The 116,947-nt window shown below is 42.6% G+C and overlaps 4 protein-coding genes, 8 non-coding genes and 1 pseudogene across 12 annotated transcripts; 6 read left to right on the top strand and 7 right to left on the bottom strand.

Moving 5' to 3' along the window:
* Positions 1–15,413: 15,413 nt before the first annotated feature.
* OSBP (oxysterol binding protein) lies at positions 15,414–49,810 on the top strand. The gene is made up of 14 exons (XM_068554677.1): positions 15,414–15,931; positions 21,862–22,070; positions 24,973–25,223; positions 29,689–29,887; positions 30,145–30,247; positions 30,574–30,628; positions 30,827–30,958; positions 35,573–35,818; positions 36,100–36,220; positions 43,299–43,402; positions 44,788–44,883; positions 45,639–45,820; positions 46,906–47,126; positions 47,229–49,810. The coding sequence occupies exons 1-14, from the start codon at positions 15,570–15,572 to the stop codon at positions 47,369–47,371; spliced, it is 2,424 nt and encodes an 807-aa protein (XP_068410778.1). The 5' UTR covers positions 15,414–15,569; the 3' UTR covers positions 47,372–49,810.
* On the top strand, positions 22,640–22,782 carry LOC137772738 (small nucleolar RNA SNORA48). Its single transcript, XR_011075543.1, has one exon. It is a non-coding gene; the product is annotated as a small nucleolar RNA SNORA48 (small nucleolar RNA).
* A 3,605-nt stretch (positions 49,811–53,415) lies between the features above and the next one.
* TRNAF-GAA (transfer RNA phenylalanine (anticodon GAA)) lies at positions 53,416–53,488 on the top strand. The gene has a single exon. It is a non-coding gene; the product is annotated as a tRNA-Phe (tRNA).
* A 3,101-nt stretch (positions 53,489–56,589) lies between these two features.
* TRNAK-UUU (transfer RNA lysine (anticodon UUU)) lies at positions 56,590–56,662 on the top strand. The gene has a single exon. It is a non-coding gene; the product is annotated as a tRNA-Lys (tRNA).
* Positions 56,663–58,940: 2,278 nt separating this feature from the next.
* Positions 58,941–59,013, top strand: TRNAF-GAA (transfer RNA phenylalanine (anticodon GAA)). The gene has a single exon. It is a non-coding gene; the product is annotated as a tRNA-Phe (tRNA).
* An 858-nt stretch (positions 59,014–59,871) lies between these two features.
* TRNAK-UUU (transfer RNA lysine (anticodon UUU)) lies at positions 59,872–59,944 on the bottom strand. The gene has a single exon. It is a non-coding gene; the product is annotated as a tRNA-Lys (tRNA).
* A 4,800-nt stretch (positions 59,945–64,744) lies between these two features.
* TRNAL-UAA (transfer RNA leucine (anticodon UAA)) lies at positions 64,745–64,827 on the bottom strand. The gene has a single exon. It is a non-coding gene; the product is annotated as a tRNA-Leu (tRNA).
* A 360-nt stretch (positions 64,828–65,187) lies between these two features.
* TRNAR-UCU (transfer RNA arginine (anticodon UCU)) lies at positions 65,188–65,274 on the bottom strand. Its single transcript is given in 2 exon segments — positions 65,188–65,223; positions 65,238–65,274. It is a non-coding gene; the product is annotated as a tRNA-Arg (tRNA).
* A 280-nt stretch (positions 65,275–65,554) lies between these two features.
* On the top strand, positions 65,555–65,627 carry TRNAV-UAC (transfer RNA valine (anticodon UAC)). Its single transcript has one exon. It is a non-coding gene; the product is annotated as a tRNA-Val (tRNA).
* A 4,922-nt stretch (positions 65,628–70,549) lies between these two features.
* On the bottom strand, positions 70,550–71,485 carry LOC137771779 (olfactory receptor 4D9-like). Its single transcript, XM_068555439.1, has one exon. The coding sequence runs from the start codon at positions 71,483–71,485 to the stop codon at positions 70,550–70,552; it is 936 nt and encodes a 311-aa protein (XP_068411540.1).
* A 10,733-nt stretch (positions 71,486–82,218) lies between these two features.
* On the bottom strand, positions 82,219–83,165 carry LOC137771781 (olfactory receptor 4D9-like; annotated as a pseudogene).
* Positions 83,166–91,840: 8,675 nt separating this feature from the next.
* Positions 91,841–92,776, bottom strand: LOC137771765 (olfactory receptor 4D11). The gene has a single exon (XM_068555414.1). The coding sequence runs from the start codon at positions 92,774–92,776 to the stop codon at positions 91,841–91,843; it is 936 nt and encodes a 311-aa protein (XP_068411515.1).
* Positions 92,777–99,828: 7,052 nt separating this feature from the next.
* On the bottom strand, positions 99,829–100,815 carry LOC137772284 (olfactory receptor 4D10). Its single transcript, XM_068556141.1, has one exon. It carries the CDS (start codon positions 100,813–100,815, stop codon positions 99,829–99,831), a length of 987 nt encoding a protein of 328 aa, XP_068412242.1.
* Positions 100,816–116,947: the final 16,132 nt, after the last annotated feature.

The following is a 116,947-nucleotide window of genomic DNA, read 5'->3' as shown; positions in this document are numbered from 1 at the left end:
GGCACAGTGGTTGAGAATCCGTCTGCCAATGCAGGGGACACGGGTTCGAGCCCTGGTCCGGGAAGATCCCACATGCCGCGGAGCAACTAAGCCTGTGCGCCACAACTACTGAGCCTGTGCTCTAGAGACCAGGAGCCACAACTGCTGAGCCGATGTGCTGCAACTACTGAAGTCCGTGCACCTAGAGCCCATGTTCCACAACAAGAGAAGCCACCGCAGTGAGAAGCCCGCGCACCACAACGAAGAGTAGCCCCCGCTCACCGCAACTAGAGAAAGCCCGTGCGCAGCAACAAAGACCCAACACAGCCTAAAATAAATAAATAAATAAATAAATATTATTAAAAAAACAAAAAGCCTTTAAAAAAAAAAAACTAGGGTGCTTTCGGCCATTGTCGTTTGCCCGCAACTTTTTTTTTTTTATAAATTTATTTGTTTGTTTGTTTTTGACTGCATTGGGTCTTCATTGCTGCTCACAGACTTTTCTCTAGTTGTGGTGAGCAGGGGCTACTCTTCATTGCAGTGCGCGGGCTTCTCATTGTGGTGGCTTCTCTCTGTTGCGGAGCACGGGCTCTAGGCACGCGGGCTTCAGTAGTTGTGGCTCGCGGGCTCTAGAGCACAGGCTCAGCAATTGCAGCACACAGGCTTAGTTGCTCCGTGGCATGTGGGATCTTCCTGGACCAGGGCTCGAACCCGCGTCCCCTGCATTGGCAGGTAGATCCTAACCACTGTGCCACCAGGGAAGTCCCTCTTCTCCAACTTTTAACTACAAAGCAGAATTATAAATTTCAGTAGATGGACTGCAGTTCATCTTCATCTCTAGATGAGACTTTTTTTTTTAATTTTTGGCTGCGTTGTGTCTTCGTTGCTGTGTGCAGGCTTTCTCTAGTCGCAGCGAACGGGGGCTACTCTTCGTTGCGGTGGCTTCTCTTGTTGCTGAGCACGGGCTCTAGGCTCACAGGCTTCAGGAGTTGTGGCTCACGAGCTCTAGAGCTCAGGCTCAGTAGTTGTGGCACGTGGACTTAGTTGCTCCGCGGCATGTGGGATCTTCCTGGACCAGGGATCAAACCCATGTCCCCTGCATTGGCAGGCAGATTCTTAACCACTGTGCCACCAGGGAAGTCCTGGCATATGAGACTTTTTAAAGAAACTTCACATAGCCCAGTTTGGCCTTAAGCTGCCCTCCTGGTTAGTATTTCCTTAGCTCTCATTTATATCTCCTCAAAAGAGGTGGAAAAAAGTTGGTCATTCTTTATAGTATTTCATGTTAATTATTTCAAACTTATCACAGCATTATTCATAATAGAAAGATTAGAAATAGCCTAAATGCCCAAGATCACAGTAATGGCTAAGTAAATGATAATCTGTGTCATGGACAATTAGAATATTCAACCATGGAAAGTGTTTATGATATAGTATGGGGGGAAAGCAGAAAGTATATATGCTTTGAATCCAATTCTTTTTTTAAGAAAATGTATATATGATGAGAAAAAAATTGGGAGGATATGCTCCTGCAGGTTACCCCTAAAGGTGTCCATCTGTAGATGGCGGGATTATGGGGAACTTTCCTGTCTTTTGCTTTCAGTATTTTCCAAATCTTCTATAGAGAAAACGCATTGCTTATATTCTTAGAGGAAATATTGTCTTTGAACAGCTTAGTTACATGGGAAAATACTTAAAAATATAATGTTAAGTATAAATAGTTTTTATATATGTATATGACTTAATCTGTGTGGGGAAAAAAAAATGGGAAAGGAATGCAATCAAGGGTGATCAGAGAGCAGTGGCTGCCTTTAAGGGGAAGGGTTGTGGAGGATTTTGTGTGTAGTTGATTGTTCCTGCTTTTCCATTGTCCACATTGTCTTCAATGAGCATGTATTGCTGTTACAACCAAAAGGGGGTTATTCTCTAAAAACAGCTAAAATTAGTAGCCCTCTATTTTCTGGTGAGAAAATAAGTTCTAGTGGGACAAAATTGTCTGATCTAGTTGTGCTTGATTTCAGAGCCAGTGCATTTGACTTTGTAGCAGATGAATGTGCTGAAAAAAATACGTGAAAGCAAGGCAATTATCCTGTGAGATGTGGTCAGGTATTCCACTATTGAACATTTAAAATGATATACTAGGGACTTAACCTGGCTGTCCTGTGGTTAAGACTCTGTGCTTCCACTTCAGGGGACATGGGTTCGTCCCTGATTGGGGAACTAAGATCCCACATGCCATTCAGCATGGTGAAAAAATAAAATGATGTACCAGTTGAGGGGGTCAAAGAACCACTCTGATAAGTCCAAGCCATATCTCCCAGTACGCTTCCATATGTACACGAAATTGCATTTTTTCCTGACTGCTAAATCAAGATGGATGGATCCCAGCTCCATCTCCAGAAAGATCTGCTCAAGTCCATTTTGGTCTAAGTGCCAGTCAGCTGGCTTTCACCAAACCTGCCCTATCAATCGTCAGGAAGGCCAGGACAATCTTCTGAATTTGATAGAGGTCACTGGATGCCCTCCACCATCTACTTTTGGAGAGCAATAATGTCCATTGTGTGAAAAGTCGAAGTGGGAGATTGGAAGGCATCTTATACTTTCCTTCACCCAGCTATGTTTAAATATATTGATACTGTGATCCTTAAGAAATTTAATATATGGGTTTTTAGGCAACAAGTCTTTAATCTGAGGAATCCGTATCTTAAAATCACCATTTACCTTCTTGAAGCAGAGGCACAGTTGTGAATAGATTGCAGTTCTCATATCAGCCTCTACTTTGCCTTTTATTTTGTGAATGTTGCATGTAAGGCTGTTCCAAGGAGCTTGTCATTTATTATTCAGCGTGACTCTCTAAGCTCCCCGATTTAGCCAAGTTCATTCTCCAAGGCAGTATTAACCTAAGTCAGACCTGAGAGCTGGGAAACATCTAGAAGGGGGCTAGGTAATCAGTGATGTGTGCACTTTGCCAGTTGTGAATAGAATCTCTCATAAGTTGCTTAGATTTTACCAATCTAAAAATAATTCCATCACCACCACCACCCCGGCAAAACCATGGCTAACAGTTTGGCATATTGTCCTCTAAGTGATTTTTCTATGCAATTGCATACATAGATAGAATGGTAGATATTTTTACTTTTTTTCTCAGTACATCATGGATATCTTTCTGTGTTAGTATATAGAGAGGTACCATGTTTGTTTTAATGGTTGTATGGTGTTCCACTGTGTGCCATAATTTATTTAACTGCTCCCCTATTAATAGATTCAATCTCCAAATACTTTTTGTCAGTCATTATTGTTCATCCAACAGTGAACAAAGGTAAACCCCACAATATCGCCTCACATTTCTATAGTTTTTTTTTATAGTGTAAAAAGAACACTAACATTCATTTACTAATTCAGATCTTCTCTATAACTTTTTGAAATAGAATGGGCAACTGTAATTGTACAGTAACAAAACGAGATCAGCAAGACCATCCAGCTAGTAAGGGCTAACGCTAGGATTTAACCCGTAAAGTTTCAAGCTCCACATCTAGCGTCCTGGCTACAAGAAAGCTTCTGTTCCTGGACCCAAGTTTCATGTAAGAGCCACCTGAGAAGCTACAAGCATTTAAGGACACATCTGCAAACCCTTTTGATTGGGTTTTAATGCCTTCATTTTCAGTAGACAGATTAAATAATTCCCTCTCAGTAATGTCCAAAAAAGGTAATTCAGGTTTTAACTATTGGAGCCAATTGCAAAATATAAGGATCTGAATTACAGAAAGGCAGCTGTCAGGCATCTGTATGATCCTTTTGGTTTAAGCATCTTGAAAAGGAGATTTAAGAAAAGATTTCCTTCCACACCACTTCATCCCAATATTTTGAAATGCATTTTTTTATATTAGATATATTCGGCCACAGGTGGTTGGCTCACTCATGAGTTCACTGCGTTAATATGTGAACTCCACAAATGCAGCAATTGCCTTGTTCACAGCTGTGCCCCAATTCCCAGCACAAGGGCAACACCTAGCAGGCGTCCAACAAATGTCTTGTTCATAAAATAGTTGGGCTGTGAAGAAACAGCTTAAAGGGGTTATTCAGAGCACAGACCTTAATGTAATAAATTAATCTGTGTGTGCAAGGCACATTCCACACTACATTGTCACTCATTATATCACAACAACCCCTAGGTCAGGAACAATTTGATAAGGTAAATCAGACAAACGTTTGTGAATGTCCAGCGTTACTCCAGGTACAGTGGTGACAAAAACAAAGACTCTGCCCTGGGAGGATATTTGGTGATAAGTGCTAAGAAGAGAACAAACGAGGGTAAAGGAATGAAGAGTGATGGGGGGATTTGTACTTTAGACAGAGAGGCCAGGAAAGGCCTTGATGGGCATATGATATTTAAGCAGGTACATGAATAATGAGAAGAGGATGGCCATGCGAAGGTCTCAGAAGAGCATCCCAAGTAAAATGCAGGAAATGGCCTCTCCCTGAGATGAGAATGGGTGAGGAGTTCATGGGACCACGGCAGGTTAATGTCGCTAGAGTGAAGGGAGCTGGTAGAGTGACCACACTACCTTAAAGGGATTTATTCACATTGCAACGGGAAGCCTTTGCAGAGTTCTTAAGGAAAAAGTACAAAACATCTGATTTATGCTTTTAAAAGTCACTTGGCTGGCTGGGGGGTATAAATTAGGAGTTTGGGATTAACAGATACACACTACTGTATAAAATGGATAAACAAGGACCTACAGTATAGCACAGGGAACTATATTCAATATCTTGTAATTATAAGGGAAATAATAATCTGAGAACGATTAGATGGATAGATAGATGTATAACTGAATCGCTTTGCTGTTCACCTGAAACTAACACAACATTGTAAATCAACTATACTTCAATTTTTTAAAAATCACTTTGCTGGAAATTCCCTGGGCTGTCCAGTGATTAGGACTTGGGGTTCAATCCCTGGTCGAGGAACTAAGATCCCGCAAGTCGTGCTGCATGGCCAAAAATAAAATAAATTTAAAATAAATAAAAAATAAAAATCACTTTGTTGTATGGAAAAGGAAATAGGCAAAAGAAAGGGCCACTTATGAGAAGGCCTCACAACACTGTCCCTGCTCTACAGGATGAGGAGAGTGAGCCTTTAAAAGTCAAAGTGACTGAGCGACTAATTTTTTTTAAGTAGATTTAGGATGGATGTTACCTTGGGGTGTGTGGGGGCTGTGGTTAAGAGAATGGGATTGGCATAAACATGTAGGAAATTGGTCATTTATATTTCTTACGTTGAGTTGTGGGTTGACAGGTATTCATTTTACTTTTGTGCTTCATTACTTTTATATATCATGTGTTCTGTGAATGTTATGGGCTGAATTTTGTCCCTCATAACTCAAGTTGAAATGCCATTTGCAGCAACATGGATGGACCTAGAGATTATCATACTAAGTGAAGTAAGTCAGACAGAGGAAGACAAATATCATGTGATATCCCTTATATGTGGAATCTAAAAAAATGATACAAATGAACTTATTTACAAAACACAAATAGAGTCACAGATGTAGAAAACAAACTTATGGTTACCAGGTGGGAAGGGGGGAGGGATAAACTGGGAGATTGGGATTGACATAATCATACTACTATATATAAAATAGATAACTAATAAGGACCTACTGTATAGCACAGGGAACTCTACTCAATACTCTGTAATGACCTATATGGGAAGAGAATCTAAAAGAGAGCAGATATATGTATATGTATAACTGATTCACTTTGCTGTACAGCAGAAACTAACACAATGTTGTAAATCGACTATACTCCAATAAAATTTAAAAAAAAAAACCTCAAGTTGAAGTCCTAACCCTCAGTACCTCAGCATGTGACCATATTTAGAGACAGCACATTTGAAGATGTATTAAGTTAAAATGAGGTCATTAGGGGAATTCCCTGGCAGTCCAGTGGTTAGGACTCTGAGCTTTCACTGCCAAGGGTGCGGGTTCACTCCCTGGTTGGGGAAGTAAGATCCTGCATGGCATGGCCAAAAAAAAAAAAAAAATGAGGTCATTAGGGTGAGTTCTAATCCAATATGACTGGTCCTTACAAGAAGTGGTGGTGAGGACACAGGCACAGACAGGAGACCATGTGAAGATACAAGGAGAAGACGGCCATCTAAAAGTCAACAGCTCAAGACTTCCCTGGTGGTCCAGTGGTTAAGACTCGGCACTTCCACTGCAAGGTGCACAGCTTTGACCCCCTGTAGGTGAACTAGGATTCTGAATGCCACACAGCCAAAAAAAAATTAAAAATAAGTCAACACCTCAGAAGAAACCAACCCTGCCAACACCTTGATCTCAGACTTCTAGCCTCCAGAATTGTGAGAAAATAAATTTCCATTGTTTAAGCTACCCCATCTTTGGTACTTTGTTATGACAGTCCTGGAAAACTAATAAGTTTAGGTGTCAAATATTTCATCATTAATTTTTTTTTTAATTTTTAAAAATCCATAGAATAGTAGAAAAATATGTATCAAACTGTTAACAATGGTCATTTCTGGAAGGTGTGATTATGGGGAATTCTGATTTTCTATATTTACATTTCTGAACCCTTTATATCTTTTATAATGAGTATATTTTGGTTTGTATTTAAAGGAAGGAAGAAAAGGGAGAGAGAGCATGGACATGATTTGTCCAATATTGTAGTGAGTGAGTGGCAGAAAAAGAAAAACTGGATTACATTTACAATCATTTTCCAACATTTCTCCATCTAACAGAGAAGCAGACATGTTGTATGGGACTTCCAAAAATGTTTCTTAAAAGAAAGGAAATTCCCTTTTGTCCTCGTTCCTTCCCTCTTCTTGCTGCCTAGAATGAAGCTGTAATGACTGGAGCTCCAGCAGCCATCTTGGGGCAAAAGATAATCTCAACAATAGTAACAATGCACAGTGGAGGAGAAAGACGGAGGCTGTGTTTCTGAAGACTTCAGTGAGCTACCATACCAACCCTGAGCTTCCTACCTCTGGATTTCTTTTCGATGTAAGAATAAACTCTTATGTGTTTAAACCAACATAAATTGGACCTCTGTTACTTGCAAATAAACCTAGTCCTAATTATTACAAAGGATTTTTTTTAGTCATTCGATATTAGAGCTCATTAAGTGCTATTGGGGAAAAGTTCTTTGGGGTAATCTTTTAAAAAAATTATTACAAATTTGAGGGAATTCTCCACCCACAACCTCCATTTTCTCTGAAGTGCAATGCATGATTATCTGATGTGAAATAGGAGGGTTTGTGTAGCCTAAAGAGGGTGGTTAAAATGTTGGTACAAGTTCCTGGGAGGAACAAGAACAGGGGCAGGGCTAGTGATACTTCTTAAAAATAAAAGAAACTAATTCTATTTTCTGTTATCAATTTTAACTAAACATCAGTTCATTGTGTGGATGACACATGACTTAACTATTTGAATAGTTTCTGTTATTAAGAAAAAAAAAAGATTCCAAGCCACCAGCAGTATGAAGCCTGCCAAGGCTGAAGGCCTATTCATATCTGTGTTTGAATGCTGGCTTTGCTTTTATAGGTTATTTTACTTGTTTGAGTCTCAATTTCCCCATCTGTAAATGGGATGGCAAAACAACTGGGATTGTGACAAAGAATAAATGAAATTACGTTTGTAAAAGTGCTTAACACTCAGTAAAAGCTATTCCCTCACTTTATTAATCCATTTGTGCCTCATATAAAGTTCCAGTATTTCTAGGCTGGTCATACCCTCAAGGAAGACCTGTGGGTCCCACCTGGATGAGTTATGTGTGCTGCAAATATAATCTTAAATAATTAATAATTGCAGTTAGCGTTTATTGATTATTTACTATAGACCAGGCACATTTCATGCGTTTTTACTTAATCCTTCCCCAAAACCTTGAGAAATAGATGCTATTAATATGGTCATAAGGAAACTAGGAGAGGTCAAGTAAACAGTCCAAGATTTTTTTTTTTTTTTGGCCATACGGCACAACTGGTGGGATTTTAGTTCCCCAACCAGGGATTGAACCCAGGTCTTCGGCAGTGAGAGCTCGGAGCCCTAACCACTGGACAGCCAGGGAATTCCTAACAGTCCAAGATCGCATTCACTTAGCAAAAGCAGGATTTGAACCATGGAGACAGTAAAAAGATAACTGGTCGCCAGGGGTTCAGGGAGAAGGAGGGAGGAACACAGAGGATTTTTAGAGCAGGGAAACTATTCTGCATGAGACTGTAATAGTGGATACATGTTATTATACATTTGTAAAACTCACAGAATGTACAACATCAAGAGTGAACCCCAATGTAAACTATAGACTTCGGGTGATAATCAATTATAACAAATGTACTACTCTGGCTATTGATGGTAGGGGAGGCCGTGCATGTGCGGGGATGGGGGGATATTAGAATTCTCTGTACTTTTGGCTCAATTTTTCTGTGTAGCTAAAACTGCTCTTAAAAAGCCTATGTTTAAAAAGCATGAAAGCGAAAATGTCCAAAGCATTGGTGATTGGCAGGTAAACCAGTCTGGACTGAACAGAAGAGTAAAACAATGGGGTAGGAAAGGAAAGTTTGAACCAGTAGTGAAGGGCCTTAGACAGTCAGGTGGGTAATTGGGACTTTAGCCTGTAAGTCAATGGGGGTTGTTGAGGATTACTGAGCAGGGAACTCAGGTAAAGAACAGACTTGTAGGAATAAACCTCTGGCTGCTATTGTGTGAGGAGAATTCGGGAAGATAGATTGGAGGCAAATAGAGTAGTGAAAAAGCAGGTAAAAAGCACAAGTGGGGGGATTTCCCTGGTGGTGCAATGGATAAGACTCTGCCCTCCCAATGCAGGGGGCCTGGGTTTGATCCCTGGTCAGGGAACTGGTTCCCACATGCATGCCGTAACTGAGTTTGCATGCCACAACTAAGGAGCCTGCGAGCCACAACTAAGGAGCCTGTGAGCTGCAACGAAGACCTGGCGCAACCAAGTAAATGAATAAATAAATATTAAAATAAATAAGTAAAATAAAATAAAACACCAGACCATAGGGTAGAAATCCAAATGATATTTAAAAAAAAAAAAGCACAAGTGGACCTGTAAAGAAAGGGGTGCATAGCTGTTGGTGGGAATGTAAATTGGTGCAGCCACTATAGAAAACAGTATAGAGGTTCCTAAAAAATTAAAAATCGAACTATCATGTGATCCAGCAATCCCACTTCTGGATATGTACCCCAAGGAAAGGAAATCAGTACATCAAAGAGATCTGCACCCCTCACTGCAACGTTATTCACAATGGCCAAGACATGGAAACAACCTAATTGTGTGTCAATGGATGAATGGATGAAGAAAATGTTATATATACATATGAATATTATTCAGCCATGAGGAAGAAGGAAATCCTGCCATTTGTAACAACATGGATGGACTAAGTGAAATAAGTCAGATAGAGAAAGACAAATACTGTATGATCTTACTTTTATGTAGAATCTTTTTTTTTTTTTGGCTGCATTTGGTCTTCGTTGCTGTGCAGGGGCTTTCTCTAGTTGCGGCAATGTTGCGGTGCGCAGGCTTATTGCGGGGGCTTCTCTTGTTGCGGAGCACGGGCTCTAGACACGTGGGCTTCAGTAGTTGTGGCTCGCGGGCTCTAGAGCGCAGGCTCAGTAGTTGTGGCGCACGGGCTTAGTTGCTCCGCGGCATGTGGGATCTTCCCGGACCAGGGCTCAAACCCGTGTGCCCTGCATTGGCAGGCGGATTCTCAACCACTGCGCCACCAGGGAAGCCCCTTACTTATATGTAGAATCTTAAAAACCCAAAGTCACGGACTTTCCTGGCGGTCCAGTGGTTAAGACTCCATGCTTCCACTGCAGGGGGTGCAGGTTGGATCCCTGGTCGGGGAACTAAGGTCCCACATGCCGCATGGTGGGTCCAAAAAAAAACAGGCTCACTCTCCTAATCCCTTCAATTGCTTCCTGTTGTACCTGTAACAAAACCCACACTCCTCAGGAGGACTTGTAGGCCTTTCACATCTACACTCTCCACCTCTCATCCCTCTACCTCAGGTACTGCCTCTCTTTTCCCCCTCAGGTCTTCATACAAGAAAGACTATCTCCATGCTTTCTCTTTTTTTCTAACTCCTCCCCAGTTGCTTAAAGTGAGTTTAATCCCTGTTTGAAACAGTTTACACCGTCATTCTCTTTCATAGCACCTTGGTTGTTCTCCATGTTACCTTAGGTATATCATTACTGTACATATTTTCTCTATGCAAATACTGTATATATTCGTTTGTATGCTTCTAGTTTAATACCTGCCTGTCCCCAAGATCCTTTATGTTCCATGAGGAAACAGAGCCTATCTGTACATTCACTACTCTGCCCCCAACACTTGGCAAAAGCCTGGAGATTGTATAGGAGATGCTCAATTCATATTTGTGAAATGAATGAATATGCTAGGCTGTGTGCTGTCATGAGGGAACCAAAGATGAAACAGGTATGGGTCACACACTGGAGGAACTCACCCTCGAGTAGGGGTGATGTGGCAGGAACATAAATAACTATAGAGCAAGACAATGAACATCACAGGAAATTCTATGAGTCGCGAGGAAGGGGCATTATTCTAGGCAGGGAATTCAGAGCAGACTCTACGGAGGGAGAGTACTATGCTGGGCCTGAAAGGAGGCAAAGTGGAGGGCAAATGTGGATAAGACATAGGGATCAACTTAATTGGAGTGTGGAGTATATCAAGCCAAAAGAGTCAGAGAAGCTGGGAAAGAAGTGACACCAGATTGTCAAAGGGCTCACTTGCCAGGCTAAGAAATCGGGACTGTATTCTGGAGGCAGCGGTGGGCAACAACATTAACTCAGCTCAGCCTTTGGAAACCTTTTAAAAATGTTTTCAGGTATACAGTAAAAGTAGAGATACTAGTACAAAAAATACCTGCATGCTTCTCACCAACATTCAACAACTAACATTTTGCCTATTTGCTTTATATATAGATATACAGTTACGCAGATGTAGATATATAGATATGTGTGTGTGAGCATTTCAAAGTTTGTATTACTTTTCTCTTTCTTCCCGTCTTTCCTCCTTCCTCCCTCCCTCCCTCCCTTCCTCCCTCCCTTCTTTCCTTCCTTCCTTCCTTCTTTCTTTCATTTTCTGAACATTTCAAAAGAAATCAGCAGACTCCTAACATTTCTTTGAATTTTTTGTTGTTTTTTTTTTTGGTCTTTGTTTTTATTTATTTATTTTCTTCCAGTTTTATTGAGATATAATTGACATACAGCACTGTGTAAGTTTAAGGTGTACAGCATAATGATTCGACTTACATATATCATGAAATGATGACCACCATAAGTTTATAACCCATTTGTCATCTCATATAGATACAAAAGGAAAGAAATAGAACAAAAATATTTTCTTTCCTGTGATGAGAACTCTTAGGAATTACTCTCTTAACTTTCATGTATAATACAGTATTAATTATATTGATTATGTTGTGCATTACAGTTTCTAGTACTTATCTATCTTGTAGCTAAACGTTTGTAACTTTCGGCTGCCTTCACCCAAGTGCTCCTCCCCCACCCCTGCCTCTGGTGACCTCAAATCTGATCTCTTTTTCTACGAATTTGTTTATTCATTTGTTTGTTTTTGAAGTATAACTGATCTACAACACTATGTTGGTTCCTGTTACACAAGATAGTGATTCGATATTTCTGTATATTTCAAAATGTTCACCACACTAAGTCTAGTTACCATTTGTCACCATACAAAGATACTACATAATTATTTATTCCCCACACTGTACATTTCATACCCATGACTAATTGATTTTGCAACTGGAAGCTTGTACCTCTTAACCTCCCTCATCTATTTCTCTCCTTCCCCCAGCCCCCTCCCCTCTGGCAACTGCCTGTTTGTTTTCTATCTGTGACTCTGCTTTTGTTTAGTTATGTTTGTTCTTTTTTTTTTTTTTTTTTTAGATTCCACGTATAAGTGATAACATACTTTCTTTCCTGCCTTTCTCTGTCTGACTTATTTCACTAAGCACAATACCCTCCAGGTCCATCCATTTTGTTGCAGATTCAAATTTTCATCCTTTTTTTTTTAAGGCTGAGTAGTATTCCATCGTGTGTGTATACCATATTTTCTTTAGCCATTCATCCATCAGAAGACACTTAGGCTGTTTCCATGTCTTAGCTGTTGTAAACAATACTGCAGTGAACACGGGGGTGCAGATATCTTTTAGAATTCGTGTTTTCATTTTCTTCAGATAAATACCCAGAAGTGGGATTGCTGGATCATATGGCAGTTCTATTTTTAATTTTTTGAGAAACCTCCGTACTGTTTTCCATAGTGGCTACACCAATTTACATTCCCACTAACACTGCACAAAGGTTCCCTTTTCTCCACATCCTCGTCAACACTGGCTATTTTTTTGATAACGGCCATTCTGACAGGTGTGAGGTGACATAACATTGTGGTTTTGATTTGCATTTCCCTGATGATTAGTGATTTTGAGGATCTTTTCACGTGTCTGTTGGCCACCTGTATGTCTTTTTTGGAAAAATTTCTATTCAGATCCTCTGCCCATTTTTTAATCGGGTTGTTTGGCTTTTTGATGTTGAGTTGTACGAGTTCTTTGTATATTTGATATTAACCTCTTATCAAATATATTGTTTGCAAATACCTTCTCCCACTCAGTAGGCTGCCTTTTCATTTTGTTGATAATTTCCTTCCTTGCGCAAAAGCTTTTAAGTTTGATTAGGTCCCATTTGTTTATTTTTTCTTTGTTTCTCTTGCCTGAGGAGACATAGCCCAAAAAATATTGCTAAGACTTATGTCAAAGAGCATACTGCCAATGTTTCCTTCTAGAAGTTTTATGGCTTCAGGCCTTACATTTAAGTCTTTAATCCATTTTGAATTTATTTTTCAGTATGGTGTGAGAGGGTAGTCCAGTTTGATTATTTTGCAGGTAGCTGTCCAGTTTCCCCAATACCACTTATTTTGTATAGTACTCTTTTATTTATTTTATATTTATTTTTGGCTGTGTTGGGTCTTCGTTTCTGTGCGAGTGCTTTCTCTAGCTGCGGCGAGCGGGGGCCACTCTTCATCGCGGTGCGCGGGCCTCTCACTATCGTGGCCTCTCCCGTTGCGGAGCACCGGCTCCAGACGCGCAGGCTCAGTAGTTGTGGCTCACGGGCCTAGTTGCTCTGTGGCATGTGGGATCTTCCCAGACCAGGGCTCGAACCCGTGTGCCCTGCATTTGCAGGCAGATTCTCAACCACTGTGCCACCAGGGAAGCCCCCCCAATACCACTTACTAAAGAGGCTGACATTTCTCCAGATTCTAAAGATGCTTTCATTCATATCCATCATACCAATATTACATTGAACAAATGTAATAACTGCTTTTTACTGGTATTAGGTCATCTAATACCAGTCCATTTTCAAATTTCCCCAGTTATCCCCCAAATGTCTGAAAAGCAGTTTTTTGGGGGGTTTTTTTGTTTGTTTTTTCAGAACCAGAATCCAGTCAAACATTTGATTGTGTGGGTTTCTTTTTTAAATTAAAAAAAAAAAAAAGTTACAACAATCACCACGTGACTCTGTTATGATATCACTTTCCCTTAATCTTTATATCTTATCTTCTGTAAAACCAGTTGTCTTATAGAATATCTCACATTTTTTATTTACTTGATTGTCTCCTTGGTGGTGGTGTTTATCTGGTTCCTCCAGCCCCTGTAACAACTTACGTTTTTGTAGCTGTTTAGTTTATCAAACACGTTCGTATGCATTTAATCATAACAGTATCGCTGTAAGGCTTTATTACTATTTAACAGAAATGAACACTGAGGCTTGGAGTGCTTAAATGACTTTTCCAAAGCCAGAGAGCCAGTTAGGTAGCAAAGGCAGGACTCAAGCATAAAGGAATTCACTTTAGTTGAGTTAAAACAACAACAATTAATCCCAAATAGCCTACATCTAACTGCAGATTTTCGAAGTGCATTGTCTCTCCAGAATTCAATAGATATTTCTCTTCTTTTAAAAACGTTTTCAGAAAAAGGATCTTTCAAGAAATATTTTATTTTCCTGATACCGTGAAGCACATTGCCAAGAAAAAGCAATTTGTTTTACAACTTCTAACAGCTATTTCTCTTGTCCAGCAAAACTAGCAAAATGTAACAGATACCGGGTTCCCCTCAAAGCTGCGTTTGTAACAACAGTTCACAACGTCTAAATGTTAAATGAGTTACTGAATTTATGACTTTCATAAATGTGTGAACAAAGTCAATTTATCTAAAATAACTATTTTCTGTGCAAAGTTAAGCATACACATGTGCGCTTATGATGCTAATACCAACAAGGGCCTTTCGGACTGTTAGACGCCGGTCGGAAGTACACGTAAACTCAGGTCTTCGCCAGTCTATTTTCTCCTCACAGCTGGGTCAGCAACTCGTGGAACAGAGTTAGGAGAAGCTTATGACAGTCTACAATCAAGAGATAAGGGGTGTGGTGCGACGATGAGCAAACCAGGCAAAGGAATTAGGACGGTGGATTCACGAGGAAACTGGGGAAGACATTTCTGGGCTCCCCAAGAATTCAGGCCTCCAGCTTGGAGCCAGCTGCTAGAAGGGGGCCCTAGAAGGGAGACTTAGGCAGGGGCTGACTACTGAGAAGTACTCTTCTCAGCAAGAAACTATGGAAATCTAACTCAGAGAGAGGGACTCCCAACACTGTGCGTACATCAAAAAACGCTTTTAAGAAGTTGACTCGCTTTCGCCTCTCACAAACTTCCCCGAAGGTGGAAGCAGACGGGCACGCCCCGCAAGTGCCCTTCCCTGATTTTATTGGCTACCCTGGCCTGCCCCTTTCTCAATCTGTTTCTTTCATTCGTTAGCATTGATACGCGCCTGCTTTCACAGACAATTCCCGGAACCAATCATCTCCAACCACCGCTCCGTCTCTCCGCCGACTTGTGAGTGGCATCCATTCCAACCAATAAAAAATGAAAGTGAGGCTGTGAAGACTACACTCCTCCCCTTTCTCCTCAACTCGTTCAGCAAATGGTAGAAAAGGTTGAGCAGCTGATAAGAACCACCAATCCGTAAGGGCGGAAGAGGGGCGAGGAGAAGAGTGATGGGAGGGGGTGACGTGGCGGTGACGGAGGAATAAACTAAAATGAGTGGCAGAAATACTAGCCAATCAACAATCAGACTGGCTGGGTAGTCTGCATTCTCGAGTCCGCCCTGAGAGCCGGAGACTTCGGAAAAGCACCAATGAGCTTTTCATGAGTCTGATTGGCCTTCACCTGCACCAATCAACGGCGTTCCTGGCGGAAGCGTCCCACCACAGGCTCTCACTGGGCGCTGGTGGAATGACAGGCCCAAGAGAAATGCCAATGTCCGAGGGGTCTTCCGCAAGTGACACTCAGCGGCACCAATCGACTTCCTCCTTCCCGGCGGCAGAGCCCTCCTCCCCGCGGCCGGCCTGGCTGGGCGGGGACGCTGCGCGGCGGCGGCTGATGCGCTAGCCAAGTGGGGCCCTCCGGGCGGCGACGGCGGCTCTCGTAGGCGGTTCCGGTCCTGTATCTCCGGGCGGCGGCGGCTCATGGCGGCGACGGAGCTGAGAGGAGTAGTGGGCCCGGGCCCGGCAGCCATTGCGGCCCCGGGCGGCGGTGGCGGCGCCGGTCCCCCCATGGTGGGAGGAGGCGGCGCCGGTGGCCGCGGAGACTCGGGGCCGGGCTCCGGGATCGCCCCGGGCACGGTGGCCGCGGTGGCTGCGGGCGGCCCGGGCCCCGGGGCCGGGGGAGTGGCGGCGGCGGGCCCGGCTCCTGCGCCGCCGGCGGGGGGCTCGGGCGCTGGGGGTTCGGGCTCGGCTCGCGAGGGCTGGCTCTTCAAATGGACCAATTATATCAAAGGCTACCAGCGGCGGTGGTTCGTGCTGAGCAACGGGCTCCTGAGCTACTACAGGTAACTGCTTCCGGGGCGCCGTCCCCCACTGCAGCCCATAGCCCCCGCGCCGTCACCCTCTCCAGCCCGCACAGCAGCCAAGGTCGCCCCAGGCCCCTTTTCGTCACTTGCGCGCGTTGACAGCCCACGACACGAGTCCACCATCACGAAAGTGAACGCTCCAGGACTTACCGCTCCACCTGGGTGACCCACCCTTGGTGCCATACCTTCCCCTCAGTCCCTGGCCCTTCCAGTTGTTCGGAGAGCATCTTCTCTTCCATTGTGTTTCCAACAGCGTATGGGTGCAATGATTAATTCTGCAAGGAAGGCGCTGTTGTAGGTGTTTAAGGGACACGTATGGGAGGGCAAAGTCCAGGCACCGCTCCCAAGGAACTTACTGTAAAAAGTCCCAAGGCTTAGCTCTCTGTGCCTGGTCTCCAGAATTCAAGGTTATTAGCAGCCCTTGATGTACCCGCCTTTGCTCTCTCCACATTCAGGCACAAGGACACCACGCGTAGGGTGGCCTCGGTATCTGTCCCCTCTCTTTATCTCTTCAAGATTTGCCTAGGCTTTCGCCTTCTGGACAGACCAGAATGGAGAAGTGCACTCCAGTGTTTCTTTTTGCCTGCCCCACCTCCTCCCATGGGAATCATTAAGTGTTCCATCCAGTATTTCTGGGGTCTCTCTGGTCAGTGAGGTTTAAGTTTCATTAAGGGAAGAGTCCATGTCTTTTGTATGACTACTTCTGTTCAAAAATGCTTGTTTTGGGATGTTTCATATATGTTTACGGTGACCCACAATCTTCCCACAACATAACATGCTTTTGGCTACTCATGTTACTATAGATAGAGAGGTTAGGACACTGGGTTTGGAGACAGGACATAAACATTTCCTGAGTGCTGGACAGTTTGGATAGGTGTTTTACATATGGTATTCTTTGACTCCCCAAAACAATCTGGAAGTTAGGAGATATTCCCATCTTAGCAGTGAGGAAACGGAGACTTAGCTTGGGCAGCTTTCCCAAGGTCTTGAGTCAGGATTTGAAACTAATTCTTTTCACACCAACACAACCTAAAACCCAGGTTAGTGTTACATGGATCAGTCAGATATAGAGATATCTACTTATCCATAGCTAGTACATTTATAGATCATGATACTATGTATATTTTATACAAAATGTATAGAAGTTCCCTTTAAGGGAGATTTTGCTTAATATAATGGCATTTCTAAGTGAAGTCTTTTTATAAAGACCATTCTATTTGGGCCCTAAAACAGTGTTGTTAAGAACGGCTCACTCTATATTTCTTTTCCTCTGCCAGTAGTCACTTTGCCACCAGGAGGGTTCGGGTGAACGAATCTCTTTTCCACCAACTCCATTGTTTTGGCTCTTAAAGAATTTTGAGAGGAAATTGAAGATGGGAGTTGGAGGTTGTTGAAATAGGAACACATGCTTATCTGGTCTCTAACACAGTGGAAAATACCTTAGCACATCCTCACTGCTTAAGCCACATTAATTGTGAACACTTGTGTATTTCATTTTTTTTTTTTTAACCATCTTTATTGGACTATAATTGCTTTATAATGTTGTGTTAGTTTCTGCTGTATAACAAAGTGAATCAGCTATACATAAACATATATCCCCATATCCCCTCCCTCTTGCATCTCCCTCCCACCCCTCTAGGTGGACACAAAGCACTGAGCTGATCTCCCTGTGCTATGCAGCTGCTTCCCACTAGCTATCTGTTTTACATTTGGTAGTCTATATATGTCAGTGCTACTTTCTCACTTCGTCCCAGCTTACCCTTTGCCCTCCCCGTGTCAAGTCCATTCTCTACGTCTGCGTCTTTACTCCTGTCCTCCCCCTAAGTTCATCAGAACAATTTTTTTTTAGATTCCATATCTCTGTGTTAGCACAGGGTATTTGTTTTTCTCTTTCTTACTTCACTCTGTATGACAGTCTCTAGGTCCATCCACCTCACTACAAAAACTCAGTTTCGTTTATTTTTATGGCTAATATTCCATTGTATATATGTGCCACATCTTCTTTATCCATTTATCTGTTGATGGACACTTAGGTTGCTTCCATGTCCTGGCTACTGTAAATAGAGCTGCAGTGAACATTGTGGTACATGACTCTTTTTGAGTTGTGATTTTCTCAGGGTATATGCCCAGTAGTGGGATTGCTGGGTCGTATGGTAGTTCTATTTTTAGTTTTTTAAGGAACCTCCATACTGTTCTCCATAGTGGCTGTATCAATTTACATTCCCACCAACAGTGCAAGAGGGTTCCCTTTTCTCCACACCCTCTCCAGCATTTATTGTTTGTAGATTTTTTGATGATGGCCATTCTGACCGGTATGAGGTGATACCTCATTGTGGTTTTGATTTGCATTTCTCTAATGATTAGTGATGTTGAGCATCCTTTCACGTGTTTGTTGGCCATCTGTGTGTCTTCTTTGGAGAAATGTCTGTTCAGGTCTTCTGCCCATTTTTGGATTGGGTTGTTTGTTTTTTTGATATTGAGCTGCATGAGCTGCTTGTATATTTTGGAGATTAATCCTTTGTCAGTTGCTTCGTTTGCAAATATTTTCTCCCATTCTTTCGCCTTGTTTATGGTTTCCTTTGCTGTGCAAAAGCTTTTAAGTTTCATTAGGTCCCATTTGTTTATTTTTGTTTTTATTTCCATTTCTCTAGGAAGTGGGTCAAAAAGGATCTTGCTGTGATTTATGTCATAGAGTGTTCTGCCTATGTTTTCCTGTAAGAGTTTTATAGTGTCTGGCCTTACATTTAGGTCTTTAATCCATTTTGAGTTTATTTTTATGTATGGTGTTAGGGAGTTTTCTAATTTCATTCTTTTACATGTAGCTGTCCAGTTTTCCCAGCACCACTTATTGAAGAGGCTGTCCTTTCTCCATTGTATATTCTTGCCTCCTTTATCAAAGATAAGGTGACCATATGTGTGTGGATTTATCTCTGAGCTTTCGATCCTGTTCCATTGATCTATATTTCTGTATTTGTGCCAGTATCATACTGTCTTGATCGCTGTAGCTCCGTAGTATAGTCTGAAGTCAGGGAGCCTGATTCCTCCAGCTCCGTTTTTCTTTCTCAGGATTGCTTTGGCTTATGTATATTGTTTGCATTATTATATTCAGAATTGATTTTCATTTTAACCCTTTCTAATTACTCATCCAGGACTATCAGTTTAAGGTTAAATCACAAATCTAAAATTTTAGTCTGCTCCAAAGTTTTTCCCCTACTCAGGTTCATGTTTTCCTGTTACACTGGCCATCATTCTAATGTTCAATTGATTCATGTCCTAACTTGGCTTGTAAGTCACTGTTAACACTGATTCCCCATTTTCAAAAGTTGTGTATCAGCTGAGGGCCTTAATGTGTGGTCATTTTTCCTCATCCAAGTTCCTAATCAAATCTACTTTCTAGCCCAGTTGAGTCTTTGATCGGTACCAGTCTTGATCAGTATTGATCTTGGTTGGCCAGTAATAACCTATATGTTGCTATCTTTTAAGTACTTGTAACCACTTTTCACTTCTCTCTTACAATAGCTAGTGGTACCTGTCTGACTACAGCTAAAACTACTTCCAAAACATATCAAACCACATATTGGGAAATATACCACATGCCTGTCCTTGCCAGCTAAGATAGTTCCACCCACACACCAACCAAGCAGCAGGATCCAAAGTTATCAAATCTACGCACTACCCTCAAAATCACATTGAAGTACTTCCTATCAACGAATTGGTAGTTTATTCTTTCAAACAGGTTCTTTGGGTCCCCATCTCCTTATTTAGCTAACTTGTCTTTCCTCCTGCTTTTCATGCCTCCAAAACCAATCGTATCCTGTATATGCCTTTTACAAAATACTGTTTTCTTTTTAACTGAGTACTTCCTAGACCCGTGCTCTGATGAACTGTCCTAATAGGCTTTGGCATGCCTTCTTTTTACCTATCCTGTTCTTCCTCACAAAGTTACACAGATGTCTGGTTACTTAAAACCATATGTAGAACCCCAGCTCTCCTAGACACATCGTGACAAGCCCATAGTATTAGTTTTCCTGGCTAGCTTCTAGAGACTGAGTTACTATTTCTGCTGGCCTTTTCAGGGAAGACCTTACTAACCAGAAAATACCACCTAATACTGAGGTGCCTAAAGAACTTATCTTGCACTCTGAAAAGCATGTCTTTCTCGCTTCTGCTTGAACCCAAGAGCTCCGAAGTTAAGCCCGCCCTACTTCCAGAGTTCTTTGGTATTTTAAAAACTGCTACAGACGTTATGTGATTTGAGAAACTTCTTTAGTTCATGAAGATGACCCAAGCAGAAGAGATTCCTAGGAAGTGGCTTGTGGAAAATACCAACACGTTGTGAGGAATGTGGTAGACGGTCCAAGTAACACCTTTGGAGTAGAAAGCAAGGGTGAGCTGGCCTGTCAGCTGTGGGTCTGTAATTCAGCCTGCATTATTCATAATGTAACTGAAGCTTGGGGGCAGGGGAGGGGAGGTAAGAATAGAAAAACCAGGGATTCACGTTACAGTGTGGCAGGTGCGGGCGCGATGGAAAATGGCCTGGTTTATTGAGGACCCGTTCCCCCCCCCCGCCCCCATCCCGGCCATCCCATACTGCTCATTGGTGCATCTGAGGGAGAAAAACCAGTTTCGTGGGACAAACCGAACGATAGCAAATCTGTCTTCCTAAACACAGCACACAGACTTTCTCAAAGCCACCAAATCTTAGTTTCCGGAGCTGGAGTGTGTGTCATCTCTGGCATGCAGGAATTCTGGATGTGCCAGGTATGTTTGGCCGCTTGGCACTCGTGAAAGAGAAATGGCTCTGCTTTGCACTGTGGCAGTTGGCAAAGGACTTTGACCTCTTTATGTTCCAAGTTGGTCAGGGGAAAACTGCAGTCTCAACATGCAGGTCCCTGGGCATAATCGGCGGGTGGGGGAAATTAGCACAGTTTGCCCTGTACACTCAATTGTGCTGGCAGCTTGATCTTTTATGCCAGGTCTCTTGTAGCTTGTTGTCACCAACCAGTGCTGTAAAGTTCAAAAGTTAGTCTATTAATAGAACTGTCAGTCAGTAGAAATGGGGAAAATTTTTATACCCAGTCCTCTGAGAACAGATTTGCTGAATCTCTCCTAGCTATTAATAGGATGGCTTAGGAGTTCCCACCAATAGAGGTCAGTGGACCCTAGGAAAGAATATATTCCAGAAAGATTATACCACCTGGTGATTCTTTAATGATTATTCTTTCTTTACTCCCACAGAAAGCTAGTTATTCCTATTTCATATCATTTGAGCTGTAGTCAGTATTTAATACTCTAAACGTCTAAGGGTGCCTTACACTTCTGCAAGATAGTTGTTAAGAGTAGTATGAGAATTTCATTTGGGCTGAGTTACAGTTGGGGGAATGGGTTGTTCAATACGTGTAAAATGGAGCTATTCTTAGAGAATAAGATTATTATACAGAATTTTGTTGCATGAGTTTATAAAGCACTATTTCATAATTATATCTTGCTAAGTAAAAGGTAATTCCTGACTGCAAAAGGGCATGAGGGAACTTTCTGGGGTGATGGAAATGTTCTACATCTTGATTGTGGAGGTGGTAGCACAAGTGTATACATTTGTCAAAACTTACTAAATTGTACTCTTAAAATTGCTGGATTAATACTGTATGTAGTTATCCTTCAGTGAAGCCTATTTTTTAAAAGCTAAGGGTGAGAGGGACAGCAGAGCAATAAAATCTTATAGGCTCTGAAAGGAAATCCCTACTGATTGTTTTTTGAATTTTAGGGAGCCATTGGAGGGAAATATTAGAACTGGCTAATTCCTAAGACTGCTGTATTTTCGAAAGGCTTAGAGTTAGGAAATGGAATGTGAGGAAGGATAAACCACGCATCAGCTTTCTACTTAGCTTGTCTTTGGCTCGTTATTGCAGGTCAAAGGCAGAAATGAGACATACCTGCCGTGGTACCATCAACCTCGCCACAGCCAACATCACGGTGGAGGACTCCTGCAACTTCATCATTTCCAACGGGGGTGCTCAGACCTACCATCTGAAGGCGAGCTCGGAAGTAGAGCGGCAGCGCTGGGTCACAGCCCTGGAGCTGGCCAAGGCCAAGGCTGTGAAGATGCTGGCAGAGTCAGGTAGGGAGCAAAGAGTATTGTGTCTGGGGAACATTCTGTTTGCCCCTCTTATGCACACATCTTATTTTGTCCCTCATTGTCATTGTCATTTAATTATCAGCTGTCTCCTGGATGTCTCAGGCTTCTGCTCATCCGGCAGGATTTCTCCTGGAGTGCTGGTTTTCAGCTGGGGGCAATTCTGCCCCAAAGGGGACATTTGGCGAAGGCTGAGGAGTGGCGGTGTTGGTGGCATCTAGGGAGTAGAGGCCAGGGACGCTGCTAACCTCCTGCCAGTGCACAGGGCAGCCCCACAGCAGAGAGGTGGCTGGCCCAAAATGTCAGCGTTGTTAAGGTTGGGAAACTCTGCCTTAGGAGCATATCAGTTATCCTTTTGGCTTTTAATGCCAACTGACTACCTTAAAATTTTGAGAAATAATTATTTTATTGATAGATCAGTCAGGATTATTACAACTCACACTTTGGATCTGTCCTGACTTTTTTCTTTTCTCCTGGCATCTTCTTACTTAACTCTTTTCTGGTGGAATTGAAACCAACAATCTTCGTAGATTGCCAAAAACATTATATGTGAAACCCCCTGGCAGTGGGCAAAGAGACACCTGATGGGTGGTGTTGCTCTTATATCAGTTGGGGCAGAGGGGCGTACAGCCCTTTGTTCAACCCAGCTTGGTGCCTGCGTTGGTGGCCAGAGCTGTTTCATGCTTGAGGCACATGAAAAAAATAATAATTATATGTGATATTTTCTGTGAAAAATCTTTATTTTGCTACCATAGTCTCACTAAAAAGAACAATCTAATTATGTTTTGATTTTTCTTAAAGGAAAATGGTAGGATTTCCCCGCAGATGTTGATAGTTTAGTCATGCTGAGCTTGGTCATCATAGAGCTGACCAAGATGCTCACCTGCTAACTTCTGGTTGTTCATCTCTTGTGTTTCTTATCCCTTGTTCTTTCCCGTGCTGTGTTTACTATCTCTTAAGCAATGAAAGGAAAGTTTACTGCTTTGTTAGTTTCCGGGTAACAGCGAATATTTTGACTCTGGCCCTGCTGTCTGCCTAACAGATAGGGCAGGTCCTTCCTTGTTTCTTTTGTTTTGATTTTAGTGCTGATTTCAGCACCCCCAAAGGAAGTGACACTGCTGGAAAAGAACTTTGCAGTTGCAAAGTGTTAAGGACAAAACTGATAGCAAGAGGCACAACACAGCTCTCTGCTTGACTTATTATTTGAAAGTCATTTAACAGAAGACCTTGCACAGCTCTCAGTGCAGGGGTGGCTTTAGTGTCAGATGAGCTCATCATGAAGTTCCCGAGTTCTCCTTTAGAAAAGATAAGTTGGGCTTCCCTGGTGGTGCAGTGGTTGAGAATCTGCCTGCCAATGCAGGGGACACGGGTTCGTGCCCTGGTCTGGGAAGGTCCCGCATGCCACGGAGCGACTAGGCCCGTGAGCCACAACTACTGAGCCTGTGCGTCTGGAGCCTGTGCTCCGCAACAAGAGAGGCCGCGACAGTGAGAGGCCTGCGCACCGCGATGAAGAGTGGCCCCCGCTCGCCGCAACTAGAGAAAGCCCTCGCACAGAAACGAAGACCCAACACAACCAAAAATTAATTAATTAATTTAAAAAAAAAAGATAAGTTAATGAGTCTTTTGATGATGTGGACATGGTTTACAGAGAGCAGCTAGACTGCAGTTCTCAACCCATGTCATACAGGCCCACTGATCACCCAACAGATGATAGTGGATTTGCACTAATAATCAGTGTGACTGGATTGGGCCCCTCAAGCTAGGGTGAAAAGGCTCAATAATTCATTCCCAGCCCCAAGAGCCATTTAGCTTCTCCATCCTATCCTCTAGGTCACTGGTTCGCAAACCTCAATGTGCATCACAATTACCCAGACACCTTATTCGAAATACAGATTCCTGGACCTTGCCTCACACCAGCCAAATCAAAGTTTTTCTGGGGGTGGGGCCAGAGACTGCACCTTTAAGAAGAACCCCAGGGTTGGGACATGAGGGGATGGAGGAGGGTGGTCAAAAAGTACAAGCTTCCAAGGACTTCCCTGGTGGCGCAGTGGTTAAGAATCCGCCTGCCAGTGAAGGGGACACGGGATCAATCCCTGGTCCGGGAAGATCCCACATGCCACGGAGCAACTAAGCCTGTGCGCCACAACTACTGAGCCCACGTGCTGCAACTACTGAAGCCTGTGCGCCTAGAACCCGTGCTCTGCAACAAGAGAAGCCACCACAATGAGAAGCCCGTGCACCGCAACGAAGAGTGGCCCCCGCTCGCTGCAACTAGAGAAAGCCCACTCACAGCAACGAAGACCCAACACAGCCAAAAAAAAAAAAAAAAGATTACAAAAAACAGATTAAAAAGAAAGGTACAAGCTTCCAGTTATAAGATAAATAAGTCCTGGGGATGTAAATACAACATGATGACTGTAGTTAACACTGCCGTTCAGTGTATTTGGAAGTTGTTAAGAGAGTAGATCCTAAAAGTCTCATCACGAGGAAAAAAGAAACTTCTTTTTGTATCTATATGAGATGGTGGAGGTTAACTTCTTTTAATCATTTCACAATATTAGTAAGGTGTATATGCTGTACACCTTAAACTTACAGCAGTGCTCTATGTCAATTATATGTCAATAAAACTAGGAGGAAAAAAAAGCATGAGCAGAAAAAATGCTTATTGTTGTCTGCCCCGGGAAGAAAAAGTAGTAGTACCCCAGGTGTTTGTGACGCAGGTGGGCTGTGGACCACGCTGTAGGCGAGTCATCTGGCAGTGGTGAGCTCTCAGTCGGTCAGAACGCACAGCCTGAGGAGTGTCGGTTTGGTTGTGGGCAGAGTGGGTAGGGTTCCGACTCTCAGCCCTGGGCTTGGAGTCCTATCACTCACCTTTCCGCCCATACAGATGAGTCGGGAGATGAGGAGTCCGTCTCACAAACCGACAAGACCGAGCTGCAGAACACCCTGCGGACCCTGTCCAGCAAAGTGGAGGACCTGAGCACGTGCAACGACCTGATCGCCAAGCACGGCACGGCACTGCAGCGCTCGCTCAGCGAGCTGGAGTCCCTGCGGCTGCCGGCCGAGAGCAACGAGAAGATCAAACAGGTCAACGAGCGGGCCACGCTCTTCAGGATAACGTCCAACGCCATGATCAACGTAAGCGCGCACATGTCTGCCTTTTTGCTTCTTTCCCTCTTTGAAATGTAATTCTCCCCAAATGCTGGAAGATCGTAGCTGGTAAAGCATAGGACGTTAGGTCCAGCTTAATCGTTCAAGGGATTTGAGTTACATTTTGTTGGTTGCATGAAATGGAGCAGGGCGCACAGATGGAATGACTTTCCCGCTCTGCTTGGATGGCAGGAGGACACTGCGCCAGCCCTGCATCTGCCACCAGCAGGGCATCTGATGGTGACGTTAGTTGAGTCCCTTCACCTCCCTGGGTTGTGGTTCTTTCTATCTATCTATCTATCTGTCTGTCTGTCTGTCTGTCTGTTTATCTATCTACCTATCTATGTATTTTTCTCTAACTTTATCTATTGGAACTAAAAGGTCTTCATGGGGCCTTTCCACTTCCATGTTCCTTGAGATTTTGGTTGGAGTCTGAGCCCCTCCTTTGCTAACGCGCCCTGGCCTACAGTGTGGTAAGTGGGGGCTGGATTAAGTACTAGTGAGAACCTTGTAATCCTGGTTAGTCCCATCTTCAGTCTTGGATTTGTCGGTTCTGGGTGTAATTCTGGGTGATAGGACAAAATATTCAACCTTGGGTACTTTTCTTTTCAAAAGAAGGGGCCAGTGCTTCTGCCTCCTTATGACTCCTGGCTCGGGTGCTGTCGTTGGTTTCGGGAAGGCTTTGGCTGCTTGGGTGCAGGGCTCCAGGTAGACCCAGAGTGCCACTGGCGTTGGTGATGTGTGTCCGATACTGGGCGATAGGTGTGGAATGAGCGCACAGTTTAAACAGCGCTCTTTCTCCCCTGCTGGTGGCTGATCCTCACCCGGCAGCTTATTTTAGTCAGCTTCCACATAGGAGCACGGGAGGATAGTTCATGAGGCACGTGAGCAAGGGCTTCTGCACGTGGTGGTTTCGTTTTTGTTTTTGTTTTCCTTATATCTAGTTAAATGGGATGAACTTACTTCACTAGGGTCAGATTTTTCCTTGTTTGAGGAGCGGTAATAAGGCATCTGCTTGGAACTTGTGTTCACGTGGCTCTTAGAGATCGAAGGTCTTTGCCTATGGCCAAGGGAAATTTTGGTGTTTCGCATTTAAAACCCCTTTGTTTCTGAATAGAAGGTTGTAGTAACTTTTACTTTCGTGTCATTTTCTGAAGCGTTGAACACTCGTCAGTGCTCCGACTCCCACAAAGCAGAGGAGAGAAATTATTTTGTCCCCTTAAGGACTGCAGGCAGATCAGTGTCTCCCAGCACCGTTCTGGCGCTGGTGTTCCTGATGTTTGGTCGTGTGCTCTCTCTCCAAACTCCCGTACGTCTTGGTGCCTGTGTGCCTGTTTTTCTGGTCCTCCTGTGATCAGGAAGACCTCATACATCATACAGGGCATTTAATCAGTAGTAAGTAAGTACGCTTTTGAAATAGAACAGCTCAGGGCACGACCACCTGTTACCTTTTATCCATGTCAGCTGAACACCCCGCTCCATGACAATTTCCTTCCTACTCTGGTCGGAAAAATGTGCTGCGTAAAGCACCTCTCGATTTACAACTGTCTCATAAAACTGGACCTTTAGTTTGGACTTTCCTCTTGAAAACGTGCTCATCTTTGTCCCCGGGGACAGTTCTTTTTCCCTGAGTCCTAGGTATCCGGAGTTTGTGTCAGTTCTCACTCTGCTCCCCTGGGTGCGCTGTCTTTGCCCCTTTTATAGCCGGTTACTGCAGGAAATGCATTGTTTAGCCCTGTGTTGTTTCCTTTGTACCTTTTAGGGGATGACGGCAAGGCCTTAAAACGGACATGCTAGCACAGCACACCTCTAAACAGGCAGTGAGTATTGTGGCAAAGGAAGAATGCACTCATTTCACTCAGCTGCTTGCTTGCTTAGGACATAGCTTTTCTTACTATCAGAGTGACTCTAAGCAGGGGAGTGCATTTGACACTGTTAGTGTGTGCCTTTGCTAATGCAGTGAACACCTGTTGAGCACCTTCTGTGTTCTAGGCACTGTGCTGGGGATATAAAACTAATGTGGCTGTGGTCCCTGCCCTCAGGGAGATTACTGTCCAGTGAGGGGCCTGAGAAGTGAACAGATCATTATGGAGTGTGCTGCGTGCCAGGAGGGATGTGAGCACAGGCTGCTGTGCTGTAGAACCGCGGGAGTGTCTAGCTCAGACCAGGAGGATCTGAGGCGTTAACACCTCAGATAAATTCTGAAAGACCTGAGAGAGTCTTCTTATGAAAAAAAAAAGCAACAAAGAGTTTGGGGTCCTGAAGTCCAACTGCCCCAGTTAACCATCTCTGTAACCTGGGGCACCCCAGTTCCTCGGTGACCCCAGTTCCTTTTCTGTGAATGGTGATGATCCTAGTAGCTGCCCTCAGGGTGTGGAGAGGCTTTTATTAGCTAATGGGTGTCGAGTGTTCAGTAAAGTGCCTGGCATATAATCTTCTCTCACTAACTTTGAGTTATGACCCCTGTTCTTCAAAGGAAGTGAGGGAGGAGAGTTGATCCAGGTGTGGTGTGTGTGGATCCCTCCCTCTCTCCCAAAGTCTGGGAACCACTTGCAGTTGACTGTTAGCCAAGCAAGGAAGTACCTAGAGATAAGGCTGAAGAGGAGTTAAGTATGGGGGGTGGGGGGCTGTGTGCAGATCCTACTATAATGGGCTACCAAGCTGGTAGTAGTGGATTCGAAGAGGATAAGACCGATTTTGATGCAGGCTTAACTCTAATAGCTAACACCTTATTGAATGATCACTGTGAGCCCGGTCTAAGTGCTTTACATGTTAAGCAACAACTTTTGAGATAGCTACTGTTGTCACTCCTTGTTCACAGGTGAGGAAGATGAGGCACCATGAGGTTAAGTAACTTGCTAAAAATTCCGTAGTTGGATAGTAGGAGGGAGCTGTGACAATTCCAGAGTATGTCCTCTGTACTGCTTCCGAGTGTGCAGGATGGAAAGAAATGTACAGATTCCAGAAATATCGAAGAAAAATCAGGATTTGATCATTGGATGTGGGGAGGGAAGAAAACTAAGAATCAAGGATGCCTTTTAGTTTTCTGGCTTGGGCAGGTGGAAGGGCCCTGGAACTGTTCTTGGGATGGAGATGCAGAGTCAGAAAGGGAACATGGTGAGTTCAGCATGGGACCCACTGATTCTGAGATTACTTTGAGCCATTGAGCAGGCAGTTGGATAGTCTGGTCTGCAGCTCCCTGAGCGCAGAGCTGGAATTACTGATTTAGTAGGCATCAGCCCATAGGCAAAGGTTGAAACCATGGGAGTAGATGTTCTGTTTACCTTTTAGTTTCTCTTTAACAGGTTATAGACTTTTAAGCTTAACATTGCTCCCTTCCTTCATTTATTTATTAAGCAAACTGTACCAGGCTCCCACTATGTACAAAGCAGCTAAGTTAGGAGCTGGAGATAAGTATGTGAGTAAGCTATAAATGGTGTCTTCAAGTGGCTCATAATCCATCTGGAGAGAAAGTCACGATACTGCTGTGGATGGTGTAAAATAGAAATATGTGCAAAGTGCTGTGGAAAGTAGAGGAGAGACTGGGAGATGGGGGTTGGGGGGGAGCGTCACAGAAGAAGTAACATTTGCCATAGATCCTAAAGAATGAAGAGGACTTGGCCAAGCAGAGAAAGGAGGTAAGAAGGCATACTAGGCCAAGCAAATAGCACGTTCTCCGATGGGCAGGCCTGAAAGAAATCTGCATGTCTGAGAAAGGGCGAGCGGTTCAGGATGGCTCCATGGCAGGGTGCAGGGGTGGGTCCAGCTGCCTGGACAGGAGGATACAAGGGCCGTTTATGTCCATAACCAATAGTTAGGATTTGGTCCTAATGTCGATGGGGAGCCAGTGAAGGGACTAATATGGTCAGGTTTGTGTCCTGTCTCTAGATCTCTTCTTCGATTCCTCAGGTAGGCTTCTAATTTTTAAGATCAGTTATTATCTTAGTGACCAAAATAAAAACCAATTAAATTTCCCCATATTTGGTTTAATTCAGTGCAGACTCTCTGTTCTGAGTGTCTGAATTCCTCAGTTTTAGGTGACTCGAGTTCAGTTGAGAATGTATTGAAAGCAATACATGCTTATCTCATGCTTTTCCTCACCTTTTAGTCAGTAGGTTTCTTCTTTGGAGCGGTTCACATAGCTGCCCTTTGTGATGTTGCACAAATACTTTGTCTAGGTTTGTTGCTCACTTGGCATTTGTTTGGTCCTCATGACCAGGAAAATATGAAAGAACTGTGACAACCACATTCAATTTTTTTTTTCTGGAGTTGACCTTGATTGTATCATGGAGCTGGCTGTCCCTGATACTGTGGAATAACAGGGAAGGCCTTTCACCGTAATTTGCTAGTTCACGTTCCCAGAATAAGGTTGCTTACTGGGCTTACAGAGGCCTGAGGGGAATCTCTGACCAGCTGAGTTGAGGTGACCTATGTCGGCTCTTTCTCCATACAGGCCTGCAGAGATTTCCTTGTGTTAGCGCAGACCCACAGCAAAAAGTGGCAGAAGTCCCTGCAGTATGAAAGGGACCAGCGCATCCGCCTGGAAGAGACCCTGGAGCAGCTAGCAAAGCAGCACAATCACCTGGAGAGAGCCTTCCGCGGAGCCACGGTGCTGCCGGCAAACGCCCCTGGCAGCGCTGGGTCTGGTAAAGGTGAGCTGCTTGCTTGGCTCTTGGATGGCCTGTTCTCATCCAAGCCAGATGCTTTTCTGCAGCTGATAGAGAGAGCTCCAGATTCTCCAGAATCAGCGACTCATGTGAGATGGGATTCGAGCCCTTCATTTCTTCTGACTTCCCCATTGCTTTCTACCATTTGTTACTCTGTTTGTGGTTAATATTTGAAAGCTCCAGCTGTGCCAGGTTTTGGTCAATGCAGCCAAAGGAAACAAATGCGGCTTTCCCCCTTGTAGGTCAGTGCTGCTCTGGCAAAGGAGACGTGAGTGATGAGGATGACGAGAATGAGTTCTTTGATGCTCCTGAGATCATCACCGTGCCTGAAAATTTGGGCCACAAGTAAGTCATTCTTGATTCCCACTCCCCGCAAGATGAGCATATCTGGCCATGGAAAGGTTAGAAATGTTTCAGTGGGAGTGTCATAGTTGTTTACTAAGATATGGACTCTTTTCTCCTTACGTAAGCGGAAGACTGTCAGCGTTTTTACATGAACAAGTTCTCCAGAGATGTTTATTCATACGTACTGTTTTCTAAGTGTCGTCGTTTGATCACTCATCGATAAGTCTGTGCAGTGTCCTTAGCATTCTGCTTTGTAAAGACATGGTGAGGACCAAACTCTAGTTCTGACGTTTATGCTAATTCTCATACGCTTCCCATCTGTGTAGACGTACTGGCAGCAACATCAGCGGAACCAGCAGTGACATCAGCCTTGATGAACAGGTAAGTCTTATTTGGGAATTACCAAGACTGAGGGACTTAGGTGTCATTCCCAAGGATTTGCTTATAAATTACTAAGAGAAACAGAAAATGCTGATTTTTTTTTTTTTTTTTTAATTTTAGCATGGGGGAAGGGAAGCTTATAAATACTGGGTTTTCTGTTCTTTGTGGGTGATTGAATGGCTTTGTTTCTGCGCTTAGTACAAGCATCAGCTGGAAGAGACCAAGAAGGAAAAGAGAACGCGGATACCGTACAAGCCAAACTACAGCCTCAATTTGTGGAGCATCATGAAGAACTGCATCGGAAAAGAACTCTCCAAGATCCCCATGCCGGTGAGGGTCTTGCACGACCAGGCTCCGCCCGGAAGGCCTCTCAGGCCCCGGTCAGAAGGGTGCTGCCGGGACAGCCTCCGCCCACTCCTGTGGCAGTCTGTGGCATGGTCCTTGTTACCCTTACAGTCATAAACGATCCCTTAAAACTAGCTGCTTTAATTTTCGCTAGGGATCTGGTATGTTTCCAAATCACCTAGGATCAGATGCATTTGTTCAGTAACGGTTATTTATGAGCAAATTCCTATGCCAGATGTGCTGAGGACCTGCAAAGATAAATTCAGCATCGTTTCTGTTTTCAAGAAGCATGTAGTTCAAGAGACAGACATGAAAACAGGTAGAAAGGATTCCTTTCTATGATGGGAAGTACTGTGCGTACAAAGGTTTGGGGAGACAAAAGCAGAACCAATTCATTCCAACCAGGAAGCTGTGGACCATCTCCCTGGTGAAGGAGGTGTTTGGACTGACCTCCCTGCCTCCTGTCATGCCCTCCTCCAGTCTGTCCACACTGTTTTAAAAAGGGATCTTTTTAATATTGCAAGTGTAGTCATGTCATTCCTTAGCTTAACATCCTTTACTAGCGCCTTACTGCTTTGAGATCCCTTGGTGGGCTTGATACTTCCTCCCCGAGGACAAGGCTCCACCTGTACACGTGCCGTGTTCTGGTCTTTGGGAGTTACCTTCAGGGACTCACCGGCATCTTTCCCCCCCCCCATCCCACCCCAGGGCATTTGCACACACTGCTCTTTCTGCCCAAACTTTCATCAGCTTCCCACCCACCTATGCCACTTTTCTTTCGCCCTGGCTGATACCCTTTTTTTCAGGATTCGACTATGGTGTCGTCTCTTTCAGCAGACCTTCACCCATGCATCTGGTCAGGGTGAGCCGTCTCTTCCCTGTGTTCCAGCAAGTGCCACTGTGTATTTCTGGGCAGTGGGTTTAACTTACTGGTTCACTCCCCAGGAGTTTAATGACTGCCTAGCTGCCTGGGGTTGTATCAGTGTATCAGGTATAGGTTCAATTTAAAGAATCCAAAATATGTTGGTTTAGACCAGGGGTCAGCAAACTGTGGCCCTGGGGCCAAATCTGGCTGCCATCTGTACAGCCTACAACCTAAGCATAGTTTTTATGTTTTTAAATGGTTGAAAAATATCAAAAGGATAATATTTTGTGATGTGAAAATTATATACAGTTTAGATGTTAGTGTCCATGAAGCTTGTTGGAGCACAGTAAATGCTCATTCATTTACAGATTGTCTGTGGCTGCTTTCATCCTAGAACAGCAGTGTTGAGTAGGTGTGACAGAGGCCATATGGCCCTTGAAGCCTAAATATTTACTATCTAACCTTTCACAGAAAAAGTTGGCCAACAAATATTAGCTTAACTCATTATCACATTCAAGTCCAGAAGTAGGTGGTCCAGGGCTGGTACGATACTCCACACTGTCACGACCGGGCTCCTTTCTGTCCTGTTGTTCTGCTGCCTGTGGCCTCAGTTCCTAGGTGTTAAGTGGCTGCTCCAACTCGGGCCGTCAGGATCGCGTTCCAGTCAGCAGGAAGAGGGAAAGAGGAGAAGGGCATGTCCTGCCTTTTAAGGGTGCTTCCTGGAAATTTCATGAACCATTTTCCCTTCAGTCTCTTTGGCCAGAACTTAGTTATATGGCCTCAGCTAGCTGGAGAGGAGACTAGAAATGAAGACTTCTATTCTTGGTGGCATGACCTAGTTAAAAATTGGGGATTCAACTACTTGTAGAAGAAGGGAAGAATGGAGAGTGGGGGATGGCTACAGGCTCTGCCCATAGCCGGTTGCACGGCATACAGACAGCATTCTCCTAGCCTCTTGGGGCTTATGGACCAGTGAGTGGTTTCTGCCTCTCCATAGACTGTTCTTCATGGGCAGAGACTGGTCTTTATATCCTTGATGCTTAGCCAGTGCCTGGCACATATATATCATTCAGCAAATGTTAAAGTAATTCATTAACTGAGTCTTGGAAAACAAATAGATTTCTATGTAAGTGCATAGGATTTCTGTTAGAAAAATGTTGACCTCCAGACAGGGAAAGGCCGTGAGTAAGCACACTGGAGAAGCATAAAATAAGTGGTTGACTAGGGGCCTGAAAAGAAGCCCCGCTTCTTTGCCTAGTGCCTTGAAGGAAGTGGTGGAGAGACAGGCTGGAAAGGCAAGTCATTGCAGCCTCAGAAATGCAGTTCCTGCTTAGAGATAGGTTCTGAGTCCAGGTGACCTCTCTGTCCTACTTTACCATTAGTTCCTTGTTGACATTGTTACGAGGAACGTGCAGTCCTGTACCTGCTGGCCTGTGGATCTAGTCCTCACCCTTCCCCTGCTCTGTGCTGTGTCACAGGAAAGCTGATCCCTCCAAGCTCTGTTTCTCAGGCTTCCATGTCTGCTGGCTCTGGCTGGGCTCCACCAGTGCGAGGCACCAGAAGGAGTTTGGAGCGGGAGGAAGGGAGAAACCCCAGGGTACTCCCCGCCCCGGCTACATTCTCTTGGGCAATGCTCTGGCAGCGGCTTTGTGGCTCTAGTTTCCACTGGACAGGCCCCCCTGAGGTTTTAGCTTCTGCGCACGCCTCCGGCCTCTGTGCTGCAGCAGTACCACTGCTGCGCTTTGCTCCTCCTGCCTGTCAACAGTTACGGCTTCCTGCTGCTGCTGCTAATCTCTAGGCTGTCATTTTATGCTGCCCAGCTCTCCATCAGCCGTATAACTAATGCCCTGCTTCTTTCCACTGTAAATTCTCAGATTGGTTTGTTTCCCTGTTAGCCCTCTGAGGGATAAAATGACCAGTATAAAAAGCTTGGCACTTTCAGAGAAACTGTGGTTCCTGGAACAGCTGTTGGGGGGCAGGGCTGTGTGTGTGTGTGATAAGCGGTGATGGGCTAAGTAAGGATATACTGATTCTAGGCCCAGGTGGTGCTCATCTGTCCTGTAGCCACTGGCGGAGCACATCACCTGTCCCATTTTCCTCGAAATGTATGGAAATGTTACTGCGTGTTGCCTGCAGTTCTGCCACGGAGAGATTTTGTTGGCATAGTTAATAAGTACCGTCTTTTAAAAAGACACTTGAGGATTTGAGTTCTGTCCATCCATTTCCCCTTGGTGTGCATTTTTCTTATCATAATGCTTTTCTCTGTGCAGACAGCATGGCTTTGGAGTGTGGTACACTGTTTTTAGTTGAAGCAGGGTAGATCCTGCTTCCCCGTTGGGAAATTTTCACAGAGAAATGCTTAGTATATTTCTCAGAAAAAGCAGGCTCTAGTATATGTATTTTTTTTAATGTGTAAATGCATAGAAACAAATATGAAACTATTAACAGTGGTTATCTTTGGGTGATGGTATTTCAAGTAGATGTTTTCCTTTATACTTTGTTTCCAAAGTTTGTTATAGTGGAAATTACAAGATGTTTCATAATTGGGAAGACAGTAAGCATGAAGGTAGTATGTGACTCAGAGATTGGGGGTAGGAGGCTGGATAAAAATGCAGAAAAAGAAAAAGAGGTAGGACTGTAGGAAAGAAAAGTGTTGTTTTATTAACTGAAATTTTGCGTTAGGTCAGCTCCATTCAATACAAAGGACATTTTTTTTCTTCCTTCCTCTCTTCTTTGGACTCAACTCAGGCTAGTGATATTCAGGCTTATTTAGCTGTATTGCTGGTTAAATAAGCTTTATGGACTAGCCTGGGAACCTAACCTCTCTTTATAGTAATTTTTTAAAGTAGTAAAGTCATCATAAATTCCAGTCAACTTAGAAGCTAATTCTTTGGGGGATGAGGGGACAATGTCTGTTTTGTTCACTTCTCTGTACCCGCTGAGTTGTACAGGGTCTGGCACACATGAGGGCTCAATAAATATTTGTGGCATGAATGGACATCTTCTGCCCGACAGAGGTGCACAGACACACACTTGCTTCACCTGTGGCTGAGTGCCCTAAGTTGGCTCTAAAACTTGAAAGGTAGAAGCACTCAGAGCCCTCTCTTAGCCCCCAGCATGAACACTCCAGGTGCAGAAACGCAACTGTCCAGCCTCAGAGAAGAGAGCAGAATCCTGGCCTGATGTAGAACTGACCTGAGACTCGGCGATGGTCTAGTCTGGGAGTGAAGCTAACTGCTGTAATGTTTTGTCCACTAGTCAGGACACGACTGCACTTAGAATCTACTACCCTTTCTCTCCTCCCGCAAAAATGTTAAAATACCTAACTTCTTCTCTGCGTATACTTGTGCTGAAGTCCATTTCCCCTTTTATTCATTCATTCAATACCTATTTGATGACAGTCTCTCATGGGCCAGGCATCAGTGGCTCTTGGATATGCAGTGGTGAGCAGAGGAGACATGGTTCCCATCTCAGAGTGCTTCCAGTTAGTGAAATAAATGAAAATGGAGATTTCCACCACTCATTGACATGAACAGTTGACCAAGGAGAATGGACTGCTTTCAGGCTAGATCTTGGAGTTGCTCTGCTGAGCAAAGGCCTCTTCTTTTCCCAGTGATTTGCTTTTTCATCTTGACGTCTCAGTATGTGTCTCCCTCCAACCGCAAAAAGAAAGAAAGAAATTGTCTCATTTGGATGTGCGGACAAAGTTTTTATATCTGCTCTTTTCCTGACAGGTAAACTTTAATGAGCCCTTATCCATGCTTCAGCGCCTTACTGAAGATCTGGAATACCATGAGCTGTTAGACCGAGCTGCAAAGTGTGAGAACTCTCTAGAACAGCTCTGTTATGTTGCAGCTTTCACCGTGTCCTCCTACTCCACTACTGTCTTCCGTACCAGCAAGCCATTCAACCCACTCCTTGGGGAGACCTTTGAGCTAGACCGATTAGAGGAGAATGGCTACCGATCCCTCTGTGAGCAGGTAAAGGAGCCTCAGGACTGTGACACGTTGCCTTTTTGAAGGAAGGGGTGATTTTTTTTGGTTGCTACCCCTGGGTGTTCACGTTTGCAGAAATTCCAGACCCCGTCATCCCAAACTGCCGCCTTTTCCTTCAGGACTTCAACACTGGAGGCCCTGGTATTCATCTACTGCTATGGGTGTAGACATGTCAAGTGTGAATTTGGGGTGTTTATCGCCAGTGAACAGGCAGTATCTTTTTTTTCTCCTTTCTTCCTTTAACTTGAACCACTGATTTCTTCAAGGTGAGTCATCATCCCCCTGCGGCTGCACACCACGCCGAGTCCAAAAATGGCTGGACATTGCGTCAGGAAATCAAAATCACCAGCAAGTTTCGAGGCAAATACCTCTCCATTATGCCCCTTGGTAAGGCCACCATCTTTGTAAGAATTTGTGCTCCAGGAAGGAAAGCTTTTCTGGCAGGATGGAGGAGGTTACTGGTTCAGTAGTCAGGAACCTGGAGGTCTGATTCAGGCACTGAACCTTATGAGCTAGCTTTGTGCAGGTCATTTAACTTCTCAGCTGCTGGGTGGGTGAGGGGGTGTGAGACCCTTGAAGGACCCATCCGGTCATAAGTTCTTTGTCTTCTTAGCTATATTTAATGCATCTTTAAGTACTGTTTTAGAATACACATTTTAGCATGCATTTTAAAAATTCTGTCTTTTAGTTGGTGTTGTTTACCCCATTACCCTAGCAATCAGATTCTCTCTATAGATCAGAACTCTTGTGACTGCAAGGTTAGGTTTCCTGGGTAGCCCCTCCTCCTCCTCCTCTCCTTTCTCCCCTCTCTCTTCCTCCACCGGAGGGGTTAGGTATCATTTATGTAACAGCTGAACTCCAGGTAAAATGAAACTTTATTTTAAAAGATCTTATTGGATTACAAGTTAATTTTGCACCGAGATCAAAAAGATCAGACCTGGGAGTAGGAATCCAAGCATGCAGTGTTTGTGTGTCTGTACTGTAGGGGAAATGAGATTATTCAGAAAGGGTAGTAGATTCCTGATGCTCTTTTGAACTAGAGCCAGCCACATTTGGCCATGTGTGTACTGAAGAGTGAATGTCGGTCTGCAGAAAAAGAAACACAAAGCAGGTAGAGAGAAAGCAAGTAGCTCCCTAGAGACAGAGCTGATAGTAACTGCCTGAGCTCTCGATGGCTTTCCATTTCCTGGTTCTAGTCTTTCATGTGGCAGAGCTGCAGTGCTGGGTTATTGCAGTACAGTCTTCTGCTTTAATAAATCCCCCTTTCTCTCAGAAACACACAATGTAGCAGGTACAGTGCAAACTAGAAATTAGCCAGAAAAAAATCCAGGGATGTTCGTAACATATTAAAAGACAAGAAACTGAAATGTTAACTCTATTGCTTCGTGGTTAGTATGCAAGAGGCCCTTAGATGAAAAGGAGACTAAGTGATTTTGGTCTTGATCTTTACTGAGAACCTTTGAAAAGCTTCTAATTGCTTAACTGTCTTTGAAGCTGATAGTTTCCAAAGTGTGTTAGGTTAAGAGTAGTAAACACCTGAGATGTTCACACCTAATCTGCAGAACTAGGGTGTCAGTGGTCATATTGCAGTATAACTTTCATCCATGGAGAAGAGTTTCAGAGGCCCCCTGAGGATTGCTAAAGGGATGGGTTATATGTATTTAATTCTAAGGAAGGTTATATACATTTTAAAAATGGCAGTAAACCTATATTACCAGCGATGTGCTGTACATTTTCTCTGTAATTTGACTAATCCAGAATTCTTTGAGGGGTAAATAGCTATAGGAACATGATATAAGCGGTAGATCTAATTTTTTAGAGTTAAAAAAATCTTTGATAGGATTTCATTCCTTTGGTTGTTTAAGGATTCATCAGGATGTATTATCTTCACCCCATCTATTAGATACTGAGTATATCTACCACGTACTAGGTATGGTTCTAAGGTGCTCGGGAAATGTCAGTGAACAAAGCTAAGATCCCAACCTTTGTAGGGAGATTGAACAAGAATTGACATAGTGGGACTTCCCAGGTGGTGCAGTGGTTAAGCATCCGCCTGCTAACGCAGGGGACATGGGTTCGATCCATTTTCCGTGGTGTTCAACTCTCAGAGGGTAAATTGTTAAGCCAAGAGATGTCATTGAAGAAAGACAAATGGACAGGGGTGTTGAGTGAGTAGGCAGATGGATGGTTTTTTGAGGTGGTGGAAGGGAGTCTGAGTCTTCCAGTAAAATAGACTGAAAAGGTTAGAATTCTTGCAATCTGGAAAAAAGAATGCTTCTAGGAAATACAATTGAAGTTTGCAAAATTATGAAGACTGCAGTAGAGGATAAATATGAGTTTGCTCATCCAGTCATTTTGGAATTGAGTGGTAGCTTCAAGTTTAAAGAGATACATTTAAATGGAGGATTATTTTATAGTTTGGAGTTCTCTAACCCAAGAAGAATCACAATTTGATATTATGAATGAAACAGCCACTCAGCCTGTTGATCTCTGTGTCAGTGACACTGCTGGGCTCCATGCACCTTGAATTTGCCCCAGCAGCACTTCAGTCAGAAAGTCCTCCTTAATGTATTTTATCCATTTTTCCAATTTCTACTTTTTGATTAGAGTGATTAATCCATTTATATTTATTATAATTACTGATTAGTTAGGATTTACATCTGCCATTTTGGTATTTTGTTTCTGTACATCTTATGTCCTTTTTGTTCCTCCTCTACTCCTCCGTTAGTTCCTTCTTTTGTGTTAAATAGATATTTTTCTAGTTTACCATTTTAATTCCCTTGTTATTTCTTTTACTATATTTTTTAAAGGTATTTTTGTGGTGGTTATCCTGGGTATTAAAATTAACACCTTCTAATAATCTAGTTCAGATTAATACCAGCTGAATTTCAACAGGATATAAAAACTTTGCACTTATATGGATCTATTACCTTTTCCCTCCTTTGGGCTTTTATTTTCATACAAACTATTTTTCTACATTATAATTCCATCAACATTGTTTTGTAACTGTTGCTTTATGTAGTTGTCTTTTACATCATATAGGAGAAAAAAGTTATAAGCAAAAAATACATTTATGCTGTCTTTTATATAGTCTTAATTGCTGTTACCTTTACTGGTCTCGTAATTTCTTAAGGTAGATTTAAGTTACTGCCTAGTGTCCTTTCATTTCAGCCTGAAGGACTTCCTTTAGCATTTCTTGAAGAGCAGATCTGCTAGCTAGGAATTCTTTCAGTTTTTGTTTTTCTGGGAATGTCTTAGTTCTCCATGTTTATGAAGGATAATTTTGCTGGACATAGAATTCTGGGTTTGATGGTCTTTTGCTTTCAGCATTTTGAGTACGTCATCCGACTGCCTTCTGGCCTTCATGGTTTCTGAGGATCGCTTGTGTATGATGCATCACTTCTGTCTTACTGCTTTCAGGATTCTCTCTTTGTCTTTGTCTTTCTGGTTTGATTATGATCGGTTTCAGTGTGGTGCTCTTTGTGTTGATCCTACTTGGCATTCATTGGACTTCTTGGAAGTGGAGATTAGTGTTTTTCGTTAAATCTGGGGAATTTGGGGGCATTATTTCTTCAAGTGCTCCAACTGCTATCACCACCTCTGGCAGCCGTTGGGTTAAATAATTGCCACGGATTGTTTTGATAATTGCCCCAGGAAAAAGGCTGAGGTGAGCGGGTGCTGAATCAGATCAAATGAAGATAAGCCCAGAGAGTGGGAGTTTACAGGGAGCCACCAGATAGGTCAGACAATGACAGTACTTTGGAGCTGGGCTTTGGGAGCTTCACACTGTTCTGCTCCCTGCAGTGTTTGCTAGACTGCTTGCTGGTGTTCACGGCTACCATGACTGTGAGGCTGCCAGTTTTCAAGGCTACTGCTGAGCTGGGGAGAGAAGGATAGGAATGGGGCAGGTTAAAATGCCACAAAGCTCATTTTGCTTACTGAGATTCAGCCATTTTTCTTGAATAAATGTTTCTTGGAGTATTGTAAGCCTTTGGTTAATTTCCAGAGTTATGAAATTGTTGATTCTGATCACTTTTGTTAGTGTGTTCTTGTTGATCTTACTGGGGAGCTGATACATGGAAGTTCTTACTCTACCATTCTGCAAGTGGCTGTCTTCCCCTTTATACATTTTAAATGGCTCAGTTTTTGGATCTTTGACTTATTGTCAAGTTTTCAACACACAAATAATTGATAAACGAAGGTAGTCATGGGGTGTTCTTTATTTTTCCACTATCCCAGTGAACTGGAAGGGCCACTCTGCAGAACAGCAGGTACATCATCAGGGTGGGATATAGGGTTGTGGTATTGGACTGTACACGTGTTCTGCTCTTATTTTGAACTTCAGCTCTAGCTGTCACTAGCTCTGTGACCTTGGGAAAATTATTTGACCTCTCTAAGCTCAGAGTCTTCATTTGGTAAAATGAGGATGTGGTAGGTTGAATAACGCCCCCCTGCCCCCCAAATATATCCACACTTTACACAGTGAAAGGAACTTTGGACGTGTGGTGAAGGATCTGGAGATGGGGAGATAATCCTGGATTATTCTGTGGGCCTAATGTAATCAACAAGGGTATTTATAAGAGGGAGGCCGGAGGTTCAGAGTCAGTGACAACAGAAGCAAGAGGTTTGAGTGATGCTAGGAAGGGTCCGCAAACCAAAGAATGCAGGTGGCTTGTAGTAGCTGGAAAAAGCGAGAAAATGGATTCTCCCCTTGAGCCTTCAGAAGGAACACACACCTGCTGACACCTTGATTTTAGACTTTTGACTTCTAGAACTTGTAAGAGAATAAGTTGTGTTATTTTTTTTTTAATTTATTTATTATCTGTTTGTTTTGGGCTGCATTTAGGTCCTCATTGCTGCGTGCGGGCTTTCTGTAGTTGTGGCGAGCGGGGGCTACTCTTCGTTGCAGTGCGAGGGCTTCTCATTGCGGTGGCTTCTCTTGCTGTGGAGTACGGGCTCTAGGCACGCGGGGTTCAGTACTTGTGGCACGCAGGCTCAGTAGTTGTGGCTCGCGGGCTCTAGAGCACAGGCTCAGTAGTTGTGGCGCACGGCCTTAGTTGCTCCACGGCGTGTGGGATCTTCCTGGACCAGGGCTCGAACCCGTGTCCCCGGCATTGGCAGGCGGATTCTTAACCACTGCACCACCAGGGAAGTCCCAAGTTGTGTTATTTTAAGCCACAAAGTTTGTCATAGCTGGTTTCAGCAGCAGTAGGATACAAATATAGCCTGCAGCTAAGGTATCAACAAATATTTGAGTGCCCACTATATGCTGGTAACTATTCTAGTTGGGTGCATAATGGTGAACAAAAGCTACTTTGCCCTCATTTAGCTTCCATTCTTAAGTAGACACAAAAGTAAATAAAACAAGTACTTTGATTTCATATAGTGGTGGTTCAGTGAAGAAAACAGAGTAAACGGAGATGGGGTTAATGGTGGAGGAAGGAGTGTTGTGTGTTCCCTTGTAGTGGAGTCAGGAGCTTCTCTGAAAAGGTTACATTTGAGCAGAGACCTGAGAACAAAAAGAAACAAAACCAAAAGATGACTGGCAGAGAGAACCCCAAAGATAAGGGCCCTGGGGATGGAGCAAGCATAGCACGCGTGAGAAACAGCAAGGCAACAGCAGCTGGTTCAGAGTGAGGAGGGGGACACGGTGGATGAGACCAGAGGGTAGGCGGGGGCCTGCTCTTGTAGCGTCTTGTACACCGTGGAAAGGAGTTGAGTTTTATTCTAACTACAGTGGGGAGTAATGGAGAGATTTTATGGTGTGGAAAGTTGATATGGCATGTTTTAAACAGATCATTTTGACTAGAGACTTGAAGGGGGCCAGAGTGGAAGCTGGGAGGCCGAAAAGAGGTTCGGGCAAGAGCTGCTGGTGGCTTAGACTGCAGTGGTGAAGGACAAGCGATTTAGGCCATAATTAGGCAGAGCGAATGTTTCTGAAGATGGCTGTGAAGAGTAAATGAGTGAGGAGAGCCTAGCACAGTGTCTGGTACACAGCAGGTGTTCTCAGCAGAGCTGCCATTGCTGCTGCCAGGGTCGTTGTCACCATTGTTATCCTCATCAGCGTGACTGCTGCTGCAGCCACCGGGGCTACTTTAACCTTTTGTACAAGAAAGACACGCCTCAGCGACGTTTAGTGTTCTTTTCTTTAGTGGTTACAGAGGGAGCTTAGAGGTATACCGTTACTGGAATTAACTGTGTTATTTAATGTATATACCTTCTGAAATTTTTTGATTATTTTGAATCTCCACTCACCTCCGTTGAAGCCACTGATTTTGGTTTGGTATTCATTTGAGATTATAGGAACAGGAGAAGACCTTTCGTACTGAGTGCTATAAAGGGTACAAATCAGGACCAGCCCCATGGAGAGACACATAGCAGAGGGTGTGGGAGGATCCTGGACATGAGTTTCCATGCCCTCTCCCCATGAAATCAGGGCCCAGCACCTTCCTGGCACATTGATGTGTTTAACATCCTAGAAGCTCCACCAGGCTTCCTTGTCCAGAGATTTTATTGGGGTTTCATCGTGTGGGCACAGTTGATCAAACCCTTGGCCACGTGACTGAACTCAATATCCCGGCCTCCTTCCCTCCCTGGAAGGAAGGAAATATCATTCTCAGGAGGTCAGGAGGCCAGGTCTAGCCCATATCAGGTGAGCCGCAGCTGCTGCTCTCTAATGACATGGTTGGTCTTTCTGGCCCACCCTCGTCCTAAGTCATCTTGTTGGCATAAGCTATCTAGGGGCCCACCTGAGGCACCTCCTTGGCATATATCACCAGGGCCCTCATGAGTAACAAAGACACTACTGTCACTTGAGAAATTGCAAGGGTTTAGAGGTTGGACAAAGACCAGACAAGTTCTTTATTATACAGCACATGCTCACACATCTGATGAGTGGTGGAGCCAGTGCCCCTGCTCTATCCACTACTCCCTAATTTTTTTTTTTTTTTTTTTTTTTTTTTTTTTACTATTAAGGCCCGTAGGTAGACAAGTGATTTGCTTAAAGTCACACAGCTAGTTACTCACAATAGGGCTTGTCCCCAGTACTGACTACCAGTGTGTGCTCTTTTCCATAACGCCGCTTTATTTTTTCATGTTGGGGCAGATGTGACCTGTTCCTGTAAATTTTGCAGCTAGTATGGCAGGTGCAGTTAGTGAAAAGATTGGGGTTTTTGCTTTCATTTTTATTTCTACATTTGCAGAATATTACTTCCCAGCTCAGCTGTATCAGCTGTCAGTGTTTGTCCTCATTAGTTATATTTTATTCATAAATTTAAAAATCACGTGAAAAATTCAGTCAGTGCTTCCAACATGTATAAAGGTTATAAGTCCTTTCTGACTTACTGTTTTCTTTTTAAAAGTAAGAAATATTGATAAAGTAAAATCAATCCATCATTGTTTCTAGCCAGCATGGTGCTGTTTTTCTAATATTTGGCTTAATTTGTGTACCACTCTGTGCCTCTAGGTAGCATCCACTGTATCTTCCACGCAACTGGGCACCACTACACTTGGAAAAAAGTTACCACGACAGTGCACAACATTATCGTGGGCAAACTGTGGATCGATCAGGTGAGTAAAGGGACTCAGCATGCTTCTGAAGTTCAGAAGAATACCTCCCTACGTCCATCTTTGTAGTATTTAGGACATGTGAACTGGCCCCAGACTGCTGTTACTGGTTTATCAGTTTTGCCTGAGGAATTTCTCTCAGGCAGTAATCCCACCCCCAAACTCCCCGAGTTTCTATACCACAAACTATTAACCTATAAATGACCAAGTTACAACATTCATTCAGTGACTACTCTACTAGGGCTGTGTTAGGTACTATGAAGAATACAAGAAAATAATAAACATGGCTCCCATCCTTCATCCTTTCATTATTCATCAAACATTCGTTGCCAGGCTGAGTGCTAGGTCTTGGGAGTACAAAGTCATATGAGGCATTGTCCTGCCAAGAGTTATTTTATCATTGGAGATATATGACAGATATGTGTAGGATGAAAAGTATTTGACAAAATAGACTAGTGTAAGAGCTGTACTAAAATACTATCTAGGGGCTTCCCTGGTGGCACAGTGGTTAAGAATCCACCTGCTGATGCAGGGGACACGGGTTCGAGCCCTGGTCCAGGAAGATCCCACATGCTGCGGATTAGCTAACCCCGTGCGCCGTAACTACTGAGCCTGCGCTCTAGAGCCCTCGAGCCACAACTACGGACCCTGTGTGCCACAGTTACTGAAGCCCGCGTGCCTAGAGCCCGTGCTCTGCAACAAGAGATGCCACTGCAATGAGAAGCCCGCATACCACAACGAAGAGTAGCCCCCGCTCGCCGCAACTAGAGAAAGCCCACACTTAGCGACGAAGACCCAACGCAGCCATAAATAAACAAACAAACAAACTGTCTAATTCATTGTCAATTTGCTCTTAAGACAGTGGTTGCAGTAAACTCAGAAAAGAGAGGGAATACTGTCTGAGCAGTCAGGAAAGGCTTCACGGTAGATGTGGGAATGAAGCTGAGTCTTAAATAGCTTTTTGGGATTTACAAGATAGAAAGGAGGAGAAAATGCAATGAATAAAGTGTAGAAAGGCCCACCATATGTCGGCCTGAAACCGTGAGTAGAATACTTTAAGCACAGAGTTCATGAAGGGTACGAGTGGAGGACTGGTTTGGGAAGGTAAGTTATTGTGTGAGTATCAATGTGTGTGCTGAAGGTCGAATTATGCCACTGAACATGTGACACACAGTTTTTTTAAAAAAGATCATTTGGCCTTGATTCCAACCTGGAATACCAGGATTGCAAAGGGATTCCACAGCATCTCAAGGTTGGCTAAGACCTGAATCTTAAGCACGGGAAAGCTAGAATGTAAGATTGAAAGGAATTCTGAGGCATGGGGCTTAGCATATATTCAAGTCATCCAGTCTTAATAAAACCAATCCATGATTCTTTTCTTTTTATAGTCTGGTGAAATTGATATTGTGAATCACAAGACAGGAGACAAGTGCAATCTTAAATTTGTTCCTTACAGCTACTTCTCTCGGGATGTAGCAAGAAAGGTAAGAGAAGTTGAAATTAAATTGTTTTTCACTTAGTGTGTATCCCATAGAAAATCTGCTCATTTGGAGCTGGTGTAGATGGATGGATTGTGTGTGTTCAAAAGAAAGGAGAGGTAAAGGAGAAAGCAAAAGACAACAAGTTAGAGAGTAAAAGTCAAGAGCAATAAGGGATTGGCCTTTCCTGGCGGTCCAGTCGTTGGGGTGCTTTCACTGCCGTGGGCCCGGGTTCGATCCCTGGTCGGGGAACTAAGATTCTGCAAGCTGCGCAGGCGTGGCCAGAAAAAGAAAGAGCAATGAGATTTGAAAATGGGAAACACTGAGGAAGGACGAAGGAAAGGGTTACCGGAAGAAGGCATGGGTACTTTGACCCCTGTGAAGTCTGAGTGAGAGTTCTGGTACCACCGCAGTGGAATTGTGCCGTGAGTTTTGATGGGAGAGTGAAGAAATCTGTTTGTGGCTCTCTCTGATTTCTGGGGAGAAGAATATAACATAATTCTGAGTACAGTCAGATCCTTTTCCTACGTATATCATTACAACAAAAATCTATACAACAAAATGGTAATGAAACCTCCAACTCATGACTCAGTTATTTTAAGCAGCTCAAGAAAACATAACAAAATAATTTGAATGGCTCCATGGAGTTTGTCATAACAGGATTTAACCAGTATTTACCCTGGGACTTTGGTTTCCAGAGTAGTCAGGTAAGCTAACACAGCGAATGCCGTACTCCAGAGCCCTGCTTTCCCTCCTTGTAGGTGACAGGGGAAGTGACAGATCCATCAGGAAAAGTTCACTTTGCCCTTCTGGGCACGTGGGATGAGAAAATGGAGTGTTTCAAAGTACAGCCAGTCATCGGGGAAAATGGGGGTGACGCTCGGCAGCGAGGCCACGAAGCAGAGGAAAGCAGGGTCATGCTGTGGAAGCGGAATCCTTTACCGTGAGTATCAGTGTGGGTCCCGCCCGGGTCCTGCTGTGACCTCAGCCTTGGAGCAGTGTTGTGGCATGTCTGCCTTCCTTCCCACTTAATTCTGTGAGGGACTGAGCGTGGGAAATCGGAACCTGGAGAGATGACCGGGAAGGTTGTCCCTGTGTGGTTGGGTTGTAGCGTGCCTTGTCCCAGGAAAGTTCAGACTACTCAAACCGGGCTTCCCTGGTGGCGCAGTGGTTGAGAATCCGCCTGCCAGTGCAGGGGACACGGGTTCGAGCCCTGGTCTGGGAAGATCCCACATGCCGCGGAGCAACTAGGCCCGTGAGCCACAACTACTGAGCCTGCGCGTCTGGAGCCTGTGCTCCGCAACAAGAGAGGCCGCAATAGTGAGAGGCCCGCGCACCGCGATGAAGAGCGGCCCCCGCTTGCCGCAACTAGAGAAAGCCCTCGCACAGAAACGAAGACCCAACACAGCCAAAAATAAATCTAAAAAAACAAAAAACTACTCAAACCACGTCTGCCAAAAGTATTTGGTGTTTCCTAAAGGTCCCTTGGATTGTGATTCAGAAGGATGTTTTTCTATAATTTAGAGTAAAACTATTCAGAAGTGGCTAGAGGAGAAAGATGCCTACCACCTGTGGCCCAAAGGCCTAGCAGCAGTGTAAATAAAGGTCCCTGAGATAATGTGCAGGACTTTGGAAATAAATTAAGATGGAGGCCATTTGTCTCCTCTCATTATTTAATATGTTCAGTCCTCAGCAATAGCCAAGATCATCCCAGAAAGAGGTTAAAAAGAAAGCAAAGGAAACAGGAAGAAAGAAGTTTTATTTAGTAGAATGTTTCATCCTTCCTAATTTCACCTGAGCATAGCACAAGCCCAGAAAACTATCCAACTTGAGTGATCCTGGGGAGGCGATGGGGAATGGTCCAGTCGGGTCTCTTAATTAGGTGAACCTGATGTGGTCCTAGAGTCTTTCCATCTGTAGAGCAGCCTGGGTGATGTAGCCCTTGGAGTGAACTTAGTTGGTGCTCTGTAACTAACAAGGGTCTCAGCTCTGGCATTACCCTTCCTCTTTCTCACCCTTTACTTTTAGGAAGAATGCAGAAAACATGTACTACTTCTCAGAGCTGGCTCTAACTCTCAACGCCTGGGAAGCTGGCACGGCCCCCACAGACAGCCGATTACGGCCTGACCAGAGACTGATGGAGAATGGGCGCTGGGATGAAGCAAATGCTGAGAAGCAGCGCCTGGAGGAAAAACAGAGACTTTCCAGAAAGAAGAGAGAAGCCGAAGCTATGAAAGCCACGGAGGATGGTAGTGGACGCCTTCTACTCTGTTTCCCAATCCCGATGCGTGGCAAATGCCCATGTGTTTTCGGCTCTAATTCTGTTTTTCTTTACCCTCTTTCCCTTTTAGGCACGCCCTACGATCCCTACAAGGCACTGTGGTTTGAGCGGAAGAAGGACCCCGTTACCAAGGAGTTAACCCATATTTATAGGGGAGGATACTGGGAGTGTAAAGAGAAACAGGACTGGAGCTCGTGCCCGGACATTTTCTGAACCGGCCGTGACGAAAGGAGGAGGATCCCAAGGAGAAGAGGACAGGATGCGCGGGAAAGCTGGCAGTTGTGACTCTCTTACGGAGAGCTTTCCTCAAGTTTGTCTGTCTTAACCAATCATTTTTTCCGAATCAATCACCAGAAGCAGACACCGTTGGTGGTGATTGGCTGGTTGCCTTAGCTGATTGAAACTGAAATCGACATTCTAGATACTGTGTGTGTGAGGGAGAGACGTCGTGGCCGAGTGTTAGTGTCGCCCCACCTCCGCAGAGTCTCGTGCTCCTGACTCTTCCCTCTCCCTCTGCCCCGGTTTGAGATGCTGTCCCTCACCCGCCCCTGACAGAGCCTGCCCAGCCAAGACCTGCGGAAGAGGATGGTGCGGGGGCGTTCCGGTGCTGTTCAGAGCGAGAGCTGGTTCTAGAGCTTCCCTTTAAAAAGAAACACGTAAGACTTACCAACAGAGGCATTGTGAATGCTCGTGGTGGAGCTCAGGCGTGACGTTATGAAGTGTTCACAAATGGGGTCAGTGTAACGGGGTGTCCGTGCAGAGAACACCGTGGCACTGGAACACCTGCGAGAGGGACTGTTTTGCAAGGCCGGGACGTTCAGAGTTAAATTCTTGGAAGTTTCGATCTTCACTCGCGTAAAACACCCTGCTGCTGTTCTCCATCTTCTTTGACAGCAACCAGGGCCACTTGGGTGGTGGGTAGGAGGGTTGCGTTATCCTCACAAAGGGGTTTTACGGACTTGCTCAGGCGGAGAACTTCTGAGAACGCCAGGCAGGATGGAAGAAGACTGCTGGCCACTTTCGCTTTCCCCGTTCCTCCTCACCCCCATCCTTCATTGCCTTTCCTCTCTTCTCCCTCCGCACAATACTGATGCGGGTTTGCGCCCTGTGGAGCAAAGCATTACCTGTCCCGTTCTGATATACTTCAGAATCTGAGCGAAGGAGTTTATCTGGAATAAGTTTTCACCATCTCTCAAGCCCCAAGGACTGGAGCCACCTCTGGAATAATGCGTTAAGTATCTGTATATTATATATATGTAGAGAAAAATCTAATTTTTCTTTGGTTTGATTTTCCTTCTTCCCATTAAGAATCTTGATTTTTGATATCACTTGTCTCCCTGGGACTCTCTCTTGGACACACTGATGTGGATCGGAGCCCCCTCTGCTTTCCCTCTTTCAGGGGCAGACAGATTCCAAACCTGAGCAGGATCCCACCCAGCGGTTGCTGAGCAGGGACTTTGTCCATGGTTTGTATCATGAGGTGCCCACTGCTGTCTAGACTCTGCTCTTCTAATTACCTGACTCTTGAAAATGAAATCCATAACCTCTTTCCTACCTTTTTTCCTTCTCTTACTAGGAAGAGTATGGGTAGAAAGTCAGGAGGGTAATTTCCAGTTTCAGCCTGCCTCTGTCCAAATCTCAGCACACAGAGCTGATCCCCAAAAGAGCCTTCTTCCTAGGAATCGGAGCTAAAAGCGCTGTCCCGTGGGGTGGGTAAGAGAACTGCTCCTGCTGGGCCCTGGTTTCCTTCATTTTTTTGTTCTGTATTTGTTTAAGTTGTCTTGTTCAGAAATCTAACCCCTGTGCCACCCACCCTTGGTTGAGGATCACAAATCGAGGTGCCTTCCTTGTATGCTTTTTGTTAGTGTTTTTTGTTCCTGTTCCTTAACTGCCGAGCCTCAGCCAGTGTGGGTGCTAGGGGGGAGAATCATTCCAGAGGAAGCCATCCCTGCGGGGAAATTGGATTTATACTGGGTAAATAGTACTCTTATTCCTTCCCCACCATCCCTCCCTTCCTAGCTGTGATGAACTTGAGAGAGGGACAACTCCTGGGGAATTTCCTCCTGCGAACTCGATTCCCAGCATAAGCAAGGGATTATTCCAGGGCTGCTGCTTTCAAGGAGGCCCATAAAAGCGTTGACGTAACTGGGGTGGGGGGGGCGGAGCTTTAGACAGCGGGAACTCCCCAAACAGACGGAACTTCCCTGCTCTGTCTCCTGCCCCCCCCCTTCCCCGTTCTTCCGCCACCATCTGCACTACATTTCCAGCCTGATCCCCAGTGAGGTTCCTGCTAATGGAAGAGGCTTCGAGTCCTTCAGGTGAAATAAAGTCACATGAAAACAAAACAAAACTATATATATTTTCGGTTTTTTTGCCTTATTGTTTTTTTTCCAAGAAAACTACTAAATTAAATAATTTTTAAAAAGTCATATTGTTTGTCTGATTCACTTCTACTTAAGGAGGAGAAGTGGCCCCTCGGTGATTTGTTCTTGGCAGTCTGGGAACTTGATCGTCATGGGAGATGGAAAGAAAAACTGGGCGCGGATTTCCAGATGTTTCGACTATTCAACAACATTCCGGAGGACCTAATGACCACATGAGTAGTTTTAACAGCCCCTGATGCTTCAGTGCCATGTCACTGTCAGGGTCCCACCTTGCCATAGGGGAACGGTTTCTAGTGTCTTTGATACTGGGCCTGTTTCACCTCAAAAAATAAAAGTTTTCTTGAATTTAATTTCTCTTGCCCATTTAGATTTTCAGGATCTTAGCTGTTCCGTGTAAGGATTCAAATTCTATTTTGAAACATAAGCAATTGAGTATTGATTTGGAGAGACCTTGGAGAGAAGTAAAAGACAGTGAAAATGCTCGTTTTTCTCTGCACAGTTCAGGGAGGGGAGAAGGTGGGCAAAGTGAACGAAGGGGCATGGAGTGGCCTCCGATGAGGGTGAGCGCCAATTCCTGCCCGGAGGGGGCGCTGCACCTCACTGATCATCTGCTGCTTCGCCCAGAGTGCTGAGACTGGAGCCCTCAACTTTGCCAGGCTTCCACTTAAACACTTTCAAGAAGTATATGTTACAATTGTCATGTTGAATATGAGGAAAGGCTCAAAAAATAAACTGAATCTACTCAAGGTCACATAGCTGATTGGTTAGTCACAGTACTGGAATTCAAAGCTGGGTTGGTTTAACCCCAGAGTTTGTGACCTTTACAAACTTGTGCTCTGTGAGAAACTGGGTTGGAAGGCGGCTGGTAGTTAAGTCATTTCCTCCTGGATTATACATCGTGCAGAAATGCGTATCTCTGTTTCCAGAAGCTTCTTAATGTGGATAATACCATTTTGGGAGTCCCACGTGAAGGAAGGGGCATTGGAGCATTCTTTTTTTTTTTTTTTTTTGGCCATGCCATGCAGCATGCGGAATCTTAGTGAACCCGCCACGCCCCCTGCATTGGAAGCATGAAGTCTTAACCACTGGACCGCCAGGGATGTCCTGGAAGGAGCATTCTTGAAGTTCAGCCTTCTGGCTCCTTGATTTCTCAAGGCTCTCATGCCCACAAAATCAGCTATGTTGTCAGGGATTGTCTTTTCTAGCCTGGTTCTTGGGAAGGCCACTTAGCCTTGATGTTAAGTATCGGCAACGTTTTTTTTCTGGCAAGCTAAAAACCGTGGTAGTCGACCCTTGACACTTGGTGAGAGCTGCATCCTGCGATCTTGAATACCGTATGGTATGTAATTTCCTCCAATAGGGGCAGTCAGTGTACCTGAAACATTTGAATAATCCCTCCTTCAGTCCTTTAATGGGCTACTGTGACATGATGGGTTGGGATGTGGATCCCGAGGAGTGTAGCTTACTCATGATTCAAAATTACACCTGTCAGGGACCTCTGAACTCCCACAAAAATGTTAAACCTATAAATTTCAAGGGTCTGCTCTACTTCCTGCAAGATAAGTGAAAATCAACCTATAGTATAGTCCTAAAAGGAAGTGTAGAAAAATCTTTAGAATTTATTCACTATAAGGCATATACCTTGTGAAACCCTAAGATTATCAAAATTTAGAGCTTGCTTCTGAAAGTTTATAAAGCTTTTGCCCAGTACTGTGCCCTGCCCTGAGGGACGCATCCCTCAAGCCTTCCCTGGCTTTCCCTTCTGAAGCTCATAAAATTATCTGTGGTTATGTTCTCCTCAGTCTTTCCTCCCTACTGTCTTTTCAAGTAGAGTGCTCCTTTTGGGGTTCACAATGATGCCCCAGGGGAAGGAAGCAAGCTGGTCAGATGAGGCATCTTTAAAGGCAAGAACTAAAGAGCTCAGAATCTTCTGTAAGTAGCCTTGCAGAGGTCACACCTGAGTTTGACCAGGGGATTTAAGAAGTTAGTAAAGAACCAGTTGGCCCTGAGATAGGTATGGCTAGGAATGTCTCCATTCGTTCATTCATTCATTCAACATTGACTTCCAGCTTGTTGTTACATAACATAACATTAGAGATACAAATGGGAAGAAAGAGCTCAGATAAACGGGCAATTACAATCTAGTTTGATAAATGGCATGAAAGCACTGTAGAGGGGCAACAAGCCTATAGGGAGTGGGAGGGAGGGGATAAAGACATGTCAGGGAAGCCTTCTATTCAATACAACTAGGAGAATGTATCTGAGTTGAGAGTTGCAGGTTTAATAGGGGTTAGGGGAAGGGCAACGTATAAGATGCTGCATGGATAAAGATGGAGAGCAAAGTCGAGGAAAGCATCCTGCGTTTGGATGGCTGCATGAATGGCTGGAGTTTAAGGTCAAGGAGAGGGCACTGGTACAGTGATGGAGAGAGGTAAGGCCCGAGTCACGGAAGTCTTTATATACCACATAAAGAAACCTTGGTTTTCGTTTTCAGCAAGGGAGCCAGTGAAAGATTTGTAAGCAGGGTGATGGGTTCCAGTGTGGAAAATGATTGGCAGGTAGTCAGATCAATTAAGAGACTGGAGAAGTTGTGAGAATGAAGAGAAGTGCAGGGATTCCAGTATTGCCTGGAATGAACAGCACTTGAGTATGATCATTGGTGGAGAGCAGAGGGAGGGAGGGAGGGAGGAACTTGTATTTTTCTGGCTCAGGAAACTTAGAAGGAAGGTGGTAGCAAGCTAAACAAGTCTAGAGGGAAAGATGGGTTCATTTTGGGGCATTCTGAGTTGGAGGAGCCTGAGGAGAGGCTGAGGAAGCGATTTAAAACATGGGTCCAAATGTAATGGCTACATTTTTGTGAGAACTGAGGAATGAGATGCTGAGAGGGGCTGCACATTAAAATCACCTGCAAGTTAAAAAATATATAATCCTGAGCCCCATCTGCAGAGATTCTGATTCAATTAGGGTTAGGGCTAGTGCAATTTTATGTGTGTATATATATATATATATATATATATATGTATATATATATATATATATATATATATATATATATATATAAAAGCAAGGGTCACAAAATTATGAAATGGGAGGAGGAGGTGGGATAAATCAGCATATTAGGGGCTATTATTAAACCACAGCTTGCTTCTCAGAGTTTGAGAGGTCTGAGCCAATTCCACATTTTGACAATGTCTATATGTTTCAAATTTTTTAAACGCTAAAATGAGATTACAGAAATTGAGGTATACTTTTGTTAGGTTTAGCAAATCAGTGCTTTTAACATACAATGACTCTATATATACTTCATCAGGAGGTAACATTGAAAATTTACATTTGAAATCTTTACAAATGGCCTTCCTGTCTGTCCTCTTGCATACATTTCTTGAGACCACTTTGACAATATCTGAAAAATTCAAAATGTTCATGTCTTTGGGACTTGCGAAATCTGCCTTCTCACAAGAAAAACAGATACAAAAGGATAGTCATTGCAGTATTGTTTTTAATAATGAAACCTAGGGGAAAAAAGTCAAAATGTCCATCATTAGGAATTTGATTACATGGATTGTGTTATATCCATACAATCCAATACTGTGCATGGGTTAAAAAGAATGAAATAGGTCTACATAGCTGACATGAAAAAAAAAAAGTCCATGATTTATTTTTAAGTGAGAAAAGCAAATTTAAGGGTAGTTAAAAAACAGAGAAAAGTAAAATTATTTATCACATCTAGCTTATAAACAGAGGCCTTGCCTCATCACCTCTAATACTTGTTAAGTGCCTACCTCCACCTGAACCTATAACCGAATCCTTTTTTGCTGCAATGGAACAGATATTATTTCATTATAGATATAAAGAAAACCTTTTCCAATGGAAGTCGAAATAGCTCAGTTGGGAGACCATTAGACTGAAAATCTAAAGGTTCCTGGTTCGATCCCAGGTTTCGGCAACGGTTCCAGTGACTCTCCTCTCCTCAACAGTATGCGTACTTGTCTCCGCCTCCGTAAGGAGGAGATCTCAGGCTGCCACCCAGGTCTCACTTGGGCATGGATGATAATGAGCTTGGGTGGACCCGGAAGCACGGGCCGGTTTTCTTTCTTTTCTCTGGGAAGGAGGAAACCCTAAAGGGATTTATGTCTTTGCTTTTAAGCTGCTCTGTGTGGCCGGCCGGCTCTCCCCACACACCCGTGCGCCGTTCGCTTTCTAATTCATCCCAGCCCGCCGACTTCTTTCCGACCACGTTCCAGGAGCTGCCGGCGTTGGACTGTCTCTCCGCTGGGACGGGTGCGCCGGGGCTCCGCAGGGGGATTTGGCGGTCACGGAGCCACCACGTGCGGGGCGCGGGGCTGCAAAGAAAGAAATCCTCGATTTCAGCTTGGGGTTTAACAACAACAAGGACAGCTTTTGCTGATGGTGGCGGTGGCGGGGTGGGGTAGGGTTGGAATTCCTTTCTGGTTTATGTCTACACTAGCGTTACCAAGTCAAATACAGGACGCCCAATTACATTTGAATTTCGGAGAAACAATGACTATTTCTAGTATAAGCCTCCCAAAGATTGGCATGGGACATAATACCCATTCGTTATTTTTCTGAAATTCAAATTTAACTGTATCTTTATTCGCTAAATCGCAAACCACTGTTGTACATCATATCCCCACGCATCTCTGGATGCGCCCCTCCACCCCACACCGCGCCCCGGGAAAGATACTCAGAAACTATAGTCAGGACGAAGTGGATTTCAGAAGAGACTGGTAATTTCTTATTCTCATCTCTCAGGTTTCAAAATGCATTTGCGTCCATCAGCTGATTTGTTCTTATCACCACCGGACAAGACCTTGGTGGGGATCACCAGGAAGCACCCCAGGAATCAGCCATCTCACCTGGTCCCAGGCTTCCAGAGCTGTCCGCTCTCGCTTGGGATGGGGGTGGAGGAAAGGGAGATTTGGAAGCTGGAATGAATCTTAAAAAAAAAAAAAAAAAAAAAAATCGTGTTAAGATGATGAGCCACTCCATTCAAGGCAGTGCAATGGAACACACGCTCAGGGAATGCCTTCTTTTCTGCCAGCTCCCAGGCTGGGACATGGGGAGAGAGGAATGAGACCTAGTCCTCACATAAAAGGCAACATGGAGAACTATTGCTTTTGGACCTATTACTTGTCCTCCCCTTTCTGTTAATCTGTGCCAAGATGCCTGCTGATGAGGGGCTTCAGCCCCCAAAACTTTGCGCTCTTGGGTGGAAGGATGCATTTTGCTTAAGGGACTCTTTGAAAAATTCAATGATCATCAAAAGGAAGGAAAACAAAATGGTGGATGAATAGATCGGGCAGTTCAAACTTTGCATGATGTATGTCGCCATGTGTGATGGTGAATTTTATGTGTCAATTTGGCTAGCTATGGTGCCCAAATGCCAGTCTAGGTGGTGCTGTGAAGGTATTCTTTGGCTGTGATTAACATTTAAATCAGTAGACTCTGAGTAAAGCACATTACCCTCCATAACGTGGGTGTGCCTCGTCCAATCAGGTGAAGGTTTAAGAACAAAGACTGGGGTTTCCTGATGAAGAAGGAATTCTCCTCAAGACTGTAACACAGAAAGCCTGCCTGAGCCTCCAGCTGGCTGCCCTGCTGAAGCTGGACTCAAGATGCAACATCAACTCTTACCTGAATTTCCGGCTTGTTGGTCAACCCAACAGATTCTAGACTTGACGGCCCCCACAATGTCCTGAGCCAATTAAAAAAAACAACAATAAATAAATCTCTATCCACCCAGACAGCATGCTTTAAAGTGTTACACACAGGTGGGCACCATACTCCTAGGAAATGTTGGGCCTTTGCCCTGAAATGGCAAACCCTTCCCAGTTTCCAGCCTGAGGAATCCCTTTGGGAAGTATTTGGATACAAGCAAGAAGCTCCGAGAAGACAGGTGTGTCTGCCTGCATCTCCAAGCTCGCAAGCCTGGCATACCCCTACTCACCTTTCAAGGCACAGTTCTAATGTCTTTTTTCCTGCCAGGTTCTGCTCTACCCACATTCTAGTCATTCCTCGGTGTTACCAAAGTATATATTCCTTTATTAAAGCATTGATTACACGGTCCCAAAGGTCTGCTACCAGCTCTATAGTAGCTCCCCAGTGCAAGGGAGGAGACCAGGGATGGTGCGGGTCAGCAAGAGCTTCCCCGGTGGGATGGCGGTTAAGCTGAGTCCTCAAAAGTGCTTTGGGCGGACGAGGGGGAAGAAGTGAAAGGGAGGTGGCATTCCAGTTAGAGGGAACACCGTGAGCCAAGGCCCAGAGGATTGAAAAGGTATAGCGGGATCTGTAGTACGAAAATAGTGGCGTGTACGCTTGAGAAGTGGAGGGAGGTGGGTTCAGCCTACCCAGAGTGGGGTGAGCGCGCGTGCGCAAAGGCCAGGCCCGTGGGGGCGGGGCGGGCGAGTGTGGCAAGAGGGGGGCGGGCGAGGGGGGCGAGCGGGGCGAGGGGGGCGAGCGGGGCGAGGGTGGCGAGCGGGGCGCGGGCGCGCTCTCAGAGCCCAGGGCGGTGGTGGCTGCCACCACTTCTGGCTGGATCCCAGATCGTCTCTTTCAGCTCATCCGTTTCGTGGGCGCCTAGGATGGGAACAGGGAACTGCGAAGTGGCGCTTCTCGGGAGAAGTAGCAGCTTGGTGCCTTTAACACTGAACTGTGGTCTCCGACCCTGTGCGCTTTGGGTTTAGGACAAGGAATCGCGGAGGGGCGGAGACAGTGAGTAAGCGGCTTCTCCTCCCTCCGCAGGGTTTTGCAGAAATCAGGATTCACGTTTGCCAAGGGGTCTCTATATAAAAGAGGACGTGTTCTGTTTTATTTGAGAAATCTGTATTCATCTGCCAGAGAACGACTTAATCACCTTCTTTCCATACTCCCCACTTCGCCTGCCCGGCGCCGTGGGATCTCTGGACTGGAATTGGATTGAATCACACACAAAGGAGGAGTCCGGAAACTCACCCGGTATCCCGCCCACTAGCTGCAGCGCAAACATTACATGGCTTTCATTCACCGGAGTGCGCTACTCTCGCAAGAGCCCGGATAGCTCAGTCGGTAGAGCATCAGACTTTTAATCTGAGGGTCCAGGGTTCAAGTCCCTGTTCGGGCGGAACTTCCATTTTTTAACAGGTATTTTAAAAGTGAGAACCAGCTTTAGGGGCCTCTGATTTTTAGCCGGTTGACTTTGGAAAAGGGAGTAAAATGTGGAGCGTGTACCCTGCGTTTCCAACGACTTCCCGGGGGTAAAAGCAAGGCAGACACCACGGGCCTTTGTGCAAAGGCCTCCGGGAGATTCGCAGTGCATAGCTGTAGGGTCTAAATAAGCTGGCTTACTCGGCAGCCGCCGCCTGGGCTGCTTGGTCTCAACTACTGCTGCAATTAAAGAAAGGGGGACGAAGCCTTCAGGAAGTCGCTGGGGCTCCCGCAGTCGCCGCCTCCCTTCGCTCTCCGTGAGCGAGCCCTGCAGACCCTCTCTCTCGGGTTCCCTCCCTCTGGGTGCCTGAGGATTGTGGGACGGATCCTGCACCCTTCCACTCCACCTTGCTACCCTTCTAGAGAATATTTTTTGCGCTCTGAAAAGGAAGAGGTGCCATCTAGAAACTGAAGCACCAAGCAGGGCAGCTCCTCCTCTCTACCGAGGTCCAGTCTCTCCGCTAACCCCCAAAGTGTGACCCTGAATCCAGGGAGAAGTTGAGGTTGAGATGGCAGCTTCTGCTGGTGGGAGAAGGAGGGTGCCTGCTGGGAAAGAGTGCGTTTGAGGGGCTGGAACGCGAAGTGTCCTGGAGTTCGAAAAACAAAAATGTTAGCTCCCCCTGACTACAAATTAATAAGGACAGCATTTGGCTCCTGAGAAGTTTTGAGGAAGTCGGGTTGTGGACACAAGAGCTCAGGCATGGATTCACCAAGACCAAACTAATCTTCCCTGTGAGGTGAAGGGACCAGGTACATCCTTGCTTACCTGGAGACTGAGCCTTCCTTGCTTCTGCCAGGCAGCAGAAGAAAGTCGATCTTGAACTCATTAACAGGATGGGGATGTGGGCTGATTGAGTCAGCTGCCCTCTTAGGTGATGGACTATGTTACCTAACGTACCCAAAGAATGCTGATTGGTGGGGCAGGGCGAAGGTGGACGTAGAACTCAAGTGGGAGGCAGGGCCTTCACCCCTTCACCCTCCAAGCTGAATGCCTTACCCTGTGCCTACACAGCCCCACAATTTTCTTCTCTCCAAAACACAGCTTCCTCATCAGGAGAAAGGGAATAATAGTAATAACATCCCTCTCATAAACTTGTGCTGATTAAATGAGGTAACAATGCATGCAATAGTGCTTAGTAGAGTCTTTGCCCCAAAGCGAGCATGCAGTACATTGCAGCTATTATTATTAAAGAGCTTTCAGTCTAGGGAGGGAACAAAAGACACACTGAAACAGGTTAAGAAACCATTTCAAAGAAATATGTTCCCAATATGTGAAGATCATGAACCCGTATTCATGTGATTTGTGTTGGTTGGTATGTGCTGAGGCGACAGCAATGGTCACCGACCCAAAGAAGAGTGGGCTTCTTTCTGGAAGAAAGTGAATCATGGCGTTCAGGTGGTGTTCCAGGGAAACAAAGTAAGGGAGCTGAGGCAAACACTCGGATTTTGCCTCTTCTTCCTGAGGAAGTCCCCTGGAAAGTGATCAAGTCCATTTCTGGCAACCTTGAAAAGTGGAGTCTCTTTGCTCTGATCATTTCCTGACTGAACAAGAACACACCAGGTGGGGGAAAGGAGAGGACAAGGGGAGGAGAGCACTGAGACCTCCTGGCTCTTTCCTCCTTCCTGTCCTCAAGTTCACTCCCTCTCCCTTTCACCAAGGGGTGAAAAGTGAGAAAAAAGCAAAACAAAACAAAACACCAAAAATAAAAAGGAAAAGACAAATCAAAGTCTCTCTCTATCAAGACCTTTCGAGCTTTGGAGCTGAATAGCTCTGCTTGGGTTCTGGATGATTTGAGGAAAAATTAGTTATTTCATTTAAAAATTATCGTACTATATCAACCTTAAGGCAGGTGGGGGGGTGGGGTGGGGACTGAACTGACACCACGTAGATGACGTGCTGGGCACACAGTAGGCACTTAGTAGGCGGCTGTCTTTCCTCTTATTAGGGTCCTGGGGAGACGTAGAAAAAGCCTTAGGAAGACAAGAATATGTAGCCTGGGACAATTTCCCCACATGACAGAAATTCTTTTTCTCACTCACTGCCCTCGAAATCTCAGAGCTAAAATAAGATGCAATTTGGAAGGTGAAATTGGGAATTGGAAAGGTAGTGACGAAAGACTTTCTTAGTTTTTTTTCTTTTAAGTTTCCTTAACAGGGTTGAAAGACCCCCCCCCCCCCCCCCACCCCCCATCCTCGCCGAAATAGCTCAGTTGGGAGAGCGTTAGACTGAAGATCTAAAGGTCCCTGGTTCGATCCCGGGTTTCGGCAGGGCTTTTGCTGACTCATCATTGGACGGGACTGGAGTCTGGAGTACCTTCCTTTCCTTACAGTGTCTCCCCTGAAGGCTCACCTCCCTCCCCGATCCCACACACTGCGAGGATCCTAAGAGCTTAAACCTCTTAAAGATATCACAAATCATGGAATGACCTGGACCCATTCCGCTTAGACTATGTGTCCGATGTTTCATCGTGTGATGGCCACCACTTCTGGTCTACACGTAGAAGGTCTTGAGTTTGATGCCAAGTATAGGTACGCTGGGCTTGCAAGTGTTTCTCATTGACGACAGACACGAAGACTTCAAAAACGTTTGTCTATACACGCAAGTCAGGGTCCTATCAGCGTGTTAGAAATTTGGTCAACAATGGTTCTCGGCTGAAGATGTGATTTATAAGCACGTGTGTTGACCTGAAATATTTCTTGGAACCCCAGTTTTCTCACAGCGCTTTTAATAAACAGTGCGTGAACTATTATCACTTAGTGCCAAAATTTGCACATTTACTGCCAGGAGAATTACCATCCGTGACTCTGACGACAGGGGTGTAATTTTCTTGGTTATGTGTTTATTGACGTTTTCTATATAAAATGATACATGTTAGTTTTAAGGAAAAAATATCTGAAGACAAAGTATCTATCATACAAGGTTGGAAGAGAAAAGACTGAGGTTGGAAGAGAAAGTTATCAGTCGCTTTCCTCACCGTTCACTTTTTCGGCAAAATCCACCGTTGGTCTGGCCTGGGTTGTAAACTCCAGGAGGGCTGAATCAAGTGTGTTCTGCATAACCTCACACCTGCTCAGCGAGAGTGGTGGGGACGCACACTCAAATTTGTTTTAGGAGTTTAAAATAACCGCCTGCACAGGGACTTGAACCCTGGACCCTCAGATTAAAAGTCTGATGTTCTACCGACTGAGCTACCCGGGCTCGGAAAGGCACCGTGGCTCCTAGTCTATCCGCAGAAAACAGACCACGTGGCCCTATTCTTTTCCTATTCGATTAAAATCCCGAGTCTTTTTGTTGATTATGTGAGTGGTGAAACTGCAAAATCAAGGTCGGGAAGGCGTTTGGCGAAAGAATCTTTTCTGATCCCATTACAGAAAGGCTATAAAGAAAATAACTGCCTGCCAGACCATGCTTCCACCCCAGCAGCGCCCCCTCCCCTCGCATCCTAAAGGGAGCATCCCAGGAGGAATTCTCCAGATCTAGGACGTCTGGATTTCTAAATCCAATCTTGGTCTGTGAAGAGTCCCGGAGGGTCTTGCGGGTGGAATCTTATGAGTAATTGATTAGGTCTCCAATCTTTATTAGTCAGAACCCATCCAGGACCAAGATCCGGTCCTGGTCCTCAGTGGGGCGGGAAGGCACGCAAAACAGAAGTCAAGCGCTTTGATGGTGGGAAGCAGGTCAACACCAGAAGTAAGCGTCCTGCCAAGTATTCCAGCGGGAGGTGATGCCCAGATGAGCTACCAATGGTGACTGGGGCCCTGAAGCCTTGGGAAGAGAATTTTGAGCAGAGGAAACAGCAAAAGGAAAAGGACCTTCGCCAGGGAATCTGAACATTTTCCTTGAAGCTCCCATTGAAAGGTTTGGATCAGGCTGGATTTTATATTTTTAGGAAGTCCCATTACCCTGGCAGCTGTGTCCTGAATATAACTAATGTGGACACACAAAAAAACAAAAAGTTTCCCGCCATTTCAGGAAACAACCCATGTTGCCTACCATTCCACTAAACAACGAATGTTGCAGCCATCAAGCCACCAGCCACTGCAGCTTCCCTGGTGGTGCGCCCAGAGGGGAATTCAGGATGGAGAAAAACAGGATACTGGCCCTAGATAGTTAAGATGCATGTCAAAGGAATAATTTCAATGAACCCAGACCCTTGCGTCTTCCCATACTTAGAAAAGCACTAAAATAATTAACTTGAGATGTCTGCTTTTTTTGTGTGTGTGTTTGGCAGTAATCATTTGATGTTCAACTACATGTTTTTTTTCTCCCCAGCAAAAAATCCTATATATCCTGGCCCCTCCGTTACCTTCCTGGAACAGTTCCTCAGAGCTGAGAGGCCGATTCCCTGGCTATAGTCTTCAGTAAGGTCCCTGAATAAAACGGAACTCTCAAGTTTTAGGTTGTGTGTTTTTTCAGTTGTCATTAATAGGCGCATTTTTTTCATTACTCCTGTTTCTTCATTGCCATTTTATTCATCGAGGCATTGGATAAGATCCCTTGAAAGGGAAGGGAAGGGAATCCTATGGGGTAGAGCCTCATAACCATTATAGCTGTCCTCGGATTTCAGAGACACTCTGAACTCTGTGGGGGAAGGATGACGTCTGCAGTCTTTTATGGAGAAATGTATCCGTGTAACCGAGCAGGACCCTAGGGGGCCTTCCTGGGACAGAGACCCCCAACTCCACCTGGTGTGCTCCACCTGCCTCTTGTTTGTAGAAAAGCTTTAGTCTCCCGGGCCTCCCAAGAGTCAGAAGAAGCTAGCTCAAGAGGTAAGGATTGGAAGAGTGTGAACATATAGTAGCAAAAGCTAGCAGTTGGGCCAGGAGAACTGGTAACAATGTAAACAGATCAGCCATATAAGAGTCACAGAATCTTTAGTTCTTCCCTGAAGGACATAGACAACGGTGTCTGATGCACATTCCTGAGTTGTTTTGCAGATACTAAAACCACCACCAGAGGGAAAAAGCTAACTGCATGATGACCAGACCGTAGCCTTGACACAAGCTGCTCCATCTTGGGCAGTACTGAATCTATGACTTGCACACTTCCGGAAATTTGCCTCAAGGAAGTGGAACCAAACCGACCCTGCAGTTGAAGATTAACTGTGCTTAAAACAAGGTGATTCCGACCAGACCACCGCATGAATCGTTTTGAGATGATTATCGGAGCCGTCTGTGCTGTTCTGCACATAGCCCGCACCTGCACACCCCTGAAACTTCCTGGGTTTTCCCTATAAAACGCTTTTCTCTCTAACTGGCAACTTGGAGATGGTTTTGGGGACACTAGTTTGCTATCTTCCCAGGTTGCCGGCTTCCTGAATAAAGCACCAACCCTTGTGTCTCTTGAACACTGACTTTTGCATGAGATCAGCTGAACCTGAGCTCGGTTCCGGCTCCGGTTGGTAACCTCAGGAACTATGAACAAAGTTTAAAAAGTAATCCACTAGGGAAAGATAGTCACGTTATGTTAAACAAAAATGACAGAAGGTGCTAAACCATACGTATGATATAATATTTGTGGAAAAGTCAAATGATGTGTATATGAATATATATCCTTTAACTATATATATAATTAATTATATATATTTGTATATTTGTTGTTTGCATATACATAAGAGATGTTTAAGGGTAGAAAACAATCTGATAAAAATGACCACCTTTTGAGGAACGGCAATGAAGTGTTTGAGAAGAGTCTCTCACTGTTTCCTTTACGTACATCTGTATCATTGCATTAAAAAAGCATGTATTGTTTTCAATAATAAAATAAATGAAGAAGAAAAATAATGTCAGTTAGATTATTCCATCCTTCTGAGATCACGTAGGCAGCCCTTTAGATCAAAGCATCCCTGATCCTGTGTTTTCTACAGATTCCAGCAGAGGATGGTGAAAAGCAAATTTCCTTCCCAGTAGAGGCTCCCTCCATGTTTCAGGGTTTTGGAGGGTAGTATCTGGTGTAGGGGAGGAAGGACTTTTTCCTCTATCCTTCTTAGTTCTGGCTGGTCTAAGAATTAAATTGACAAGACAGATTAACAGAAGAAAATTAAACAAAAGTTTAATAATATGTGTACATGGAAGGGACCCAGGAAAATTAAGTAACTCGCCGAAATGTCTGAAAACCTCACCTTAAATATTATCTTCAGCTAAAGCCAAAAGAGGATGTTGGGGGTAGTGATTTGGAACCTCAAAGGGGAAGAAGGCAATTGGCATGAAGATGGAAAATCAAATGTTTGGTAAACCACGGTTTGCTGGGCCACGCAGAGACCATGGGACACAGAGAGGAATTTGAACACTTTTAGACTTTGCTAGGTTTCTCCCTGTCTACCCACCTGGTTCGTACTATAGTAATCTACGGTGATAACTCCTTTCCTGGAACAGATCCTTCATCTACATTCTTTCGGCAGTTAGGGAGAAGGTCAAAAGTCAAACTTTCTTCCTGAGTCTTTTGGGCCTTGATTGTTTTCAGCTCTAAACAATCCGCATGCCAGAGAGACATTTTGGGGTGGTAAATTTTGCTCCCCTACACTGGTATTGAAAAATCACCAGTGAATTAGGTGCGCTTTTCACAAATGAAGATGTAGATCCCTAAGAATCATATGACAAGGCTGGATTTAGCCAAGAAAAACAAAAAGAGCCTCCCCCAAGGAAAAAAAAAAAAAATTGCCTGTAAGATGAAGCCAATCCTCTGGGGGAGTTAGTGAGCCTTTGGTCTAACCTCAGCTTCCTACAACAGTTCTGTACTCAGCTTTGAATGTAACGCAGGAGAGCGTGAAGATTTGTTTCCTGTTCCCCTAAGGCAGACTAGATTGACAGGCATTGAACCCTAAGAACAAGAGTCTCAAACTGTGTATAGTCAAGTGTTAATGGTGTGGAACTGGGCTGCTTAGCGTAGAGACAGTTAACTGGAGCTGTGTGTAATTTCATTTAACAAACTATCCTGTTTTTTTTCCTACGCACCACCCCTCCATCCCTCCGTCCGCCACCTTGAAATGCCCCCTCTTCCCACTTTCTAAGTTCTTTGGTTTGGGAAGTTCCCTCTGATCCTTAAAGACAGGGGTCAGAACATGCCGCAGAGATCTCTGCTTGATCCTCTCCAGAGGGGGTTGGGTCCCGAGGACTCTGAGACTGTCCGTATTGCTGCTCCCACCACAACCTGCCTTCAACACCTGTTTAATGGTCTGTCTTTCCTCCTAGAATGTTTCTGCTGTGAGGACAGGACCTCTCTGTACATCTCCACTGTTATCCAAGCGAGCTCTCAAAAACTGCTGAATGAATGAATGGACAGTTGACTGAGGGCCAGGGGTCAGGGAAGGCTTTTCGTGGGGGAGGAGGGGGCAGAACTGGTCCTTGGAAGTTTTTGTTTGGTAGAGAGAGGGGAGAACATTCCTGTCAAGGTGAATGATTTCCATAATCAAATGGAATAAGTTTGTCCTGAAAAAGTTATATGCCACTGTATTGTGCCACCCCACTTAATTCTTTGTAAGAGCTTATCGCCATCTGAAATTCTCCTATTTATTTGCTTGTTTATGGACCATCTCTTCCCTCTGTCGCTCTGTCCTGTAAGTGCTTCTGGACAAAAACCTTGTCGGTTAAGGACCTTCTATTTTTTTTTCTTTTCTTAATGTTATTTTCTGTTTGGTTTACTTTCTTTTCTTTTAAATTTTTGCATTCCCACAACCTCAGCGTTTAGAACGGTATTTGGCACATAGCATGATCTTCGATAATCGCTATTTCAAAAAGTGAACGTTTTTACTGAGCAATGTACCTCTCGCCCCCTCCCCTACAAAGTAGTAGAGTTTCACGCAGACGTTTACTTTTTACCTTCCAAACCATCGGTTCTGAAGCTATTGCCACACTTTCTACGTCTGCTATAAACTTTCAGATTAAAAGGTCACTGCCACTTAACCACTCAGGCTGCAAAATGGACGGCTCACAATCCTTAAATCCTCAGGAATTCGGAAAAAATGATTCAGGTCATGTTCAGAAAAAGCATGCTCACTTGTACCAGAAGTGGGGTTCGAACCCACGAGGATATAAATCCATTGGATCTTAAGTCCAACGCCTTAACCACTCGGCCATTCTGGTGTCCGTTAACTTCGTCCTTATTTTTACATAACCAGAGTAATACTGAGCTACGAAAAGTTGCAGAGTTTAAAAATTTTATGCCTTATGTAAAAGAACAATACGGGGATGGGGGGGATGGGAAACTCAGTAACTTTCATCACATCCTGCTAATTTCCTCATGTCCCGTCACCAGAAACTGGAGCCACACGAAAGCGATGAAGACTCAAGTAGCAGGATTCCTAACACAGTCACGTCTGAGGACACCACAGGGAACTGGAATGGGCTCCTTTTCAAAGTGGGCGAATCTCATCGGAAATCTCATCGGAAATCGTAGGTAATGTGTTTGTCTTCCTCCTAGCTCTTTCCTTATCAAAACGAAAGCGACTCTGGTGGGACTCGAACCCACAACCTTTGAATGCCTCCATCTAATCTAGAAGTCCAATGCGCTATCCATTGCGCCACAGAGCCCGACGCGTAAGAGTTCTCCGCGTTGCTTACATCAAGGGAGGAGCGGCGTCTGTCTGGGCGACGGTCGCCTGCACGTCGGGCCACGCTTTCTTTCTCGGACAAACGGGGGAGCCCGCGTCGCCAAGGAGAAGCGTGGATGGGCATTGCGCTTGAAAGTCTGAAATCTGAAAGTTTCTTCTCGCGAGCGATCGCCAGGCATCAACTCTCAACCTCATTGCACATCGGGAGGAAAAAGTCTTTGTGTGCTGTTATTCTATCCTGGCACAAGCATGCAGCGGGTGGTTCCATAGTGTAGCGGTTATCACGTCTGCTTTACACGCAGAAGGTCCTGGGTTCAAGCCCCAGTGGAACCACAGCGTGGAGTTTTCCTTTTTCATGGATACTTTAAGGTTTCTTTTTGCCAGCCGGAACTTGAGTTTTACTCCAGGAAGTCGGAGACGCTGCCGTTTCCAACCGGGCTCAGCGCTGCGCCCCGAAGCACAGGCTAGGCTCCAGAGGTGTCCGCGCACATCGGCCACCAAGGCTGCCCCCTCGTGGCGCCACTAGGGAGGTGCAAGCGGCCCCACCCTGCTCAGGCCATCGCGCGTCTCTGCGCCTGCGCGCTCCCGACTACCCCCCCCCCCCCCCCCGCAGTTCTGCCTCCAGGTGCCTGGGTATGAGTCCGTATCCCGCTCCTTCTAAACCCTGCTTTGCCATCTTTCAGTGTTGCTGCCACCACTCAGTTAAGGATTATCCCGAAGCTCACCCCTCTCCTTTGTTGATTACTTCCAAGTCCACTGACCTCGTACTTTTATTTAAATTACAAAAACTTTTTGAAAAATTATATGCTCATGGTGGAGAATTCCAACAGCCCCACGTGTTTTACGGTGCTGTTTCCCTCTGGCAAAGAATTTCCCTTTGACCAAACTCTAGCTGGGCTCCTCTGGGCCCTCCTCTCAACTAGGCGGCCTATAAGACTTGAAAAAACAGTTAACACTAATGTTGTCTTTAGCAGCTCAAGGCTGCATGCCTAAAGTGACTCTAGTTTCAGTGAAAGTGTCAGCCTGAGAAAACTGAATGCTGCCGCCGCCCCAGCCCCATTTACTGTTTCTTCCAGCCAACAGCTGAATCTGGGGCCCCGGATCAGCAGTATAACTATACATTTTCTTTATAAATCACTTATGATTAGTGTACAAAGGTAGAGTTGCCAGAGGTACTGCTCGACCCCAACAATATTCTAGAAATCTTTCTACTTCCTTCTTAAGCCTTCACTCATCTTTTCACTTCCGGTGTTTGGATATATCCTAATTCTTTAGTCTGTGCTTTTTGATGAGCGATTAAATTGTATTCAGTCTTACAGATGATACCGTAGTGGAATTCCTTGGTCATTGGTTTTGGGGTGGATCACTATGTAGAACAATAATAGCGGAAATCTTGAATAGTCATTATTATCTAACCCATTTTACAAACGACTAAGAGGAAGCACAGAGAAGTTACCTAATGGCCCAAGGTCACACACTGGCCCTAGACAATTAAGGTGCAGATCAAAGGAATGATTTCAGTAAGCCCAGACTCTTGCATTTTCTCATACATAGAAAGGTGCTAAATTCATTAACTTGAGATGTCTGTTTCTTTAATCACCAGTACTCTTTTGATGTTTGACTATGTTTTTTTGTTTTGTTTTTTTGCAAAAACTCCAATATATCCTGGCTCTCTCTTACCTCTTCAGAACAGTCCCTCAGATCTATCTGAGAGGCTGTATCTCAGGCTTAAGTCCTCGGTAAGTCCGCTGAATAAAACATAATTCTCCACTTTTAGGTTGTGTTTTTTTATTTTCTTTTTTTTCATTCGACATAGGTTTTGAGGCTTCGTCTTTTTGGAAATAAAAATCTCAGCTAAATTCTTAAACGTCTGCCAAAGGGAGAATCATGGAAAAGGAATAGGTCCCTCTAGTGGTGAGAAGACATTATGAAACATTTTGCTCTGTAGACACTGCTCCTAAATTTAAGAGGTTCTTTAGAAATACAGCTTCCCAACATCTCCCAAGGTGGGAGATGTTGAACGATTTAGCCAAAACGCAAATACCCTGTGTTAGAACCCATATGTTAAAAGATTGTTGTCAAGCAACACGTTCTCATTACATGGAAGGAGAAGGAACACATTTTCATGGGAAATAGATTTTAATGTATACTGCTTCTCTCCAAAGTACTGTGGTCTTTTAGGAACCCAGTAATCAATTAATTGTCTCTTAAAAGTAAGTGTGTGTGTGTGTTTGTGCGTGTGTATGTGTGTGTATCCTGGGATAGTCTCAAAGTAAAAAGTGTGTATACATGTGTGTGTATGTATTTTTTTTTTTTTTCCTGGAACTAGTCTCTTGTGAATCCTCAATTCACTATTTGCCTCTAGAAAGTAAAGACTAAATGCTAAAAAAGGTATGTGGAAGGGAAGTTTTTTGGTTTTGTTTTTTGGTAATAAAAAATTATTCACAAGGAAGAAAGTAGTTGCTACTGTTGATAAAGGAACATACTAGTTATGGCAGAATATGATTCTGTATTCTTTGGTTCCAAGGGAAGCTTGAATTGTTTTTGACGTTTTTGTTACATGGGTAATTAGGTACAAAATTCAAGGCTGAAGTCAAAAGTGTGGTGAATGATTTTAATTCTAGGTAGGAAGTAACAGCCACCCAAAAGAAGCAAATGTAGATTTTTAAAAGATCTTCCAACTTTAGTAAAGCATCCGTGAGTCCAGGATCAGACATGAGCAAATGTGAATTTTGTCAATAGCGTCTGCCTTGTGTTGCCCCTGACACCTTGCTGAAGTGTTCCATCCTTCTGTACCTGGGTCTCTGGGCTACCTTTACACCCCGGACTTGGATTTACCTCCCTCACATGCACCCAATGCAGCTTTCGTGTCCTACATCTCTTCCACTCTGGGATGACACCTGGTGCCTTTGGCTGCGCCAGTAGACCACCTGAAATTAATCCCTAGTGAGATAATACTGAGAATGGATTTAGAGATTTGACTTCCAGTGGACCTTGAGCCTCATTATATGCTCATTGTAATACATTAGCATCTAAATGACATGCCCACAGGCACCATGACAGTTCTGAGGCCGACCATGAAAGGCCAAAAAGTGGGCAGTGGCCCAATTCCTGGAAGTCCCTGCCCCTTCCCCAAAACAGTTAGAAAAATCCTCCCACTCATTAGCCTATGAAATTACCCAGCCAAGGAACTCCCTGGTGGTCCAGTGATTAGGATTCCATGCTTCCACTGCAGGGGGCATGGGTTTGATCCCTGGTCAGGGAACTAAGATCCTGTATGCCAAGGCCAAAAAAAAAAAAAAGGAAAAAATATTACCCTGCCCATAAAAACTAGCGACCCCATATTTGGGTCCTCTCGCCTTCTGAGATGGCCCACACTCTGTCTATGGAGTGTATATTTCTCTAAGTAAATCCACTTCTTACCTATCACTTTGCCTCTCACTGAATTTTTTCTGCGCTGAGACATAAAGAACCTGAACTTCAGCAAGTCCTGAAGCCAGGTGTGTGATCTCAATTAAAAGATAGTGGGTTCAAGACCCATCTGAGTTTTGGCAGGGTTCAAGTCCTGGTGTGAGTTGTGTGCTTTCAGTGGCGCTGTATCTAGCTTGAACCCCATGAACTGTGTCTAATTTATGAAATATCCCATGAGCAGGAATTTCAGGGCAACACCAAGGGAGCAACAGTACGCAGTGATAGAGCTGGTTGGGAGGGGCTGGATTTTGGAGCAAGTTTCCCTTGTTTGTGTTTCCCTCCTGAATCCCTCTGTGCAAATGGCTCTTTACTTCCCTTACATCTGTCCATCAGACATGGCTGGGAGATTAGACTGGGATATAACAGGCCAATCAGTACTTCCAGTCCAAATTTTAGTTGACTACAGTCTTCATCTATTTACTCGACAAAAATAATAGGTTGCCAGGAGACCCACTGGAATTTATTATTGTTTCTATTCTCTTAATGCAGAGGCTCTAAAGAAAATGCTAGAAAGAGGAACGAGGAAGAATTTAGAATGGGCTGATTTGTAATCTTCTAGACAATCAGTCCCTGAGTAATGGAAAGTCAGTTTATTCTTAAACCTTTGCTTCTTGTGAACCTGTGACTCAGGCACATTCTAGCGAAGCAGACAGGGTAGGGTTCCTTTCTCCCTTGAGGGCTGGCCCAGAATAAATGGCAGGAAAATGATGTTGAAATTCTTAGAGGTACGGAAGCCTTACCATACGTACTCCTCGGTCAGATAAAGACAGCAAAGTGCCTTTCATAACATTACAATAGAGGATAAATTTTTATAGACGAGCTTGTTTCAGATGCCCTCAAATCCTGCCTGAGGCAACAGGAATAGTCAGACATGCATTTAGCTGATGGTCAGCGATCTCAGATCTAGCCTTGCCTGAGCCATTTATTAGCTATGAAAACTTTGAAAAAATATGAAAGTTATCTCAGCTTCTGTAAGGGAAACCCAAAGGTCTCCTTAGAAAAACAGAACTCATATCCTCCACGGTGGGCAATGGAAAATTTCCACAAAGGGAGGGGTGGCTGGATTTTATAGCCTGGACTCCTGGTCCCTGGAGATCATTTTACTAATTATTGCTTGGGCTGTACACGTGGTACAGCCACAACTCAAGAACTGAGAGGTAATTTTCTCTCAGACTTCATTTCCTCACCTGTAAAATGAGGTGTTTGAGTGATATAAGTTTTAGAGTCCCTTTCAGAGCTGACAACGTACAGATCTGAGACTCTAAGTTGCTGACAACCACGCCACGAGAAATTCTTACAGAGACGATTATTTCAGACCATCCTTATTAGAGGATTCTGCTGTAGGGCAAAGGGAAAACTCTGGCCTCACCATGGTCTGTTGATTGGGGTCTTCTATTGTGTTGTGAGAAAATACTTTTCAGTTCTGACTCTTCCAATCTGGACTTCATGGCATCTATTTCTTTTTTTTAAAATAAATTTATTTATTTTTGGCTGCATTGGGCCTTCGTTGCTGTGCATGGGCTTTCCCTAGTTATGGAGAGTGGGGTCTCCTCTTCGGTGGGGTGCACGGGCTTCTCATTGCGGTGGCTTCTCTTGTTGCGGAGCAGGGGCTCTAGGCGTACGGGCTTCAGTAGTTGTGGCACGTGGGCTCAGTAGTTGTGGCGCATGGGCTTAGTTGCTCTGGGGCATGTGGGATCTTCCCGGACCAGGGCTCAAACCCGTGTCCCCTGCATTGGCAGGTGGATTCTTAACCACTGCACCACCAGGGAAGTCCCCTATGGCATCTATTTCTTTTCGTAAGTTCCAAATCTCCTCTTCAATCTTTTCATGGCTGACTTCATCTCCTGGTTCCTCAGGGTGTAGATCATGGGGTTCAGGACAGGAATGATGACAGTGAAGGTAATGGAGACAGCTCTGTCCATGGGGAGGGCAGTGAAGGGCCGGGCGTAGACATAGATGCAGGGCACAAAGTGCAAGGTCACCACCGTGATGTGGGCTGTGCAAGTGGAGATGGCTTTTCTCCTGCCTTCCCCAGTGTGAGACCTCAGCATTGTCAAGATGACTGTGTAGGACACAAGGAGGAAGATGAACCACAGTGTAGAGATCAAGCCATTATTGGAAATCATTAAGACCTCAAGGGCAAAGGTGTCGGTGCAGGCGAGTTTGAGGACCTGGGGAACATCGCAGTAGAAACCATCCACAACATTAGGTCCACAGAAGGGGAGCGGGAGCAAGAGGGAAATCTGCACGATGGAGTGGACGAAGCCCCCCACCCAGGAGGCCACAATGAGGGCAGTGCATCGCGCCCTACTCATGATGGTCACATAGTGCAAGGGCTTGGAGATGGCCATGTAGCGATCAAAGGCCATCACAGAGAGAGAGAAAATATCTGCCCCACCGAGGAGGTGGAAGAAAAACATCTGAGTGGTGCAGCCATTGAAGGAGATGACCTTTCTCCTTGTAAGAAGGTCTACTAGGACCTTCGGAGCAGTGATGGAGGAGAAGCAGATGTCCAAGACAGAGAGATTGCGGAGCAGGAAGTACATGGGGGTGTGAAGGCGAGACTCACAGGTCACGGTGACAATGATGAGGAGGTTTCCCATCACAGTAGCTGTGTACACCAAGGATAACAAAAGAAATAAGACCAGGCTCAGCTCTTGGGACTGGGTCAGTCCTTGAAAAATAAATTCTTTCACCCTGGTGTAATTTCCCTGCTCCATCGGGTCATGTTTCTTTTTCTTCTTCAATTACCTGGAGAGAAAACAGAAAATAGAATATAGAACAGATATCATTGAAAACAAAAGGAGTGGGCATCTCTGGTGGCGCGGTGGTTGAGAATCTGCCTGCCAATGCAGGGGACACGGGTTCGAGCCCTGGTCTGGGAAGATCCCATATGCCGGGGAGCAACTAGGCCCGTGAGCCACAACTACTGAGCCTGCGCGTCTGGAGCCTGTGCTGCGCAACAAGAGAGGCCGCGATAGTGAGAGGCCCACGCACCGCGATGAAGAGTGGCCCCCGCTCGCCGCAACTAGACAGTGCCCTCGCACAGAAACGAAGACCCAACACAGCCAAACATAAATAAATAAAAATTAAAAAAACAAAAAAAAAAACCCAAAAGGAGTGTGAGTTATATGACCAGGCCACCTTGGGGTTATTTTTATGGTTATTTTTCTTTTGGGCAGGGATGCCTACAATTCTATCTCTAGTAGATGGCATTTTCTGAGTTCTCTCAGAGCAAACCAAAGAGTGGGTTTCCAACGGGTGTAATTAATTGAAGCTCCTAAATCAGTAAGTTATTAAATTCTTATTAAAAATTTTACAGGCTTATCATTTTATAGATTCTATATGCCTCATAAAAAGTCACTGAATGCTCTGAGAAGTGAAGAGACTAGCTTTGCTTTTGTTTTCATGCACACTCATGTACCTAATTGTTAGGAAGTGGGAAACACACGTAGGGGAAAAATATAAAACACAGTCTGTGGCTCTAATGGAAGCTTGTAGTTTCTTCTCTCATCTTCTTCCACAGGAGACCATCTGCTTGGCATAGTCTGGCCAGATTTTCATGATACCAGTGATCTGCACTAAATTAAGGCCAAAAAACCAGTTTACGGTTTACTGTCTCCCTAGGATAAATAGCTTTGCAGCAGCTAAGACAATTTAATTGAGTAAATCACTGTTTCTTTCTTCTTCTTCTTTTTTATTTTTTTTCAGTCTCCCTTCTTTTGGTGTCTTGTTTTCCTCTGATTTCCATGGCCCAAGATTGGGACTTGACAACTGATAGCTATAGCCCCTGCTCCCCATAATGCTCTTGGCAAGGACTTTGCCCTCCAGGACACTGGACAAATGGTTTTCCTTTCTCAGGCTCCCTTCCTTTCATCACTTACATTTGTACGTCACTCCTTGCCGCCTCAGTATTTGTAAAGGTTTTAGTTTAGCACAAAGAGCAAAGATGTTAGTATCAGCAGAACTGAATTTGTGTGTGTGTGTGTTTTAAAATTTTATTGAAGTGTAGTTGATTTACAATGTTGTGTTAATTTCTGCTGTACAGTAAAGTGACTCAGTTAAACATGTATATATATATATTCTTTTTCATATTCTTTTCCATTATGGTTTATCACAGGATATTGAATATAGTTCCCTGTGGTATACAGTAAGACCTTGTTGTTTACATTCTATATATAATAGTTTGCATCTGCTAATCCCAAACTCCCACTCCATCCCTCCTCCCAAAGAACCACAAGTCTCTTCTCTATGCAGCAGACCTGAATTTGATAGACTCTGTCACTTAATTGGTAGGTAGCTCTGAGCCTCAGTTTATCATCAGTAAAAACGCGTATTAATCATGTTTGTTTTACGGGATTGTGAAGCTTAAAGAAACTTGTTTAATTCACTTAAACTGAGTTCGGCACAGACCACATTTCCGCTGCGTATATCACAGTTAACATTTTGCAGAGCCAATCTTTTATACACATTATTTCAGAAACGCTGACAAAAATACACTTTTTTATTCTTTTCTTATAAAATATGATTCTTTGAAATAATTGCAACTATTATCAAATCTAGCTTCAAAAGCAGATACGTTTCATACAATGGGATATTATTCAGTGATAAAAGGAAATGAGCTCTCAAGCCAAGAAAAGACATAGAGGAAACTTTAGTTACATTACTAAGTGAGAGAAGCTGATCTGAAAATGTCCATACTGTATGATCCCAACTATATGACGTTCTGGAAAAGATAAAATTATAATGAAAAGATTAACGGTTGCCGGGGGCTGGGTGTGGAGGTGGGGAGGGATGAATAGGTGAGACACGGGATTTTTAGGGCATTGAAACTATTCTGTATGATACTCTGATTGTGGATACATGACATTATGCATTTACTAAAACCCATAGAATGTACAACACGAAGAGTGAGACCTCATGCAAACTATGGACTGCAGTTAATAACAATGTATCAATATTGGTTCCTCAATTGTTACCTAATGTAGCACACTAATGCAAGATGAATTAATAATACGTGCATTACTAATAAGGGAAACTGGGGTGGTAGTGGGGAGAGGGAACGCTCTGTAGGTTCTAATTTTTATGTAAACCTAAAACTGCTCTAAGTAATAAAATCTGTTACTCTAAAAACAAACAAACAAAAGTATACCAAAGGATAAAACAATTTAGAACATTTCTAGTTTGCAAAGGAGCACAGTTTTTTAAAAACTTTTATTACCAAGCTTCATTTCCTATAAATCCTACTTGATGCTTTTCTCCTGTTTCCCACCCTGTTTTAAAGAGAACATTTAGATTAAATTCTAGTTGGGTGATGCCACAGGCATCAGGCTATTGTGATTTTGCCAACTGCTTAAAACAAAACTGTCTTTCGTAGCTTTTTTTTTTTTTTTAAATCGGCTTTGTTGCGGTGTAGCTTCCATACAATGAACTGCACACATTTAAAGGTACAGTTTGATGAGATTTGACATACACGTACACCCATGAAGCCATCACCACAATTAGGATAAGGAACATCTCCATCACCCCAAAGTTTCCCTGTGCCCCTGAGAACTGCAGAATCTCGGCACCTAATGACTCTGTCCAAACCTGCACCAAGAGATGACCAGACTGTATCATGGCCTCTGGGGGCACAAGGCTGTGTCCTTAGGATGACCCCAAACCCCCCATTAAAATGCCTTCCCGGGAAAGCACAAAGCTGCAGGGAGAATTTACTGTTTGTTCCAGCCAACCTCTGAGATAGGCCGCTGACCTCCTTTACTTAGAGCATTTATGGGTAAGGCCTTGTAATTGTCAATATGTATCTCTTGCGACTAACAAGTGTCTCTCTCAAGGACTGAGAGCCTTTCCTTTAAATATCATCAACAGGAAGGAAGGGGCCTCTGTCTCCCAGTCTCCGTGGGGGGGGTTACTTCCAGCTCCCAGACACAACCAGCCTAATCGCACTGACACTGACTCACTCTTTGCAATTTTTCACTTTTCTGGCTCTACTGAGCCCCAGCGTGTCCCCCTCACTCTCCCTTTAAAGCACCCATCGCTTTGGGCAAATAGGCTTGGAGCTTAGCCTTTTCACTATTGTTTTCACTAACACTGGGCTGTGTTCACCTCTGACACGTCTTTGTACCACTTCCCTCTGTATTCTGTCCGTACTGAAGCCAACCTCTCGTCCTGCTGTTCATGACTCAGCTCTCCAGATCCCACTGTACTTTATGTTTCATTTTCTCATCAGAACAGAACTTCTCTGTTACTAACTTTCCTCCTATTCCCTTTCCTTTGAAGCCCAAGCAACACAAAGCTAATTTTCTTGGCTCACTCCCAGTGATCTATGAATCCATCAATAACTCCCAGAAGATTACATCCTTTTCAAATATTTTTAGTTTTTAAAAGGGCCAGTTAGTGACTTCCCTGGTGGCACCGTGGTTAAGAATACGCCTGCCAATGTAGGGGACATGGGTTTGAGCCCTGGTCCGGGAAGATCCCACATGCCGCGGAGCAACTAAGCCCGTTAGGCCACACCTACCAAGCCTGCGCTCTAGAGCCCGTGAGCCACAACTACTGAAGCCCGCGCGCCTAGAGCCCGTGCTCTGCAACAAGAGAAGCCACTGCAATGAGAAGCCCGTGCACCACAAGAAGAGTAGTCCCTGCTCGCCGCAACTAGAGAAAGCCCGCGCGCAGCAACGAAGACCCAACGCAGCCACAAATAAATAAATAAATAAATTTATTAAAAAAAAAAAAAAAAGGGCCAGTTATTTTCCTCAGAGTAAATGCTTTTTACAGATTTTTAAAAGAAAATGATCAGAACACGTGAAGTTTTTTAGATAATGCACAGAGGATTTTTCTTTTTCTTTCTTTCTTTTTTTTGGAACAATAGTGGAATCTTTAAAGGCGTGTAAACTCCAGGATGTTCAGTCTTTTCATGAGTGAAATGGGGGCCTTCACTGCCTTGAGTCCCTTTGCAAGTAGGCAAGGTCTGCACAATATTAAACAATATTAAATGGATCCATTGATCTAGGTGATTTCTAGACCTTTGGAGCTTTTTTTTTTTTTAATTTTTAAATTAAAAAAATTTTTCTTGTTGGAGTATAGTTGCTTTACAATGTTGTGTTAGTTTATACTGTACAGCAAAGTGAATCAGCTACACATATATACACATCCCCTCCTTTTCAGATTTCCTTCTCATTTAGGTCACCACAGAGCTTTTTAAAAAATATATACATTTTGGAGGACTTTCCTGGCGGTCCAGTGGTTAGGACTCCACACTTCTACTGAAGGGGGCCCTGGGTTAAATCCCTGGTTGGGGAATTAAGATCCCACGTGCTGTGTGGTGTGGCCAAAAAAAAAAAAAAAATATATATATATATATATATATATATATAAAATTTTTTTTTATTGGAGTATAGTTGATTTACAATATTGTGTTAGTTTCAGGTATATAGCAAAGTGATTTGGAGATATGTATGTATGTATATATCTATATTCATTTTTTCTATTCTTTTCCATTATAGGTTATTATAAGATATTGAATATAGTTCCCTGTGCTATACAGTAAATCCTTGGTTTTTTAATCTATTTTATATATGGTAGTGTGCATGTGTTAATTCCACATTCCCAATTTATGCCCCCCCACCTTTGGAGTTTTAATACTCAATTGTTTTAAATAATGTTGCCCTCAATTACCTTGTGACGAGTCTAAGACTGTGTTCTGTCTATTGCTTTTACCAACATTTGAACCTCAATGAACTGTAAACCTCAACTGTTTCTTGATAGTTAACTGATGGCTTATTAGTGGTGGCAAGAAAAACGGCTACGATCAAGAATTTCCAGGGGCGGTCTACCGTAGTGGTTAGGAGAATGGGCTTTGAAACCCAAATGCACAAGGTTCTGTGCAGAAATGAGTCGTGAAAGTAATCAAGTCACCAATGCAACTGAAAAATGCTGAAAAATGGGTACACTTCCCTGCACAAGATACATGTACAACTAAGAAAGTAAAGATGGAGGGTGGGAGGACAAATGAGAATCCCTCTGTATGTGTGTCTGCAACAGGAAGGAAGGAGAGAAAACAGAGAACTATTGTTTATAAGTTTGCTTTTGTCCTTGCTTTTGGCAAGAACTAGTTCAAGATCTCAAGAACTTCTTTAGAAATAGGCCCAGGTAAACCTATTCTAATAAAACAGGCTTGGGAATTTCCTGGTGGTCCAGTGGTTAGGACTCGGGGCTCTCACTGCTGGGCTGGGTTTGATCCCTGGTCAGGGAAATAAGATCCTGCAAACCGCACAGCTGGCCAAACAAACAAAAAACCAGAAAAAAACCCCCCAAAACCCCCAAATTATATTATTATTGAATTTCATAGAGTCCCCAACTTGAGGGAATCCCCACCACAATAGTCCACCAAGCATATGTTCCCCCATCCCTCTTGACAAGCTGACCTTCTCTCTATGCTCTTCAAGTCCCCTTCCTAATACTGAAGGACTAATTATTCTGCTCTGCATCACTAAAGTTTTTAGCTTTAATATACAGCATCCTCTACCTTTCAGGAGCATTATTAACCTTCAAAATAGTTCTGAAATCCACAATAATATTTCAAAACTGGTAGTGCATGGGCACACATGCACAGACATATAGTCAGACACACAAGCACGCACTCAAAAGCCCCCAATGTCACAAAATAACCTCACTTAAAGCTCCCGACCTCTAATCCCTACCCAAGAAGTAGTGCTAGCCATTCGGTTGCATACACTGACCTTAGGAATGATTGATTATCAAGGAATACTCCTCTTTAAGGTAGACATGCCTCTGTGAGTTGGTTGGTACAGTACCTTCTCTCCTGATATAGGAGGCAAAGGGTAGGCTCTGAGAATTGCCTCTGAGTGGTCCTAACACACTGCCCCACGGTGCCACTGCCATGAGCACCAGTCTCTCAGCACCAGCCCCAATGGAAGGATCACCGGAGGGAACACTTTTGGAAGTGATTGTTGAACCTGAGTAGCCAGACTTTCCTATTGGGATGCAGTTCCCTAGAGTGTTATTAAGAAATTGAACACACACCGAAAGGGGTATGCGAACATGCACATTTTGGTTTTGAAATTCTCCTAATGCAGGGGAGGAGATGTATCCTCATAGACCTTGGGATTAGAACCCAAATTTCTTTGCCTGAAGGGCTCATAGGGGACAAACAGGGGAGTCTGTCTCCTTAAGAGGCAGGAACGCAGGGAAAATAAATAGAACTCCCAGGAGGGTGTGTCTCAGTCCATTTCATTTCTTTCTTTCTTACTTTTTTTTTTTTAGGCAGATGGTTTGCTTGTTGTCCTAATAATATACATAATCAGATGCATCATAAAGACTGGGAAATGCATTTTCTCCTTGTTTTCCACCAAACTTCTCACACAAAGAGGGAGTAAAAGCAGACAAAGGATGGGTTGGTACCATTCATCCTTTAAATATTTAATTATAAAATATTTACTGAGTACCTTCCATGTTCCAGGCCCTATAATCCCAAAGATTTCCATTTTCTCTCTCCTCTCATTTCTTTTTTCCTTTCTTTCTTTCTTTCTTTCTTTCTTTTTTTTTTGCCATACCGTGCAGCACGTGGGATCTTAGTTCCCCTACCAGGGATTGAACCCTCTGCAGTGGGAGCTCAGAGTCTTAACCCCTGGACTGCCAGGGAAATCCGTCTACCTCCCCTCCCCACCCCCGCATTTCCAATATCATTTTTGAAAACTCATCTCTCAACATAGATCCATGGATTGTCTCGCTTGGATATAGTGCACACCTTCAACTCAAAATGTCTAAAATTGATCTGATCATTGCAATCGAGAACTAAATACTTCCCTCTCTGTAGCTGACACTATTATTCTCCTTGTCACAAGGGCTCAGTATCTCTGAAATACTTCTGACACTTCCCCTTACCTTTTTTTTTTTTTTTTTTGGTCTTTTGTAATCCTTCCTGAATAAATTAGTTTTAGGTTTCTTTCATCATTTGCAATCATTTTTCATAGTTTACTTGGAGAACTTGTCAGTTCCTGCTGATATTCACACTCTTGTGTGATCCCCTCCCCTCGTGTGTGGATTAGATTTAGTGACTTGCTTCTACTGAAGAGAATACAGCAAAAATGATAGGATGTCACTTTCCAGATTAGTCTATAAAAGACCATGATTTCTATTTTGCTGACACACTCTTTTCTGCCTTGATTGCTAGCTCTGATGAAGTAAGCTGCCCTGTGGGAGAGGCCCACAAGGCTAGAACCTGGGGATGACCTCCAGCGAACAGCCAGGAAGGAACTGAAGCTCTCAGGCCAATAGCTCATGATTCTGGCTCATATGAGTGAGCTTGGAAGCCAATCCTTCCCCAGTCGAACCTTGAGATGAGACTGCTGCTCCCAGCTGATGCCTTGACTGCAGCCTTGTGAGAGATTCTAGGCAGAAGACTTAGCTAAGCTGTGCCTGGATTCCCAACTCACACAAACCATGACTTAAGAAATGTGTGTTGCTTTAAGCCACTAAGTTTTGGGGTAATATGTTATACAGCAATAAATCACTGATATCGTACTGAACTAATAGTCTGCTATTAAGTAAAAGCTATGTGGATGATATTCTCTTTCAGACTGGAAAGGCAAGTCATGCAACAGTAACAAACAACAGAACTCTGCAGATCCCTCCAGGGTAGTGTTTTGTGGCTGGAATTTCATGGATGCTTCAATATAGTTTATGTGGTGCTGACTACACTAGCATCTTGGAAACTAAGCTGAAACAACCTGAATCTTCTTTGAATTTTTCAAAGAAGTACAGAATGATAGGATCACTCCTAAACCAGACCGTTTATGTATATAGATACATTTATTCGCTTATGAAAAATATTGTGGAAGTTTAAAATCAATGTTCTTTATGTAGGACCAAATATATAGGATCTGTGTAGGATAAGCTAGAATCATTTCATTATCTGATAGTTCTCTAAGAAAATGTCCCTACCTGGAGAAAAAAAATACGTGTATGTATTAATCCAAGTAATTATTTCATGTCATGGTGAAAGAGAAGTAGATTTAATGGCATTCTGAATTCAATTTCCTTTCCTCACCGTGTTTTTTTTTTTTAATTAATTAATTAATTTGTCTTTATTTTTGGCTGTGTTGGGTCCTTGTTGCTGTGTGCGGGCTTTCTCTAGTTGCGGCGAGAGGGGGCTACTCTTTGTTGCAGTGCACAGGCTTCTCATTGCGGTGTCTTCTCTTGTTACAGTTGCAGAGCACAGGCTATAGGCGTGTGGGCTTCAGTAGTTGTGGCACATGGGCTCAGTAGTTGTAGCTCGCAGTCTCTAGAGTAGCTGTGGTGCACCGGCTTAGCTGCTTCACGGCATGTGGGATCTTCCCAGACCAGGGCTCGAACCCGTGTCCCCTGAATTGGTAGGTGGATTCTTAACCTCTGTGCCACTAGGGAAGCCCCGAAGCCTGTCTCTTTAAATGACTTCCTGGAACAGCTCTTTCTAAAGACCAGCATTGGCCTGTGACATGAGCAGGAAATATATTTTTATTGTGGTTAACTACTTTGATTCTGGATGTGTTTAACACAGTATTTAATCTACTTTGATTACACATGACTGTCAGCTTCTGTGGTTTGAACTTTATCACAACTGGAGACATAGTACAGTCAGTAGGTCCCAGCAAAATATCAGCTGCATTGTTAGATAAACCTTCTCCTGGCATCGTTCTCATTCCTTTCATTACAGATACTAGCAAAATCTCAGATTCACTGATTGAAACTTCATGCTTTTGATTCATCTTTCTTTCACTTCTAATGGACTGAGTGGAAAGTGTAAAGGAGTTATAAGGTCCCATGTGCAGAAACAAGGAGAAATTTGGGTCTGGCTAGTCTGTGATTGAGATAATCCTGCCATACAATGGGGAGTCAGTTCCTTCCCATGGGAATTCTTAATATCTGTCTTTGCTTAAGCCTTTCACAAATCCAGGTGAGCTGTCTACAGCCTCTACCCATCAGTGTTATTTCTGTATGAATACTCCCATGTACAGCATTACCTCCTTCTGCCCAGGAAGAAACCACAGCTTTGGAGTGATTTGGGGATCCTCTCTCCCCAGTAGAAAGCATGGATTTGCGTTGCTCAGGGGGCCACAAATGGAGTTCTCCTTTCCCAGTTTTCCTTTTAAATGTCAAATACAGGTCTTCCCTCCAGGAGTGTGCTATGTTGTGGCTGCAATGAGCTCACGGCCACACTAATGTGGCACACTCTTACACCATTCTTTCCCTCTGCACACACTGAGTTATTTGCTTGGATTGTCCCTCTCTGCCTTATAAGCTTTGGAAAGGTCTACTCGCTGTTACATGTCTTTTGAAACTTTCAAGTGCCTACAATATTTCCACTACACTTTGTTCATACCTTCATGAAAGCGTCTTGGGGGATGCCTCTAACAGTGACTATTTTTAATCTTTTTGCAGCAGTTTGAATCCTAGCGCTGTTGGGCCCATAAAAAGCGCCCTGTAAATACTCGTGGAATGAATGATTGAAAGTGGGTAGTGGAAGACATGAATGGGACTCACCTTAAAGCCGTATCATCCATAGGTCCCCAGCACATACTATAGGACCAACCTCTTTTAGGACTCCATGGTTATCTATAGATGTTAATTGCTTTTGGCATTAAGGTGATTGAAACCGAGCAGGACCCTGTGGGGCTCCTGGACATGGAAGCCTTTCTGTGTCCCCTGTTTCTTGTTTGTAGAGAATAGACTCCAGCCTCCATGACCTTCTCTGAGTTCCAAAGGGCAGATTCGTACAGTTGCTAATCAGGGAAGGGAGGGGATGTAGAGACAAGGGAGGAGCAGTCAAGTAATAGTAGTGTAACCTTGGGGCAGGGTCCTGGTTCTGCCTCAAGGGATAGAGATAACAATATCTTTTGAGCGCTTTACAGAATTAAAACCCCCCACAAATGGAAGATGTTAGCATTCTTCATTCCAGATTAAAGGAACCAGAGAAGCTCTTTAAGAGACCACCTGTGGCCAGATTAAATGAGTGCAGAAACTGCACACACCCTAATCTTATCAGCAACCCGGCCCTTGAACCATTGCTATAAAACTCCTCACCATACCCTCCTGGGTTGAGGACACACGGTTTTGTGGGGCAGGAGCCCGCTGTGTCTCCCTTTGCCTGGCAAAGCAATAAGGCTGTTCTTTTCTACTTCACCCAAAACCGTGTCTCTGAAATTCGATTCGGCACCAGTGCACAGAGGCTGAGTTTTCAGCATCATGATTTCTTCCCATTTTGAGAAAGCAAAATTTAATATTTATCTTTATTTAAAAAAATTTTTTTTTGGCTGTGCAGGATCTTAGTTCCCTGACCAGTGATCGAACCTGCACCCCATACAATGGAAGTGTGGAGTCTTAACCACTGGACTGCCAGGGAAATCTTTAATATTTATCTTTAAATTTTGGGATTATCTGGTCCTCATAGAATTTAAATCCTTTCCGAACGCCCTAGCTGTTTCTTTAGTTTCCTCATGGCTGACTTCATTTCCTGATTTCTCAGGGTGTAGATCATAAGATTGATAGGGGAGATGACATAGGGGAGATGACAGTGAAGGTGACAGAAATGGCGGTATCTGTCAGGAGGACGGTGAAGGGCCTGGCATAGACATAGATGCATGGCACAAAGTGCAGGCTCACCACCATGATGTGGGAGGGGCAGGGGGAGATGGCTTTCCTCCTGCCCTCCCCTGCCTGAGACCTCAGCATCATGAGGATGACTGTGTAAGAGATGAGGAGAAGGAAGAATGTAAACCAACTGAGTAATCCATTATTGGAAATCATCAGGAGCTCCAGAGTGACGGTATCAGTACAGGCGAGTTTGAGGACCTGGGGGACATCGCAGTAGAAAGTGTCAAGAACATTGGGTCCATAGAAAGCCAGAGGGAGCAACAAGGAAATCTGCACGATGGAGTGGACAAAGCCCCCAACCCAGGAGGCCACCACCAGGCTAGTGCATCATTCCTTACTCATGATAGTCAGATAGTGGAGGGGTCTTGAGATGGCTACGTAGTGATCAAGTGCCATCACAGAGAGAGAAAAGACATCTGCTCCCCCCAGAAGGTGGAAGAAGAACATTTGAGTGACACAGCCATTGAAGGAGATGGTCTTTCTCTCTGACAGAAGATCAACCAGGACTTTCGGAGCTGTGATGGAGGAAAAGCAGAGGTCAAGAGCAAACAGATTACGGAGCAGGAAGTACTTGGGCGTGTGAAGACGAGATTCCCAGGTAACAGTAACCATGATGAGGAGGTTTCCCGTCAGAGTTGTCATGTACACCAAAAACGAAAAGGCAAATAAGACCCAGCTTAGCTCTCAAGACTGGGTAATTCCCAGGAAAATAAATTCTTTCACTCTGGTATAATTTCCCTGATCCATTGGGTCACAGATTCTTTTTCAAGTATATCTCTGGAAGATATAACAGCACAGTTAAAGAATGTGTTATGAAGTCTACTGTTGTCTTTTCTGTCACTTGAATTTTGGTGCTGGTCTGGGAAGTTCTTTTTCCATGCAGGCGCTGTAGCTGCAATTCTGTATGCCACGGTTAGGTAGAATGACCCAGGTTTCTGACACGAGTCATGTAAACAGATAGGTTCCATCACTGTGGCCGCTGAAACACAGGTGACAGGTCTGTGAACCTATTCAATTCTACTTTTACTACAACATATGATACAAAATAATAAATAATAAGCATAAACTTTATGACATCAAGAATTTGTGTTCACAAAGGACATCATTATGAGAATTAAAAGAGAACCCTCAAATGGGAGAAGATATTTACAATACATATATCTGAGAAAAGGTTCTCATCCAGAATATGTAAAGAACTTCTACAAATCAGTAAAACAAGATAGATGACCAAACCAGAAAATGGCAAAAGACATGAACCAAACTTCACAAAAAAGAATATCCAAATGCCAATTCAACTTCATGAATTACCAGGGAAATGCAAATTAAAATCACAGCACATTAAAATCACAGCACATTAAAATCACAGCACAGGCTCTACTGCACACACACCGAAATGGTGGAAAAAGATGAAAAATATCAAGTGATGGTGAGGATGTGGGACAGTTGGAACACTGCTGGTGGGGTGTGTGAAATAACCACTTTGTTGTTTGATTATATCTGCTAATACTAATATATATATCTTTATTAAATATTATCTTAAGCTGAAGATCTATCTATGTATCTATGTATCTATCACCTATCTGTCATTCTATCTATCTGCCCATCTCCATCTTAAGAACAATCTATTCCACTCCTAGGAAGTATGGACATATGTTATATCCACCAAAAGATATATCCTAGAGTATTCATAGCACTGTTTGTAATTGCTTCAAACTGGAGAATGACACAAATGCCCATTAACGGTAGAAAGCTAAATACTGTTAAATTCACACATGACTACATAGCAATGGAAATGACCTACACTACACGTAACGATATACACCAATCTCACAAACAGGATGTTGAGCCAAATGACCCATGCACAAAAGAGTGCACATGCTCTTATTTTGTTCACATAAAGAATCAAAATGTACAAAACTAAAGGGAACATGAGGGAGGCTTTTGAGGTGCTGATAACGGTCTCTTTTCTTGATCAGGGGGCTTGTTGCAAAGATATATTCAGCTTGTGTGAAAATCCATTGAGATGTAGGCTTATGTGCGTTTTTCTATATGTATGTACTGTAGGCTTATGTACTTCAGTAAAATGTTAAAAAAATAAACATACAGTGATTACTTTATAACATTTTAATCTCATGTGTAAAGAATGAATTTCATTTCAAGTAAAATTTAATTGACCACTAACTTTCATAACAGTTATTTTATAATAAATAAAGTTAAAGCCTTTACCAGCTACAATCAGAGTTTTTTTATCTTTCTCTCATTTACCCACTTTAGGTCCTCCCAAATTCTTGTCTTATGCAGTTGCCCTGTTGTAGTTCTTTCTCTGATTCTGCTTTTAATTCCTCTATTTTTTTTTCCCGCATTTTGCTCTTTGAACCTTAGAAAAAAATCCTTTAAAGACCACAGTTCCCCAGGCAACACTTTCCTTTTTATTCATACAGAAGAATAAGAGCCCCTTTTTCATTTCGTTGTCATTAATTTTTGGTGTCTATGTCAACAACATGGAGTGATAAGAATACATGTTCAGAATAATGATCACAGAAGATTTCAGCTCTCCGGAATCCTAAAATTCCCCACACTACTTACCATAACTAGAAAGTGGAGAAATCATTCCCAAAGGAGTCTTTGGTTAAGCTGGAACAGAGAAATATTTTAATTGATGACAGCATCTTATTCTAGAATCTTTCTTTTGGATATTGGAATGATAAGTGAATGGTTTTCAAATCTTCTGCTCAGGAAACCACGTGACAAGATGAAGAGCTTCTGTGTCACCTGTTCTCTTTCTCCCTCCCTTCTTTCTTTCTCATGTTTTTCTTTACTATTTCTATTTTCTTTCCTTCCTCTATATACCATTTCCATGACAGTATTAGGGTTCTCCAGAAACAGAACTAATAGGATCTATGTCTATATCTACATCAGCTATATCCATCATATATATGTATATATGCACATATATATATAGAGAGAGAGAATTATCATGCAGAATTGGCTCACGCTATTATGGAGGCCGAGAAGTCCCACAATCTGCCTTCTGCAAGCTGGAGACCCAGGAAACCTGAGAGTGTAATTCAGTCATAATTCAATGATCTGAGAACCAGGGGAGCCACTGGTGTAAATGATGAGATGAGATGTCCCAACTCAAGCTGTGAGACAAGAATAAGGGGGTACATTTCTCCTTCCTCCACCTCTTTTGTTCTATTCAGGTTTTTAATAGATCAGTTGGTGTCCACCTATTGGGGGAGAGGCAACTAATCCGCTTTACTGAGTCCATCGATCCAAATGCTAATCTCATCTGGAAACACCCTCACAGACACACCCAAAAGCAATGTTTAATCTGAATCCCTGTGGCCAGTTCAGTTGACACATAAAATTAATCATCATAATGACTTGGAGAGAACAGTGACTCAAACACAGGTTCTATCCTTAAGGAATTGATAGTTAAGACATTAAGAGTGTTGTAGCTTGTGGAATCCGCAGAAAGAAAAGGGAGGCAGTACAAAATCGTGGGGCTCTATACGAAAAACGGTCCCACTTGGTCATATAATGTTTGTAAACCTTGTCCGGGAGGGCTGCTGGGACAGTATCACATCCCACACTTGTATCTTGGACACACATATGTGGATCATCTAGAGCATTTATTAAATTTGGGTTTTCCTACTTCCTGGTTTGACCTTGGGCAAATTACTCAATAACAGTACCAAACTCATGAGAAATATATGTGAGGTTCACAGGACATGGGTTAGAGTCAGTTCTTAGCCTGCACCGTTATGATTTCTACGATATGATGATAATAAGACCTACCTCATGAGCAGGGTTCTTCTAAGGAGTAGGCGAGATTGCATGTCTGTTTTGCAAACTGAAAGCATCTGAGGATCCTGAGTTTGCCAGTGGCTACCCAGTCTCACCAGCTCCAGGTGAGTGCTGCTTCCTTACACAAGCCAGGTCCCTTTAGGGGGACTTGACTGAGAGTGGCTCATCTTGCTACTGACCCTGTGATTCAAAGCCCTCTTTCCAACACTTGGAATAAGTGTAAAATGCCATTTATCCCATAGGGATAGTTTTCTTTTTTGCTTAGGGATTTGAACTAAAGCATATGCAAAAAATTAGACGATTGTATCACACTCCTGCTTATAAACATAGATAAATTTATTTCTGTATGCAGTTGTAAATATAGGCGTTTATATTTAAAAAAACATTTCCAGAAAGAAAATAAACTATAATCGTCCCTTTGAAACCCTGTCATCTGGATATATGGCTTCAGCCTACAGTAGAGTGGGGTCCAGGCAACTTTCAAGGTCTCAGCATTATAGAAATGTGGGCAGAATAATGGAGCTCTGTTTTGCTTATTTTTTTCTTGCTTTTAAAAAACACTTCTGTTCATTTTATCACTTCCAAAACCCGCCATATCCATGTGAAATAGATATTATTATCCTGATTTTATAGATGAAGAAACCAAGGCACAGAAAGATTAAGTAACTTGGTCAAGGTCTCACCGCTGGTAGAGCCATGTCTCAAACCAACATTTGTCTTATTCCAAAGACTGACGCTCTTAACTACTTTAACTATACTTCTTCCCGGTGTTGATCAGCCCTTCCAGAAAACCCTGCAAAGAAAAAAAATCCTCTGTAAAACAAGTGAAAGTAGACTGTGGGTGTAAGATGGTGGTGGTAGAAGCCGGCACGCAGTGAGTGAAAGGTTTGGCTGAAAAAAACTTACATGAGAGGATGTCAGAAGTGACTTGGAAAAAAAATCAGAGTTTGAAAAGTAGACTTTGCAGTCCTCAGAGCTACCTTCACCAAGAACCTGCATCAATCACATAGTGTTGCAATGCCAGCTGCAGAAATGAGTTCTGAGAAGCATGACCTCTAACACAAATTCCTCCTGAAGATCATGGATCTTGTGGGTTCCTACGGATGCTGTCTTTGTATGGAGTGGGAAGGATACTTTGAAACTGCAAGATTACGTACATTGCATCAAAACACAGGCACATAGAGAGGGAGGGGGAAGGGATAAAGAAATACAATTTGGGGAGGGGGGATAAATTCAGAGTTTGGGAGTAACATATACACACTACTATATATAAAATAGATAACCAACAAAGACCTACTGTATTGTACAGGGAACTATACTCAAGATTTGTAATAACCTATAAAGGAAAAGAATCTGAAAAAGAATATATATATGTATAACTGAATCACTTTGCTGTACACCTGAAACTAACACAACATTGTAAAGCAACTATACTTCAATAAAAAAAAAAAAAGAAATACAATTTTATGTGTTTTTGAGAGGTCAAAAGAAGGATCGTGAGGGCTTCTTAGAAATCACCCCAAAGGGGACCGTCGTTTAGAAACAAGCTTACTAAACATCTTTGAAAGAGCCTGCAAACTCAAGGTTACACCTATACCCCGGCTTCCTACGAAGAATGCTGCTTCATTCTCTACACTGGGTTGAATCTCTGAGAGATCTCCCAGGTCACAGTTTTCTCTTTCCCAATACTGAAAAGTCTCTACTCTTGATTGAATCCCTAAAAGTTTTAGGAGCATTTTTCATATTCAGTAGCACATGAGTGCACAGATTAGCTGGCTATGAAAACACCTTACTCAAAGCCCCGCGAATTCCATTCCCAGCTAAGAAGCAAAGCTGGCCAGACTGTATATACTGAGTTCAGGAATTGCTGTCTTTAAGAGCTGTTTTTCTAAGGTAGTCACCTTCTGAGAGCTGGGGTATCGGCACTTTCTCAACTCCCTTCAAAACAACTCAAACCTCAACATCCTACCAACTAAAATGCATCATACATCCTGGGGCCAACTGACATTCTTCTTCTATGTTGCAAGGCACAATTCCCCTCTTCCTAATCATGAAAAACTACCACTTTTCTTTGCTTCATTAAGACTTCTGGTTTCAATAGGAACATCCTATACACTTGCAGCATTTCTGAAAAATCAACACTAACAGCTTTTCAGTTTCAGAAGTTCGCACACCAGCACTTAACTGACTCAGTCTCCAAGTGAAAAATCATTCCTCTTACGATGCTCCAATGCCTCTTAGAAGTAGGTTCTGGGGCAATTCTATGCTTCATGGACAGCCTACCTCAAGGCTAGTGATTTTGTTATGCTTTTCCTTCAGGTGGGAAAAGGCGACCTCAGGGAATCACATCATTCTGACTCTTCCACATTGCCTTATGGTGTCTTGGCCACCACTGTTAGTCCCTCAGCCACAAGCCTAATAAAGGAATTAGCAAAGGGAATATTGTTGAATATGAATGTGGAGGCTGAGTGGCCAATTCAATTTTGTTCTCTTGGGAGTCATTAAAATGTCATCAAGCCCTCCTCTTTCTCTTTCTTCCCCTCCATCACCCCCTCTCTGCCCCATCTCACATGTATCTGCAGAGACACTAGTGCACATTCAGGACATATCCTTTTCTCTAGAGGAAGCACATGAGACAGTGCGCTATCCTCTTTGGCTTAGGAAGAAAATGTAGTGTTAAACCGCACCATGGACCATGCAATTTTCCTCCTCACCAAAATTGCTTTGCTTGCAATCAGCTGGGAAATGAAGCTTAAATAAAAGGGCAACAATAGAAAAATCAAAGCTCTGGGGCTACTGTCAGGGTAGCTCTCAGAGACTGGATGGTGTAGATTTATACATGCAATTTCTGTTTAATGTGACATGTATGTTGCCCCTATGCAATTATTTTAATCTACATCTCTGAGATCCATGGCTCACTTAGAACCTAGGGAGGCAGCATGGTAATACTTTTTGATATTTATCAATTTAATTACTTCAGAATTATTTTATGTTATTAGGTTCATGGGTACCCAGAGTTGTTTATAGTTAAAATGTTTGATTCAAGGGAGTGAGGTAGGAAAGGGTAGTTTGAAAGCTATGTTTACTCCCAGAGTCTGTTGAATTTTCTATGGCTCTTAGCAGCAGAGCTTAAACAACAAAAAAAACTGATTTAAATGGGAAAAATGCAGCCCAGCTTGTGATTTTATGTCATCCAGAGAAATGATACATCTTTGTGTAATGAGATGCAATTGCTTTCCCCTTCTCCTGAATTACTGAATCAGGTTATACTGTGTGTTTATACATAGTTTGAGGAAGTGTCAGGGACGGTGGTGTGGCAGGGGTTCATGAGTTCCTGCTCCCTTGGGACTGTGCTTCTGCTATACAGTGATCCAGACTCCATAGGTCTTCGGTGCCATCCAGTTTCAACATAGCGATAAAACTGATTTGAGTGAGTCTCGAGAGATGGGAAGGAAAGGAAAGGAATAGTCCATTTGCATGAAATGGACTATAAAGTGGCTTGTGGTATGCATTTTTCATAGGCAGTTTCATAAAGAAAAGCTTAGAGAGTCTAGAGACCGGAGCTACCCGAGCAAATGTAGCAGGACCCTATGAGTGGTGACTTGACAAGTGAGGATTATTCTTAGAATTTGCAAGCTGGATTAATATTGTAAAAAGTTATCGATAGAATTGATTGACCAGGTGGCAGGAAATGACAAGCAAGTGAGCTGATTAGTTCCTGGATCCTTATGAGGCTAGCCCAGATCCAATGAGGGACGTAAGTGAAGTTTGTCTTCAACACTCACTATCTTTTGGCTAACTCCCCTGGGACTCTCTTCCATCCACCCTGAGTCTGCTTTCTTGGTCTGATCCCTCATCTCTACGCTCAAAGCCAAGGTTTATCCTTGACCCATTATATTCTTTTGCTATGAAACTCTCCTGTGTTGTACCTTATCAGCTTCAGGGTGACACTTCAACCTGTATAAATAACAGGAAAACCTATTGTCATGTTTTAATGACAGAAAGCTAGAAATTTTAAGATGATAGGTGCTTTGAATTCAATGTACATTCCCATCATTTCTACACCATGTTTTTTTTTTTTCTCCTAATAATGATGAATATGGGCCATATAGGAGAAGAGTATAACAGGCTGATGGGGGATCGAATGTGTCTTAGGCAGAACAAAAAGGAGCATATTAAAATGGATGCATTTGTGGTTTTTACCACGAGATGTAGAAAGCAGTTAGCCCTAGAAGATTTTTAACTAACTGCTTTATACTTTCTAAACTTTCTGCATTTTAGATAAGAAATATGTAATAAGCGCAGTTTTAAAATAAAGGTATTTTCATTTTGGAAAAGAGAGAAATACAAACACTAATATAAAAAAGCTAAATGGACCCATTTGCCTTTGACAGAGCATTTACTATCTGCCAGGCATTGTATGTTTCATATATACCATCTCATCCTAACCTTCACAACAACTCCATAAGATGGATCATATAAGTACATTTGAATAGGTGAACTCTGACCTGTCAAGAGTTTAACTAACTCAAGATCACACAGCTGATGGATGGCAGAGATGGGATTTGGACCCAGGTCTGTATAACTCTGAAGTTAGAGCTTTCAGCCACAATGCTTTACTTTTGACTTTAATTTTAATCATATTTTCCCAGACAAAAACACTAGCTTATACTCCCTCTTCACAAACACTAGCAGAGTGCAAAATAGACAGCATGGTTAGAGTTTTACCTTCTTTAACACCTCCTCTCTCTCTCTCTCCAGTGGGAAAAACGTAAATCGTCAACAGTGAAGCCAGTCTGAGATTGGCCCTGGTAAGGCTGCAACTGAAAACCAGTTCTTGAACAATGAGAATGGATTGCTCTTTGTGTAGGATCCCTGAGGTTCTGTCTGCCTTTGTCTAAACTTATCATGAGAACGTGAATCTGGCATGTCTAGTTCTGCATAAGATAAATCCCTGGAGGCCATTATGGGAAATCTTCCCAAGCTTCTTCATTCCTGATAGGAATGCAGGAGTACAACAATTTGTACCTTTGAGATTCTCACTAGGTTACGAGCCCATAAGGAGTTTAAGCAGGAAGAAATTTCTTAATCTGTGATAGGCCACATGTATTCATATATATGTGTATTTCAGAGGCACTGACCATGAGATCTTCCTAGAACAAGACTGCGGTTTGGCATGGACAGGTCCAGTAATGAAATAAATTACATTCATAAGGTGAGAGCAATTGACTGAGTATCTGAAGACTTATCTCTGTAATTAAGTTGATATAAGACATGGGGAAAACTACTCTATTCTTCTATTTACTTACCTCTTGAAAAAGGGGTTAGATTCAGTCAGTCTCTTTACCTGCCATATACCTTTCATGATTGACAGGTTGTTATTTTGGTCTTTGAGTGGAAATACATCCAATCAACTCAATCCTATAACACTGATGCATTGTGCTCACCAGAAGCTTGGGTCATCATCAACCTATTAACTTAAAGTGCAAAATAAATTGTTACCTAGTAAGTGTAGTTGGTTTATTGACAATATATCTGAGTATATAAATATGACTCCATGGGAAAAATAATGAAAGGGGTCCTTGCTGATGAAGAGGTTGGAGAGTCTTACTTTATTCCATTACAGGAGGCATGAGTCTTCCCTTCAGTCTCCTCATGGCTGACTTCATCTCCTGGTTCCTCAGAGTGTAGATCAAGGGGTTCAGCAGAGGGGAGATGACAGTGAAGGTGACAGAGATGGCCTTATCCATGGGGAGGGCAGTGAAGGGCCGAGCATAGACATAGATGCAGGGTACAAAGTGTAGGGTCACCACGGTGATGTGGGAAGTACAGGTGGCGATGGCTTTCCTCCTGCCCTCCCCTGCCTGAGACCTCAACATCATGAGGATGACTGTGTAGGACACAAGCAAGAAGATAAACCACAGGGTAGTGACTAAGCCATTGTTGGAAATCATCAGGAGCTCAAGTGCAAAAGTGTCAGTACAGGCGAGTTTGAGGACCTGGGGGACATCGCAGTAGAAAGTGTCAAGAACATTAGGTCCACAGAAGGGGAGTGGGAGCAAGAGGGAAATCTGCACAATGGAGTGGACAAAGCCGCCCATCCAGGAGGCCACAATGAGGGCAGTGCATCGCCCCCTACTCATGATGGTCACATAGCGCAGGGGTTTGGAGATGGCCATGTAGCGGTCAAAGGCCATCACAGAGAGAGAGAAAATATCTGCCCCACCGAGGAGGTGGAAGAAAAACAACTGTGTCATGCAGCTTGTATATGATATGGTCTTTATCTTTGTCAGAAGGTCTACTAGGGCCTTTGGAGCAGTGATGGAGGAGAAGCAGATATCAAGGATGGCTAGATTATGGAGCAGGAAGTACATGGGGGTGTGAAGGCGAGACTCACAGGTCACAGTGACCATGATGAGGAGGTTTCCCAGAAGAGTTGTCATGTACACAAAGCACAAAAAAAGAAATAAGACCAAGCTTAGGTCTTGGGACTCAGTAAGTCCAAGAAATATAAATTCATTTACTCTGGTGCCGTTTCCCAACTCCATTGAATCATGTTTCTTCTCCTTCTGTAGCTTGGAAAAAATTTCAAGTGTTGTTTCAGTAAGAGTTTACTCTCCCTTAATAGATTCACGTTTATAAAATCAGGTATTAGGTCTAAAAACTAGTGAGGTATTTTCCCCACTGTATAGCTGTTCTGGGGTTATTGCTAATGTGTGCAAAGTGATATCTTATGACACAAGCATGCATTTAATTATTATTTCTTCTGTAAATTATAAATATTTTAGAAAATGCATAAAAATAATGCTCTAAGAATGTGAGTTCTAAATATTCAAGATAAACAGGTGGATGTTAAATATTTGTAAAGGGACTATTGTGGCATGAGTGATATAAAAATGGAATCAGTTTGGTGTGTGGGTAAAACAGTGCCTATTTGATAGGACTGAGTTCCCATGAGTTCCACAGGGGTGTGCTTGCTTCTTTTTTTTTTCCAGACTGGTGCCTCATTTAAATGGTTTAATAACTACAATCTTTAGAATTCTCTTTGGACTGAATTCTACAGAAGCACTCCTTTCTTTTTTACACCACAAATTTAATTCTATGAAAAATTAGAAAATTTTAAGGCCATAAAATTCTTCTCTATTGCTCTATTCTTCCTTAAGGGGATTTCTTGTTTCTACCTTTACTTTAAACTACTTTAGGTACTAAAACCCCTGTGTGTCAAAATAACAGCTATGGAAAAAAAAGCTGTAACTCAGAATCTCTCTTCTATTCATTGTTCTGATTTATTTCTTAAAATTTATTTTTTTAATTGAGCTATTTTTGACATATAGACTCACCTACTTGAAGTGTACACTTTGATAAGTTTTGACATAAGCATATACCCATGACATCATCACTACATTTAAGATAGTTAACATATCTATCACCCCAAAAGTGTCCTTGTGACCCTTTGTAATCTGTTCCCTCTGCCCCTCCTTCTTCAGGCAACCACTGAGCTGCTTGCTTTCTGTCACTATACATTAGTTTGTATTTTCTAAAATTTTCTATGGATGGAATCTTACAATGTGTACTCTCTTTTTGTTTGGCTTCTTTCACTCATAAAAATTATCCATGTTTTGGAGTGGACCAAGATTTTGTTCCTTTTTATTGTATGGATATACCACAGTTTATTTATCCACTCACTTGTTGATGAACATTTGGGTTGTTTTAATTTTTGGCTATTACACATAAGGAACAGGTCTCCAAAAACCATAATTCAAAAAGAGTCATGTACCACAATGTTCACTGCAGCTCAATTTACAATAGCCAGGACATGGAAGCAACCTAAGTGTCCATCGACAGATGAATGGATAAAGAAGATGTGGCACATATATAAAATGGAATATTACTCAGCCATAAAAGGAAACGAAATTGAGTTATTTGTATTGAGGTGGATGGACCTAGAGTCTGTCATACAGAGTGAAGTAAGTCAGAAAGAGAAAAACAAATACCGTATGCTAACACATATATATGGAATCTAAAAAAAAAAAAAAAAGGTCATGAAGAACCTAGGGGCAAGATGGGAATAAAGACACAGACCTACTAGAGAATGGACTTGAGGACACGGGGAGGGGGAAGGGTAAGCTGGGACAAAGTGAGAGAGTGTCATGGACATATATACACTACCAAATGTAAAATAGATAGCTAGTGGGAAGCAGTCGCATAGCACAGGGAGATCAGCTTGGTGCTTTGTGACCAGCTAGAAGGGTAGGAGAGGGAGGGTGGGAGGGAGGGAGACGCAAGAGGGAAGAGATATGGGGATATATGTATATGTATAACTGATTCACTTTGTTATAAAGCAGAAACTAACACACCGTTGTAAAGCAATTATACTCCAATAAAAATGTTTAAAAAGTAAGTAAATAAATAAAGACTGGGCTAAGCAAAAAAAAAAAAACAAAAACCAAAAAAACCAAATAATACTATGTGTACTTACCATATTATATTTTATGTGTATATAAAAACAAGAAATTGAAAATAAATATGTTCAATATAAATATGAACATGATTAAACTTCAGCGTGTTGAAATTAAAAAAAAAAAAGAACGGGTCTCCATGTGGACATATATTTTCATTTCACTTGGGTAAGTATCTAGGAGTGAATGGCTGTAACTCTTAAAGTTCAATAATAAAAAACCAAACAACTCAATTAAAATAAAAAGAACAAATGGTTTGAACAGATACTTCAACAAGAAGATATAGGGGTAACAAATAAACACATGAAAAGATGCTGAATGTCATTTATCACTGGGGAAATGTAAGCTAAAACCACAGTGAGATAATAGTACACACCCGTTAGAATAGCTAAAATTAAAAAGATGGATATATCAAGAGTGGGCGGGATTTTCCTGGTGGTCCAGTGGGTAAGACTCCTCACTCCCAGTGCAGGGGACCTGGGTTCCATCCCTGGTCGGGGAGTGAGATCCTGCATGTGTGCCACAACTAAGAGTTCACATGCTGCAACTAAGACCCGGCGCAGCCTAAATAAATAAAATAAAATAAAATATTAAAAAAAAAAGAGTGGGCAAAAATGAGATGAATTGGAACTCTGGTGGGAATATAAAATGGTACAACCACTTTTAAAAATAATTCGGTAGTTTCTTAAAATGTTAAACATATACTTACCATATACTCTTATGGCTTTTGAATTCCTTTTTTGTTTTTTGGTGAGTCCTTGAAATGGGGCTTAACTTCTTTCTTTGCAGTTTATCTCCCTTTTTTTTTGCTGTAATCAGAAACAAAGGAAAGGGGAAAGCTACTTCCCTCCCACTTTCTGGGTGTATTTTTTGCTTCACCGCTTTGGCCCCAAGCTCTGCACTGGTGTTTAGAAACAATAGCATCTCCTTCACATAATTTTTTTAAGGGTTAAATGAATTCGTCTATGTAAAGCATCAGTACTGGAAGCACTGCCTAATCCACAATAAGTGTGATTATACGTGTGTTACCTAAAAGAAAAGCTCTGGGTCAGTAACTCTCACAGACACACAGCTTCTTTAAATACACTGACAATCTTTTGGAGGAGCTGAATATTTCCCATAGCATGTATTCTACAACTTCATCAGACTAACCTGTTTTGAGGAAAATAGAAGGTATTTTTCTTTAAGTGGCAACCACTGAGGGTGGTGACACTGTATGGCAGTAAGAAGGGAGTTTGCTTATTTTGGCTTCTTGTCTGATGTCATCTTAGCAGATCAGAGAAGGCTAGTGCGTGGTCTCTGCTGGAGAACTGTCTGGGCTCAAGTCCTGGTTTTGCCCCTGTGTGATCTGGGGGAGTGGGTCTCCATTTATCAGAAAGGAATAGGTCCCATGTTCACAAACTATTTTTGATAATTCAGACAACATCCTCCAGATTCTGCTGCTTCTTTCTGCTATTTTGAATCTACCTAATTATTTAGCGAATATTGATGGAAAATTGGCATAATTCTAAGTTATTTGAGAGAAAGGAATATAATCCTAAACCAGTGGAAAAACAATTGAAATCTAATAGTAATATGGGAGTGATGGGGACCATCTAAAGACAGATGAAAAGCTGTGTGTGAGAAAAGGATGATTTCTCCTTAAGAGGCTCAGAGAATCCTGCCTGGAGGAGGTGGCATTTACATTGGGGCACGTGGGAATGGAGAGAAAGGGAGCTCTGGCTTTAGGGGGCCATTTGAATATATAAAAGTTGCTTGTGAGTGGGAAGTTTGGCGGGAATGAAGAGATGCAAACATGTAGGCATGGAAAGACATAGGAAAGAAAATCATTGCTATATATATATATTTTTTTGGTTAGGCTAAGGAAGAGTATATGGGTGTTCATTGTACTATTCTTTCAGTTGTTTTGAAGGTTTGCAATATTTTATTTTTCTCTCTAGTTTTATTAAATTTAACATAAGAAATACCTCTGTAGATGTCAGTCTGAGGGGGGTCCATCTAGATGAAGTAAGCCTGAGAAAAATCTCTCCTTTGTGCAAATCCAGGGGTGCCAGAAAACAAAAACTGCCTTCTCCCAGTTCCAAACTGAACTCGTTTTTATGTCTCTCCTCTTGCAATGTCTTCTTTGTTAATATTTCTTATCCATGCTGTCTGTCCCTGAAGGTTCGTGCTGGGATGCATTATCTTGTGTACTTATTACATTATTTGCAGTCAAAATATATTTATAAATATTAACAATTACACCTAGATTTCAAAATTTCTCACTTGTACACATACACATCCAGACACCACAGGTAGAGTTATACATCTTACCTAAAATCTCCAGTCTTCTTTCCAGGACTCCAGCATCTTACATAATCTTCACATGAATCACTCAGCTTCAGAAAATTCTGTTAAATACCCCTCTGAAGGCCAGTGATTTCAATGGCTTCTCTTCCATGTTTATGTGGAAAGGTCAGACACAGGGAATCATATTTTCTTGGCTCTTCCATGCTGATACAGAATGCCCCATCGTATTTACCAATTCCTTAATCCCCAAACCAGTGTGAGAATTATCAGAGGGAATGTAGTTGGACGTGGCTCTGGAAAAATTCTGCTGATGGAAAGGTTGTTTCAGTGGGGATAATTAAAGCACACATATACTATGTGCTATTTAGATACACACACTTAGGAGCACACATTTTTGTTTGGGGTCTAAAATTTTCTAGCAGTAGTAAGGATTCTCTCCTTGACCAAACACTGCTTAGCCGCCCCTGAATTTTTCAACAAAGTCTAGACTTTTGGACCTCCATGTTTGTCTCTGCATTGTCCAGTTTTAGCAAAAATCCTGCTAAGTCACTTTAGCCAGAATTCCCCGCCCTCCTCATTTGATCACCTTCCACATCTAATCAGGTTTCTCATCCTCCAGCACCTCCCAGGTGATGTCTGATCGCCCTGGCCTGCCTTCAGCACGAATCCTGTTAGGTCACTTTAGCCAGGATGCTTCCTTCCCCCTGTTTCCCTTTGTAATTTTCCTATTGGGAAATAAATGCTCTTAAGGATTGTGAACAATGTCCTTAGGCAGCTTCACCCTTGCAGGGAGATTCCTGAAGTGTGACACAGAGGTGTGGGCAGGAGCCCTTGGATCTGAAGGGTTATGTAGGTGAGAGTGAAAGAGATCTCAGTGGGGTGCCAACCAAAGTGGGTAATGGAGCTTTCATAAGATCCACACTGGCTCCACCAGCAAATTCTACTCGCTGGACCTTCAGAGTTTTCCAACATTCTCACCACCTCTACCGTGACTACCCGAAGTCATGTCTTCATTATTTCTGCTGTAGTAACTTCTTAATTGGTCTCCGTGTTTTCGTCCTCAGCCCTCTTCAGTCTATTCATAACAGTAGCTCCTGCAATTCTCTTAAAACATGCATAATGAGTCCACTTTTCAAAGCCCTCCAAGTGCATCCCACCTTACTTAATGTGAAAGTCGAAATCTTTCCAATGGTTTAAAAAAGTCCTAATGACCTGGACCCATGGCCCGGTTATCTCTCTGACCTCAACTACTACCCCTCTCTTCCTTGCTTCCTCTCATCTAATTACAAAGTCCTCCTTGCTGTTTCTTGGATGCTCTGGGCACATCCCCACCTCAGGGCCTTTGCATGTCTGATTTGTGGGCTGAGGTTTGTACCACGACATGAACATTTTTATAATTAAAAAAAAATTAAGATCTATTCAGCTCGCTGCTTTGTGACCACCTAGAGGGGTGGGAGGGAGGCGCAAGAGGGAGGGGATATGGGGATATATGCATACATACAGCTGATTCACTTTGTTATACAGCAGAAACTAACACAACATTGTAAAGCAGTTATACTCCAATAAAGATGTTAAATTAAAAAAAAAAATTAAGATCTATTTTCTACCTCCAGAAATGGAGGGGAAAAAACCTCCCAGCAGTTGTAAATAGCATAGTAAGTAAACAAATAAAAGCTGAGTTGATATATAGAATAATGTTTTCCACTTCATTCCGACCCTTTTGAGTGTATATGCATCGTCTGAAGCAGCTGTAGAGGTTTCTGTTCATTTTAAGGAGTCAGGTTGTCGGAGAATAAAAACGAATCGGTTGTTTTCTTAACCATATTCTCCAATGATTTTAGCAGCAAAAATGAGTGAGAGGCAATATTCATTCATCGACATTTTAAATTTTTATGAATGTTTTCTATGTTCCGCTTGCTCTGCCAGGTGCTGGGGATAAAACTATAAATAAAGCATAAAGAGAACAAGGAATGGGAAACAGGGTCCTGAGTACTGTGCTGGAGCCAAGCGCAGGGCGCCGAGGGAGAGCAGTGGCCAGTGGCCAGTGGGCCAGGGCTTCAGAGGAAGGTGAACGTGAGGACCTGCGTGAGGTCACAGAACTCATAAATGCGGAGGTCCATATTCTAATTCAAGCTGTGCTGGCTTCAAGGCACCTGCTCTCAACTGCTGGAGTGTGGGCTTTGGAAGGGAAAACCTTCAGGAAATAGATATATAATTTATTCATATTCTAGAGTCAGAGCAGGTGCTTCGCTTGGATGTGTTTACTTCCTTATGATGTGATCACTTCATGAAAAATCTTATAGAATCCAAATGCCCAAACTGTGTTATTTGCTAATGTGTCTCAGCTCCCTTCCTGTGAACATCGTAGAAATGTAGAGGGAATGTCTGGGTATATATATTTTTTTGTTTTTTCTTAATTAAAAAATTTATTTAGATAAGTGTAGACTCCCATGTGGTCGTAAGAAATAACAAGAGAGACCCCACCTTAACTCATTTTCCCCCAGTGACCATTTCACAATATCTATGTATATCAAAACATCAAGTTGTACATCTTAAATATATGCCATTTGTATTTGTTAATTATAACTCAATAGAGCTGAAAAAAAACCCCACAACTATCCAGTGTGATAAAATTGTCTGAGTGTATTGGATTCCATCTTCTTTATTTCTTTCAAGGCTGTATTGCCAAGTGACATACACTTCTCTGGCTAACTATCTGATTTCTCTACTTCTTTTGTAACATAAACCCCATTTATTTACATTATTATTGCATGCTGACCAGAATATTTGTAAGTCATATGTATATTAGTAGAAATATAAAAATTAATCAGAAATCTTTTAGTAAATATAGTTTATTTGCTGCAGAAACATTTTGAAAGGTGGTGAGACAGTGAGCTATCAGTCCACACCCTGTCAGAAGGCATGAGTCTTCCCTTCAGTCTCCTCATGGCAGACTTCATCTCCTGGTTCCTCAGAGTGTAGATCAGGGGGTTCAGCAGAGGGGAGATAACAGTGAAGATGAAAGAGATGGCCTTATCCGTGGGGAGGGTGGTGAAGGGCCGGGCGTAGACATAGATGCAGGGTACAAAGTGTAGGGTCACCACGGTGATGTGGGAAGTACAGGTGGCGATGGCTTTCCTCCTGCCCTCCCCTGCCTGAGACCTTAGTAATAATAATATGACCGTATAGGACACCAGGAGGAAAGCGAACCACAGTGTGGTGAGCAGTCCGTTATTGGAGATCATCAGCAGCTCAAGCATAAGAATGTCAGTACAGGCGAGTTTGAGGACCTGGGGGACATCACAGTAAAATGTGTCAAGAACATTGGGTCCACAGAAGGGGACTGGTAACAAGAGGGAAATCTGCACGATGGAGTGGACAAAGCCCCCCACCCAGGAAGCCACTATTAACCCAATGCATCGGCCTCTACTCATGATGGGCACATAGCGCAGGGGCTTAGAGATGGCCACATACCGATCTAATGCCATAACTGACAAAGAAAATACATCCACACCGCCAATGAGATGGAAGAAAAACATCTGCGTGAAGCAGCCATTGAAGGAGATGGTCTTTCTCTGGGACAGAAGGTCCACCAGAACTTTGGGAGCTGTGATGGAGGAAAAGCAGATGTCGGCAATAGACAAATTACGGAGCAAAAGATACATGGGGGTGTGGAGGCGAGATTCACAGGTCACTGTGACCATGATGAGGAGGTTTCCCAGCAGAGTTGTCACATACACCAAAAGCAGGAAAAGGAATAAAACCAAGCTCAGTCCTTGATTCTGGGTTAGGCCGAGGAAAATAAATTCCTTTACCCTGGTGCAGTTTCCCAGCTCCATGGACTCATCGTCTTTTTCTCTGTTTTCTTTGAAGCTACTTCATATGAAAGCGCTCAGCCATTTATTTTGTTTTCTTCTTAAACACTGTGAATGCAGTTCAGGTGTTCCTCATGTGGCCGCAGTGTTTGCGATGTGTTGAATTGTCCACATTTTTAAGATTGCAATCAGTTTGGGGATCCAATCAAATCATCACATGTGAAATCACTCAATACTTCTTTTCCTATAAATCTGTTTTTGGAAAGAAGAAGCGTTCGTGTTAAGTAGCGACATTTACATTTGCAGTCTGTTTTATTTAATTAATTTATTTTGGTTTTTTAAATGTTACTATTATTTTTAATTTCACACAAATTTATTGATGTCAAGAGCTGTCTGAAGCAGTTTTTTTGTATTCAAACCATATCTTTGTATTCAAAGATAAGTAAGACACGGCTCCAGCCATTGTGGACTTATAGTCTACAAGTTTAATATTCCTATTAGCAAATATTCTGTTGACTTGCTAAAAAAAGTTGTCTTCTGTTTCTGATTATAGTGTTGCTGTGCATGAGTCAGTTTCCTTGCTCTTGGCTGTTTTATGTCGAATTTCTTAAAATTGCAGTCTCTTATTTTGTGTGGGTAACTTGTCATTGTGGTTACTTTATACTAATGAGATAATTTACTTAATAATTTTTTAAAAATACTTAAAATTTGATATTGGAAAACAGATTGAAACAGTGTGTAAATCCAAATCTCAAAGGCTATCATAACTTTTCTTATTGTGGTAAAGACACAAACGTGAGAGCTACCCTCTTAAAAATTTTAAGTGCACAATACAGTATTGTTCACTGTGGCCACAGTTATGTACAAAAAAATCTCTAGAACATATTCATCTTGTATAACTGACGTGATCCTTGCTTGAGTCTGGGGGAGAGAAGAAAGATAGTGAGCCACTTCTGAGAGGCGGTCCGTACTGTATCAGGCACGCTCTTCTCTGCCTCTTTCCTTTTGTGGATCAAAGAGAAAAGAGTGGAGGGATCACACAGCAGGAAGGGACATTGGTATTATTAGAATAATGCCCAATTTTACGTAAGCTGTTATAAAGCATTCTCAGGAGATTTTATAATTATTATTTTAAAATTAATTTATTTATTTTTGGTTCCATTGGGTCTTCGTTGTTGTGTGCGGGCCTTCTCTAGTTGCAGAGAGCGGGGGCTACTCTTTGTTGCGGTGCACGGGCTTCTCACTGTGGTTGCTTCTCTTGTTGTGGAGCTCGGGCTCTAGGCACGTGCGCTTCAGTAGTTGTGGCTCGTGGGCTCAGTAGTTGTGGCTCACGGGCTCTAGCGCGCAGGCTCAGTAGTTGTGGCACACTGGCTTAGTTGCCCTGCGGCATGTGGGATCTTCCCAGACCAGGGCTTGAACCCGTGTCCCCTGCATTGGCAGGCAGATTCTCAATCACTGCGCCACCAGGGAAGTCCGCTATAATCATTATTTGTTTCTCCTTATACTTAGCAAATGACCGTTTATTGCAATCTTCAAATGCATGTAGATAAATTGGACCACATTGTCAAAGTGTTTTCAGGCTAATGAAATGAATGATTGTGTAAATTGATGAATGTAATACATGATCAAATGTGAAATGTGTTATGAGAAGAGAAGAAGTAGAATTGGGTGGAGCAGGACATATGATAGGAGATGATAGGAGATGTCATGATTTTCAACAGTAACAAAAGCTACTATTTTTTGAGCTTACTCTATGTGGAAAGGTATTAAAAGTATTTAATTTTACCACTATCCTTTAGTAAGGGATAATGTTATTCTTGGCTTTCATATGGAATATATTATGAATTTATGTTTGGTTGAAGGGAAGGAAGAGATGGAAATAGGATGAAAATAAACAAAGAAACAGTCTTTTTTTAAACCTTCAATCATATATATATATATATATATATATATGATTATATCTATGACTATATATATGTATATATATAGTCTAATTTTGTATAACAAAAATGTTATACAAAAATAAAAAAATCTGAAGATAAGCATTTGGCAGAAAGGGCTTTGAGAATCACACTGAATGGACCACACTTCTGCATTCCTCTTAACACGACATCTTTCTTCCCAATGGTAACACCCACCTTTGCTGTCTCTGTCACTGAGAAGACCATCTTGGCTCTGAAACATTTAATACAACTGAGAAGTATTAAAGTCAAGCTATTTTTACAAAATCAATAAGGACGTCTCAATTTCACTATGCGTAACCTTAACCTTAGCTAGAAGTTGAATGTCTTTACCTAATTCCTTTGATCCTGAAACTCCAAGTACAAATTGTATGTCCTTAGGTTGAGCGCAGAACAAAACTCTGGTGACGTTAATTCTTGGAAATTTTGTTCCTGCAGGTAAAGCCCTTTGGAGGACTAAATATCTTAGTGTCTTTTCTCCCCTTTCAAGAAAAAAAGGGTAGATTCAAAGAATCACATCTTCAAGGTTCTTTCACTGTGCCTTATGCACAAATCCCTCAGCCTCAGGTCTCATATAAGAATTGAAAAGGGAATATTATTGGACAGGGAGGGGAAGTCAAGTGCCTGATTGTGCTGTTTGTGACGAATTTTCAGTGGGAGTTATTAAAAAGTCACCAAGATACGCACACACACACGAACATAATTTGGTTGGCGTCCAAATTATTTAGAGGCAATAGATGAAACATACCTTTATCGACAGCTCAATCAGAACTTTGTTAAGACATGCCAATTGCTGTTCCTGCGATAATAAAAGGGTCCAATTTTGTTGGCGTGCAAGACTCAGAGGACACCACAGACAAGTGAGTTTTAATTATATTGCCAAAAAACTAGAAGAAGAGAACTGGCCCCCAAATCCTTTGCTATTAGTCCAGTTTCTGATTATACACAGGATACTTATAGTCTCATGGGTCCCCTCAGGTAGGGAAATATGACTTAGATGGTGTTTGGGGAACACACGATTTTCTTGTTTTCCAACACTCTACTCACGTGGAATCTCTCAATTTCCATACAGCTAGATAAGTACATTAGTAAAGCTGTCCACACAATTGCTGTAGTTATTTAAGATTAATTCAATTATTAAATGGTTTCCTCTCCTATGGAAGGTACTTTGTTTCTAGAATGATGATGGGTTTGGATTTACCTGCTTTTCGATTTTGTTTTAGTATATTAAACTAGTCTACAAAAATAAAAACTGCATGGGTTAGGGTGTTTGAGACGGGTATTTTTTCCACCTTTATTGAGATATAATCGACATATATGTTGTGTATGTTTAAGGTATAGACAATGTTGTGATTTGATACATTTATATACTGCAAAAATGGTTATCCTAGTAGTGTTAACTAAAAACTCCATTATCTCACATATATACTAATTCTTTTTTTTTTTTTTTTTTACTAATTCTTTTTTGAGGTGAGATCACTTAAGACATACTCTCTTCCGTACTCTAGAGTGAACATGTATTACTTTTGAGACATACTAAAATCAATATCTAAACAAACTTAGAGGGCATGTCTTACTTCCTATGCTTCATGACTGTGAACATACATAAAATTCCTTTTTTTTTTAAATTTTACTTACTTACTTATTTATTTATTTATTTTTGGCCGTGTTGGGTCTTCATTTCTGTGCGAGGGCTTTCTCTAGTTGTGGTGAGCGGGGGCCACTCTTCATCGCGGTGCGCGGGCCTCTCACTATCGTGGCCTCTCTTGTTTGGAGCACAGGCTCCAGACGCGCAGGCTCAGTAGTTGTGGCTCACGGGCCTAGTTGCTCCGCGGCATGTGGGATCTTCCCAGACCAGGGCTCGAACCCATGTGCCCTGCATTGGCAGGCAGATTCTCAACCACTGCGCCACCAGGGAAGCCCAAAATTCCTTTTTAAAGCTGCAAAGGTCAATATGAAGAGCCAGTAGATGTCACAGTAGGTGTCACATTGAACCTCCTGATGTGAAAAATAGAAACAAAGTGAACGGAATTCAGATTTCTAAAGGTTCCTACCAGTGAAATTTCTGATGTTTTTCAATCTATTCGATAAATATTCACTGAGCACCATGTTAATGAGGATTCTTGGGTCGCATGTGACAGAATCCCAAATCAAAACACAAAGAAGAAAATAAAAATTATGTAACTACTCATAAATAAATAACTTGGCATGCCAGTTTCTTTTCTGCATCCATGTTTTTGAAATAAAATTGGAGTTATACTAAAAATAAAAGATGTAATCTCTTAGCAACTTTCAAGTCTATAATACAGTATTGTGAACTATAATCACCGCTTTGGACATTAGATCCCCCAAACTTTTATTTATATTATAACTGGGAGTTTATACCCTTTGACCAACATCTCCCCATTTCCTTCACCCCCAGCACCTGGTGACCAACTCTGTTTCTATAAATTCAGATTTTTAGATCCCACATATAAATGAGATCATACAGTATTTATCTTTCTCTGTCTGACTTATTTCACTTATTTCATTAGGACTTATTTCACAAGGTCCATCCATGTTGTTGCAAGTGGCAGGATTTCCTTCTTTTTTATGGCTGATAATATATACGTATTTATCCACATATTTATCCATTCATCCACTGATGGATACTTAGATTGTTTCCATATCTTGGATATTGTGAATAATGCTACAAGGACCATGGGAGTTCTGATACCTCTTCTAGATACTGATTTCGTTTCCTTTGGATATATACCCAGAGGTGGAATTGCTGGATCATTTGTAGTTCTGTTTTTACTTTGAGGAAACTCTATATTGTTTTTCAGAGTGGCTGTACCAGTTTATATTTCCACCAACAGTGTACGAGGATTTCCTCTTCTGCACATCCTTGCTGACACTTGTTATCTCTTGTCTTTTTGATTATAGTCATTCTAATAGGTGTTGAAAGATATCTCATTGTGATTTTGATTGGCATTTCTCTGATATTTAGTGATGTTGAGCACCTTTTCATGTATCTATTGACCATTTGTATGTCTTGTTTGGAAAAATACCTATTCAGTTCCTCTGCCCCTTTTAAAATTGGATTTTTTTCCTGCTATTGAGTTGTATGAGTTCTTTATACATTTTGGATATTAACCCCTTATCTGATATATGATTTACAAATATCTTCTCCCATTCTGTAGGTTGTCCTTTCATTTGTTGATTATGTCTTTTGCTGTGCAGAAGCTTTTCAGTTTGATGTAGTTCCGTTTATTAATTTTTGCTTTGTTGCTTGTGTTTTTGGTGTCAGATCCAAAAAATCACTGCCAAGACCAATGCCGAGGAGGTTTCCCCCAGTTTTTCTTCTAGGAGTTTTATGGTTTCATGTCTTATGTTTAAATATTTAATCCATTCAAGTTAATTTTTGTGAGTGGTATAAGATAGGGGTCCAATTTCATTATTATGCATGTGGTTATCCAGTTTTCCCAAAAATATTTATTGAAGAGACTATCCTTTCTCCATTGTATATTCTTGGCTTTTTTCCCATAAATTAATTGATTGTAATTGTATGGATTTATTTCTGGGCTCTCAGTTCTGTTCCATTGGTCTATATGTTTGTTTTTATGCTAGTACCATGTAGCTTTGATTACTACAGGTTTGTAGTATGGTTTCAAATGATAAGTGTGATACCTCTAGCTTTATTCTTTCTCAAGATCACTTTGGCTATGGAGGGTCTTTTGTGGTACCACACAATTTTAAGGATTGCTTTTCTATTTCTGTGAAAATTGCCTTTGGAATTTTGATGGGGATTGCATAGAATCTGTAGCTATCTTTGGGTAGAATGGAAATTTTGTAATAAGAATTCTTCCAAACCATGAGCATGGAATATCTTCCCATTTATTTGTATTTTCTTGAATTTCTTTCATCAGTATTGTATGGTTTTTCAGTGAACAGATCTTTCACCTCCTTGGTTAAATTTATTCATAGGTATTTTATTCTCTTGATGCAATTGTAGATGAGATTGTTTTCTTAATTTATCTTTCTGATAGTTTGTTGTTAGTGTATAGAAATGATGTACTTTTGACTTTGGTGATTTACAGTTTTGCCACAATGTGACTATATGTGGACGACTTCTTATGTATTCTAGGATGATATGTTATGAATATGGGAATTTGTATTTTTCATCAATTATAGAAATTTCCCAGTTATATCCCATAAAATAGTGACCCTTCCTCATTCATATTATTTTTTCATTCTGGAACTCATGCAGATATATTACTTATTAGATTTGTTCATTTTCTTTTCTAAGTCTCTTAACCATCCTTCTGTGTATATATGTGACCAATTTCAGGGAGTTATTCAGTTGGTTATAGCTTTCATTTCTAGAAGTTCTATTTCATTCTTTTTACAAATCTACTTTTTTTCTTTTATTATCTTTTTTTCTTGCTCATTTAAAACACTCCTTTAAGGGACTTCTCTGGTGGTCCAGTGCAGAAGAATCCACCTTCCAATGCAGGGGACCTGGGTTCGATCTCTGGTCGGGGAACTAAGATCCCACATGCCGCGGGGCAACTAAGCAACTACTGAGCTTGTGCTCCTCAACAGGAGAGCCCGCGTGCCACAAACTACAGAGCCCACGTGCCCTGGAGCCCGCATGCCACAACTAGAGAGAAGCCCACTCGCTGCAACAAAGATCTGACACAGCCGAAAAACAAACAAGCAAACAAACAAACAAAAACTCCTTTAATTTTTTTAGCTTCTTATTCACATTACATTCTGTATATGATTACTCCAGTGTTCAGGTCCTTGAGAGTCTGTTATGCTTTGGTTGTTTCTTTTGATTCTTGCTAATAATGGCTAGTTTCTTCATGAATTTTTAATTTTGAATTATGAATTTATGTTCAGCTACTTATGTGGAAAACTTGGAAGGCTCAGGTTCAGTGTGCATTCCTTCAGAGAAGGCAAATATTTGTTTCTTCCAGGCATCATAAGTCATTATTAACCCTGAATTACTCTTAGTTAATTTTTCCCTTTGGAGTTTCCCATTTCATGTAGGCAATGCAAACTTGAATCCAAGACTCCAGTCAGGGTTTTGAATTCTCAGAAGAGATGATTTTTTTCCACTCAAAGCTCAGGTTGAGGCAAACAATTTCATTGTGATCTTTGCTGTGGGATGATTTTTATCCAGTTTACCCTTCCACTGATGGAGGAGTATTCAATTCTCTGGTTTTCTGCTTTATGTTTATTTTTGGTCCTGAGCCTTTCCCGTCCCTTCTTGTGAGTTCAGATATGCACTGAAGTGTATGTTTGCAAGAAGCAATGCATGTGCATGTTTAAATCAGGACTTTACTTCATGATATGTGGTCTTTCATTTTGCCTAAAATAGCTCTTATTATATTTTCTCCATGGATATTGGTGGTGTATAGAAAAAAATGATGCATGTAATTTGATTTTATATGTTATCACCAAGTTGAATTCTTTTACTATTTTCAGTAATGTTTCAGTGAATTCCTTATAGCATTTTGGGTATATCTTCTCAATATCTGAGAATAATGACTTTTTTTCCTCCAGTTTTCCCACCTTTATATACTTTCTCATTTTTGTAGTGTTTTTGAATTGTAAGTGAATTCAAGTTCAATAATTAATATTAGTGGTGATAGTGGGCATTATTGTCTATTTATGAACAGTATTAAAATTGTTTTAATGTTTAATCGTTAAGTATAATGTTTGCTATATAGTTCTTGTTGATATTCTTTTTTTTTTTTTTAAAGAAAGTTGGCAACTACATGTTCTTTTTTTTAAAAAATTAATTAATTAATTAATTTATGGCTGTGTTGGGTCTTCGTTTCTGTGCGAGGGCTTTCTCTAGTTGTGGCAAGTGGGGGCCACTCTTCATGGCGGTGCGCGGGCCTCTCATTATCGCAGCCTCTCTTGTTGCGGAGCACAGGCTCCAGACGCGCAGGCTCAGTAATTGTGGCTCACGGGCCTAGTTCCTCCGCGGCATGTGGGATCTTCCCAGACCAGGGCTCGAACCCGTGTCCCCTGCATTGGCAGGCGGATTCTCAACCACTGCGCCACCAGGGAAGGCCCTTGTTGATATTCTTTATTGAGGTGGTACACTTTTTTCCACAGTTCTTGGCTTCTTAGGTGTTTTGTTTCCTAGGGATGTAGGTTGAATTATAGTGAATATTTTCTGCATCACTGAGATAATTGCCTTGTTTCTTCTCTTAATCTGTAATTGCAGTGAATTATATTAATATTTCTCTTTGAATTTCTGGAACAAATTCTACTTGATCTTGTTGCTATGTAATACATTGCTATGTAACTTCCTAATGTTTTATAAGAATTTTACATCTATCTCTAAAGATGTGATTGGTATGTACACCTATATTAGATATGTGATATTATTAGATCTATTAGGTGCTATTATCTAGTTTGTCAATAGGGTTACGCTAATTCTTATAGAATGAGTTAAGGAGCATTCTAAAATGTGTAAGATTTGGAGATTACTGGCTCCTTGAATATTTATTGGAAATCACCTGCAAAGTTATTTAGGCCTAGCATTTTTTTTTTAAACAAGTTTATTGGAGTGTTAGTTTCTGCTTTATAACAAAGCGAATCAGCTATACATATACATATATCCCAATATCTCCTCCCTCTTGCGTCTCCCTCCCACCCTCCCTATCCCACCCCTCTAGGTGGTCACAAAGCTCTGAGCTGATCTCCCTGTGCTATGTGGCTGCTTCCCACTAGCTATCTATTTTACATTTGGTAGTGTATATATGTCCATGCCACTCTCTCACTTCGTCCCAGCTTACACTTCCCCCTCCCCGTGTCCTCAAGTCCCTTCTCCACGTCTGCGTCTTTATTCCTGTCCTGCCCTGAGGTTCGTCAGAACCGTTTTTTTTTTTAGATTCCATATATATGTGTTAGCATATGGTATTTGTTTTTCTCTTTCTGACTTACTTCACTCTGTATGACAGACTCTAGGTCCGTCCACCTCACTACAAATAACTCAATTTCGTTTCTCTTTATGGCTGAGTAACATTCCATTGTATATATGTGCCACATCTTCTTTATCCATTTATCTGTCGATGGACACTTAGGTTGCTTCCATGTCCTGACTATTGTAAACAGTGCTGCAGTGAACATTGTGGTACATGACTCTTTTTGAGTTATGGTTTTCTCAGGGTATATGCCCAGTAGTGGGATTGCTGGGTCTTATGGTAGTTCTAGTTTTAGTTTTTTTAAGGAAACTCCATACTGTTCTCCATGGTGGCTGTATCAATTTACATTCCCCCCAACAGTGCAAGAGGGTTCCCTTTTCTCCACACCCTCTCCAGCATTTATTGTTTGTAGATTTTTTAAAAAACATCTTTATTGAAGTATAATTGCTTTACAATGGTGTGTTAGTTTCTGCTTTATAACAAAGTGAATCAGTTATACATATACATATGTTCCCATATCTCTTCCCTCTTGCATCTCCCTCCCTCCCACCCTCCCCATCCCACCCCTCTGGGTGGTCACAAAGCACCGAGCTGATCTCCCTGTGCTATGCGGCTGCTTCCCACTAGCTATCTATTTTACATTTGGTAGTGTATATATGTCCATGACACTCTCTCACCCTGTCACATCTCACCCCTCCCCCTCCCCATATCCTCAAGTCCATTCTCTAGTAGGTCTGTGTCTTTATTCCCATCTTGCCACTAGGTTCTTCATGGCCTTTTTTTTTTTCCCTTAGATTCCATATATATGTGTTAGCATACTGTATTTGTTTTTCTCTTTCTGACTTACTTCACTCTGTATGACAGACTCTAACTCCATCCACCTCATTACAAATACCTCCAGTTCATTTCTTTTTATGGCTGAGTAATATTCCATTGTATATATGTGCCACATCTTCTTTATCCATTCATCCGATGATGGACACTTAGGTTGCTTCCATGTCCTGACTATTGTAAATAGAGCTGCAATGAACATTTTGGTACATGACTCTTTTTGAACTATGGTTTTCTCAGGGTATATGCCCAGTAGTGGGATTGCTGGGTCACATGGTAGTTCTATTTTTAGTTTTTTAAGGAACCTCCATACTGTTCTCAATAGTGGCTGTATCAATTTACATTCCCACCAACAGTGCAAGAGTGTTCCCTTTTCTCCACACCCTCTCCAGCATTTACTGTTTGTAGATTTTTTGATGATGACCATTCTGACCAGTGTGAGATGATACCTCATTGTAGTTTTGATTTGCATTTCTCTAATGATTAATGATGTTGAGCATTCTTTCATGTGTCTGTTGGCAATCTGTATATCTTCTTTGGAGAAATGTCTATTTAGGTCTTCTGCCCATTTTTGGATTGGGTTGTTCGTTTTTTTGTTATTGAACTGCATGAGCTGCTTGTAAATCTTGGAGATTAATCCTTTGTCAGTTGCTTCATTTGCAAATATTTTCTCCCATTCTGAGGGTTGTCTTTTCGTCTTGTTTATGGTTTCCTTTGCTGTGCAAAAGCTTTGAAGTTTCATTAGGTCCCATTTGTTTATTTTTGTTTTTATTTCCATTTCTCTAGGAGCTGGGTCAAAAAGAATCTTGCTGTGATTTATGTCATAGAGTGTTCTGCCTATGTTTTCCTCTAAGAGTTTGATAGTGTCTGGCCTTACACTTAGGTCTTTAATCCATTTTGAGTTTATTTTTGTGTATGGTGTCAGGGAGTTCTAATTTCATACTTTTACATGTATCTGTCCAATTTTCCCAGCACCACTTATTGAAGAGGCTGTCTTTTCTCCACTGTATATGCTTGCCTCCTTTATCAAAGATAAGGTGACCATATGTGCGTGGGTTTATCTCTGGGCTTTCTATCCTGTTCCATTGATCTATATTTCTGTTTTTGTGCCTGTACCAAACTGTCTTGATTACTGTAGCTTTGTAATATAGTCTGAAGTCAGGGAGCCTGATTCCTCCAGCTCCATTTTTCGTTCTCAAGATTGCTTTGGCTATTTGGGGTCTTTTGTGTTTCCATACAGATTGTGAAATTTTTTGTTCTAGTTCTGTGAAAAATGCCAGTGGTAGTTTGATAGGGATTGCACTGAATCTGTAGATTGCTTTGGGTAGTAGAGTCATTTTCACAATGTTGATTCTTCCTATCCAAGAACATGGTATATCTCTCCATCTATTGGTATCATCTTTAATTTCTTTCATCAGTGTCTTATAATTTTCTCATACAGGTCTTTTGTCTCCTTAGGTAGGTTTATTCCTAGATATTTTATTCTTTTTGTTGCAATGGTAAACGGGAGTGTTTTCTTAATTTCACTTTCAGATTTTTTGTCATTAGTGTATAGTAATGCAAGAGACTTCTGTGCATTAATTTTGTGTCCTGCTACTTTACCAAATTCATTGATTAGCTCTAGTAGTTTTCTGGTAGCATCTTTAGGTTTCTCTATGTATAGTATCATGTCATCTGCAAACAGTGACAGCTTTACTTCTTCTTTTCCGATTTGGATTCCTTTTATTTCTTTTTCTTCTCTGATTGCTGTGGCTAACACTTCCAAAACTATGTTGAATAATAGTGGTGAGAGTGGGCAACCTTGTCTTGTTCCTGATCTTAGTGGAAATGGTTTCAATTTTTCACCATTGAGGACAATGTTGGCTGTGGGTTTGTCATATATGGCCTTTATTATGTTGAGGAAAGTTCCCTCTATGCCTACTTTCTGCAGGGCTTTTATCATAAATGGGTGCTGAATTTTGTCGAAAGCTTTCTCTGCATCTATTGAGATGATCATATGGTTTTTCTCCTTCAATTTGTTAATATGGTGTATCATGTTGATTGATTTGCGTATATTGAAGAATCCTTGCATTCCTGGGATAAACCCCACTTGATCATGGTGTATGATCCTCTTAATGTGCTGTTGGATTCTGTTTGCTAGTATTTTGTTGAGGACTTTTGCATCTATGTTCATCAGTGATATTGGCCTGTAGTTTTCTTTCTTTGTGACATCTTTGTCTGGTTTTGGTATCAGGGTGATGGTGGCCTCGTAGAATGAGTTGGGGAGTGTTCCTCCCTCTGCAATATTTTGGAAGAGTTTGAGAAGGATAGGTGTTAGCTCTTCTCTAAATGTTTGATAGAATTCACTTGTGAAGCCTTCTGGTCCTGGGCTTTTGTTTGTTGGAAGATTTTTAATCACAGTTTCAATTTCAGTGCTTGTGATTGGTCTGTTCATATTTTCTATTTCTTCCTGGTTCAGTCTCGGCAGGTTGTGCATTTCTAAGAATCTGTCCATTTCTTCCAGGTTGTCCATTTTATTGGCATAGAGTTTCTTGTAGTAATCTCTCATGATCGTTTGTATTTCTGCAGTGTCAGTGGTTACTTCTCCTTTTTCATTTCTAATTCTATTGATTTGAGTCTTCTCCCTTTTTCTCTTGATCAGTCTGGCTAATGGTTATCAATTTTGTTTATCTTCTCAAAGAACCAGCTTTTAGTTTCATTGATTTTTGCTATTGTTTCCTTCATTTCTTTTTCATTTATTTCTTATCTGATCTTTATGATTTCTTTCCTTCTGCTAGCTTTGGGGTTTTTTTGTTCTTCTTTCTTTAATTGCTTCAGGTGCAAGGTTAGGCTGTTTATTCGAGATGTTTCCTGTTTCTTGAGGTAGGCTTGTATTGCTATAAACTTCCCTCTTAGCACTGCTTTTGTTGTGTCCCATAGGTTTTGGGTCGTCGTGTCTCCATTGTCATTTGTTTCTAGGTATTTTTTGATTTCCCCTTTGATTTCTTCCGTGATCACTTCGTTATTAAGTAGTGTATTGTGTAGCCTCCATGTGTTTGTATTTTTTACAGATCTTTTCCTGTAATTGATATCTAGTCTCATAGTGTTGTGGTCGGAAAAGATACTTGATACGATTTCTATTTTCTTAAATTTACTAAGGTTTGATTAGTGACCCAAGATATGATCTATCCTGGAGAATGTTCCCTGAGCACTTGAGAAAAATGTGTATTCTGTTGTTTTGGGGTGGAATGTCCTATAAATATCAATTAAGTCCATCTTGTTTAATGTATCATTTAAAGCTTGTGTTTCCTTATTTATTTTCCTTTTGGATGATCTGTCCCTTGGTGAAAGTGGGGTGTTAAAGTCCCCTACTATGATTGTGTTGCTGTCAATTTCCCCTTTTATGGCTGTTAGTATTTGCCTTATGTATTGAGGTGCTCCTATGTTGGGTGCATAGATATTTACAATTGTTATACCTTCCTCTTGGATCGATCCCTTGATCATTATATAGTGTCCTTCTTTGTCTCTTGTAATAGTCTTTATTTTAAAGTCTATTTTGTCTGATATGAGAATTGTTACTCCAGCTTTCTTTTGATTTCCATTTGCATGGACTATCTTTTTCCATCCCCTCACTTTCAGTCTGTATGTGTCTCCAGGTCTGAAGTGGGTCTCTTGTAGACAGCATATATATGGGTCTTGCTTTTGTATCCATTCAGCCAGTCTGTGTCTTTTGGTGGGAGCATTTAATCCATTTACATTTAAGGTAATTATCGATATGTATGTTCCTATTCTCATTTTCTTAAATGTTTTGGGTTTGTTATTGTAGGTGTTTTCCTTCTCTTGTGTTTCTTGCCTAGAGAAGTTCCTTTAGCATTTGTTGTAAAGCTGGTTTGGTGGTGCTGAACTCTCTCAGCTTTTGCTTGTCTGTAAAGATTTTAATTTCTCCATCAAATCTGAATGAGATCCTTGCTGGGTAGAGTAACCTTGGTTGTAGGTTTTTCTCCTTCATCACTTTAAGTATATCCTGCCACTCCCTTCTGGCTTGCCGAGTTTCTGCTGAAAGGTCAGCTGTTAACCTTATGGGGATTCTCTTGTGTGTTATTTGTTGCTTTTCCCTTGCTGCTTTTAATATGTTTTCTTTATATTTAATTTTTGACAGTTTGATTAATATGTGTCTTGGTGTGTTTCTCCTTGGATTTATCCTGTATGGGACTCTCTGTGCTTCCAGGACTTGATTACCTATTTCCTTTCCCATATTAGGGAAGTTTTCAACTATAATCTCTTCAAATATTTTCTCAGTCCCTTTCTTTTTCTCTTCTTCTTCTGGGACCCCTATAATTCGAATGTTGGTGCGTTTAGTGTTGTCCCAGAGGTCTCTGAGACTGTCCTCTGTTCTTTTCATTCTTTTTTCTTTATCTTGCTCTGCAGTAGTTATTTTCACCATTTTATCTTCCAGGTCACTTATCCGTTCTTCTGCCTCAGTTATTCTGCTATTGATCCCATCTAGAGTATTTTTAATTTCATTTATTGTGTTTTTCTTTGTTGCTTGGTTCCTCTTTAGTTCTTCTACGTCCTTGTTAAATGTTTCTTGCATTTTGTCTATTCTATTTCCAAGATTTTGGATCATCCTTACTATCATTATTCTGAATTCTTTTTCTGGTAGACTACCTATTTCCTCTTCATTTGTTAGGTCTGGTGTGTTTTGACCCTGCTCCTTCATCTGCTGTGTGTTTTTCTGTCATCTCATTTTGCTTATCTTACTGTGTTTGGGGTCTCCTTTTCACAGGCTGCAGGTTCGTAGTTCCCGTTGTTTTTGGTATCTGTCCCCAGTGGCTAAGGTTGGTTCAGTGGGTTGTGTAGGCTTCCTGGTGGGGGGAACTAGTGCCTGTGTTCTGGTGGATGAGACTGGATCTTGTCTTTCTGGTGGGCACGTCTACATCTGGTGGTGTATTTTGGGGTGTCTGTGGCCTTATTATGATTTTAGGCAGCCTCTCTGCTAATGGATGGGGCTCTGTTCCTGTCTTGCTTGTTGTTTGGCGTAGGGTGTCCAGCACTGTAGCTTGCTGGTCGTTGAGTGAAGCTGGGTCTTGATGTTGAGATGGAGATCTCTGAGAGATTTTCGCCGTTTGGTATTACGTGGAGCTGGGAGGTCTCTTGTGGACCAGTGTCCTGAAGTTGGCTCTCCCACCTCAGAGGCACAGCCCTGACGCCTGGCTGGAGCACCAAGAGCCTTTCATCCACACAGCCAAGTACGTGGGGAGTTTCTTCCCTTTTGGGAGGTCTGACGTTTTCTGCCAGCGTTCAGTGGGTGTTCTGTAGGAGCAGTTCCACGTGTAGATGTATTTCTAATGTATCTGTGGGAAGGAAGGTGATCTCCGCGTCTTACTCTTCTGCCATCTTCTTCTCCTCGTTTGTAGATTTTTTGATGATGGCCATTCTGACCAATGTGAGGTGATACTTCATTGTGTCTTTTTTTTTTTTAAATTAATTTATTTATTTAATTTATTTTTGGCTGTGTTGGGTCTTCGTTTCTGTGCGAGGGCTTTCTCTAGTTGCAGCAAGCGGGGACCACTCTTCATCGTGGTGCGCGGGCCTCTCACCATCTGGCCTCTCTTGTTGCGGAGCACAGGCTCCAGATGCGCAGGCTCAGTAGTTGTGGCTCATGGGCCTAGTCGCTCCGCGCCATGTGGGATCTTCCCAGACCAGGGCTCGAACCCGTGTCCCCTGCATTGGCAGGCAGATTCTCAACCACTGCGCCAACAGGGAAGCCCTAGAATAAGTTTTAATACAAAAAAAACTCTTCTAATTTGAATGTGCCTTGAGAAACCTAATACTTGACATGCGAGTCAGCAGATTTTAATCAGCCTAAGGCTTTTAGTTCTAAATGACATCTACTTCAAGAATTGCACATGGGTATTTTACTTTTCAGGGGCTGAAGATGAAACACTATCGAAATCATGAAATTATACGTGCGCTAAGCTGAAGTTGCCGGCAATTGTGTCCTCAGGATGCCCTCACCTGCCTTTGCCTTAGAAACGTGAGCCTGCTGGGTTCCCCATCTTCACTTCTCTGCTCTTCACCCAAACACAGGCACAGTCTACACTGCTCCCTGAGACACTGGGTTGGAAATCTAATGATATAAGAGTCAGCATAGGGAATAGGGTCAGATCTTTGTAGGAAAAGTAATTTTCACTGGAGAAGCTGGCAGTTGCAGATGCAGTGGGAGTTATTAAAAAGTTACTAAGCAAAAGGAATCTATATTGGAATTTTCCAATCTAACTTTCTGTTATTGCCTTCTCATTTAATTCCAGTGTGGTCTTAGACCATACTTTGGGGGCTTCCCTGGTGGTCCCTCCGCGCTCCGTGCAGTCCCTCTGCGCTCCCAATGCAGGGGGCCTGGGTTCGATCCTTGGTCGGGGAAATAGATCCCGCATGCAGGCCGCAACTAAGAAGCCCGCA

The sequence above is a fragment of the Eschrichtius robustus genome, chromosome 11, assembly GCF_028021215.1.
Source record: "Eschrichtius robustus isolate mEscRob2 chromosome 11, mEscRob2.pri, whole genome shotgun sequence".
Classification (NCBI taxonomy): domain Eukaryota; kingdom Metazoa; phylum Chordata; class Mammalia; order Artiodactyla; family Eschrichtiidae; genus Eschrichtius; species Eschrichtius robustus.
This window is presented reverse-complemented; position numbering and strand designations above follow the sequence as displayed.

Coding starts and splice junctions, on each gene's coding strand:
- OSBP (XM_068554677.1), top strand. CDS start 15,570: ATGGCGGCGACGGAGCTGAGAGGAGTAGTGGGCCCGGGCCCGGCAGCC. Junction 15,932..21,861: donor GGGCTCCTGAGCTACTACAG/GTAACTGCTTCC, acceptor TCGTTATTGCAG/GTCAAAGGCAGAAATGAGAC. Junction 47,127..47,228: donor TATGAAAGCCACGGAGGATG/GTAGTGGACGCC, acceptor TTTCCCTTTTAG/GCACGCCCTACGATCCCTAC.
- LOC137771779 (XM_068555439.1), bottom strand. CDS start 71,485: ATGGAGCAGGGAAATTACACCAGGGTGAAAGAATTTATTTTTCAAGGA.
- LOC137771765 (XM_068555414.1), bottom strand. CDS start 92,776: ATGGAGTTGGGAAACGGCACCAGAGTAAATGAATTTATATTTCTTGGA.
- LOC137772284 (XM_068556141.1), bottom strand. CDS start 100,815: ATGGAGCTGGGAAACTGCACCAGGGTAAAGGAATTTATTTTCCTCGGC.